The sequence below is a fragment of the Mytilus trossulus genome, chromosome 1 (assembly GCF_036588685.1).
Source record: "Mytilus trossulus isolate FHL-02 chromosome 1, PNRI_Mtr1.1.1.hap1, whole genome shotgun sequence".
NCBI lineage: Eukaryota > Metazoa > Mollusca > Bivalvia > Mytilida > Mytilidae > Mytilus > Mytilus trossulus.
Genome location: NC_086373.1, coordinates 33,694,040 through 33,798,901, shown reverse-complemented (window position 1 = coordinate 33,798,901; position 104,862 = coordinate 33,694,040). Strand labels below are relative to the sequence as shown.

General features: G+C 31.8%; 5 protein-coding genes across 6 annotated transcripts; 2 read left to right on the top strand and 3 right to left on the bottom strand.

Moving 5' to 3' along the window:
* Positions 1–1,274: 1,274 nt before the first annotated feature.
* On the top strand, positions 1,275–2,792 carry LOC134722279 (uncharacterized). The gene has a single exon (XM_063585892.1). The coding sequence runs from the start codon at positions 1,539–1,541 to the stop codon at positions 2,700–2,702; it is 1,164 nt and encodes a 387-aa protein (XP_063441962.1). The 5' UTR covers positions 1,275–1,538; the 3' UTR covers positions 2,703–2,792.
* A 7,339-nt stretch (positions 2,793–10,131) lies between these two features.
* On the bottom strand, positions 10,132–39,302 carry LOC134722264 (adhesion G protein-coupled receptor L3-like). Of its 2 annotated transcripts, none has more exons than XM_063585876.1 (20): positions 39,163–39,302; positions 28,852–29,003; positions 28,121–28,269; positions 27,294–27,421; positions 25,812–26,258; positions 25,470–25,567; positions 24,904–25,095; positions 24,281–24,458; positions 23,673–23,789; positions 23,025–23,200; positions 22,545–22,597; positions 21,987–22,107; positions 20,981–21,084; positions 20,103–20,205; positions 18,971–19,124; positions 17,985–18,051; positions 17,294–17,360; positions 15,036–15,130; positions 11,372–11,540; positions 10,132–10,611 (listed from the first exon to the last, which is right to left on the bottom strand). In XM_063585876.1, exons 1-20 carry the CDS (start codon positions 39,212–39,214, stop codon positions 10,489–10,491), a joined length of 2,745 nt encoding a protein of 914 aa, XP_063441946.1. In that variant the 5' UTR covers positions 39,215–39,302; the 3' UTR covers positions 10,132–10,488. The 2 variants fall into 2 exon arrangements, with proteins under 2 accessions (XP_063441946.1, XP_063441952.1); XM_063585882.1 differs by having other exon boundaries at positions 28,136–28,269.
* Positions 39,303–51,764: 12,462 nt separating this feature from the next.
* Positions 51,765–59,305, bottom strand: LOC134722254 (solute carrier family 66 member 3-like). The gene is made up of 6 exons (XM_063585866.1): positions 59,018–59,305; positions 57,710–57,792; positions 57,243–57,315; positions 55,810–55,876; positions 52,370–52,490; positions 51,765–52,011 (listed from the first exon to the last, which is right to left on the bottom strand). The coding sequence occupies exons 1-6, from the start codon at positions 59,173–59,175 to the stop codon at positions 51,875–51,877; spliced, it is 639 nt and encodes a 212-aa protein (XP_063441936.1). The 5' UTR covers positions 59,176–59,305; the 3' UTR covers positions 51,765–51,874.
* A 34-nt stretch (positions 59,306–59,339) lies between these two features.
* Positions 59,340–76,653, top strand: LOC134722244 (radial spoke head 10 homolog B-like). Its single transcript, XM_063585857.1, has 19 exons — positions 59,340–59,610; positions 60,485–60,560; positions 61,683–61,751; positions 62,408–62,466; positions 63,055–63,169; positions 63,625–63,831; positions 64,145–64,321; positions 64,830–64,971; positions 65,695–65,813; positions 66,924–67,110; positions 67,686–67,797; positions 69,155–69,234; positions 69,895–69,989; positions 71,035–71,088; positions 71,657–71,767; positions 72,726–73,025; positions 74,577–74,652; positions 75,427–75,579; positions 76,316–76,653. The coding sequence occupies exons 1-19, from the start codon at positions 59,387–59,389 to the stop codon at positions 76,534–76,536; spliced, it is 2,577 nt and encodes an 858-aa protein (XP_063441927.1). The 5' UTR covers positions 59,340–59,386; the 3' UTR covers positions 76,537–76,653.
* A 1,501-nt stretch (positions 76,654–78,154) lies between these two features.
* LOC134722170 (angiopoietin-1 receptor-like) lies at positions 78,155–104,152 on the bottom strand. The gene is made up of 17 exons (XM_063585747.1): positions 103,951–104,152; positions 92,166–92,285; positions 91,498–91,635; positions 90,105–90,242; positions 89,348–89,485; positions 88,781–88,915; positions 88,241–88,378; positions 87,523–87,660; positions 87,148–87,311; positions 84,784–84,970; positions 84,269–84,379; positions 83,346–83,530; positions 82,861–82,974; positions 82,216–82,286; positions 81,779–81,916; positions 81,156–81,255; positions 78,155–80,285 (listed from the first exon to the last, which is right to left on the bottom strand). The coding sequence occupies exons 1-17, from the start codon at positions 104,009–104,011 to the stop codon at positions 80,232–80,234; spliced, it is 2,130 nt and encodes a 709-aa protein (XP_063441817.1). The 5' UTR covers positions 104,012–104,152; the 3' UTR covers positions 78,155–80,231.
* Between the last annotated feature and the right edge of the window lie 710 nt (positions 104,153–104,862).

The following is a 104,862-nucleotide window of genomic DNA, read 5'->3' as shown; positions in this document are numbered from 1 at the left end:
GTTAATAAACACAAAAAGAAATAGAATCAAACGTTATATCTCAAAAATAATCTTACTAACGTTGTTGGTTGCAATAAACGATCGCCACCTCATCATAGCCTACAAGATACAAAACAGATTGGTAGACATTGACCCATCTAATTACTACAAATCTGGACATTCACAGACCAGAGGAGGTCATCGCATACACCAATAGCGAATCATAAAATCAATACAGATACTCCTTCTTTCCTAGATCATCTATAGAGAATAGAACAATTTACCAGATAAAGCCACATCACCAGCTTCAATATAAGGGTTCAAGGTCAGCCTTATCATTCTGAGGCCTTGACAGGAGCTTATCTGATCTGGAGCTCCTTATATCACAGATCTACATGGTTTTAATTTGTAAATAAACAATAACTTTAAATAGTTTCTGCTGGTTATGATCATGGTGGAGGAAAGGCCTCATGATTATACGAGCAAGAGTGAGTATACACTCAAGGCGTCCGACTCTGTAATGAAAGAAGAAGAGAATAAGAAGTGTAGCGGTTCTGAAAAAGATTTATACACAGATTCCAATTAAATGCAATTTCTTTTTTTAATGTCATATTGCTTGGTAATCAACCATCGAACAAACAAAACTATGGTAGTATCATTAAAACCCTTTATCATCATATTTTAATGTTAGGTTTCAATTGACCGAACTGTTTTCAAGAACACACCAGAAATTCCGACTCGAAATCAGCACAGGGATATGAATCAAGAATTGATCAATACACAAGACCGCAAACGGTAGGAAAGTATAAATCTGGATCCGATCCCCATCCTTCAGTTGAATCGGATCCAAATGTTACATACCCAGTGGTCTTGAAAGAGGAAGACGTATAACATTGATGTACATTGTCTGTGTCTTCATAATGATATTAAAGGAACAACTTGGATAGCCGAAAACTGAACAAACAGCTTTTCAACTGATTCTGATCATAAACAAAGAAACAAAGAAAACAAGAAACAAAACACAGTGGTTTTTTTTTTATTATTTGCTAAGTTTGGTGTCATTCTCCTCACTCATTACGTTCGAAAGAGTTTATTTTGTTTACAACACGAACCAAGCACACGCAGACATATAAATAATTAATCACAGCTTCAATAAGACGGACCGCAAGTTTTAAAAACTGACCGTGATATAGTACTTTAAATAGGTAGACCGTTTAATGACGCAGGAAAGATCATTCTGGATTAGATTTCATATGTGATCAAATAAATCTACATTTTAACCTTTACTTCATTCATTAGCAGGTGTATGTAGTATACAAACCAATTTAGGGATAATAAGTACATATTTGATTGAGTATCGGATTATCGTTATATATAAAGATTTGTTTAAGATATCATTGTTTATCTACAGACACAATAGTTTCTATTAAAGCCCATATCACGCGTCTCGTGTTTGGTTGTTGACAGGAAGTTAATCTTAGATTTCGTATAAAAGCCAACCTAGAACAAATCTTGCTGCAGTCTGACCGCGTGGTTCAAACGTGTAAAGAACGATCACAATGAATCCACAAGAAAAAGCTAAATTTGCGTCGTTTTTTAAGAAATCTACAGATAAAACTAATTCCTCTTGGAACTCAAAGAAGATTCTCCAGAAAATTACAAATGCTCGGAAACTGCAGAGAAATAGAGTGTCAAATTCCGAAACTCAAAAACCAGCCAGTGAAGGCCAGCGGAGGTTTCGAGCAGTAGTACATGTAACTAAAGCAGCAGTTTATAGAGCTCCAAAGTTGTTAGATATCAATTTGGACACTCCAAGAGTTAAACCAGAGATCAAAACTACAGCAACGACAACAAAATTAAAAACTAACATTTTGCAAGGTGTAATTGACAAAAAACTTGAGTATGACGCTGACATACCGTCTGTCAATGCAATATGCTGTGATGAGAAGAATTCAGTTTGGGTAGGATGCTGGAACAGGTCATCAGTTCGTAGTCTCACGTGCCATGATAAAATAGAACCTAAAGAACAATACGATACACCAGTCTCTGATATGACTGTGATGCCAACAGGAGATATTCTCTTCACTAAATTTGGCGATTGTGCAATAAAGAAGCTATCGAGAACGGATGGAACTATATCTACGTTTCGTGGCTGTATGCCCCTTTACCCAGAGGGTATTCATGTAACAAGATCGGGAGACATACTAGTGACTGTTGTTGATGCATCAAATTTTCTCGTTACCAAAACGACCACACGAAAAGTTGTCAAAATGAATGACGCGGGAAAAGTCATTAAGGAAATCGAATATGGCAACCGCGGACTCAAACTTTTCATTTTACCATACAGAGTAACTGAAAATGTAAATGGTGATATTTGCGTCGTTAATAGAACAGGGGTGTACCTCGGACAAATTGTTGTACTTGATAAAGAAGGAAATTTAAAGTTTACATATGATGGAAATCCAAGCCAGCATTGTAATGACTTTATACCAATGAGTATAGCTTGTGACAATAACGGTTGTATCATTGTTGCAGATCCTAGTGACTATGCTATCCATATCCTGGATAAAACAGGCATTTTGCTTCAATATTTGAACACTAATAAGATAGGTATTAGTCCCCCTTTGAGTGTGTGTGTGGACCAAAAAGGGTTTTTGTGGGTTGGGTGTATGACAGAAGAAGGAAAACAATCATATACTTCTAAAGTATATGCACTATGTTGATTTATATGTACAAAATTTAAGGGAAGGTGCAATATTTATACAAAAATTGTAATGTGTAATATGATGCTATTAAATTTTATTCAAATGATACTCATTTGTCTTTCTCATTAAATATGATTATTTACATGATCCCGATATAAACAAATATGTGTACTGGTATGTTTGTAGGTACAAAAATGATTATGAATTATGTGAAAATACTCTGAATTTGCGTTGATGTTGATACATGAAAAAATACAATACTTGAAATGAAGTCATAAACAAACAATACGTGAAAAGAAGTAATACTATCGTTTAATGAACTTGTTTCTACAAAATTCCAGGCACTTTATGGTTGATATTTGTCTGTGACTATAAAGACTGCTGCTCAGTCTTTGGATTTCTTTGTTGTGGTTCATGTACTACTATGTGTCAGTTGGTCTTTTTCTTTTGACGTTGTCAGTTCATTTTCGACTTGAGAGTTTGAATGTGCCTTTGGTATCTTTCGTCTCTCTTTTATAGTAATTAAAATTTACAAGGAGAATTATAAAGAACATTTAATAAATTTGTACGTCCGGATAGCTTTTTATTGGATTAAGTTTTAACCGCAGCACTCTGACCTAAACTTTTGATAGTTAGGGGTGTATAAACAACATACAAAGATGAGGTGCATAATATTATGATAAAATGGGACTCAAAAGAAGAGCCAAACTGATATAAAAGTCAACTTTAAAGGAGGACGTCTGAATATTAGTTTTTAAATAATTTCCTAATTTATCAACTGGGAATTCATGTTTGTTCGAGTTTTTTTCTTCTTATTTCGTTTTTCAAACTGATTTTCTGTTCTTGACATTTGTACTCACGTTAAATATCAGCACTCAAACTTGATACAGTAAACACATTTTGCATGCAGCGTACAATTTGATAGTTTCGTAAAATTTGAAAACAAAATAACAAAATATTTTTTTTGTGCGCACACACACACAGCTTTATGTATTATTTATTTTACTAGATTTCAATTCATTTTCCCCTATTACATTATTAGACATATCTAATGATAAGCGACCGTTTGTAAACTTGCTGATCGTTAATTTCATTTTCTATAGTAGACGGGGCAGCATTTATAAGCGTTCATAGTAGAGAACACGTTTGAATTACAGTAAATGTAAGAAAGTATCGATAAGAATATCAACATCTAAAAGATCGAGGGAAAACAAATTGAAATATTAAAGAAAATTCAATATTAAAAATCCTAATTATAACACAGCAGGAGAAGTATTCGTAGACCAGGCACCAATTTTATGCACAACACTTGTTTCACGAATTACTTTGCAAAATGAAGCGAAAGATACCATATGGACATTCAATATCATCATTCAAAAAATAAATTGACGATACCCTAGTAAAAACTAAAATCGTCCAAAAGACATACCACAGTATAAATAACACAACATAGAATACCAATGACTGAGTAACCCGAATCCTACTAAAATCGGGGTGATCTCAAGTGCTCTTGTATTTTTTTATCATGGCGTGTCATAGATCCATCAAAATATTGAACACTGGGTAGTCCGTCTTGTGGTTGATACCATGCGGAGCAGAAACGGTTTACCACTCCTGATACCCTTCCTCATTTTATTCTTGTTTTAATATTCCTTTCGACTCGCCTGTTTATATTTTATGTGGATAACGGAATCAAAGATCTATAATATATCTTATATTGCTGTCACTTATAAGTACTTAAATCCTTAGATGTATTCGTTTTGGTTTATTTATATATAAACGTATTTCAAGAACGCTACTGAGTAAGTTCATAACCTTCCGCAATCAAGAAACGTTACCACGACACCCTCCCTCTTTTTCCACTTGCGCATACAATAGACATTATGATATCTCCTTCGTCACCTAAGCTTTAATATTTAGTATTGATTCGTTATTATTTGATTTCTTAAGTATAATCTTCATTGTCTTGTAAAATGGTATTTGATAACTGTCAATTTTCTTTACCAATCTACTCTTGTTACTGATAAAAATGAGGATAACTTTAGATTACTTCAGAGATGGTTTATATGTGCCTGGCCAAAGTCAGAAACCTCGTGTCAGAAGTTTATGTATGTCTTATCTTATAAAAAAGAAGATATGGTACGATTGCCATTCAGGCAACTCTAATTGGCACAAATTAACAACTAAAAATGTATATGTAACCGTACGTCCTTCAGCAATAAACAAAGCCCATGCCGCATAGTCACTTAAAATATATGTAGGGCCCAAAATGAAACATGTAAAACAGGATCCTGTAATTCAGTGGTTGTCGTTTGTTTAAATGTTACATATTTGTTTTTCGTTGATTTTTTTACATAAATATAAAGGCCGTTAGTTTTCTCGTTTGAATTGTTTATATTGTGTTATCGGGGCCTTTTATAGCTATCTATGCGGTATGTGCTTTGCTCATTGTTGAAGGTCGTACGGTGACCTATAGTTGTTAATGTCTGTGTCATTTTGGTCTTTTGTTGATAGTTGTCTCATTGAGAATCATGCCATATCTTTTTTTATTTTATTTTATCGGCTGATTTTTGTAAAAAATGGTGAACGGAAAACTGATATGTAATACAGCAACTTACAACAACAACTGAATTACAGGCTCCTGACTTTGAACAGGCACATACAGAATGTGTCGGTGTGAAATGTTAGAGGGCGCCCAATCCTCCCATAACCTGTGACAGTTGTGTAACAGTACTACATAAGAATACACTATAAACATCAGTTGAAAAGGCTTAACTCATCAGATGGAAACGAATTACGGAATAGAAATAAATCTAACAACACCGTAGAGTGGACGTGGCAGGGTATTTGTACATCCCAACATCAAAAAGACACTAAGAACAGAACTGAGAGTACTCGCAGTTACTGACAACTAGTTCAAAGTCAATAACAACTAATGACAAACAAATATATTTAGTGTAAAGACGTCATAAACACAGAGAAAAAACGTTTTTCGTTATTTAGAAGAAATTGGGTTTTAATATCAGATCTTTGATATGTTTTTGTTGAATTTATCATCAATCACATACTTAGAAAGATTTGGAGCTTATACTCTGACCGATTATAAGCTTGAAATACTTAGTGTATAGTCACATGTCTATTGTTTTTTAAGACTATATTGCCCTCTAGATTCATTATTGTTTTATTTTTTCGTTTATTTGGCCTCTCGTTTACGTATTCGCTACATCTCCTTTTATTAATATTTTCTTTCAATGTAGTTATTTTCAGTGGCGTATCACTAAGAATTCTTATGTACGCGTTGTTCCATATTTTTAATCAAAGAGATGTAAGGTGATAATCAAAAATATTTAATGTATGTATGTAAATACTCAAATTTCGATTTGGCATATTCATTATAAGACACACAAATAAGGAATTACATATACTCTTAAACAATTTTGATTAATATGGAGATAGAATGAAAATTAGGACATTAAATAAGCATTTTAGCAGCTGGTGATATGTATGTTTAATTAACCATATGATATTAACAAATAACTAAAGCATGGTCATGCAGCTAATATTACAGACCCAAGAGAAGGATACTTTGTTTTTAGTATTTAATTAAAGGCTTATATCATTTATTTTGATTCAGATTGTAACTTCTATCTAAAATGACGCAATTATAATCTCCTATATCGATGCAATGATTGCTGCAAAGATACATGTTGTCGATTCAAAGATAATGTATTAAAACGGTGCTTTTTATTAGGTATATTACATTAAAAAAGAAATGTCTATAAATATATGGCCTCGATGACCGACAGATCTAATTAGTAGTTCATCAGCTGTATCACTAGCCAGGTCAACAACAAGGTTGTCAATTCCAACCCCGTACGTTCTACCCGAATCTTAACTGACTAAGATTGACAATTTTCCTGAAAAGATCAGTGGTTCTTTCCGGGCTATCCGGCTTCGCCACTGATTAAAACTTGCCGAATCGACATACCATATAGTGGTAAAATTACTCGTAAAATCATCAAGCATACTATCTGTAGTCCAAATAAATATTGAACTTTATGCAACAAATTGCTTCGTGCCAATCTGGGAAGTCAAATGCTTTCTAACTGATTTTGATTTTAACGGGTTTTTTTAATTTTTGTTTTGCTACCCCACAGAACTGCATCAGAGGAAGAACTGCGGTTTGAAGGATGGTTGAACTTTGACAAACATGTTTTCACCGCCTTCCCCTTTCTTGATTGTTGCCTTTTCTCAGTCCGGAATATAAACTTGAGAGACTGTCCTTTGTTTCCTGTTAGTTTGCTTTTTTTTAAACAGAAATGAGGTCAGTTATATTATTTTTCTTTTGAAATGTTTTATATTTGCCTACAGTGTCTTTTATTGCTTACTTAATCGGGATTGTTGAAGGTTGCATGGCTAGCCAGAGATAATAACTTTGGTTTCTAGTTGACATCTCCGTGCTGATTTTTCACGATTTGATTATCAGTTTAGGCAGCTACCATTTGATTTTCTGGGGGGGCTATGTTTTTTTTTTCTGTGCAAATTTTTTTTTCGCCCTCGGCGAAGAACAATCTATTTTTTTAGCAACAAACCAAAAACAATTTTTTTCTTTCAATTTTAGCATTACATATAGTGGCAGCTGAGGGTGAAACAAACAAATTTTTTTTCTCAGGGTCCAAAACAAATTATTTTTTTCACCAACCTGGAAACTCCAAAAAAAACCATACCCCCCCCCCCCCCCCCGAAAATCAAATGGTTGCTGCCTTAAATGCGCAAAAATATTGACCGATTCAGCTAGTGTACGATAACTTCAAACAGTGTCAAAACAAAAGAGCATTGCGACAATTTATAAATCTTATAAATCCTTTTATAATTTTGACATGTGGTAACCATAATAGCTGAGAAAATTCTTTTGAAGTCAGTTGATTTCAATTGTTTAGTGTCAGTATCATAGCATCAATCCCGCATTTTGAAAATGCCTTTGTTTAATACTAAACTCTCGTACATTGTTTGAGACCTTTACAATTAACAAAATAAGGATTAACATTTTAATTCGTTTATTCCGTGTTAAAAACTGGTACTTTAAATCGAAGGTCAAATGGCTTTAGAAAATAAATGCTTATGTGAAATTATACATGTTTCTATTTTCAACAAATGATGTAAGAAATAAACATTTGATCGTGTGTCATGGTTTCAGGTGGTTGCCTATGCAAATATCTATTGTACCATTCATAATTTCAAAAGTTACAGTATGAGAATTAAATAGTTTCCACGCCCCTCTAACAACTATTAACTTGAAGTGTAAACAAAACTTATTTAATAAAGTTAAATATAAGCGAATTGTAACCTTTTTCACAAATCCTTTATTCCCTAATCATAATTTATAGGTAATATGCCATATGTATACACTGTACATGTACTCGATTATACTGATGAGCCGTAAGGCACAACGTTAATAAAGAATTTAGGCACTTTTTGAAGTTGGAATTTTTTTCATGTATGTATTTTTTTATGTTTACATTTTGCATTTTGTATTGCGCCTGCGTCTGTTGGTTCTTTTTATCTCATAATGTACCTTATTATGAACAGATAAAAAAAAGTCCGATTCTATGCAAGATAAAATTAGCTTCATCCGTTTACAAAGGAAATGATTACACCAGAAAAGAACGAAGAAAGCAGCTTTAAAACAAGTCGTGTCACTTTCATCTGACTCGTGTCACATTAAGTATGTCTTTGTCATAAATTTTGGTACGAGGAAATTTTTGATAAAAAAACGGTTAATATTTTTCTTTTGAGACCAATTAGTTTAAACTTAATTAAATATTATCAGACAAACTAAACAAGTGCCTAAACAAGTGCCTAAAGCAGTTGAAGAACTACACAAAAAAGTAAAATCACAAAAATACTGAACTGACAACAACTGCTATATTCTTGACTTGGCACAGACACCCTCTCATGTAGAAAATTGTGTCAAAAAACGAATGATTGGTTATATGACATTTTTATAACGCAAATATACATTTATATTTGTCAGGTTTCTAGTTCAAAGTATTAAAAAAAACATAACAACAAAACTAAAATAGTCAGAGCCAGTAGTCATATTTAGAATAGTTGCTAATGAGATCTAATGGTGTTGATTGACTATTATTTGCAAACAGAGAGTAATAACACTATAGTACTGTTTGTAACTTCGTCAATAGTTACAAAATATCAAACGATTTCTGAGCAGCAAACTGGTTGGTGTAAAGTAAGCAAAAACATAAAGACAAAACTAAGATATTCAGAACCAGTATTCATGTTTAGTTGCTAATGAGACCTGTTGATTTTGATTGACTATTATTAACAAACAGAGAGAGTAATCTCAATGTAGCACGTGTGTCAAACAAATACATCCCTGTTGGCAACTTCGTCAATACTTACAAAATCAAAACGATTTCTTAGCAGCACTTGATATGTGCTTTATTAGAGATGGTCTCCTTAGAACCTTTTAAAAAATTAGTATTGAAATTTTTAACCAGATATTGTTTTTTTTAGAAAGAATCAGACTTCATCGATTTGCATTAGAATAAAGAAAATCAATAATTATTATACATGTAATAGTAATCAAATATATTTTAAGTTTATTTTATAATTTTTGGACAAATTAATATAAAACCCTTAACTTTTTTAGAAACTTATTACTATATAATAAAAAAATCATACGTTTAGTTGCAGTGACACAGGGAGCATGTTTTGATCTGTTAACAAATTAATTGTAGATGACTTGAAATTTAGCAAATAAGTTTTATAGATAAACTTGACAACATTCGTAAAATCAGCTAACTACAAATTTGCATTAGAATAAAGAAAATCAATAATTATTCGTAAAATATTGAATCGTACATAATTGCCTTAAATATTATTTTTCTTTATTCTAATGCAAATTTGTAGTTAGCTGTCGCAAAATATTTAAGCATGATGGGTGTGTCACATGTTGAGAACTGAGTGTAATACTGGTATTATTTTGGAGTTTTTTTTATTAATAAATCTTTTTTGTTTTGTGATTTTTTTGGTGAACTGTTACATTTCTTGTCGTCTTTCTTTTCGGGATGGTAATTTTCTTTGACTTATAGTTTTGATTACACAGTGGTATATTCCTCTCCTTTCTCAAATGTCAACAAACAGACAATTTAAAGAATCAAAACTTCAACAAAAAGAAAGTAAGATATTTGATCGATTGTATTGGCGAACTAAAGGTAAAATAGAAATTAGAATTGTGAATGGAAACGGGGAATGTGTCAAAGAGACAACAACTCAACCACAATAGGAAACAGCCGAAGGCCACCAATGGGTCTTCGACGTAGTAAGAAAATCCTGTCAATATTTATACCATCCAAATTAATCTGTTATGTGTCGTTATCGAAATCGGCGAACTTAAAATATTTCTTTAAATAAGAATGAATATAAGTATCAATATGTAAACATTTATTTAAGGCAATATTTAAATCAACTGTCAACAATTATGTACGATTCAATAAAATCATGATCTGATCTGAAAATAAATGTGAATTTCACAAAATGACATCTATATGTATAATTATATACAGTAAACATAAATGTACATATTATGCTCGTCCATTCTTCACATTGCATACGTTTCATTTATTTGTTTAATTTTTAAGAAACTTCTTGCAAGTGAACACCATCATTGCGCAAGCAAAAACAACTTTTGATTATGCACAGAATGAAAACGTTATTATGCATGTATTACTGGCCAAATTGACAATTTTCTGAACACATTTGGGGCGTCCTTTGTTCACCTGACTCAGGTGGTTGACACATATACTTCATATGAACCGTCTTTCTTTTTGAATGACGCTGATTTTGTCGAACTTTGCGAGTTGTGTCTTACATGTACATGTGCCAGTTTTTTGTATTCAAAACGTATCTAAAAGGAAAACAATAACATTGATAATTAAAAAAAAATATACAGCTTTTTAAAACGCATTTCACCTGTTTTATTTGAAAACATTTTTGTGTTCTAGTTTGCTATTGGAATTGTAATCAGTCCTTTTAATAGTGTCTTCTTCGTTAAACTAAACATGGAATTACGATCTCCGTATGATACATACTAAGTTTGAAATACTAAAGTACCTCATCCACATCTTCCTCAAATTAAGTACAAGATGCTAGTCACGTAAAAGACAAATGAACCAGTAATACCTTATGATACACGTGCGTTATTGATGATAATGTCCCAGTACAATCTTTAAATATGCACTCTTTAGTCGTTTTAATCTGTACTCTTTGACATGAATGCATAACTATATAACCATGACGCAGTCTCATTTGAAATAGGTGGACCTAGGAATGATTGATATCGAAATGATCAACTAGATAGAATCTAATTAGTGCGTATTGATTACAGATAGTTCCCAGATAACAATTGTATGTCTTATTTTATCAATAATATATGACTTCTAAAATTACTCGATCCTATCTATAGATACTATTTATATCTCAAGTATTCTGATACCACATTTATCCAAAATACTGCGCACCTTTTTGTTTGCATTGTTTTGTCTCTTGCTTTCATTGTAACAGTTACATTTTGAACATAAAATAAATGTTTTAAACTGAAAATTTGTACCTTTGATTTTTTGAAAGCAATTGCAAGGCATTCAATATCTAAATGTATTGTATCTTACCTTTTTATTCAATAAACAATGAAATATGAAAATGAAAAGTCCCTGAATGCTGTTGAGAACTGTAAATATATATGCAAACACTACTGTTGATTCGTTGATGAAGAAATATCCAAATACCCATGTTGATCCAAGAAGAACTTCAACAGCAAAAGCACCTTGTATCCATGCCCTGTAAAACCAAAAAAAATAGTACAATCTATGAACTATGTATTCTCTTTAGCAGATTCGATTTGCGAGTGTTTTAAAGGTGTATGAAGCCAAGTTTATTAATAAAATTAAATGCTTATTAAATGAGCACATCAACACTCAGAATGCGACTATATATATTAAAACTCTTTTAATGTTATATTTAACGCTGCCATAAAAGCGGGGGTTTAGCATGCCACAAAACCAGATTCAACACACCATGTGTTTCTTAAAATGTCCTGTACCGAGTCAGGAAAATGGACATTGTTATATTTTAGTTCGTTTCTGTGTGTGTTACATTTTAGTGTTGTTTTCCGGTTGTGCCATGGTTCTCCTGTTACATTTCTTGTGTTTCCCTCAGTTTTAGTTTGTAATCCGGATTTGTCTTTTTTCATCAATCGATTTATGAATTTTGAACAGCGGTATACTACTGTTGTCTTTATTTATATCATTTTTTCGGAACAACAAACAAATGAACTATGTCACTTGGACCTGCCTTGATACTTTAACTGCCCTTGATTTTTTACTAGATAACATTTTGTTCTCTCTAAAGATTCCAATTGCACCACCTATTGCGGACCTTTCTTTGTACTGTTATTACTGTATGGGTTACAAATTATGACTAAAATCAGCAAAGCCCAATCGAAACAAAATCTGATACAAAAACATAATAATACTATTAAATAATTGGATGATATATTGGTTTTCAGTAATGACGAGTTCAGTATGTACGCTACAGATATTTATCCTTCTGAACTGACTAAAGATAAAGTGATGGACACTGCTCTTTTTCTGGATCGTGATATCTATATCTTAAACAGGAGTTTATATCAAAAATTATATTAAAAAAAACTAGAGGCTCTGAAGAGCCTGTGTCGCTCACCTTGGTCTATGTGCATATTAAACAAAGGACACAAATGGATTCATGACAAAATTGTATTTTGGTGATGGTGATGTGTTTGAAGTTCTTACTTTACTGAACGTTCTTGCTTCTTACAATTATATCTATAATGAACCTTGTCCATTAGTAACAGAGAAAAATATTTGGTAAAAATTTACATAAATTTACCGAATTAATGAAAATTGTTAAAAATTGACTATAAAGGGCAATAACTCCTTAAGGGGTCAATTGACCATTTAGGTCATGTTGACTTATTTGTAGATCTTACTTTGCTGAACATTATTGCTGTTTACAGTTTATCTCTATCTATAATAGTATTCAAGATAATAACCAAAAACGGCAAAATTTCTTTAAAAATTACCAATTGGAGGGCAGCAAGCCAACAACCGATTGTCCAATTCATCTGAAAATTTCAGGGCAGATAGATATTGACCTGATAAACATTTTTATCCCTGTCAAATTTCCTCAAAATGCTTTGGTTTTTGAGTTATAAGCCAAAAACTGCATTTTACCCCTATGTTCTATTTTTAGCCGTGGCGGCCATCTTGGTTGGTTGACCGGGTCACGCCACACATTTTTCAAACTAGATACCCCAAAGATGATTGTGGCCAAGTTTGGATTAATTTCGCTCAGTAGTTTTAGAGGAGAAGATTTTTGTAAAAGATTACTTAGATTTATGAAAAATGGTTAAAAATTGACTATAAAGGGCAATAACTCCTAAAGGGGTCAACTGACCATTTCGGTCATGTTGACTTATTTGTAAATCTAACTTTGCTGAACATTATTACTGTTTACAGTTTATCTCTATCTATAATAATATTCAAGATAATAACCAAAAACAGCAAAATTTCCTCAAAATTACCAATTCAGGGGCAGCAACCCAACAACAGGTTAACCGATTCATCTGAAAATTTCAGGGCAGATAGATCTTGACCTGATAAACATTTTTACCCCATGTCAGATTTTCTCTAAATGCTTTGGTTTTTGAGTTATAAGCCAAAAACTGCATTTTACCCCTATGTTCTATTTTTAGCCGTGGCGGCCATCTTGGTTGGATGACCGGGTCACGCCACACATTTTTTAAACTAGATACCCCAATGATGATTGTGGCCAAGTTTGGTTTGATTTGGCCCAGTAGTTTCAGAGGAGAAGATTTTTGTAAAAGCTAACGCCGGACGACGACGGACGACGGACGACGGACGCCGGACGCCAAGTGATGAGAAAAGCTCACTTGGCCCTTTGGGCCAGGTGAGCTAAAAATCATTTCCTTTTGTTGATTATCCCTTTTGAGATGTAACGTTCCTTTGTCACCATCTTAAGGTGCTTGTATATCTCATGTTTTTCGATTCGGTCGTGAACTATACAAAATGTTATAAATTGTTATAAATTAAAGAAGTTATCTTCCTCATGCAAAGCCCTGATTCGTTTACCGGATTTGGCTATACTTTTATGGACCTTATGGATTATAGCTCTTCATCTTTTATATAAGCTTTGAATTTCAAATATTTTGGCCACGAGCATCACTGAAGAGACATGTATTGTCGAAATGCGCATCTGGTGAAGGAAAATTGGAACCGTTTATGTTATTACAACGTATTGATTTTAACGAAAAAAAATCTATATATTACTGAAAAGTTGTTATATATCATCGGTACAAGGACATCTTTTGTAAATATAAATCAACGTGCAGACATCTGACACCCTCAGGTATTTCATATCCAATCTTTTATGATAATATCAGTTTATAAAACGAACATATGTCAACATTTACTTCAGTGGCTTATAAAACCTTTGCACAAACTAAATCGGGAGGGAAAAAGTCACGATAATGTTGTCAGATTAAAGATGGCATATGTTGTTATTAATATTGATTCACTCATACCTTTGTCATAGGGTCTTTACATCGGAAATAAACACATTTATTCTTATACCATGCAGTTGTACGCATGATACGAGTTATTGTCCTCTCATATATTTTATGATGGTATCATACTTAACCCCAGGCCTAACGAGAGTGATTGTGCTCTTGATTTTCATATGACTGATGACATAATCTTTCAATTCGTTTAATTGAATTCTGGAGTCAGCCGTTTCCGATTTTAATCCTCATTGGAATTCGGTGTGTTCGTTCTTTTATTTTTTAAAAGTACTGTTTGGGTTTCTTTTCAATATCGTCGTTGTCAAAAAAGAGGGAGGAGAGATACCAGAGACACAGTCAAACTCATAAACCGACAATAAACTGACAACGCCATGGCTAAAAATGAAAAGGACACACAGACAAACAATAGTACACATAACACAACATAGAAAACTAAAGAATAAACAACACTAACCCCACCAAAAACTTCGGGTGATCTCAGGTGCTCCGGAAGGGTATAAATGTACCGAAAGAGAGGAAAAATATATAAAAGGTATATTCAAACTCAAAGGTCTAAATTCTAACAGGCAAAAATATGACTAAAAACTAATAAACGACAAACAACAGAACACCAGGACAACTAAAGACTGAGCAATAGGAACCACAACAAAAACCAGGGATGACCTGTTATTAATTCTAAGATGCATTCGTTTTCTCACCTGAAATTACTTTGCTGACTTTTTTCTCTTGCAAATACGTAAGCCGAATGTCTGCATACCAATGATAAGGCGTACATAAGAACTATTGTATTAATCTGAAAAAAAAATATATGAAATTGATCTTGTCATTATCTATAAACAGTGTTATCATCAATAATATCTTACTTTATGTTACCTTTAAACAATCCACATATTCGTGTATGTTTCAATAAGTATATTTTGTGTCATACTAATCTGCGGTACTAATTAAAATTAAAGAAATAATTTTAACCGTCAGCAATGTGTAAATTATTTTTAGAAAATAGCCGAACTTTAATTTACAATTTAGGTAATCCGGTTAAACAGTTTTTGTGGTACAACGCATGTACTGATATACAATCACTATTTCGGTTTGAATAAACTGTTTAATAACATGAAATAATATTATTTCTAAAATTAAATACAATGTAAGGTTTTATGAATTGAAGAAACTATACTTATCCTTACATTCACCTGATATCACCTTTATTTTTCGTATTTTCAAAGTTAAAACTATTATATACTAAAAGTGCATGTCTCAGGTATTAGTAGTTTATCAATATTTAAATCTCATCAATCGTTTATAAGATAAATCAAATGCAGTTAACAAACACAACATTAGGGAACCACATAAACTCCAGAGGTATGTAGATATGTGGCATCTACAGGGCAAGGGTCTCCTGTTATATGCATGCATTACTCCCACATCACCCCATAAAAATCCACACTCAGTAAAATTGTCACAACTGTTGAAACCCATATCAATTGACTGTTCTTTTTTTTTTATAAATCTAAACCATTAATAAACTCATCATAGATACCAGAAATAAAATTTTCTACGACAGACGCACGTCTCGTCTACAAAAGACTCGTCAGAGACGCTCGAATAAAAAAAAGTAAAAAAGTATCAAAACAGAAAGAATTTGAAAAGCATCGAGAATAAACCAAATTCTAAATGTTTTGCCATATAAAGATGAGATAGGAAGTTGAAGAGCATCGAGAATAGTATAGGTTTGACTAAATAAATCAAAAACAATCTACATTTATTCCTGGTTTAGAAAATCCTTTTGTATTATGAACAAGTGAAACTGCGAGCTACTGCTCACTGATGATACCCCCGCCGCAAGTGGATAATATAAATAGTGTAAAAATATGCAAGTGTTCGGTAAACAGGAAGAAGTCGAGTGATGAATCTGAAAACGCATCACACGGTATAGATAAACTCATCATAGATATCAGGACTAAATTTAGTATATACGCCAGACGCGCGTTTCGTCTACAAAAGACTCATCAGTGACGCTCGAATCCAAAACATTTAAAAAACCAAATAAAGTACGAAGTTGAAGAGCATTGAGGACCAAAATTCCTAAAGGTTTTGCCAAATACAGCTAAGGTAATCTATGCCTGAGGAAGAAAATTCTTAGTATTTCAAAAATTCTAAAATTTGTAAACAGTAAATTTATAAATATAACCATAACTATGACAATTCATGTCAGCACAAACAGTGCTGACTACTGGGCTTGTGATACCCTCGGGGAAATAAATCTCCACCAGCAGTGGCATCGACCCAATGGTTGTAAATAAACTAATCATAGATATCAGGACTAAATTTAGTATATACGCCAGACGCGCGTTTCGTCTACAAAAGACTCATCAGTGACGCTCGAATCAAAAACATTTAAAAAACCAAATGAAGTACGAAGTTGAAGAGCATTGAGGACCAAAATTCGTAAAGGTTTTGTCAAATACAGCGAAGGTAATCTATGCCTGAGGTAGAAAATCCTTAGTATTTCAAAAAATTCAAAAATTTGTAAACAGTAAATTCATAAATATAACCATAACTATGACAATTCATGTCAGCACAAAAAGTGCTGACTTATATAAATCCTGAAACCAAATTTCAGAAATCCTTGTATTGTAGTTCCTGAGGAAAATGTGACGAAAATTTTCAACTTGGCTATCATGTGTAAAATCATACAAGTGTTCGGTAAACAGGAAGTTGTCAAGTGATCAATCTGAAAACGCATCACACGGTATAGCTGACTGAGATAAACCCTGAAACCAAATTTCAGAAATCCTTGTATTGTAGTTCCTGAGAAAAATGCGACGAAAAATATTCATGGGACAGACGGATTGACAGACAGATGTAAAACAGTATACCCCCCTTTTTTTAAAGCGAGTATAATAAAAATAAAGGTATGTATACACTTATAATAATGACAATATCAATCAAAACCTACTATCAATATCACAGCAACCGGTCCCGTGAAACTCCAAATGAACCATTGGTCTGTAGTTATCCAGCAGCTGAAGTAGATGGACTTTAATTAATATTTTTGTTTACATACTCAATATAGAAAGTTTGACACTAATAATTTCAAATCTCAGTCAAAAATGTATATTAAGTCAAAAAGATGTGGTATTATTGATAAGTTTATCAACGTTCAAATATTTTGTACAGAACAGGTAAGAAACTTTTAAGATTTTTATTTTGACTTCTTTACCTCGCATTATCAGTTTTAGTCAAAACATGTAACTATGACTATGAAGTGGGTTTTTTTTCTCAATTCTTGGATTTATTCCGCTAATCTATTGAAAAGTGATCCCGAAGAGTATTTGAATGTATGTTTTCATTTAAACCAAAAATATACCATACTAGTATACAAATCAGATACTGTGGATTCATTTATTTTCGTGGGTATCAATTTTCGTGGTTTGAGGTGAACTTACATATTCGTGGATATTTAATTTCGTGGTTTTGGCAAAGTCAACACTAATTACTTTAGAAAATTTGTTATTCGTTGAACATTTGAATTCGTTGGTCTCCTGTACCCACGAAATCAACGAAAATTGGTATCCGACGAATATTAATGAATCCACAGTACATTGTTTATTCTACTTGATTATTTAGCTTCTTGTTATTGTACTTACAAATCTTCAGTTCCATATGCCTTGAAATTTATACCAGCTGTTGTACCAACAATTGTAATCGATACTCCTAAAATGAGAATACAGTATATGAATTATAAAAGTATTGATCTGAAATGAGTAAGAATGTCGTCGGATGTAAATAATGTCTACAGCAAAAGGAAATTGTCATGAGTGCTTGTACAGCGACCGTATTAGGAATAAAGTTCCAGCAACTATAGTCATCTTGACAGATTCAAAAAGACGGCATGGTAACAAAATTATCTTCACTGATATTTTTCTCGTTTAATTGGCTATAAACGCGGTCACATTTTAGAGCGTGAGAATTCCTGGTGAAGGTGTATCTAGAAAGGTGTCTCATGTTCGTAAGCACCAAATATAGAATCAATTACTGTTATTTTCACTTCACAGTTACGTATAATTCTCCTATAATTGTAAATAATCTTCTGTATAAACAAAGTGTGTTAGCTTTTGATGTCATAGTGTGTTTTCAATTGTGATAATATAAACATATTTTGACACCTATTCTGCGTTTGCTTAGCCAGATAGATCAAATGTTATTTTTCTCTTTTAAAATACAAGAACTATCACTTATATATCAACCATTGCTGAGCGTCGAAGTCATAAGTAACAAAAAGTAAAATAACTTTAAGAACAAACTCTAATGAAAATTCGAATCGGAAAGTCATTGATAAAAGCCTAAACACATCAAACGAACGGAAAATATGTCTCGACTTGGAATATAAAGGAAACGAAGGTATACCGCTGTTCGAAATCATAAATCGATCGAGGGAAACAAATCTGGGTTACAAACTAAACCCGAGGGAAAGAGATCAACTATAACAGAAACACTAAAGTGCAACATACTTATGTAGTATACATGCGTTTCCTTATGTAGAAAATCGTTGATTAACTTGGTTTTAAAGCTAAACCTCTCACTTGTATGACAGTCGCAGAAAATTCCATTTCATTGTTGGTATTATACTCACCATATCCTGCGAGGTAGTAATATCTCATATTATTCTTGGCAGCATCAAAGACTTGTTGGAGAAGAACTACAATGTGGACACCTTCCATCAACATCCACATAAAAGATGACAGAAAAAAGAAATGAAGGAGCAATGCAATAGCTGCACATGAAACCTGAAATAACACAAAAAGATTTGGGATCATTTTAATAATAAAAGGCATTTAGGATATTTGTGCAATGTGTCAAAACAAGTTTATCATATGTCTACACTGTTAGAATCTAGGGGCTTCAATATTTGTATAAAAATTTAAGATTTGTTTGTGCGTTTAGTTATGAAATCATGATTCAAAATCAAATCAAAGGGATCAAATGACGTAAAATATAAACTAGAAGTGTCAAAGCGACACGAATGGCCCCGTCTCAAAAAATTGAAAAATCTTCAATTTCAATAACACATGTGGACACAAAAATGATGGTAGTCTCAGCTCAAATGTGGAGGCATATAGAAAACAGTCTGTACAACTATGATTGTCAACAATTTTCAAAGTTGTAAACCATTAATTTTGGCAAAAAAATAGCGGAGCGGAACGAAACTTAAACTTGATCTGTAACTCATCATGAAATACTCACATACCAAAAATCAGCCCGATATCTGAAAGCGTTTTGAACAAAAGTCTGTACAACTGTGATTTTCGACAATTTAACAAAAGTCCAAAGCAAGTAATTTCGGCCAAAATTAGCAGAGCGGATCGAAACTTAAACTTGATCTGTAACTCATCATGGTTAACTCACATTCCAAAACTCAGCTCAATATCTGAAGGCGTTTAGAAAATAACTCAGTATAATGGTTTGTTGTGGAATGACAGAATGACCGAATTTTGGAATTACGGGATTTCGGACAAGGGTTAAACTATATGGCAACGACAACTTCGTTGCTGTGGCCATGAAAAATAAAATGCAAATTAAAATGTATTCGTTCAACTTTTGACAGATCAATATTTCTTAGAAAATAGTACAAAAAAGATACATCCAGTTTTACTTTTAGATCGGTATCAACGGTTTATCTATACTTTCTGTTCTGTTTGAATATATGTTTATGCATTATCAAATATGATATATATATATATAATATGATATATATATTTACTTACCCTATCATCTGTTCTGTCAATGCCGACTATAAATATTAATTCGGCAGCAAATAGACAAAATACAAGATTTTTGTGAATGGAATTTCGTTCCCCATCCAGAGATCTAAAATGAAACAAAATTATATGATACATTGAGATGTGATCTGGCCGGCTATTGTTGATTGACATTTTCGTAACACAGTAGGAACGGAACGACTACTGATAAATTAAAAATGAAAAAAGAAAAACACTACATACTCGAAAAAGAAATTGATACCGGTCTGGTTTGAACATTACTTTATAGCACAAAAAGCTTGACAATAAATTTTCTGTTTACCAAACTTTGAATTTTTCGAAAAACTAAGGATTTTCTTATCCCAGGCATAGTTTACCTTGGCCGTATGTGGCACAACTTTGTTCTTTTTTGGCTTTATAAATATTTTGATATGAGCGTCCCTGATGAGTCTTATGTAGACGAAACGCGCGTATGTCGTACAAAATTATAATCCTGGTACCTTTGATAACTATTTCCACCACTGGGTCGATGCCACTGCTGGTGGACGTGTCGCCCGAGGGTATCACCAGCCCAGTAGTCAACACTTCGGTGTTGACATAAATATCAATAATGTGGTCATTTTTATAAATTTCCTGTTTACCAAACTTTAATTTTTCGAAAAACTAAGGATTTTCCCAGGCATAGTTTACCTTAGCCGTATTTGACACAACGTTTTGGAATTTTGGATCCTCAATGCTCTTCAACTTTGTACTTGTTTGGCTTTGAAAATATTTTGATATGAGCGTCACTGATGAGTCTTGTGTAGACGAAACGCGCGTCAAGCGTACAAAATTATAATCCTGGTACCTTTGATAACTATTGATAGATATATGATTGATTTTACCTGACACATTGAAATGTGATCCAGCTCAATGCTAAACAAGCAATAGAGATGATACAACCAACAAAAGTAATGTATCTCAGGAATTGTGTGTGTTCGTTTGTCAGCTGAAATAAATAAATATAATGTACTTTTCTTTAGCCTTTCAGTACTTTTATGAGATAGTCATGATAATGCTTTACTGTTTTTATGCCCCACCTACGATAGTAGAGAGGCATTATGTTTTCAGGACCGTGGGTCAGTTCGTTTGTCCGTCCGTTTGTTTGTTTGTCTGTCCCGCTTCAGGTTAAAGTTTTTTACCAAGGTAGTTTTTGATTAAGTTGAACTTCGTCCAATCAATTTGAAACTTATTACACATGTTCCCTATGATATGATCTTTCAAATTTCAATGCCGAATTATATTTTTTACCACATTTTCGTGGTCCACTGGACATAGAAAATAATAGTGCGATTTTCAGGTTAAAGTTTTTTGTCGAGGTAGTTTTTGATGAAGTTGAAGTGCAAACAACTTGAAACATAATACACATGATCTTTTAGTTTCAATGGCAAATTATACTTTAGAGCCCAATTTTACGGTCCACTGAACATGGAAAATGATAGTGCAAGTGGGGCATCCGTGTACTAAGAACACATTCTTGTGTTTAACAATGGTTTCTATGTTTTCGAAAAAAAGTTGGGAGTTATTTCTTGATTTCTGTGTAGTTGTTTAAGATCTGGATTTTGTCTTTTCTGTTATTCGGGAACTTGAAGTTGTCTGTCCCTCTTATACTTCTTCTTATTTAGAAGCGCATTGAAATTTGACATTTTTATTTTACAAAACAAAATATTTAAACAAATATCACTTGTATTATGATTTAAGGATCTATTGTTTATCGCATTCAACACCAGTTTAAGTTATGATATCTTATAAAACAAAAATTAAAGATATGGCAAGTTGATGTTCATTTTGTGTCTCTGTAACTTCATTCTTAAATCCGGTAAATAATTATCAAGTTAATAAGTATAGTACCTTTACTCCAGAAACATCCATCAATATAGCAAAGTTTGTAAGATGGGTACACTGACATGTCACGTGCGTTGCATTTCCTTTGACACGGTTACAGCCTTCTTGTGACCATTGTCCATAAACACTGAATAATAATTATAAATACGACATTGAAACAATTCATTATTTAAATTTTCGATACACAATTTTAATTTAGGAAACTATTTAGAAACCAAAGAACTATAACTCTATGATGCAAAGTTAGTGCCAGACGGTTGGATTCTTCTCCTCACGTTTTCATACATCATTGGTATTCAAAAGTTTGCTATTTCTGATGAAACACAAGGTAAATTCCGAGAAGCACTTCCGACAAACAAAATTTTTCAATTTTTATTTACAATTAGTCGCAAATACAGACATTATGTCCCTTGAAGAGTATGTACATTTCACTGAAAGTTGTATAGATTGTTTACTCTTTGGCAATTCTTAAATACAAATGTCGTTTATTTTATAATTTATAGGAACTACATCTGTTTCTTTAAACCCTTTTAATATACTTCATTCAAATGATTCACCACTTACCCTTCTGAGAAATTCCAAAAAGAGCATAACGGTTGAGCAGCTTTCCCATAGGTCTGCAATTAAAGTAAATTGTTGTAAAAGAGGAACGAAAGATACCGACGAAACAGTCACACTAATAAATCTAAAACAAACTGACAAAGCCATGGCTAAAAAAGAAAAAGACAAACAGACAAACAAAAGTACACATGACACAACATAGAAAACCAAAGAATAAACAACACGAACCCCACCAAAAACTAGGGGTGATCTCAGAATTGTAAAAAAGCTTATGGAAATATCACTGTTTACAACAGAGAGAGAATGTTATTCCTTGCATCATAAAACAACATATTTATTCTCATCTTATAGTAAATAAATTGATATGAATAACATTATATTTCTGAAAAGCTAAACGAAAGAACAATTTGAAAATGTAAATAGTTTTGACATTCCTTGGAAAAGAAAACTTTATATAAAAACACTAAAGAATAGTTTCTTTACCCGTGATAACTGAATGGTAAATATGACAGGACTCAAAGGAAATTCAATGGATTTGTCTCCTGCTATTGAAGCTGATACGACATTGCTGGCAACTTCTACATCAACCGTATCATCGTTAATCTTCAGAATATTACCCAGATTGTAATGAGTCATAAATACAGCTTTGACTATTCCATCTGTAAATAACATAATTGTATTTATGTTAAGTATTTTAAGTTGAGTAAGATAGATGGTTGCAAAATAGTCCCACAACTTATTCATTTGGAAGACAATTGTTTCAAACAAGAGTAATGGAGTTACAGTGTATAAACTTTGACAGATATATAAATGAAGCCTTACAAGTATTGAATATATTCATTTTTTTCATTCACTTCATTAACTCTATTTTCGATAAGGTTCTTTGTCTGCCAAGTGTGTTTTCTGTTATCTTAAAATTATAATTTACATTATCCCACTAATTTCGTTCTTTAAAGATGACTATTCTAAAATTTAAATGGTCACTGTCTTTTGTTTGATTTGGTTTTCCAACTGTTTGATTCGTGTGTCGCTGATAAGTCTTCTGTAGATGACTGAATTATAGGCTTGTTCTTGTTTTTGGTCAGTGGGTACACTTTTATTTATTAAATTAGTTTTGACTTCAATATTTACCTGTCTTATATTTTTGTAAAACTGAGTATGGAATTGTGAAACTTGTGCCTTCTTCTCCATTGTTGTACTCCAAGTCTTGTTCAGACGAACTTATATTCAGCACATTGAGTGAAACATCTACAATGATATATAAAATAAGGAGATGTGGTATGATATCAAATGAGATGATTATCAATAAATACTAATTAATAGAAACTGGAAGTTCAAATGAAGTGGATGTAAGCCATTATAGACTACTGTACGACAGGCGTAAGGCGGTAGATACCAAATCACAACTATAAGACAAAAAGAAACTGATAAATCTAATATTCACTTATTATTTTACAAAAACATTAGTTTACAAAAACAAAAACATTTGTTTACAAAAACAAAAACATTTGTTTACAAAAACAAAAACATTTGTTTACAAAAACAAAAACATTAGTTTACATAAACAAAATTGCCTGTTTTGAGATAAATAGCTATCAAAATTTCAACAAATCTGCTTGGGATTGTCCTTGTACAGAATCAAACGAAAATTTAATTTATATTTTCAAAATTTAATCATTATAGTAGTGGGTACTCATTTTTTGTTATAGTTCAAAATAGTGTAAATAATAAAATCTTACATATTTTTTCAGTTTTCGTACTAATTGATGCAGTGGTCTGAAGAGCATCTGTCATTCCTAAAGCTGTATCCTCCATAACAAACAAGAGGTCTGATGCAGCACGTTCTTTGTCGTCTGCTTCTATATTTTTACTGGCTTCTGTTTTACTGAAGAGGTAATTCCCGGCCTTAACAACTTCCTGTTAAATAATTTATAACAAAATAATAATAACTCTCAATTATAATATCGATTTTGATAAAAAAAAAAATCAGATTTTAAAAAGAGGTGGACCATACAAAAAAGCGCAATCACAATAAAAGTTCAGAGATAAACTGACATAAACCATTGCAATGACCAAAACACATACCATAAAGTAGACTGTGTAAGGCCTCAACATGACAAATGTAAAACAATTCAAATCAATTCAAATCAAACCACCAAATTTGAGTCCATGATTTTTAACCCTCACTTTTCATTGTACTTTTTTGTAACACGCTGTCATTGTAATAGTTTTGTGTAGATTTTGACCATTGAATTGTCAATTCCTTCGGTGAGACTACCGTATAATTTTTGTTCTTATTTAACGTCATTTAAGCGTTGATAATTGAATAAATAACCAATTTGCAAAATCACTCTAAACATACCTTAAGCATCGTTTCGGTTTCTTTCACATTTTTGGGCTTTGCTTTTGCCATTTGGTGTAGTATGGCGGTTGATGTTGAGATATCTGCTGCTGTCATGTGATATGAAGTAACAACACTCTCTGTTAAGTTGGCTGCAATCGATACCATATCTTCTGTTGTTGGAACGCTCTTGCGATTGATAACTGAATCTACCTGTATAAAATTAACACTTGTGAACATTATAAATACTATGCTGTATAACACATTATCTTAAACATCAAATGGGAATATGAAAATGTTAAGAAAAAAAAGGAAGCGTTACTATTTTCCTTTTAAAGGTTGCTAAAATGAATCACTCGAGAAAATTAGTTGTTTTACAGTTAAAATAGTGATGTCTGACACTATTATTGACATATCAAGCGTGTCATTATACTGTCAGTTGGAAATTATTTAAATTGAATTGAAAGCAAGGACGAAAATTTTGAAAAATCATGACCCAGTAATGCAAGAGATTGTAAACGTTTTGACAATGCTTTGACTGATTTAATATAATGTCATATCATATGCACACGATAGATATTAATTACCATTTTGTTTATTCTTTGGATATCAGATGAGGAGCATTCTGTCAGGTTTGGTTGTTCCTTCCAGCCTGAGTCCGGAACACAAGTCCATGTGGCATATCCTGTAAACAAGGTATATCGTTCATCATTAAACAAATGTAAATTATTTATAAATCAGTATCTTTTATACTTTATATTTTTAATATGTTAAATAGTGCAAAACTGTATTATTATAAACACTTATTTGATAAAAAAAATAAAAGATTTAAACAAAAGATGCGCAAAAATTTAAAAAAAATCATAAATTATATGTTAAGCGTTGATCCTTGTTAAAAAAGATTTAAAATTAAAATATGTAGTTCTTACCTGCAGTATCAGGACAGGGCTGTTTAACTTTGGCATACATTCTTGTTGCTGGCCATTGTATTCCATAGGCAAATACCCCTGGACATTCAGGTATTCGATTTACAAGTGGTGCGGAAACTGTTGGTTTAGTTAGTTTTACTAGTGTTGTTTTATAAGGTGTGGATGCTGAAACTGTTGATGCGGTCAATTTTGGTGGTGGTGTGGTCGTCTTAGTTAATGGCTCAAGTTTGGTTTGAGACTTCGACGTCTTTGTTGCAACGGATGTTTTAGTAATGTATGAAGTATTTGTTGTCTTCTGTTGTGTTGATACTTTTTCATGCTGTGTTGTAATTTCAGATGTTTGCAAAGGAACTGATGTTTCTGGAGTTAAAGTTGATACAATGGTTGGGCTGTTAGACGAAACAATTGATGACGTCGTCGTTTTAGTCTGTCGTGGTGCTGGTGTAACTGAAAATATATATGTTTGATATGTTTTATTTCAAATTCCTTTCCATTTTTTCACTGTGACATTACATATCGACTGCGAAAATCATTTCCGGACAGAAATAAATTTAAAAATTGATATTAATTAATATCATGTTGTCTCTTTTGACAACGCAACGCCTTTTTTATAATGTAAATACATAGATATAATGCATATGTTGATTTATAAAATTTAGAATGGAAATTAGGAATGTGTCAAAGAGGCAATATCCCGAATAAAGAGCATAAAACACGTCTTGACAATTCAGGAAACGATATATATATATATATATATATATATGCTTTAAATAGGTCTTGACAATTGACGAAATCGACATACATTGCAGATGCTTTAAAACGTCTTGACAATTGACGAAAACGACACAAATGCTTTATATACGTCTTGACAATTGACGATTTGCCTTTTTTTGTCTTTTTACTAGGTTTTTCGATAGTGGTTGCTGTCTAAGTGACCATATAGGCCTACTCTCTTTTAATTTGTATAAAGAAATAGATATACACAAGCGCGGTCTCTTGTATAAGATAAGCATATTAACATATGTCATTGTCTGAACGAGAGGATTCTGACGTAGGACCTGTATATTAGCACATGTTAGAGTATGAGCACTACTGCTCTTCTGAAAAGGACCTGCATATTAGTGTCTGCACGAGGGTTCTGAAGTAAACCTGCATATATATAATAAAAAGTAAAAGAACAAAAATACTGAACTCCGAGGAAAATTCAAAACGGAAAGTCCTTAATCAAATGGCAAAATCAAATGATAAAACACATCAAACGATATTATCATTAATATTCTAGTGTCATAAGGATTCTGACGTAATACCACCCTTTCAGAAAATGTCTGTGTCTAAAATATTATTAGCATATGTTAGTGTCTACTAAATGCTTCTCCTCTTTCCCGACAAACTCAGGAAATGTTAGATAATGAAAAAAAATGAGGAAATCATTGTAGCTAATCAAGAACTGTGACATCTTTATCATGGACATAATTTACTCACTCTTAATTCTCTGACAAATAAATGGTTTGCGTTCACTGCAGTCTTTGTCGAACATTTTCCCTGAGAAATGAAAGTCTGCGCATAATTCGTTTCCACCTCTGTTGTCTGGTTCACCTGCGGCCCATGGGCTATAACATATAATAGAGAGTGAATTCAGTTCTTTATATAAAATAACGTCTTTTCATTTTAATATGTATTTGCTTAACTTAGAAACTCAAAAATAGTTTTATCTTATAATGTCAAAAATTAATGAAGCTGAGAGCAATGGTAAAACAACTGTATATGTGAACCAATGAGATATCAAACTTGGAATTGTCATATTTGAAACAGTGAAATAACAAGACCAATGGATAACTAGAAAATGATTGCCACATGTTCTTTCTGGATATCAACCACAGGGATAATTAAATTAGCATTATTTTACTTCACGTTAAAATGCCATGTTTTGATTGGCTAATACAAGGGAGATAATTTACATTAAATTTTATAAAAGACATAATCATTTCAAATGCAAGTAAGTACCTTAATTCGTTTCTTTAACATTTGATTGCAGCTAGTTTCATAATTTTCTGATTTAGACCTTGTGATTGAAACCTTTTCATGGGATGATGATTGAAAGCCATTACAATGCATCAATAAAAATCAAGCTGACCAGAAAGATTTGTCTCGCCAAGCTGTTATAGGGTTTAAAACACATAAAAAAAATATCACATGGGTAAGGCCATTTCCCCCTTAAAAACGACAAAAACACTGTTATATTTAGAAAAGATTCGATGATTTTTTTACAGTGTGAAATAAATACAGGGGAACTTGCCCTACCTACCTACCTCCTTGATATATACCTTGAACGTAGTGAAAGAAAGCTGCCATCTTGCCATACCCATCTTGCCTGAGCTCGGTTGTGAGATAAACCTACCCACCAATATAATTCGTTCGGTTTCTTTATTCTTGGCATGAGTCCTTTTTGAAGGGCTTTCTATTTAAAAAAAAAAAGATACATCTCATTTAAATGCAAACTTCAAATATTATATTTATGTAAAAGAAAAAAAGGAAAAGACAGCATAAATCTTAACAACTGAGACTTATTTTGTAGCATGATCTGTCTCATTGCCATATTACAGAAAACATCTATTTTCATTTTAATCACCTGAGTTTACTGCATGGTCTAATAAATTTGGCTTGAATAAGCTTCATTTTAACCTTCATATTAGTTTACCCAAAGCACTTGATCAAGTTGTCGCGAAGAGCACACAAAATTGACGAGCTTACCACCAGTACATTTGGTAAGAAGTTTTCTCTTTTTTTAAGCGTGAACTCATCAGAGTGCTTGAAGTCCGTGGATACAAAAAGGGAGTTTCAACAACACATGAGAGTTTTAATAAAATAAATCAAAACGTTAAATAGCAGTCAAATTGTCACGACAATTGTCCTGAAATCTCCAAGAAATCTTTAAAAAGGAGAATTCAACTGTATACTGATTTTAGTTTAAAACAGTTATACTGATATCTGAAATGTTAGAGAACATATTTGTTTATCGTCCATAAATTATTATGTTTACCTTTTCACTCCATGAGTTAACTGATATAAGATTCCCGCCATATTCTTCACACGTCTGTTGGGCCTCTTTCCATGGTAACATGTTCGTTTTCTCAAACAGTACACAGTTCCTGCGAAGTAATACCCATGGATCCTCGCATTTGAGCGACTCACCTGAAAGAAATTAAAATAAAGTAAAAATGCGTTTTTTGGGGGAAAATGTAAACTTAAAGCTTTCTATATTTTAAAATTTCACAGTAGGTATATTTATTTATTCTGCGTTATATGACTCATAGGATCTACGTACATGTAGTAATTGGAACTCTTCAAACGTTCATGACATGTAGTAAAAAACAACTAGAGCAACAAAAAATAGGAATATAATTGTATATAAAACTTTTTTCGATAAATATTTTTAACTTAATATGAGACCCCGATGCCGCAAAGTACTCATTCTAAATGATTATGGCACATGGTTTCATGGTTTGACTAGATTATTATTTTTTTATCATGTTTTATCAAGTTTTGTCAATTATTTACTTATATTGAACCCTGATTCTAATTAGTAACTACTTCAAAAGCGGCAGGAAAACCGAGACTTCCTTATAGATAAGACTGATTAATGTAACTGCGTTTTATAATTTATTCAGAAGGTGTTCAAATGGCACCAATGAATCAACCAATCACATTCACTAACATGCATCATACTCTTTTCTCCAAAATTGCTAACTGGAATAGATAACTTAATTTTCCCAATCAAAACTTGATAAGTTATACTTCTCAAAGATCACGATGAAGGCACATAAAAACCCGGAAAATTTACCTTATTATTGGACTGATTGATGCCGAATCCCCCCTTTTCATAAATTCAATTATAATAATAAACTATTCCTCTAAAACATCCTTTTTGTGGTGTAAATAAATTATCTTGTAGATTTAATTTCTATCTAACATTGTGAATGATATAAAATGATAAAAACAGATCAAATGATACTAACATCATAATCGGTATCACAACAACTTTTACAGACACTTCTTTATATTATTTCATAACAGATGTCACGTATCGTATGCTCAAAAAACGAAGGAAGTCGATAAGCAGAAAAGTCCAATATACATGTAGCTCAATTTAGAGGAGATAACAGATTTTCGTTTTAGCTGAATATTTTTTATCTACTTAATTAAAAAATAACCAGAAAAATATCCACGCTTTTTAAACAATAAAGTGTTGTGCTATTTTATGTAAATATTTAAAATGTGAAAGGAAATAAAACTGTTATCAAAGTTTAGCACCAAGTGCTCTCTGGTTTATAATCGGTTAGTGGATTTCAAGACAAACAGCATGTGCAGTCTCTATCATTTAATATTATTTGTATAATGACATCATACAGATTCCATTCAAAACATAACATCATAACATGAATGTTATATAACCCATCAATCAAGCCAACAGTACAGGGATTTTCATGCATGTCTGCAATTGTAATGCCCTGGTGTCTTTTTCGTAATCTTAATCATGTGCCAAAATATTTTAGAGCCTTCTGGTTTAAATTCAATATTGTTCAACTTTGACATCAGAATTTTTATTTTACATTTTGCAAATTTTATTGTTTGTTTTCAAACTCGAAGATGGAAGTTTTTAACAACCTTGACTGGCTTTTCAAACTTGTATTACATTTCGAACTTTTATACAACCCCTCGATTTGGCATCTGATGTTAAATTAACTATGAAATGCTGGAAATTTCTGATTTATAAAACTAAAACATATTACGGTTATCCATTTGAATTTCGTACAACTGCTCTTGATTGAGAATAATCTATATCCTGTTTCTTTACTCTGGAATTTGTCAAGCGAGTTAATAATTTTTTTTACACAAGAATATTTCTCTATAGGACAGCATAAACGGACGCACATGTACATATTCAATGAATTGCGGAAACTTGTTCAATATCGTTATTTGGCATAAGTTTAAAAAAGTTCATGTAATGATTAACATTGGTACCAAGTTTCAAGTTGATGCGACCACAACTTTATTGAAAATTCTTCAAGCCCAAAACTTCAACCTGTAACGGGACGGACGGACACATAGACCGGAAAGTATGTTTCATTCTGCTCTAGGTTTTTAAAATGGTAAAATCATGATGATCGTGTGACAACTATTTGATAAACTCGATATTTCATGTTTTATAACTTGTTGTATCCGTCATTCTTATAGGGAGTATTCTTTTCTGGCTTCAATATAAAGTTTCTATAAGACTATCAATTGACGGATCATGATAGGGAAAACGCCTACAAAAATTAAATACGACTTGAATGTTAAGAAAAGACCAGCTATTACAAGACAATAAGTAAGTAAGTAAGTAAGTAAATGTTTATTATAGTGACATGTGTTATCACATTTCAGTAAAGTACAAATATATTACATACACAATAAAATACACCCGACCCATTGGGTCTATAAGTCACTTTCAAATAATAAAACAATAACTATATTTTCCTTCATTTTCTTCCTTACCAGAGACATCTCATCATAATTTAAAGGAATCACTATAAATATTGAACAAAAATAGAGAGTGAAAACCTATTGCCGTTTGCTCAACTTCCACTGGCAAATATTTCATGCTTATTCTGGACAAAATAAAACTCGAGAAATCACTGGTTACTCGTTCTTTCCTATGTCATTAATAAAAAATGCATATATAGGAGAAAGTTTTCTTTTATTTAGTTAGTCAGGCGAATGCATACTCTTACAGTCGATTGCATTGAGTGTGTAGTTAAAGGTAATATATTTGGTTAGCTTGCTTGCTAGCTTACATACATTTTGTAATATTGACTTCACGTTTCAGATAGCAACCAAATATATTGCCTTTAACTACACACTCAATGCAATCGGCTGTAATGTGCTGAGATGGTATTTTAACTTTTTCCTGCGAAGTCGATTTAGAAATTGGTATAGGCTATGGTACCTGGTCATCGTAGACCTTAAACATCTGAAGATGATTTGCATCCTTTTGTCTCATTTTTACAGTAAAACGGATATCAAATACATGTATATATACTATTTGAAAAAATCAAACAATTATGCTACCAACAATTACCCGCAGTTACCAAATGCAGTTCCAAGTGTTTCCATAGAATTTGAAGGTCATAATAATTCTGTTCAATAAGTTTGCATAAATGTTTATTCCTAATTCACAAGTTACTTAATTGGTCGTTTTACCAATAACTTTCAAAGTAACAAGTTGTAATTTGCACTTGACTTCGGAAGTAAATAGAAACATATAAGGATTTTTTGTCGGTAAATGATTACCAAAACACAGACAAAGTGGCGCCATACGCCCATTATCTGAAAGATTGACAAGTTGGAAGTGATGTCAAATTAGAGCCCTGCTCGTGTTTCCTACGCATGAAAAAAGTGTAAAGTTTTATTATTGCTGAATTGCTATTAAACGATATAGTCAAAACAGAAAACTGAAAGCATGTTGTGTTTTTTCAAAAGCATTTGCCAAATTAAAACAGAAATGCATTACAAGCCTTTGAAAATATTACCTGGTATACATTTTTTTTAAATAATTAACTAAACTTTGAATGCTGCTAGGAATTATTTCATATCTCTAAAATATCAAAATACTTGAAAGTAATTTGTGTCATATCCACTAATTTCGTAGCAGCCATGATACAATCCGTTTATTAAACATTTTCCATGAATTTAAAAAAAACGAGGTTAAACTAAATTTCATTCAAGCTTTAAAAGTATTAGATTCGTCTCCTGCATTTCTCATCTGTTGAATTTATAAAATTTTATGAGAAAAATAAATGTTTTTATCACATGTGTACATCTGTGAAACATACAAGTTATATTCCAAACATTCTGCCATGTGGAGACGTCAGTTTGTTTGATTACTTATAATTATGTCAGCAAAGAATGTTATAGAATCATATTCAAAACAGTGTGGTCCTGGCCATTGATTGACGACCTAAATTATTCCATTGACTGGGAAAGATTATGTGAACGTTTGTCGGTAACAATCACTGCTCACTGTACTTGTTAAACCACTGAATCTGTGGGGTCACCAAAGGTTCTCAACACCTAAAAAAAAAGCAATTCGAAAAACGAATCCGGAATAATACGATGTGTTGATTTATATCAATGATATAAATCAAACATTAAGGTTATTCCTGAATAGTTTTTTAATTATTTTATTATTAAAGGCGTTGAGAACCTTTGGTGACCCCACAGTTTAAATTCTATAATAAGTAATTAGAAGTGATCAATGGTCGTTACAGACAAAGGTTCACCTAATCTGTCCCAGTCAATGGAATAATTTAGGTCGTCAATCAATGGCCAGGACCACACTGTTTTGAATATGATTCTATATTCATTTCAAAGTTTATTTTGTATTGTTGTTTTATTCTCTCGCGATAAAGAATGAGCACAGTTAGTATGAAATTAAACTGTTTAAATGACCTTCCGTCTTAAAAAGTCTTAAAAATAAGGTTTTTGGATGGCAAGTTCGGTTTGTTTTGACCAATTTGTCTGATTCTGGGGGTCAATTGTGAGACGTTCTTATTCAAATTGACGGTAGTCATTCATTTAAATACAGTGGTTAAATCTTATACACAAGTGTTTTTTTGCAGTTTCTGATATCCTTGTAAGATATATATATATACTAAAAAGCCTTTGATATATACTAAATTCCGTGTGCAGATGTAGTATATTTCTTATGTGGCATTCTTGCATTTGTGTCTACATCCGCAATTATAAAATGCATTGTTTGAATTCATCGAAATGAATATTATTTATGGTTTCCGTCCTCTAGATAGGACAACATTATACAATAAGGTATCTCATTTCAAAAGAAATATAAAGAACAAGTATTGATATATGGATGAAAGAGAACAAGTTAACTTTGAAGTCGTCATTTCTCAATGAAGTTATAAGTAGTATAGTTTAATACTGAATACTTTAAAAACGTTTGGGGGTACTAACATGTGCACGTCAAAACATACGGGCTGACTATGCGGAATAGGATTTGCTCATTGTTGAAGACCATACGGTGACCTATAGTTGTTAATTTCTGTGTTGTTTGGTCTCTTGTGGGAAGTTGTCTCGTTGGCAATCATACCACATCTCCTTTTTTATGGATGATTATCATTATAGTTTTATACGGATATATGGATATGCATTGTTGTGGCAAATGTTGTTCTTGAAACGATAATGAATACGTTTAAATATCATTCAATACAATATATGTCATTTTCGAATAGGGTCTCTAGGAGAAGGGACATACACATGTTATAAATAAATTTTTAACAAAACATTCATTAAGCAATTAGGATTTTTGACTGAAAAATTGTCACAAACATCCCTTTGTCTGATGTAGACAAACAAATATAACAGTGTCAGTCGTATACATAATGTAATTACGGGCTTTTTTAATAGTGTAACTTCTCTACCGCAACAGACACAAAGGGACAATGATCGGAGAACTGTTCGATTTATTTATTGAATATCATAACTCAAACAGTCCTTTTCGTGTTTGAAGCAGACAAAAAAGCCACACTTTAGTCGATTTTTAGAATAAGTCTACCAATAGGCATGCGATTTGGTTTATCTACTGTGTTCGTAAATTCAGATAGATTTTGGAAACTAATATTCCAAGTCCCTAAAGAAAGGTTCCTCTGCGATGAATAGGGCTATCATTAAAATGAATCTTTAAAAGTAATATAGATCTAATCGTTTTACGTCGTAAGTTTTTGCTTGATTTTTTTTAGGTGTGAGCGTATTGGTGAAATTTAACCCAGAAGTAAAAAAAAAAAGCTTAAGACATGCAAAATTTATATAGTGTTATTTTCATTCATAAGATAACATCCGATGTAAGATAGCAAGAAAAGTAAAATCAAGAGTGGAATCAAAAGGCTCCAATGAGCATGTGAAGATCACGAAATATAATCGTCGGAACCAAAGAACAAGTGTTGAAACTGAACACTCTTGGGAAGATTTGGTCCTAGCATCACACTAGTGATTGACACATCAATAGTACTATTTGACCCGTTGTAGCTGTAAATATTAATTATACACACACCTCCTTCATAATCATCAATATACGGTAGCTTTTGATAAAACAGAAGTGTTTCAAGAGAACCTCTTGACCGTTTTAAAATGGCGGAAAACACTAGATCAAATTAAATCAACTTTTAATTCAGCTTTACTTACTGAACATTGATCCCGACACGTGGGATGAAGTTCGCCCATGCCGGGAATTAAATTTCATTTTTTTTACCCAATGAATTAAAATCAAATCAAGATGTTCAAAAGTAATGCATTCCCTAAGTCCCCCTTTCTTTAAACTTTTTTCTTATACATTTTTTTAATTTAGCATTTCTCCGCGACTAAATTTCTGAAGCTTTAAACTTAGTTATAGCATTTTAATAAATATCACGCATTTCAAAAATCCGTATGCGATTTTAAAACCGAGAGAATTTTCAAAAAGACAAATTTAGTGTAAAAGACAATATATTTGTATTACAGAATGTCCTAAGCCGGTTGTTATAGAATTTATACCGTCTTAACCTGGTTATTCATAATTTCAGTTATCCTAAAATAAATTGCGGAAACACAACCCTTATCATTATCCTATTTATCTCATTAATTATAAGGGAGGTCGGTGTCCCCAATATTTGTAGAGCCAATTTTGGTCGGTAACTTTGTGCTCCTTTGTTTTCATTGGTTAATGGAAGAAATACTCTTTTTGTTTAGTTATGAATTTCTACTTTGAAGTAGAACTTAAATATTCTTTTATTTTAAGGTGTTAAAATGTTACCTCCAAAGTATAACTACAGATAATAAATACAAATCCCTTTATTCAATTATGTCGTTAAACATAAAAACAAACCAAAAAGCACAAAGGTATTCCAAATAACACCAACCAAAATATAGGCTTCACAAATAAATATTGGGGACATCGACCTCCTTTAAAATTAATGAGATAAATAGGGGTTATAATAAGGGTGGTGTTTCCGCAAATGAAATATCTCTATTTGTTATATAGGAAAACGTTCTCATACCACACATTGGCCATTTTTTCAATTTTTTCATTATTACTTTCGATTCTGTGACGTTGATGATCATTTGGGGTTTAGGGTTTTTAACTCCCAGTTGGTTCTGTATTAAAGTTGCAAACTAATTTCATTGATTTGTACATACATTTGGCCGTTAGTGTTCTCGTTTTAATTGTTAAAACATTTGTTATTTCGAGACCTTTTATAGCTGACTATGCGTTATGGCTATTTGCTAATTGTTGGAGACCGTCCGGTGACCTGTAGTGGTAAATTTCTATGCCATGTGTTCTCTATGGTGGAGATTTGTCTCATAAGCAATCAAACCAAAAAAAGTTTTTATACATTGTATCATTCTTAACTAATACGATTTTCTTCTAATTTGAAAAATACAGAATATACAGTATGCCAGTTGAACATGTTGAAGACATTTTAATTAATGACATGTAGCAAACCAGTTTAATAGTTATCCTTATGTATTTTTTTTAAAGTTTGGCCAAACAACCATTACAATCCTATTGTTTTAATCTTTACACATCTTGTACTATGAGGAAACTTGCACTAATTAACACACTCTATTTTCAGTTGTCGTATTCACATCCCGTGCTTCATTTCTCGTCTGCTGCACTTCATTGAATATATACATCATATTGCTGTCATTTAAAAATGTAATGTTGACTGCTTAAACTGGGTTCATTGACCCGTTAATTAAAAACAAATCTATCCCTTTTTTACAGATGCTTTACGAAGCTTCTGTTCCAAGTTTCGTAACATTCCACGAAGGTTTAATCAAATGTTTGCTGCATATATACAAAACTTTAACCCAGACTGTTTGTAAAATAGAAAATTGAAAAAAGTATGTCTTTTTGTCAGTTATAATGAAAAATTTAAGAAGTAAAAGTAAATTTTCTAATTTTTGCTTCAGTTTTTGTAGCATTTTTTCATAAATATAAGCTTAATTTAAAGCTCTATAATATGAAGATTTGACAAAGCCATTGATGCTTAAAAACAAATTCTAACTCAGTACAGAACGTAAATATAAATATAAAAGAATGTGATATATATAGGACAACTTTCCACAATGTTAACTGAAAGAAATCATATTCATTCATCAGTGAAATAAATGCAGAAGCTTATTTTCAAGTTTCCTGACATTCCATGTAGGTTTGACATAGTAATATGTGTCGGAGAAAGCTAAATTTTAGACTGAATCTTCACACTGCAATAATATTATTGTAACTTTCAATGAAGGTTCGATAGACATATTGATGTCTCAAAAATACTTTGACACAGACAGAAGCGACACATTCTTTGCTCTATAAAATAATTCAATCATGCTGACGGGCGACGAAATGTAAAATCATAATGTCTGCTTTCTGATAGGCGTAATAGGAGGAACTGGAGAAAAAACATGGTTAAAGAAAATGTGATCTTTCTACTGAAGAAACAAACCATTGTTTTTTTGTTTGTTGTTTTATTATTTTGATTTTTTATTAACTAGATGCTAGAATGCGTACAACATATAAATAATTTTCAGTGTCATTTTGTAACTTATTTACAAGTATATTGTTTATTACAATCACAGATGTACTTAATTGAAAATCAACAATCACGTGCATATATATATATATATTCTAAATTTTTCTGCATGTGAAAACTAATATTCCAAGACGGCTTTATCTATAATGCATCAGATTTCTCACTGGTAGTCAAGGCCAGTGTGCGTTGTTGCATCAGAGATGAAGTTTTACTTCCAAGTCTGATAAACAGAGGTCAAAGATGATTGTAAATATTTATACTAAATCTAGCTTCTGAACAAGTGGTCGATATAACTGATATACAACAGAACTGGTTATCTCATAAGTCTACACTATAAAACAAACAACATGTACTGTTTATTGTAGTATACAGAAGCTTTATTGTATTACAAATAAAAAATTAAAGTGCAACTAATTGAATAATTTTTTTAAGTGTTTTTTTTTTGGGGGGGGGGGGGCATTTTCTTTTTTTTATTTAAAAAATATTCTGTCTACTGGTATATGTTTCTGTTTAATGTTTTATTGACACTGCATCCTCTTTTTAAATAGTTATTTTTTTAAAAGAACCAAATTGAAATTCAGGTCACTGCGACTATGATTATTTGTCAATTCGAACGATTACAATTGTGTCTGTAAGAGATCGGACGAACTCGGTGTGTACCCTACTGATGAAAATGTATCGCTATCAAATCGAATATATTTATACTTATTTTATTTGGAGACCAATTAATAAAACGAAACTAGTTTTAAATGTTTTAGTTAACACAAGATGCTAACTGTTCCAGGACACCAAACAGGCGGCATGGGCTTTGCTTATTGTTGAAGGCCTTACGGTGACCTATAGTTAGTTTAAACATATTTATTTATAGTGGATTGGGAAACAAGTTTTACAACTTATATTAATCCCTTTCCACTTTGCGGGTGCGAGTGCTGCCTTGTAGCGGCATTAGCCTACTCTTTTTCGAAATCTACAAGGGTGTCTTTAACGTGCAAGAGATAACCTATAGTTGTTAATTTCTGTGTCATTTTGGTCTCTTGGGGACAGTTGTCTCATTGGCAATCATACCACCTCTTCTATTTTATACTAACGTCAACATAATAGTTTGTAATAAAGATATGTTCTTTTGCCTTGGTATTTTTTTGGCTATATTGTTCATCTTTTGTCTATCCACTATCAAAATAACAATAGGCCAATATCTGCTTCAATATTATACATATGTACAATGAATAAACTTATCTGATTGTCATGATTATGATAACTGATTTCCTTTCACTAATAAGACACGGGCGTATCTTGTCAAGTGGCTCATTACTATTTGTTGGTCCACTTATCCTTATCTACATCAATGTACATTTAGTGCACAAGTGAAAGCGTGCGAAAAACGCGCATTGTGCTGCATGTGATATATATTTTAAGGGAATTCAAATCTTTTTGAAAAATGTATCTGCCGGTTTAAAACATATTTTTTATGGTAAAGATGAATGATTATATAGTTATAGTTCAAACACAAATGAAAAAGAGTAATTATATTTTTATTTTTTTTAATCGGCATTATGAAATTATTTTTCTTTTGATAAATGATTTTATAGCAAAAGTGCAAACACAAGTGTGCACTTTTTATAAATTTTAAAATGTAATTTGGTAACTTCAGTTATAAAAAATCGAAAAATTACAAAACACATGTGATACGAATCATTGTTATGCATTAAGAATTGATAAAAAGTTTTACTTACATATCCACGGTAAAAACGACACAAATATATATAAAACTAATCCAGTCTTCATTGATGAAGTTAACGTCTGTACTCAATTAAATTTTGTTATGAGGGAAATCAGTTATCAACTGACACTTAATGATGGAAACTAGTCACGTGGTTAAGATTCTGAAATTTAAACGAAGGAAATGGTCATTATCAGTATTAGAGTTAGTCAACAAATGTTCAAGTGTTTTTTTTATAAAGTTTAAGTTGAGAGCAAATTAGCTTCTGTACAAATCCGTACACAAACAAAGTAGACTGACAGACGACTTCAATAACAATTTTTCAAAATAAAAGTGGGACACTTAGTCTTACTGTATTCAAACTATTTGTAAACATTTTACCCTTGCTGGACTCTTCAACAAGACTGATGAGAAACATTAATATTTTTTTAAAACAATATGATTATTTCGTTATATATTTTTGAAAACTCAGTGTACATGAGAGCAGATCATATTCACCGATATTTTGTCAATAGTGTAAAATTGAGAATGGAAATAGGGAATGTGTCAAAGAGAAAACAAGCCGACCATAGAAAAAACAACAGCATGCAGAAGGTCACCAACTGGTCTTCAATGTAGCGAGAAATTCCCGCACCCGGAGGCGTCCTTCAGCTGGCCCCTAACAAATATATACTTGTTTAGTGATAATGAACGCCATACTCATTTTCAAATTGTACACAAGAAACTAAGATTAAAATAATACAATACTAACAAAGGCCAGAGGCTCCTGACTTGGGACAGGCGCAAAACTGCGGCGGGGTTAAACATGTTTGTGAGATCTCAACCCTCCTCCTAAACCTCTAGCCAATGTAGAAAAGTAAACGCATATCATTACGCATATATTTAAATGAGTAAAAATATGTTAACAGGACAGTTAAATACTGAGGGTCAAAGAAATACAGACAACGCCAAGACAAAAAGAAAACAGCGAAAAGACAAACACATCACATGGTTGAGCAAAACGAATTTCACTAAAACCTGTGTTTATTTCGGTCGCTCCGACAATGTCAACAACCCATACTCAGCACCAGTGTAATCCGTTGTGTTTCTAAAAACAATTAAAAAAAAGTCGCTTTTGTGTTGTTAACAAAAGAGAATAAGGACATTGTATAGTTGAGACAAGTGAAACATATTCTTTTAAAGAGATTCTATAAAAATCAATCAAATCAAGCCTGATTGCATATACGCTAGACGTTGGAGATGGTTTCACGATTAGTCGTAAAGAATCTTTAATGACAAAAATTTCTTGTAAACAGCAACCCTCTACCAAGGATATCATTATAGGAAACGAAAGTCTTGATATGTCGTATCAAATTTGTTGCTAGAATTACGTAAATAATGAAATGGAATGTTCATTTTGGGGTATTATTTTAGGCCACCTCTTTTATCAAAAAAGTTACAATGAGTTCTAAACACACTCTTAATGTCCATTCCTATGTGTATATAAACATGGATTTTACCAACTATATACAAATGCAAATAAATAGGAAAACGTAAGCCACTCGATTTATTAGTTGCTTAAAATTAACCTACAAAACCTTCTTATCCTTCTATGTTCTAAGAAAAGATTATGAATGTTTAAAATTATGATCCCTTTTAAACGACATGTTAAGCTATATACACCTTCTGAGCAGAACTAATGCATGAAAGTGATTTGCACAAAACAAAATTATCGGGGCCTTTTATAGCTGACTATGCGGCATGGGCTTTACTCATTGTTGAAGGCCGTACGGTGACCTATAGTTGTTAATGTTTGTGTCATTTTGGTCTTTTGTGGATAGTTGTCTCATTGGCAATCATACCACATCTTCTTTTTTATAGCATATGTTGTATGTAGCATCATAACATTGGAAGTAACAAGCTTTGACTGATTTGCTTTGCTTTCGACGTCTTTTATAATCTTTTTTTAAATACATGTATATACACCGGTGTTTAAGTTATTGTGTCACAGAGACTTATAAGAAACCACATCTTCGCTAACCAAGGGTCACGATCCACTCCCCCACGTAACTCTTGGCTAGCGAAGATGAAGCCAACCGTTCAGACTCAATTCCGACATTTTCCCAAATCCAACCAAGTATTAAATATATAATAAAACAACAGCTCTATTTTCAAATCTTTTATTTATATACTTGTATTTATCAAATTATTATTAATCATCATTTGTATTACTAATTTATAGACAAAGTACTGCCTACTTTATTTGATTGTACTAGTATTAAGAATGACATCTTTAAATAGAGATATCACCCAAATCTTAATCGTCAAAATATAACAAGATTAAAATTTGTCAAATATAACACTTAATTCTGATATAATATTTATTTAGACATTTAATCACGGATTATACTTGAACATCATCATATTCGCCTTACCAAGTGGTCATTAGAGAAATCTGGTTAAAAGTAGCAGGAAATGACCCCTATTGACTTATAGATGATGGTGTTTATTCAAAACTTGTTTACCTTATTTGATAATTTTAATTTCATGACGGTCAGTTGTTAACTACAGGAAACGTACGACACGTTGTATATATCGCGTTGCACTCTCTAGAACTATGTTACTCTCATTTGACATTGTCCTGTTTTCGTGCTTTTTATAAAAAACATGTCGCTTGCTTTTAAATTATATTTTCTGTTCGAAAAATCGAAAAAAAAAATGATAGAGATAAAAAAAAACTATCGTAACTTGTTCAATTATTACTACAATGGTCATCTGATGGTTTCGTTCATACTTTCGATTTGAACATTTTCCTGTTTATTTATTGTATTTTTAGAATAGACATTTACTTGCATTTTACACTTCGACGTAATTTCAGCTATGGTAGGTTCCGAGCTTATTTGGGTTTTTATTAACAAGATTTTGTCTATCACTTATGATTTCTTTGATATTTGACAATTATTTTCACATAGGTACTTGTTCAATTTCTATAGTTATCAAAGGTACCAGGATAATAATTTAGTACGCCAGACTCGCGTTTCGTCTACACAGGACCCATCAGTGACGCTCATATAAAAATATTTATAAAGCCTAACAGTACAAAGTTGAAGAGCATTGAGGATTCAAAATTCCAAAAAAGTTGTGCCAAATACGGCTAAGGTAATCTATGTCTGGGATAAGAAAATCCTTAGTTTTTCGAATAATTCAAAGTTTTGCACACAGGAAATTTATAAAAATGACCACATTATTGATATTCATGTCGACACCGAAGTGTTGACTACTGGACTGCTGATACCCTCGGGGACGAAACGTTCACAGGCAGAAAAAGAGGGACGAAAGATACCAAAGGGACAGTCAAACTCGTAAATCTAAAACAAACTGACAACGCCATGGCTAAAAATGAAAAAGGCAAACAGAAAAACAATAGTACACATGACACAACATAGAAAACTAAAGAATAAACAACACGAATCCCACCAAAAACTAGGGGTGATCTCAGGTGCTCCGGAAGGGTAAGCAGATCCTGCTCCACATGCGGCACCCGTCGTGTTGCTTATGTGATTACAAATCCGGTAAATAGTCTAATTCGGTAGGTCAAGTTCATGAAAGGGAAGGGGATTGTAGTTACGACGTAAGGAACATATCCGATATCATTTGTGAAACGGTTATTCCATAACGGTCAACCAACTCGTGCTGGCGTCCGCAAAATTTACGAAGGGATGATTTCAACTTCACCATTTGGAACTCTTGGTTTAATAGCTTCCTCTATCAAGAAAATCATGATAGGAAATGCAAGCACGGGAATATCGTATCAATTGAGAGATATATACCCCGTATGCAGTTGCTGCTGGAATGTTGCTACTTAGAAATGGAAAGTTCACAATTGGAAAGCTGAAATCATCTCTTTTGTCGTAAAGTTTTGTCTTCAACCGACCCTCATTGTCAATTTCTAGATGTAAGTCAAGATATGAAGCCGACTTAACTGTATCTGTAACTATCCTTTATCTCCAATTCGATGGGATAGATGCGATCCACATAGTCACCAAATTTTGAATTGTTCAGTGAAAGAACGTCATCTATACAGCGGAAAGTAGAGTTAAAGGATATTGCTAACTTCTTATCTTTCTTCCTAAGAAGTTCCTGCATGAAGTCAGCCTCATAATAATAAAGAAACAAGTCAGCAAGTAGAGGGGCACAGTTTGTTCCCATTGGGATGCCGACAGTCTGTTGAAAAACACGTCCTCCGAACGTAACACATATGTTGTCAATCAAGAAATCAAGCATCTTGATAATATCGGTTTCAGAGAATTTTTTGTTATAATCAGAATGATTCTTTACAAAGTATGACTTATCCCTCCCTAAGACAAGATACTTGTATCTACGTTGGCCATTCTGTTTTATGAAGCTAAGTAATACCAACTCTTTTAATTAGTGTTGTCAAATCGTACAATTTTGACTAACCGGTTACTCGGATAATCGTTCGACCGATTAACCGGTTAACCGGTAGTTTTAAGTTGTCGTTTGAAAGCCTTATCAATAGTACCATACTTGTACACATAGTAATAAGATGTTGTATGAGTGTCAATTTGACGACCTTTCATCCAAGTCATAATACTACGATTAAAGAATTGAAGTTTGTCCTTTGGCATAAAAGGCATGTCTGTGAGGATTGCTGGTGAAGTTTGGTTTTTAATAATTAACTATAGCATTTGTACCAACTTCAGATGGAAAAATATATAAAAAAAACCTTTTTGATCTAGTAGAATTGAATTTGTCTGAAACTATAGCTCAACATACGACCTGTTTCTTTACTTTGTTTGCTTGTTTCTTTTAGCATGTTACTCGTACTATCACGTAAACCTTGAGCACATTCACATTAGTTTGCATTTCACAATTTTTAAGGTAGCATTTCGTTTAAAGAAAGACTAAACCTTGCACTACGGAGGTAGTTTAAGATGTTGGTTTACACAATATATGATCAAAAACGAGATAATGAACTAATCAGTAAAATTTAATCGCATCTCTAATTTAAAGTTATTGTTAAAAAAACATGTTTACCAATCATGTTTTTTTAAGGTCCTGCCCCGAGCTCTAATTAATTTTATGTATTTAGGATCAACAATAGTAATCAATATACTGGACAATTGATCTGTGAAATTAATAATCACGACGACAATTTTTAAAACATAACTACTAGTATTTAATGATTTCCATGCAAATTTATATCAAAACTATCAAAATTGGAAAAAAAGTCCGGTTAACCGGTTAGCGTTTTTGGTATTCGGTATTCGGTCGTTCGAACGGTTAACCGGTTAACCGGTTAACCGTTGACAACACTACTTTTAATTTGTCTTTTAGTTTGGAATGTGGAATATTTGTGTAAAGAATAGAAAAGTCAAATGTTTTAATACTGTTACAAGATGAAAGAGAGTTAGATTGTATGTACTCTAAAAGATCTTTGGAATTTTTAAGTATCCACATCTGATTTACGCCACCTCTAGAATAGGCAGTTTCACAATAACTTTGAAGCCCGTCTTTGATTGCTGATAAAATGGATGTTAATAATTTAGAAAGGGGTTTCGTGGAGCACTTGGAAGACCCAGCAATATACCGTTGTTTGTAAGGACACTTATGTAGTTTAGGTATCCAATACAGTGATGGAAGATCCAGTTCTTCATCTTTGGTTGAAATACCAAAGGAACAAAGAACAGACCTATGATTATCCAGGATTTCCTCTTTGGTAAGTGTCGTGAGGGTATATGTTGGGTTTCCAAGTGAATTGTCTATACCTAATTCGTTTATCAAGCAATTAATGTAATGACTTTTACAGATAAAAACGATGTTATTTGGGGCTTTGTCTGCGGGGACAACAACATATTCATCATGGAGGTCAGATAGGTGTTTAGCAACATTTGGATCTTTGAAGATTGACGTAGCATGGGCATTGATGGACCCATTCAGTTTCTTAATTCTGATTTGTATCAGAAGTTTCGACCCAGTGGTGTAAATAGTTATCAAAGGTATCAGGATTATAATTTAGTACGCCAGACGCGCGTTTTGTCTACATAAGACTCATCAGTGACGCTCATATCAAAATATTTATTAAGCCAAACACGCACACATTTGATTTTTTTTTTCAGTCAGTCATGTCGGTTAGTTAACGTGCACCCCAGATATATTCATTATTTATATAAAACAAAAACCGGCAAAATAATACAAATACCGAAATCCAAGGAAATTTCAAATTGGGAAGTCCTTTATCAAATGGCAAAATCAGAAGCTCAAACTCGTCAAACGACTGGAAAACAACTGTCATATTCTTGACTTGCTACAGGCATTTCCTTTTGTAAAAAATAGTGGATTCAAACGGTTTTTGTAGCTTGTTAAACTTCTCACTTGTATGATGGTTGCATAAAATTGCAATTATCTTGACAACAATGTCTGATCTAAACAGGCAAACATCAAAGCCAAAGACGTAAGAAATAGGATAACAGTAGTGAACATTGTGTTCTTTTTTGTAAACTTATAAAAACAAACAAATGTGGCAACAACGAAAAACAAAAAGGCATAATTAACACATTAACTTAGCATAAACGAAGGACTAGCTCATTATAAAACAAAAATGACCACAGCCCAACAATTTGCAGGATACACAAGTACCGAGCCACGCCAAAAGGATATAAACAAAATAGACTAATATAAACAGTAAAGTTTGATAATTTACCAATACAAAAAAGACTGTGACACGTAATTAAGATGATAAACAACGCAGTACATAGAATCTATACTCCAAGACCACCTCATGTATTTGATAAGGAATATATATAGAAGGTCTTGGTATCCACCGATGAACATTTAAGAAAGAAGACGAGATGTTCTTTTATATACTCCTGGTTCATCAACTATCCTCTTAGACACTAGTGACGTTTCATGAAGTCTGGATAGCTGCTAAGAGCTCTTGAATACAGAATGAGTTATATAACATGCAGGTAAAGTTAGTATAATGCTACTTAGTTGGAGGAAATTCATAATTTCAAAATCGTCTCGTTTGTCATAGATATTGGTACTGAGATGACTGTTTTTATACCAAATTCTATGTATAACTTAAAGTCTTAACATCGGGTGGGGAATTAATTTGTGGTTCTAGAGGATGCATTAATGGAAACCAACCCGAAATATTTGTTAAAGTTATTGACTAAGCAAGTCGGTAAATATCATGTAAGCTGCACGGCTCGGTGACCCTATTTAACCCAAACTACGTAGGAGTTAATGTTAAACAGCCATCCCGAGTCGACCGTGCAGATTAGATGATATATACCGACTTTATTGGCCAATAACTGTATGATCACATGACGCCATCAATTTACGTGAACATTTTGGAAATATGCGGACGATATATCACAATCGGCTCATAGAAGAGTTTTCTTGTATATAGGATAAAGAAAAGGTGCGAAACACGCTATTGTGTAGTTTAAATTTGGAAAGTATTAAACTTAATTTTTTTTTTCATATTTCGGTTTTTTCTAAAAAAAAAAAAATCGATTTAATGGTTGATTTTTTTTACGTTTCTGTTAAATTCATTCACAATTTTTATATAAATAAGAGACGAATTAGAAATTGACGTTTTGTGTAGACAACTATCTTGTGTTAAAAACTATACTATATGATATAGCTACGCCTCATGGTGTACTGGGGTACTTCAGGGTGTTAAAATATCCACATCTACGGATATGAACGTAGATAACGAATTAATCCCCGGTCTTAGTCCGAATTGGGCGAGTTTTATGGTAATTCGGGTACAAAGTGTAACGCAAAAACAACGTTTTTTTCATTATATTATCTAAAAAAGTTTTATTGAAATTTGAAAGTTTCACATATTTTGTACGGGGTGTAGGGTACTACCTTTGGGAGAACCCTACAGGTAGTCAAATATAAGACGTTATTAATACGGAGACAGAGAAACTGGATTGAGTCAAATTTGGCGCTCAATTTTGTGATCGTTACGCCATAGATGGTGTGACGTCGACGTGAGTTATTTGCATAGCTAGGTCACAGGCATCTATTTCTATCCATTGGAAGGTTGACTATCCATATGTAATACGTATGAATAGTCGACCTTTCCATGTGGTGATGTACCTATATCAAAAATAATATCTTACGATCCACGCTGTTTTGATACAAACTTTACTATGATTCTAATTAAATTCGATCCAAACATAGTTACTCAAAAGGTATTCATTTTTAAATAGTCGTAACAAATTTCATTGAGCACGAAACTAATCCAAATCAGGTTTTATTTCTTTGGAATACATTTTTTTTTGGCAGAAATTACAATTTAATAAATGTTATTATCTCGTTTGAGCATCTGGCGTATTAAAATATAATCCTGGTACCTTTGATAACTATTTACAACACTTGGTCAATGCCACTGATGGTGGACGTTTCGTCCCCGAGGGTATCACCAGTCCAGTAGTCAACACTTCGGTGTTGAAATGAATATCAATAATATGGTCATTTTTATAAATTTCCTGTTACAAAACATTTTTTCGATTTTTCGAAAAAAAACTAAGGATTTTCTTATCCTAGGAAATTTGTTTACCTTAGCCGTATTTGGCACAATGTTTTTGGATATTTTGAGTCCTAAATGCTGGCTTTACAACTATTTTGACCTGAGCGTCACTGATGAGTCTTATGTAGACGAAACGCTCGTCTTGCGTATTACATTATAATCCTGGTACCTTTGATAACTATCAACTGTGAAACACTGATTTCAGATTTGCATTGTTCTCAAAATATATAAAATATTCATTGTCCCGTGTATCCCTTTGATTGGAAAACATCATGTTTTAGCATAAAATCGTCAAAAAATATTTTAGTCTCGCTACACTCGGTGATAATTTTTTCAAATTCTATAGAATTACACCCCTTTCAAAATCCATGTTTCGGCCTTTAAGGTAAGAGTGCTTTGAAACTGTGCAGTATATTTGAGGTAGTTAATTCACACCTTTGTTGTGTATTATCCAGATCACAACACAGTTAGAACAAAGATAGTTTACCCATGTCATGCATGTGTTAAGGATTGTTAATTACAAGATGCACTACGAAATGTGACCAAACTACTAGATACCTTAAAATTATTCATTAAGCCTCGGTGACCGCGTGTTTTAATCTAGCCGGTAAGCTCATGTGTTGTGAGGTCGAATCAGATTGCCCCAAAAAAATAACATTGCATACTTTTAACTTTTTTATCAAATCTTTTTATATTCCATATTGAGTTCACTTCATTGTAAAATGCTGTTTGTCACTAATGATTCATTTAAAAAGGAAGAAGCTTGTAACTCTTTGTACATTTCATCAAGTCCGAATATGTCACCGAATGAGTTACAAATGTTTAAAATACATGTCTCGTATACCAAAAGAACTTTTGATCAGTCCATAAACCTCACAAGAATGAACTTTAAAGGAACTCCTGCATAGGAGATTCTGTGTTTTAAATAGAAACATAACAGATTTGATGAATGCATAGATGGTAAGATGTCAACGAAAAGCTATAAAAATCATGTACTCAAATAAACTTCTAAATAAACAAGAAGTTTTATAAATTGAAGCTCGGTTTCAATTGCCCAAATTGTTGTAATAAATAGTTGAGACACAGAGGTTTTATTTAACTCGTAAGGAAATTCGAAGGAAGCAATTCCTTCACAGTTCGGCATCTTTCTGTTTAAAATGATTCTCAGAAGTAAATCTAAAAATTAAAATACAGTTACTCTAATTATAGGGATCCACAAAAACAATGGTTTGTCACTTTCATCAAATTACTTTTATTCAATTAACTATTACTTAATATGCAGCACTAAGTGTTAAATCGTTCCCTTGTTGTATAGTTACGCATAAACACATCTTATTTTTATTGTGATAACTACAGCTACATTATCTGGACCTGCAGTGTAAGATATCATCATTACACATGTTGGAAATACGTTTGACAAATATGAACGCCTTCTCTGTACAATTCAATTTAAAGGAGGCATCTGAAGATATAAATTGATTTATAACATTAATATGTAAAAATTTAGAGTAGCCTGTAAATGCCAGAAACACTGTTGCTTGAGGTTTTATGGTTTTACAACAACACCCTTCTTAAAAACATATGAACATGGCAATTTAATGGTACTGTAAAACAATGATATCTAATAATGCATTTGAAATAAGAAAATGTAACTACGTTTACCAATAAGACAACTTTCAACCAAAGATCAAAGGAAGTATATAATAGCTACTATAGGCAACAGTAAGGCATTAAACTATGGAAAATGCCCATACCATATTGTCGGCTATAAAAGACCCCGACATGCAAAATATGAAACAACTCAATGGATGATACTAATTGATTAAATTTTAAAAATTTACGAAAAACAAATATGACAACCACTGATCTTCATGGTTTCGGACTTGGCACATACACGTACGAAATATGCGGTGAAGTTAAACATATTTGAAGACGCCAACCCTCCCCTAACCTGAATAAGTGTTGTAACTGGATAGCATAAGAACAACATAAAACAAGAGTGCACACGCTGAAATGTCCCATTACAGCTATTCTAAACACCACATATATCTGACATATATGCTTATAGTTATTAAGAAACAGACCTATCACGTAACTGCAACCTTGATCACCAATCCATGAGATGATGTCAAGGTCAGATGAACCAGGTCTAATGAAAACGAAGACGTCACAAGGAACCACACACCAAATATGGTTATAACATCACTCGTAATAAGCGAGAAATTTGCATAACAACAAAAATATCGTAAAAGTATTCCAATTAAACTCATCATAGATACCAGGACTAAATTTTGTATATACGCCAGACGCGCGTTTCGTCTACAAAAGAGTCATCAGTGACGCTCGAATCCAAAAAAGCAAAAAAGGCCAAATAAAGTACGAAGTTGAAGAGCAGAGGGAACCAAAATTCCTAAACGTTTTGCCAAATCCAGCTTAGGTATTCTATGCCTGAGGTAGACACGCCTTAGTATTTCAAAACTTCTAAATTTTGTAAACAGTTAATTTATAAAGATCTATAAATATAACCATATTGATCAATGATAATAGACCACTTTCGAGTTCACCAGTCACCGGCAAAAACTCGTCAATTATACACGCCTTTATGACGTCATTTACCAGATAGAGGGACTCGCCTGTATCCCTGCACTATTTACGTTCATCAAGCGTCTTAGTGATCGTCTTTGTGCAGGATAAACTAGAAATAATGGTTGCTCTGTAGGTACTTACTGACAATTCCCTAATGACAGCAGTGTTGATTGTCAATATTTTGAGAATTCAATTTGCCGAATAATTCGTATAATATAGAATTATAGTTTTCCAACCACTCGCTCAACATTGGAAGGGAAGTGACGACGCCCCTAAACGCACAAATGACGATGATAAAGGCGCGTATAATTGACGAGTTTTTTTCCGGTGACGGATGAACTCGAAAGTGGTCTATTCATGTCAGCACAAAAGGTGCTGACTACTGGGCTGCTGGTGGTTCTTATATCTTTTAAAAAGTTAATTAACAGAAAATATATAGCCGTATATCAATGATATTTCAGTGAGGACTACAGGACTGGTAAAATAGCATCGTCACTAATATTGTTATCGACCCAATGATTGTAAAATCTCGCGAAAGAAAATGATAGGCGATATTCTCGATTCACTCCCTAAATAAAATAAAATCAGGTTTTACCGAGGTAATTTACGGAAAGAACATTCAAATTTCCATTGGAACAATATAGGGTATTTTTTCTTCTTCTTCAAACAAGATATCATTAATGAGTCATTTAAAAAAAACGAATAACAAAGTGTATAAAAATAGTTTTTATATATTAAATTTCGAAGAGAGTGATACTAATTCGAAGTAGAGACTATAAAAAAGCGTAAAATTTCTTTCAATTTAACTCTTATTTCAATTTTCGATTAAAACGGATGAAATTGTATGTCATGAAGATTCAAATACATCTTCCTTTTAGTAACATCTTTCTGTTTACTCGCATTGTAAAATTTATAGAAACTTTTACTAAGGTTCAAAATCTCTCAGGCAAAGTTGACATTGGCGGTTCTTGACTATTCTTTATAGTCCCGTTTTCAACAAGTATTTATACATCCCTGGATTGAAGCATTTTACGTAGATGAGGAACACATCAGACGCGCGGAGTTTATGGTGTTATTTCCATTTATAAGAAACTTTCGACTGAAATCATTCTAAAATTCCTATATTTTATTCTTACTTTATAGGTTTTAAGACGTTCTGTTGGCAGCTTGTTTTTTTTTAAAGATTTAATAAAAACTGATTTCTTTGTGACTTTATAGGAAAGTCGCCTTTTTCATCGCTTCACAGTAGCGACAAAACAATGTGCGTAATTCGCGTAATGTGCGTACACTGTCAGAAATTATTCACAAATGTATTCGTACGAGCTAACTTTAGACAGAATGTTGGTCCTCTGTAACTTGTAAGATCAGGTTTTACTATCAGATTTCAGTTGAATATACCTTTTCAAGATGAATTCGAGATATGAAAAACAACATAAAAAAAATAAAATAAATATTTTCATTCATTAAAATAATAAAACAATTTATAAAAATTACAAAGTAAGATGTATGTAGGGAAACATTCATTAAAAACATAAAAACAATTAAAAACATAAACACTATAAGTTGTGCTAGGAAAATCTTATTTTTCCCTCTAATACAGTTTGTGTTTCTTGTTTTGGCTGTAAACAATTATCAAAGCAACAATAACTAGATTGAGTGATCCACTGGTAATATAATTGATAAGAACTGCAACATCAGCTGTTTGAAATGCAGTTGTAACCACACGAGCTAAAAATATAAAATGTTAAAGAATACTAGTACAACATTTCTATTTATTTATAAAAAAAAATTGTGGTGTAAAAACTTGCGAACAAAATTACTTTGATTCACAAGCATTATGAAAATGTAACCTAATTATATGATGAAGATAGTTTTAACTTTATAAAAAATAATAAGGATAAAACTATTTCAAGCGTGTTTAACCTATTTTGACGACCTTCAGGCCGATTAGTGTCGGCTAAATGAATTCATCCTCTTGAAATAAAATTATTTATTTACTTAACATACAAAACGAAGGTCAAATCCCTCAATCAGTGTTTGATGTGTCTTTCGGTTTTATTTATTTTGAATTTGTCTAGTTTCTCACCTATACATCCGTATGCTGCTATAGAGTATGTAGTAAGACTAACATGTCCCGAGTCTTTCTTTTCCCATAAGGTTTTGATCTGGGCTGCCTTACTAAATACGGATAACGGTGTTACCAAATTCTGAAACAATTGAATATAAGATTTACTTGTGAATATGTCTGTTTTCTATAGATTCATTCCATCTTTAGAAGTAAGTCTTCTTCGTGCTAAATTGTATTTGAAAATACCGAAAATATATATACAACCATTGACATAAATGACTGTCTCGACAACGTACTACTATGCTGCATATATTTTTATAAATAGATGGAAAATTAAGAGAGACGAATTGCCCTCAAATGACAATACGTTGACAAACAAATAAAACCAACGAACATTACTTTGAATTATCTATTCACATGACATCATCTGAATAGCGGAACCTGAAGTTAAAGGCCAAGTAATGCTATTATCTTCCATTTTTAATAAGAAGAAGCGGGATGTAGTATGCTTCATATGAATAAAGGAACATAGTCCGGGAGCACTGTTGGTTCCCATAGGAATGCAGATTGTTTGTTTAAAAAATCCCTTAAATCCTTAAAACCTAACAAATATTTGACCATTAACAAAATCACGCATCTTGACTATGTTGGTTCCACAGAATGATTTGTTTGAATCCGTAAGTTCTTTTTTCAGAGTTCCTTTTTAAAGAATAATTGCTTCCGCATTAAAACAAGATATCTACGTTGGCAATTGTATTTTCTTTCAAACAAAATTGAACCAATTCTTTCAATCTGTATTTTAGCTTCTTCTTCAAAAACATTTGCAAGATAAAATATTGTATATAATCTGACGGATCTTTTATCTTTTTTTTAATTTTCACATCGGTTTCACCCCGCCCCTAGAGCAGATAGTTTCATACTGGCTTTAATGGCGGGGTAAAAAGTATGTTGATAGTTTGGAAAAGGTTTCGTGGGGCACTTTGCAGTCTCAACAATGTAACGTTGTTTATAATAACACTTTTGTAACCACAGTATCTAATACTGTCAAGGAAGATCAAGTTATAAATCTTTGATTGGAATTATAAGGGAAGATAGAACAGGCCTATGATTATTCATACCTCAGTGGTAAACGTCGTGGGGGAATATGTTGAGTTTCCATGTGAATTTGTCAAGGCCAAATTCTTTCGTCAAGATGTTTGTATGTAATGCATGTCATTGGCGCTCTTAATTTCGTGTGAGCGGTAGCAAAAAACGTTTATCTCTTTTCTTTATCTATATTGTTAACTAACGATATAGGTAAATTTTTATTTATGTAAGATGGCTCGTGTCATTGCTGAGACATTTTCGCAAACGGGAATAAATTATCGTTGAACGCGATGCCAAGATTTAATTTTGCAGAATAAAGGCAATTTCTATGAGAGTGAATTCCTATAGACTTACGCACTCTTGATTTTTGTGAATGTTTTTTTTTTCGTTAGTTTGTTTTTAATTGGGGTTAAGCCATCTCTTTTTCACATGCTATGTTCTTATTCCAAGAATGTAAGTTTTGTCCATTTGATATTTGCACATGCGTTGTCCATTTTAAATACTTTTGATATTCTGTTTTCTTAGTATTTCGAACTTCAATATGCATGCAGTACGTCATAAATCATCTATTCATATACAGGATGATGAGAGATGACCATTTGATTGATTTTCACCAGGATTTGTTTGATTTCCATTCACCTGTAGCACTCAGGCCAAACATCAGAAACAGAATATCAAACATTTTTCTACTAGATCTTCTTTTACACCATGCATTTGGTACATTCAAAAAGTATTTGTACATGGATAAATAAATATAAAGTGTATACTATGTTTTGTATGCAAATGATTTTAAAATCGTTTAGAAAAATGAAAACTATTTTTATGCAGTATCAATGTGTGTTACTAGATCTGGTCAGTGATAAGTTAATGAATATTCAATATGAAAAGCAAGGTTTATTCCAAACGTTAACAGATTGCTCATTAAAATATTTAAATATAATTATTGTGACATGCAAAATCTCATAAATAAATTTTTAATCTCTTATTTTCATTTGAATATTTATTTTGAAATCAATAACTCAAAAATATACATGATAACATTAAAAACAGACATCATTTACTACAAACTTATGTAATTTAATGCTACTAAGCAGATGTAACATACATATGCATGCACGTGTGGTTACAAAAACATATCATAGTTAATGATTAATTACTTCCATTATATTTTGTAATTTTTCTTTACCTTCTAGTAAATTTAAAATAAGTCCCTTATTTGTGTTTCCCTGTACTAGAAAATACCTTTCCCTGTATAATATTACGGCACTGAAACCCGTGATATATACTTTCATCTCTTGAATACGTAACTACATACATTTTTTAGTAAAAAAAATACATGAATGTAACTTTTTTTTTTTAATTTAGTAGAGAGAATGATAAAAAACAGAAGTAGTATTTTCTTTTCCAAAAGAGACTCGGCATTTGCGAGTATGATAAAAGACTGGACTCTTTTTCACGATTATCAAGACTTAGTATCTGCATATAAATGGTAGGTTGTTCCGTCCGTAAAATATTGAGTATGCCTTCTGAATATACAAATATTGTTAAGATTTTTAATAATGGTCGAGTCGAGTACCAGTCTAGCATAATAATTCGTAACATATCAACTAAACATTTTCATGGGTTTTTTTTCTCGAGCGACCGATATGCTATGATACTCAAGCTACCTGGTACCCTGTTATCGCGTTTGATAGATAACGTCGGTCTAGAACAAACAATTATAGACAAGATAAGGTTAGTTTTCAACCCTATGGTATGCTCTAGCCCTGTCATTTGTTTGACACACTGGGGTGGTGTTCTCGAAGCTATCTTAGGATTTGAAATGAAACGCACCATCGGTTATTAACTCGTATATAAAAAAAAATTGCATGATTTTAAACTTTGAATTTCGTGTTCCACGATACGATTACACTACAAATTTAATTCTCATTTCAAAACAAATTGTTTTACAGTTTAATTAACAATCCTTTTTGATATAATACATTTGTTATTATGCATTTAATTCTGTACATGTTACTATGAAATTCGTAAACAACTTTATTAAAAAATACTTTTACGATTTACAATTTCGACTTAGGATATGTTTAGGACGTCCTAACATAAGATTCGTCCGAGATAGCTTCGAGACACAACTAACGAGTGTCCTAAGTTGATCCTAAGTCCATCCTAAAATTGGTCTAAGATGTGTCTTAGGACGAATCTTAGGATACTTTTGAGAACACCACCCCTGATCTACACGTATGCAGGCGGATACCACTGATACATCGCGCACTTTGAAACTTTAATTTACTTTGACTTGGAGTTGTTATAGCGTTATTTATACACTAGACTATAATATGTAGAAAACGAATTAGTTTAAACACTTTACTTACTATAGATGCGTTCACAATAAAGTCTGGAAAAATCCTGAAAGCAATGCAGTTATATACAGCAAAATATCTGTAAAGTTTTAAGGATTAGTCTTTCTTTTGAATAGTTTTTCCTACTGTAACGTTGAAAACCTCTTAAAAAGGATGTGTGGTATGATTGCCAATTAGACAACTATACCCCATTCCAAATAACGTGGCAACTATTGGTCACCGTACAGTCTTTAAATCATGACTTCCATATCTTTAACTAGTGACTCTCCGTATGATGTATTTTTATAAGGTAGAATTATAAATGCTCTACAAATGAAACTACTAGTATTCACTATTATTCAATATTATTGTTCATGGCAAACTAAAAGAAAGTTGGTATTTCTTTTACAGGCTGGCTCAAAGAGTCTAACTAAACAATTATGCAAATTTCTTAATGCGGCATGGAAGTTAAGATCACAGATAACCATAGCAGTTGTAATTGTGTGCTTATTATGACCATATTGTGTTGTTCTCTGTTTGTTTACTGCATGTCATTTTTGTAATAGCATATTATGTTATTTTGCTATAGCATAATGTTTGCTTCTTCAATAAAATATATTCATATTCATATTGTTATTTTGTTTATTTTCTATGGTTACATCTTCTGACATCAGACTCGGACTTCTCTCGAATTGAATTTTAAATGTACGTATTGTTATGCGTTTACTTTTCTACATTGACTAGAGGTAAAGGGGGAGAGTTGAGATCTCATAAACATGTTTAACCCCGCCGCATTTTTGCGCCTGTCCCAAGTCAGGAGCCTCTGGTCTTTGTTAGTCTCGTATTAGTTTAATTTTAGTTTCTTGTGTACAATTTGGAAATTAGTATGGCGTTCATTATCACTGAACTAGTATATTTGTTTAGGGGCCAGCTGAAGGACACCTCCGGGTGCGGGAATTTCTCGTTACATTGAAGACCTGTTGGTGACCTTCCGCTGTTGTTTTTTCTTTGGTAGGGTTGTTGTCTCTTTGATATATTCCCCATTTCCATTCTCAATTTTATCATTCATTCATTCGCTATTGTTACACTTCTTTACGTCAGAGCTAGAAAACGTCAGACTCAGAAAATATCTCAACATGAAGGCAACAGAGAATATCTTACTATAAGGATAATAGAAAATAGCTTTGCAAAGAAACAACAGAATACACTAACATTGAGACAACAAAAAAAAATATTTCAACTTGCTCGCTTTATAGAATTTGTATAGCAGCAATGAAAAACTGAGGGGCTGGTTTCAAAAGAGATGCAGATATAGTTCCCTCCCTAAAACAGGAAAAATCAAATTTTGAAACGTATAAGAAATAGCCTTCCTCCTCTAACCATTACTAGGGAGGCGTTGTTCCTAGACTGAAATCCAGACCTGTTCCTGAATTATACAGAAAGATAAACTTTTGGTCAAAGGATACACTACAAACCAAATAATTGACATCAAACTAAATTGGTCGTTATAATGCAGGATAAGCATAATCAGTACAAGATCTGGAAAATCAAATGGTGAAAAACAATGATTATTCATGTACATAGTAAATATGAGATGTAACAATAAAACTTGCATGTTGAACAATTAGATATTTTTTTCTTCAAAATTATTCCGTCTGTTACAGTGCTTCTTCACAAGTCAAGGGTTACGATCCACTCCCGAGAGCGGGAGTGGATCGTAACCCTTGTCTAGCGAAGATGGTTACAGTGTGAAGTCAATTATCTCATTTGTTTTAGAATTTGTTATTCAATTAACACTTAAGTTTTCTTACATTTGTTTGTACCTACAACAAATTACATGTATAACTACATAAGAAAAACTCCAAAATAACGGTAAAATTGAACGGTAAAATTTAACATTATCTTAATTTTCACTATAAATGTTCACACAAACCTTGCAACACACACACAGTGTACTCTAAGTATGTCATGAGAGGGTATCCAGACGCAAAATGGTATGTCAGCATTATAGAATACCTGCAAATAATTACGTCAACATTGTAAAATACCTGTAAATAATTACGTAAGAATCATTGAACATATGCAAATAATTAAGTCAGCATCATAGAACACATGCAAATAATTAAATCTAAAATACATATATTATTATTACTTAATTGCAAACTATATAATATTTTGAAAACCATGCATCTTTCACTCGTGACAGTACTTTATTTGTCCAGACCATACCTGATTAAAATAGAAACGTGTGCATGGTGTGGGGATGCCAACGAGTGCTAACCGAATTTTATGCACATTTATTATGATAAAACATTTAAAACTTAATAGAGAAAATTGAGCAAAAAATACCGCAAAAAATATATTTTAATCTTGTTTCAAATTAAAAATAAACAGATTTGATATCCCAAAGTAGCAATCGCATATCGTGACGTATATAGTCAGCAACAGCTGAGCCTAGGTTACGCATATGACTTTGACAATAAAGCATATCTAAGGTCATCTGTGTCGCAATTGTTAAACATGTCCAACCCTCCCCTGACCTGTTGTCTCTGGCGCAAATACAAAATTGCACTGAATCCTGGTATCTATGTTGAATGTTTTTGATACATTCCCGATTTCCGTTCTCCATTCCGTTATTTAAGTATTATGCCACATGGCATATGTATGTGTCAAAACTTTCCTAGTTTCTTTGATAAGGCCTGAGTAAGGGAGTTAACTATAAGTACAAAACAGGATTCATATATGTATACAGCTTATTGTCCTTCTTATTATATCATGAAAAGCAATCGGTTCAAAGGACATGAATAAAAAACTTTAAAATATGACAGTATACAGTACTCAGTAAGAAATCATAATCATTAATGTGAACATATAAGAAAACTTGCCCTTTAATGCAATTTTTTTTCAATTATTCGTAATTAAAAAAATATTTATAAAAACTGAGTAATACCAAACTCCAAGGAAAATTCAAAACGTAAAGTCCTCAAACAAAAACATATGCTTAACTCATGAAAGGATGGAGAGAAAAAACTGCCATATTCCTGAATTAACCCTAAGAACATTTCAAGTTCACAGAACCAATCGATTTAATTTTAACTGGAGATGTTGGACAATTCAAATGTCTTCTTTTCTAAACTTTATTTTCGTGACTCGAATCCGGATTATTTTCAATTCGTTACCGATTCGTATCTATTTTTATAAATTCATAGGGACCGTATCAAAACATAAAATATCCACTTACGCGCATTCCTCCAGAATTACACCACTGAAACTAAGCCCTCTTGTACTACTGGCTTTCACCACTGAAATGATTTGAGGTATCTTCAACGACAGTCCACCAATGATTACAGTGGTACTCAAAATATTACAAAATATCTCCACCCCACTTGATAAACTCATGTTGATATCTTCCCTGTTGATCTCTTTATCTAATTAACATCGGAACTAATAATTATTCTAGAAAATTAAAAATCAACAAACGATGCTATATCCAATGAAGGAATTAATTTTGAAAACAATTCAAATTTGCTGAGTATTTTATCTTTCAAAAATTATTAGTTTCATCCTTCACTGCGTAACTTGTGTGTTTACCTTGCCACTTCCGATCAACATGTCAACGAAAGATTCTAAGACAAAAAAGGGGAAAGATGGGGAGAAAAGAAGCGCAAAGAAGAGCGAAGACTGTCTATCTGAGCCAGAAAACAAAGCTGAATCCACCATAAATGGAACTGAATCAACACCTTTTGAAGAACAGCTCCAGGAACCTCCTCCAAAAGAGCCTACCCCCGAACCTGTTTATGACGAACCAGTCTTGTCGGAACTGATTATTGAAAGGTTATTGATTGTAGTATATGGAAGCTTCGCTATATAAGTTCATTAACTATTTATGCAACAATTTTATTCGTTTGTAATGTGAAAGTCATCTAAAATATGATTTGCAATGTGATATTCCTGGTTACTATGCAAATTATCTCCCCTTTTCTACAATAAAAAGTTATCTTGTTTAACAAAAAACTGATAAAAATACACTAAAAAGGTGAAGGTATTTCAGTTTTACATCAGACTTTAAAAATTAAAGTGCAAGTGGTTCACACAGTTTAGTTTACATTTCAGTCATCCAGTAAAAAAAATTTCATATTGAATGAAACTTTGAATCCGAATTTAATTAACTTTCAATTTTGTTATTGAATTTTACTGGATCGGACATTTATATATATGAAAACAATAAAAACAGCACTTCGAAAATGTGACTGACAAGTAAATTCAAAGATCCTTGACATTCTTTTTGAAATTTTCCATGTCTTCCAATTTGTTGAAAATTAATCCATAAAAAGTTCAGCTGTTAAATTATTTGCCGTATTAAGTTTGTTCTTTAAAAGTACATGTATCTGCCATTACAATTTACCTTTTTAGATCATGTTTCTTTATATTCTTTCATCACGACTTACAGTTTTCCCTTGCATTTGCGCTGTGCAGTGGCTAAAGTTATAGTAAGAGATTTCATAGTTGAGGTCAATATCGGCAAATAAGAATTAAAGTGTCTGGGAAGTCAATAATTCAATATCAATAAATAAGTTTTTTGTATACAAGAAAGTTCAATCCATTCTTTAACATGTTTAAGAGTAAATCTTAGCCATTTAAAACATGGACAACTTATTTTTTCATTTAAAGTTTTTTTTATATTAATTTATGTATTTTTTGTTTTCAGTTTTGATGGAGAGAAGGTAAAGGGAATGTACCATGGAGAAGCAGTAGCTTATTACACTGGTGGACATGTTTATAAGGTATGTAATAAAAAAGAATTGTGATGATAAGGAACCTGATAAATGTACATATTTAAGAACTGAATGCTTTTTTTCATTAATTTATTGGGATGTAATTGCGGTAACTGAAGCCCATTTTGTGGCCGTGTGCACATTTTAAATTTGAATATGCAAATGGTCAACGCTGTTACAACCCTATAGAATAACTAAATGTCTGTGTCATTTGGGTCTCTTGTAGACAGTTGTAGCATTGGCAACCATACCACATCTTCACTTTTATAAAAGAAGCATTCAATACTTATAATTACATTCTTTTTTGCCAGGATCAGAAAATACAAGATTTCTATCAAATTTTAGTTTTGTTTACCACTTTACTGGTAGACCTTTTTGTTGAAGTTGATGTCATCGTGGTGGTTCATTTCAAAATGACTTGAGATTGCTGTTAGCCAGTCAAAATAATGTATTATAATGAAATATACATGTAATGTAATTATTAGTAGGTAACACTGTACATGTCTGGGTTCTAACTAAGGCAAGTCCAGGAGTCTTGGACTCATCAAAATCTGTCTGGACTCACCATTTTCAAAACTGGTGAGTCCACAGATGCATCAAGATTGAAATATTTTTGTATAAACTGAACATAGTTAAACACAAAATCATCATTTTATAGCAAAAGTTTTAAAAGTGATCTGAATTTAATGTCATGTAATTGCTCTGTTAGGAAATGGAGATTAAAATATTAAATTATAGTGCAATAAAATATTTTCTTCTTGCTGTTGGACTCCTCATGGCTAAAAATGATGAGTCCATGGACTCTTCTTCAAAATTCCTTAGGGAGAACCCTGACATGTACATGTTTATATGGTAGATTTTAACCCAGGTTTCATTAAAAAGTTCAATGCATTTCAATATAATGGCTAATGAAGAACTGGTATAAAAAAAAACACATGTAGGTAAACATAAAGTGGTGAAGAGTTGGAGAGAAAGGATATGTTCTAACATCTATAGTATTCAGGCATGTGGATACCAAAAGTTTATTCAATTGCTGATTTCAATTTCCCTACAAAGCAGGCTAAAGTTTGTTGTGTGTGTTAAATAGTTTACAAACAATGTATTTACAATGTATCTTTATTATTTTTTTAGGGTCAGTTTGTTGAAGGATGTATGCATGGAAAAGGTACTTATACTTGGAGTGATGGACTTGAATATGATGTGAGTAGAACTTCAGTTTAATTCTAATGTTGTGATTTCATGTCATGATTAAAAAAATATAAAAAGCATACAAAGTGGGATTATTTTTGTGTATACATATTTTTGTGAATTATGTATTTTCTAGTCTTGATGTGTACATGCAGATTAATATTATGGTAACCCATGCATGTGACTGTTTGCATTGACATTCAACGTATACAAAATTGTTCTTCTATTTATTTCTCCATAGATATAGGAAGATGTGGTGTGAGTGCCAAATCCAGCCTTGTTTGCAATGCATGTTCTTTCTATTGAAATTCTAGTTTCTTATTTTACTAATTAATACCTCCTTGAATAAAATTGAGAATGGAAATGGGGAATATGTCAAAGAGACAACATTCTGACAAAAGAGTAGAAAACAGGAATGCAGAGTGTGTCCTACACTGATATTATCATACAGCAATAGAAATATTTTAATTGTGAAATTTTGGAATGAACCAAAAAAAATTACTTCAGCCCAATTTTTAAAGTTTCAAAACATTGGAGTTTCTAAGAATATTTTCAGATATGTATTTAATATATGATTTTAAAATTTTAGAATATCACAGTTAACAAAACAATATTTTGTTTTTATATTTTCTTTACGTTTCTAGAATTAATAATAAGGTTTGTTTCAGGGAGAATTCACACACAACCAAGTTACTGGTAAAGGTCTATATAGATGGAAAGATGGAAGGTACAAAATCTTAATGATATATTCAATATGGTTTAAACTTGATGTTTGAAATAATTGAAAAAAGCATAATGAGCATAATTTTAATTGTTGGTGACAAAGAGTAGATTGATTGATTAATGTTTAGTGCCACTTTCAGGACTAGTGGGATATTTCATGGCAGTCAGGTTCTTTATGGAGGAAACTGTCAGTTCTAATCAATTTAGATTGGAGTCTAGGGCACCTTTAACATTCAGGATTTGAACCCATAACCTCAGTGTTGAAAGGCTTGTGATACAGTTGTTTGACTCCTTAGACCACTGAGGCTCACTGGAAGAGTAGAAAGTTTATTGTAAAAAATTTTCTTCAATCCATGCATATTGCCAATTATGAAATACTATTTTGTTTCTAATTTTTTTACCGAAAATTAGCATCTACTGTCTCTTTCTTTGAAAAATACACAACTAAAATCTAAACCATTGAAAAGACCAATACTAGATCTTAATGTTGAAAAATGGTAGTAACCTAGAAAAAGCAGATATTTTTGTTTTGAATTAAGATCTTGTGTTTATCCAGTTCTGTTATTTCATTGTTTTATGTTTATTATTTCAGTACATATGAAGGAGATGTGTTAAATGGTAAAAGACATGGAACTGGAACATTCAGGGCTAAAAATAACAAGATGTCCTATACTGGTGAATGGTGTCTTGGTCAAAGGCATGGAAAGGTACACAAAGTGTGACAGTATAACATTATTTGTTAGACACCAAAGCAGGAAATTGTGTCTCATAATGACTTTAATTTTTCAAACATAACACAAATACAGTCAATTTGTCTAAAATGCCCCCTGTATTAAGTGACCAACTGCTATATGCGACCTTTTTTCAATCCCTCAAATAGATTTCTTTAAATATCCACCTGCTTAACACGATCAAAGACCATATAAATCATCAATCAGCACTGTTTTACACAACATGCTAGTTTGAAGTGTAGGCGACTTTTGAACAAGTATAGCAAAAAATTACCCATCATGATAGCAGGAGAAAAATAACTTAAAAGAGTTTGAGCAAGATTAAACAGAAGCATCATCAAAGAAATTAAAATAATACAGCTTTTAACTCATACCAACTCATTTTCCAGTTATGTTAATAAAAGTAACATGTTTATAAATATTTTTTGCAGGGTAAAATGGATTATGATTCTGAAGGCAAATCTTTTTACGATGGTGATTGGGTGAACAATGTAAAACATGGCTGGGGAGCACGGCAGTATGCATCTGGGAATGCTTATCAAGGAATGTGGTTCAATAATTGCCGCCATGGAGAAGGTACCATGAAATGGATAGATAAGGATCAAATTTACACAGGAAACTGGGAGAATGGTATTCAGGTAAAGAAATAGAAATTGAATTATCTCCCTTTGGTCATGGATTTAGTTTTTAGATTTATTGTATATAATATTGATGATTAAAATAAAGTCATTCATTTTGTTGATAAAAACATAATGATGGAACAACCAGAGAAAGAACATTATAAAACAATAAGTACATAGATATCACAATTTCTAACCAATTAGAAAATATTAAAATAAATTATAATTTATGAAACGTTGGTATTGTTTTGAAAAACTATATATTGGAAGATGGAAACTCTAACTATTAGGATTCATTATTTATTTGTTAAATTTTCCAATTATTTTTTAGCATGGAATGGGACAGCATATCTGGATGTTAAGGAGAAAGCTAGGATCTCAGTATCCATTACGTAACATGTATGATGGAGAGTTTGTCAACGGTCTCAGACATGGGTTTGGTATCTTTTTCTATGCTAATGGAGCTAAGTTTGAAGGAGGCTGGAAAAACAACATGAAGCATGGAAAGGTAATATATGTAAATTATATATTCTACTGAAGATCTACACATTAGTGCAGTAAAACATTGAAATTAGAAGTCTGCAGCTTTTAACAATGAAAGCTTTAGTTTCAGGCTGTCAACCAGTTAAGATCTGTTAGTCACCATATTATTTAATTTACACATATTTTAATATTTAAAATGACATATGAATAAGACAACTAAGATGCCTTTTCCAAACGCATTAGTCGACACAAAAAAAATGCAAAATTTGTGACAAAGGATATATATACATATATATAGATTGAAGAGTTGCATTTATAACATATATATATACAACTCGTCTAAACATATACATATATATTCTGGCATGATTAAATATATTTCTTGCATTAAATATTCAAAATCTAAAGAGAGAGATATATTTCTAAGTCTTTTGTATCAATCTAGTTTTTTTTAATTTGATTAATATTTATTTTTTTACAACTGTGAATTAAATGAATTTTCAGGTTTTATGCAAGCATATTATTTCTTTCAGGGAAAATTCACGTTTAAGAATGGTAGAATATATGAAGGAATGTTTGAGAGAGATCATATCGTAGAATATCCTGACTTTACTATGGATGGTACCACAACACCTGATATATCAATGATTAGAACAAGAACACCACTTCCTAATGGTTAGTTTTATTGTAGCTTGGACATGTATGACTTTCTAGAAGAAATTTATTAGGGGGAGATAATTCGTTAAAAACATATTTAAATTTTACTAGAAATAACTTTTTTTGTAGAAAATTATGTTATATTTTAGATTTCAAGGCCATCAATATAAAATACCTACCAAATAGTTAGTTTTATTGTAGTTTGTCAGTGGAAATTGAGTTTTACATAATATTAAATCCATTTTAACATGTGCTCTGTAAGAAATCTATAAGGGGGAGATAATTCAGTAAATATATTTTAAATTTGACTAAAACTGAATATTTTGTAAAAAAAATATCTGGGTTTAAGGGTCAACAAAATGGAATACCTAAAAAAAATATTTCTGAAAAAACAATCAAAATGGTATCTTAAGCTCTGCTGTCTCTTGATATCAAGCCATTCTTTGAGATTTTTTTTTTAATGTTTTTCCTATACTTTCAAACCTAATAAAAAATATTGTAATTTATGTTAGGGTAATCTTTTATTATAGAAAAAAATAACTAGTGATATGATTATATTGCTTATCGGTTAAATAGTTTATAGTTTCATGAAGAAAAAAATTGTGATACAGTTTATAACCATGGACATATGAATTATAACTTTTATGCTTTTATACAGAGTTATTTCTCTTTGTATAGTTAACATGTGTCTTGATAGCTTTAAAAGTATAATAATGACCTGTGTTTAATTGTTTTTTTTAGATAACGTGTCAGTACATAGTAATGAGAGTAGAAATACAGCTACTCCTAGTTTCCAGTTAGATATAGAACATTTATTGAGTGAGTTTACTGAAACAGACAGAGAGGAAGAAGGGAACCAGGTGAGAGATTAAACAAACACAAAATCCATCTTTTACAGTATCAATGATACTATTATATTATAAAATTGAGAATGGGAATGGGGAATGTGTCAAAGAGACAACAACCCGACCAAAGAAAAAAACAACAGCAGAAGGTCACCAACAGGTCTTCAATGTAGTGAGAAATTCCCGCACCCAGAGGCGTCCTTCAGCTGGCCCCTTAACAAATATGTATATACTAGTTCTGTGATAATGAACGCCATACTAATTTCCTAATTGTACACAATAAACTAAAATTGAAATAATACAAGACTAACAAAGAACAGAGGCTCCTGATTTGTGACAGGCGCAAAAATGCGGCGGGTTAAACCTGTTTGTGAGATCTCAACCCTACCCCTATACCTCTAGCCAATGTAGAAAAGTAAACGCATAACAATATGCAAAATAACATTACCATCTTTCAGTGCTATTTGGCTGACTTAAATTTAACAAGTGAAATCAATGAACATGTTTTAATTCATACTCATCCCTAGTCTGTCAACATTAAGGTACTCTAGCTTCTATCATCAATTGAAATTTGCCGCAATGATTTCAGATTTAATGACATTTTCTTTACACAACAAAGGCAAATAACATAAGAATAAATATCAAAGTTAAGTATTTGCATTTGTGGCTGTATTACTCTTGTAGCTCTTCTACAATAATTTCTACATGTAGCATGTCAACACGGAGGTACTCCAGCTTCCATTGTTAATTAAAAATTGTCGCCATGATAATGGAACCCAAGTGTGTTGAAGTGTGTTAAACAATAATCAATTAATCAAATAGTTGCCTCTTTTAACTAATAGGTGAAAGTTCTGAAATGTGATTTTTTCAGGTGTTATTTTTGATAATGAGACACATAGTAAGATCTTGTTTATCTAAAATCAGATACATTGCTGAATTTACTTCTCGACTTATTTTTACACGAAGATTATAAGTAGAACAGATAAACACGGTTGTGAGCAATATGCAAATAAACAGTAAGAAAAGTAAAACAGACATTATTAAAAACATGAATAAATCATATTCAAATGAAGAACTTGCCGTCCTCATTACGCTGTTCTTACGACCTGACTACGATTTTTTCAGGTGTTATTTGTGATAATGAGACACATCACTCACCTGAGGAAGATTTACAATTATTATAGCTGTCTAGGCCATGATGACAACTCTGATAATACATACATCATGAATAAGATGCAGTTTTGGAGACTGTTGAAGGACTGTAAACTACATCACTTAGAGAAGACACTAATGGATATGGATAGATGGCTGGGTAATTAATTAGATTTATTTTATCATTTCAACTTTATAATAACAACAATCTTAGCAATAAGCAGAAGTCTAGACATTTAAGAATAATTTGTTATTAAAAAAGTAAGTGCATACAAAAAATAATAAGAAAGGTTGTTATTCTCCATCAATCAGTTCTGTAAAAAATAAAAACAACACATTGTATAAATTTCATATATCAGAAACAGTTGTCGGGACTTACTTTCATCAGGAACGCTCAAAGCAAAATATTTATAGTCCCCAGAATTTATACAAACTGAAACAATTGAAGACCTATATGACCACAATAACCTAATGAAATAGTCAATCCATCTAAGAACAACTTTGACTGAGGGAGTTGAAACCTTAGTTTTTTTTATACATTGTCTGTACAAAGCAGCATCACCTCACCTCACCTATCCTCTTCATGCCAGTCAGCATTTAAGGCCCTTTGATGATTACGGAAACAAATCAGCATACTAGTAAAGAAACCAACAATCACCCAAATACATACACTAAAAAGATCAAATTTTAAATTTTTTACATATTTTTTATTGAATTGATGATTTTTTTTAACAGCAAACGACAAAGCTATTTACACAATACATAATCCTTATGAGAGAATACTTCAGAGACAGTTCTTCAATGATCTGATTGTGATAGCATTTCATTTGTACCAAGAAGAACATGAGTAAGTATACACTATTTTTGTCCAACATGTATACTGATATACACACTCAACATGATTAATATGTATCAGGCACGGATCCAGGGGAAGGGTTCTGGGGGTTGGAACCCCCCTTTTTTTTGGACGATCAATGCATTTGAATGGGGACATGTAATTGGAACCACCCCTTTGTTCGGGTTAGGACCCCCCCCCCCTCCTTTTTAAAATGGCTGGATCTGCCCCTGTGTATAGTGTTTTTTTTCATTCGATCCTTTTCAAGTGTCTAGAATTTAAAATTAACATGAACAATGTACCCTAAAATACAAATTTTGGTTGGTTTTGTTCATGGCCTATGCTTGTGATGAAAAAGATATGGATGTGTAGGAGGTAGAGATTACTTGTGTTATTATCTATCTTACACTATTGAAGGTATATCAAATTCCTTCAACAATCAATTTAGTATGAATCACATGTGTTTGTTTAATCTGATTATTATACCCCTGCTTTAAAAAGGGGGGTATACTGTTTTACCTCTGTCTGTCCTTCCGTCAGTCAGTCCGTCCCATGAATATTTTTCGTCACATTTTTCTCAGGAACTACAATACAAGGATTTCTGAAATTTGGTTTCAGGGTTTATCTAAGTCAGCTATACTGTGTGATGCGTTTTCAGATTGATCACTTGACAACTTCCTGTTTACCGAACACTTGTATGATTTTACACATGATAGCCAAGTTGAAAATTTTCGTCACATTTTTCTCAGGAACTACAATACAAGGATTTCTGAAATTTGGTTTCAGGATTTATATAAGTCAGCTCTACCGTGTGATGTGTTTTCAGATTCATCACTCGACAACTTCCTGTTTACTGAACACTTGCATATTTTTACACTATTAATATTATCCACTTGCGGGGGGGTATCATCAGTAAGCAGTAACTCGCAGTTTCACTTGTTGATTCTGATCTGTTATGCCCCATTTACGGCATTATGATTTCTGGTCTGTGCGTCCATTCGTTTGTTCCTCCATTCGTTTGTTCCTCCATTCGTTTGTTCCTTCCGTCTGTCCCACTTCAGGTTAAAGTTTTTGGTCACGGTAGTTTTTGATGAAGTTGAAGTCCAATCAACTTGAAAATTAGTACACATGTTCCCTATGATATGATCTTTCTAATTTTAATACCAAACAAGAGTTTTTAACCCAATTTCAGGGGCAGGTGAACATAGAAAATGATAGTGCTAGTAGTGCATTCTATAACCATGAACACATTCTTATTGTGTTTATTTATCAAGAATAACAAATTTTTTTTATTGAATTTTAATAAAGGTGCACTAATATTCCTTTTATAAACTTGTTCTACAATGTATTTATTATTTTTTAATTTCAGAGGAACAACTCCAATTTTAGCTTGGTGCATGTCCAAATTGATATCAGATATGATGCTTAGAAATGCTTGTAATGTTCAAGGTATGTACATACAGGATTTAAAACATGGTTCATTCATTTCTAAATAATTTCAGTCATGAAAATATATTAACCTATGTGTGACGTTCTTTGAGTGTTTTATGGCACAATTATGTGAATTTCTGTGTGTTGTAGGGCATTTAAAAAATAGTACCCAATAAAATAAACTGAAAATAGATATTACATTCAAAGACCTCCAAAGACCTTTTTTTCTTTAACTGCCCTTGTAAGAAAGCTATACAGAAGATTATATACTATATTATAGTAAAAAAGTTTTTATTATCTGTCTTGTAATACTGGATCAACTATAATTTGCACTTTTGTTTATGATTTATTATGTTTTGTTTGATCATGTCAATGCCCAGTTGCAAATCTTCAACTAAATAGACAAGATCACCATGAGAATCAGATGATAGGTTAGATATCAAGAGTTGAAATAGGGTCAATGGTCCTGTATGTAGTTAACCAGTTGAAAACAATATTGTTTTTTTAACAAACATTTGCAAAGTTTGTATACAATTGATTAACACTTAACCTTCTTTGATTTCCAATGTCAAGGTCATCTGAAAATTGGAAATTAGTGATCCTAGTTTAAACTTTTTTACAAGAGTGCAGACTTATTCTGTTTATATTAATTTATTTATTTTTTTTGTTCCATTTTAGGTCAGTTTTATTATGAGACCAGAAGAGCTACAAATGCCTTGGTACATATGGACCAAGCTTATGAAGTTTATCAGTCTATATCTGAACCAAGAAAGGTAAAAACAAGGATAAATCTCAGTACAAGAGCACTTAAGCGTAATTTTATTTATGTTCTAAACACTTATGTCTTTATATTTCTCAGCAGGATCTCACTATACATTTGATATTTTAATTAAAATGGAATGAAAACTCCATTTTTAGTAGTCAGATTTGACCTAGTGAATTATTGGATTATAAATTTTATTCTTTTAGAAATTATCTAGTAAGTTTGTATATTTATTAACATTTGATTTTTCAGAAAATTGCTCTTTTTTTGCATTGCATTCTTTGGCTTTCGTGTATCATACCAATGTAAATCAGTCAATTTGAACAAAAAAAGAGATATTGCATTAAATAAATTTACTACTACAGGTATGTTTAATGACCTTGACTGGCTATGAAGCCCTTGCACGGTTGGTAATAAAATTTAAGTTTATCTCGCCACCATGTGTGGAATCTAAAACTTAATAAAAATTAAAATTTATTATATTAATGTAAAAATGTTATTGCAGTCTTAAACATACTAGTAAATCAAATTAACAGAATATTATTTTTTTTATATAAAATTGATAAAACATGATGGCCTGGTGAATTTTAAAGACTCTGACTCATATTTAAAAAAAATCAATTTAAAAAGCCTTTAATAATGTGAATTTATCAATATTTGGGGATACCAATTTTTGTGGTTATCATGGGTTCATGTACACCTGAGTTGAGATGTTTAATTAAGTTTAAATTATCTAAAGACTTCTGAAAAGCAACAAAAATATTTTTCGCTACATTGAAGACCTGTTGGTGACCTTCTGCTGTTGTTTTTTTATTTGGTCGGGTTGTTGTCTCTTTGACACATTCCCCATTTCCATTCTCTATTTTAATATTCACAGAAATACAAATTTTCTTCAATCCATGAAACATAGGTATCCACAAATAAAAAGAATGCACAGTATTTCAAACACTAGTGGTTCTAGACTATGGTTCATATAGAAATTGTTATATTTTGATATTTCAATGAGTTTAAATGCCATTATATTTAATTACTGTATTACGGTAATATCATTGTAGTATGCTCCCAAGGAACCAGTTTTAAAGATGAGACAGTTCTTGTACATGTTAAAGGTGAGTTTGTCAGGTATATTGAACGAGAAATGAAAATACCTGACCAATTTTTACATACAATGTGTTATTTCATTCAAAAGCTTTTTTTCTATTAGAGTTTGTATCTTGATATGATGTCATAGTCTAATTATAGAACAGTTCATCAGTCTATTAAAGTTTTGGAATAAAATATTTTAAGTATCTTATTTTGACAGGTTCTGTTTCAAATCTACTTAATTAAATTTAATCTTTTTTTCTGTATCCATTGATGTATAATCATATTGAATTATTATGCAGTTAAATGTGCGGGACAAATAAATTGCTTATTACATAACTGAAATTGTGCCGTTACCAAATATTTTCTATATTTAATTGGTAATTAAGATGATATTTAACAGCCAACAGTAAATTGTATCAATTTTTACTTGTTTACACTTTTCATGTGATAAGCAATGATTTGACACCTATTGTAATGCTATTTTACCAATATTTACTTGTTTACAATTTTCAGGAATTTAAGTTGATAAGCAATGATTTGACACCTATTCTAATGCTATTTAACCAATATTTACTTGTTTACAATTTTCAGGAATTTAAGTTGATAAACAATGATTTGACACCTAAAGCCATTATACAAGTATTAACATCAGATGATCCCAATGTTAGTGATGAAGAAGGCTGTTGTAATCTAGAACTTGAGGTTTGTTTTCACATTAGTAATTTAGGGCTCAAGGTTTGTTTCCAAATTTATTTCAACACAGCAAGAATATTGCTGAGATAATAAGCACAAAACAACTATGTATGAAGTATTCACATGATTTGCTAAAAGAGAAAATGAACAAAAAAAATCACCAAGTAAAAATGCTTCATCAAATAATAATATTTCCCTACACTTTTGGAAGAACATATCCAATAGAATTACTGTGAATTCATTTAATTTCGTGGGTATCAATTTTCGTGGTTTGAGGAAATCTTGCATATTCGTAGATATTTAATTTCGTGGTTTTGGCAAAGTCTGCATATATTTCTTAAGGCAAATTGCAATTCGTTGAATATTTGAATTCGTGGTTTCTCTGTACCCATGAAATCCATGAAAATTGGTATCCAACAAATATTTATGAAGCCACAGTATGAAGTGTGTTGATACATTGTAAAGAAACATATATGAAAACAAATAGGGATGGGCAATAGATGTGAATGAAATGAGAAATTATACTAAACTTTGGAATATAAAAAAAGAAGACATGGTATGATTGCCAATGAGACAACTCTCCACAAAAGACCAAAATGACACAGAAATTAACAACTATAGGTCACTGTACAGCCTTCAACAATGAGCAAAGCCCATACCACATAGTCAGCTATAAAAGGCCCCGAAATGATAATGTAAAACAATTCAAACGTGAAAACTAACAGCCTTAATTAAAGAATTCTTTAGATCTGCAGCTTTTTAAATAAAATCCAGAATAAAATTAAATGGCTTTATGCTCTACTGGATTGTTCATCGCTTACCAATAGACTACTCTTAAATATAAATATAAATCTATATAAATTGAACATATTAAATTTGTAAATCAGTGCTATAGTTACAATTCTTGATCTTGAATTGTTCACAGAATTTTTACTCTTTCTGAATCTACATACCTTTATTTTTTCAGATGACCTTTTTAGAGTTTTTTGAAGCTTTGATTGGTTGTGCTGTAGTATTTAGTACTGAAGCTGTTGTAAAGGATCCTACAACACCAAGACCTAGTACAGCGATAACACCAGACCAGAGTATGTACTCTATACCCCAGTCTCCATCAAGAATGACCAGTCAGGTTGGTTTAGATGGGGGTGAGTCACAAGCCCCAGGGACACCCCACCAGGGGACAGGATCTCCAGAATCAGTGTCACCAACCAGAGCTGTATCTTCTGTCGATGGAACAACAAAAACACTTGATCCTAAACCAGATGGGGTAAGCCATATTTAACTTTATATTTGTGGTTGGTTTCTAATTAATTTTTTGCTCACCTGACAGCTTTTCCCAACAATTTGTGTCTTTTTTAAAGTTTAAAACTATTGAACATTTTGCTCCGCTGAAAATACTGGTCCAATTTAACTAATCTTAATAATCCTTAGGAAATTTTGGATGGAGATAGTGTTTTTTTCCAATAGGTAAAAACAAAAGCCACATTGCTTAAAAAACAGTGGTAAAGCAGTATTTGTCTTATATCTAGATAACCATACAGTATGCAGAACATTTGAAAGGTTGAACATGGCCATATTGTCGAGATCTACCTACTTCCTTAGATTTTTATCATTAATTATTAGACTTTTGGAGTTGTTGCCCTTTTCACAACTATTGAAGGCAAAAATGAAAAGCAATAATTATGTGTTACTAGATCTATAAAAACAGCAATATCTTTTATAAATTACTTATTTTTTGTTATAAGTTTGACTTCATTGTGGTTTTGCTTTATGTTTGTATTGATTTTGTTTTTGAATTATGGAATTTTCCGTTTAATTTTTAATTATAAACTTGAAGAGGTCAAAGAATAAAGTTATACTTGTAGTTCCCTCCACCTTCTCTGGTTATATAAGTTAAGTGCCAGTCTTTGTAAGAATCAGGCAATTTAGGTAAAAATCAAAAACATGATCAGAAAAAAACCACCGAGCTAATCATGCTATTTAATACTTACCATCCTCCTGAGTTAAAAATAATTGGTCTTTCGTTTGTGTGTGTCTGGTAATATCAAATAACTTTGTTATAAAATTGGTTAGAATGATAGCAAATTATAGCAAATTACAGAGTTATCTCCCCTTATTCGTTAATTTCTAGTGCATTTCAACCAAATTGTATCTTCTATTACCAGAACAGAAAACAGAAATGAATGTAATTTTTGTGCATAACTACATTTTATGAACTGAAATCAATGTCAAATTGGGTGGGGTTTTTTGGTCATGTTTTCACCACTGCCTGATTCTTAGGCAGACTGGCACTTTAAAAATTGTAATTTCTTAGGTATGCCATATATTTGATTCTTGTGAAAATTACATACTTTATGATGTCAGATGTTATATTAAATGATTCGATCTTTAGTGATGTTCCATTAAGATAAAGTAATAAAAAGATAATGAAAGGGTATAGAAAATAAGAACATTCAGTTATTAGGATTGAAAAGTATATTTTAGTATATCGTTATAGATAAGAGCAGCAGCATTAGGGTACCCTTAGACATATATATGTATATGTTTGCAATGTACTTTAATATTATATACAATTATCTGTCTTTGCAGATTATTATTGGGAAAATTAACTTATAAAAAGACCTTTTTAAAAGATATTTAAGATTAATATTTTCAGAAATAAATTATTTGCGACTTAGAAAAACATATACATCTGCCAACAAAACAAGTTGTTTACAAATAGTAATTTGATTCAAATAATGATAACAATTTCATAAAATCATCAATCAACCGAAAAAACTATATTTTCTATGTAATTGAATTGTAATTTATTTTTTAGGTACAACAGTCGTTGTCTAATGTCACAGGTGTGTCAGAAAATGGAGGAGGGGCTACCAGTAGACAGTCAGTCAAAGGTTAGATTATTTAAACATTAATAAGTTCTAATTCCTGAAACTATGTGAGAGGAGTTTTAAAGCATTTATTTGTTCCTGCATACATTAACCAATTTTCTTTTTCTATGCTACTCACACTTATTGGAGAATTAGATATGAGTTTTGACAGAGTTACATTTACATACATTTAAAGCAACATTTTGATTTATCTGGCATCTGGCAAAACTGCTTCTATGTTTAAAAAACATTGTGTGTCTTGCTATTTCATTCTTATTTTTTTTTGCTAATTTTGCAAAATTAAATTCATTTTCCTTGAAGTCAAGAAAATTTTCATAAACTTTGCACAAATAAAAGACTAGTAAGATGAGTTAATTTTCAAGCAAAAGAATTGAACAGCTATTTTGCAAGGTAGAAAAGACAGGAGTAAGTCTGAGAGCAAACAAACTGGGTTTCCTTTAGTCCACGAGGAAAAGTATAATGTAAGTAAAGTAGTTCTGTCTGCAGGCAAATAAATAGACCAGTTAGTCTGTATGACAAAAAATGGACTTCATTTGTTTTCCAACTTCTAGAAAGACAGAGTGATCTCAAATAGATATAGGAAGATGTGGTGTGAGTGCCAATGAGACAACTCTCCATCCAAATAACAATTTAAAAGTAAACCATTATAGGTTAAAGTATGGCCTTCAACACGGAACCTTGGCTCACACCGAACAACAAGCTATAAAGGGCCCCAAAATTACTAGTGTAAAACCATTCAAACGGGAAAACCAACTCAAATGTCTTTTCTTCATACAGGTGAACCTTCAATGGATCCACAGAAGAATGGTTCATTTATGAGTACCAACAACACAGAGGATGGACTAGTTCTGATGCAGAGCAGCGTCTCTATGGGTGCACATACTATTGGGGGTCAGACTGAGGCTGATGAAGAAGGCGATTTAAAAACAGGTATACATCTTCAGCATTTTTTTTCCCAAGAAGTATATATTTTATACAGTGTTTACTATTAAATGTTGACAGTTTCTTGAGAAAATCAAAAATTAGTAGGATATAAAGTAGTCTCTAATTTTATATTTTTTTGTCGAGCCTTCGACTTTAGTCGAAAAAGCAGGACAAAGCAATCCTACATTCTGTTGGCAGCGGCGGCCACAAATATTTACTCTGTGGTTAAAAGTTTTGAAATTTTAATAACTTTCTAAAACTATACTGGATTTGTACCAAACTTGGACAGAAGCTTTTTACAATCAAAAGATAGTATTGAAAGGAATATTTTTATTGATTTTTTTCCTCATTTTTGTTGAGTGTGTGATTAACAGCAAAAGTAGTAGATTAACTGGGTTCTGCAGAACAGTAACAATTTTATTGTATACTGTGGATTCATTAATTTTTGTGGATTGTGGAAACCTTGCATTTTTGTGGATATGTTATTTTGTGGATCTGCCAAAGTACGGTTTCAACTTTAGAGAAATTTGAATTTTGTTAAACATACACGATTTACATGTAACCATGAAAACCCACAAAAATTGGTATCCAATGAATCCACAGTATATGGTATATTTTACTTAATTTTGCTTAAAGAAAATTAACAGTATCTTCAGTTAAAACAAATTTTACAAATATAGTTCACTGAACTTTTTTCAAGATTTATTTCTAAATTTAATATTTTTTGAATTGCTTTTTACAGGAATAGTTGACATTATAGAACCACCAGAAGAGGAGGAGGATGAATTAGATGAGGCTACAAGACAATTCAATTTCTGGACACATCAGATACACATCTTTTTTGTCAGAAAATTCTTCCCTGCTGCTGAAAAGTTTAATCTTCTGAAACAGATGTCAGAAACTAGGAGAATAAATGAAGCTAGGGAAAGGATTAAAGCTGAACAGTTAGAAGCTGAAGCTTAACTTTCTCATCAAATCTGCTTTGTCTGTGATATTTTTTTTTATTGCGAAAATTTATTAAGATGAGAGTGAACTGACAATTTTCCAAGAAAATTGATATATTGATAAATATGGTGTAAACAAATAGAAAATAATTTTTTGTTTTGTTTTTTTATTGCTTTCTTCACCAAAATGCTCCCCTCCAAGTTGGTGGCATTTCTGAAAAGCATTATAACTGATTGTTACTAATTTATAACTATAAGGAGAACTACTGTTTGCCTTCAGACTGATGGCATTTTCAATATAATGTATTGAATAGGTTAAGACTACTAACATTACCACTGATAGTAATTTGCTGTAAAATGGTGACCAATGGGCATGATATCAATGTACTGGACAGGAAAGATTTATGTAGGTCTGTAGGGTAAGTAGGACAGTTTATTTCTTCATCTGTTGAACATATTAAATCAATGTTGTCAGCTGTCTGGGTTGTCCTATGTGGCATATTGGCATTAAGTGCTGGAGGTAATAGATTTGAATGTCCCCTAGGCATCTTTTGTCACTCCTTTTAACTTTCCTCGTGTTCATCTACCTATTCCAGTCAGACACATTGTCTATATTTGTCTTCCTATTCCAGTCAGACACATTGTCTATATTTGTCTACCTATTCCAGTCAGACACATTGTCTATATTTTTTGCATATTTATGTTTTTAGTTCCCCTCCTAATAATTGTTTAATGTTTTGAATGAATGACATAAGCCAATTGTTTCTTTACAAAAATGAATTAAAGTACATGTTGATTCAATGTTGAGTATAAACTAATGGAGATAGCAACCAAGTGACACAATTAACAAAATACAGCTAGATGGAAACACTTAGTCTTAAAAAAAGACACATGTGAAGCTCTTAAAGTGGTACCTAACACTTTAGGGAGATAACTTTGTAAAATCAGCAGACATTTTAATGACGTGTTATTAAGGGAATATTAAGCTTCTCAATGATCAAAATAAGTTTTTGTCAAACTGCTATATAACCAGTGTAATTTTCTGATAAAACGGTTGGTTAAAATTTTTTGAAACTTTTGTATTTTTGTCAAAGGGTCAAATTAATTACTCTGTCAAAATTTTAAGAAAATTAAACAAGCCAATTTAATTTAAGTAAAAGTGTTGGGTACCACCTTAATCATCTCAAGTATAGATGGCATCTAGGAACCATATGCAATACTTACAGACTTATCTAAGAACCACAAACACTACTTACAAATTTATATAAACAAAATGAGAAAAAATCAAACAAAAACAAAAATTTGCCATTAAAACCAAATTTTCAAAATAGCATTAGTATATGACATGATTTAACTACTGACATTCAAGATTCCTCAACTATACATCCTGGATTCACTACACGTCATGAGCAATGCTTGAAATGCGAGATTTGTTATTCCAGTAACCAGCTCAGACTTACTTCTGGAAAACCGGACTCCGTATGCTGGTCTAGTAAACACCCAAATGGCATTAACATGGTTTGGTTTATGTAATATTTGAAGCAGGACATCCATTTATTATGAAGGCATTTATTTCAGTTTACTAAACATAAACTCTATCTTGTTTATTTTATTTAACATTTAACAAGTGACCAGCACTTTATTTATATTTACAAATATTTTACATAAAGTAACAAAACAAGATATGACAAAAGTAAAACTAGAATGTGTAAAATTTACAACAACATTTCAACAATTATTAGATACTAAATACACCATAAATATGATTATTAAATACTAAGCAATTAATACTTTTTGATGATGAAATTAAAGTCCAGAGCATAATGCCAGTTATATTTGCAAACATGGTAGTGTTCACAGCTACTTTCGCATAGGTACTATTTCTGTGCTAAAAAATTGTAGAGTAGGGTGCCCATTTTCGCCACATCTTTCCATGTTTTCTACAGTTTATGGTCAGGTCTAAATGTTTTTGAAGTATTCTGATATTTCTATATGAAGATAACTTCAAATGCAAAATATTCTTAAGCTTGAAAACGGGTTCGTTTGAAAAAAATCATCTGAAAAGTTAGATTAAAGGGTGTATGAAATTTCCGGATGTTTTGTCAATGGGGGACACATATTCGCTGTTTTTACACATCTATTTAAAACCAAATAACCGCAGCTTTTAACAATTTTTATCAAATCAATTACATTATAGATGAATAGCAGACATTTCAAAAGTGTAAAGAAATCAAAATTAGGACATTCAGTCAAATATTTACTTAGAAATACTTCTTTGAAATCGTGATTTTTATTCAGGAAATTGTCTTAAAATCGTTGTCCATTTTTCGGTCATTTTTGGTAGGAGCCGCAATTTTGTCTCAGTTTAAAAAAATATCATATTTGTTATACAAATATAATTTACCGGTACATTTCTTCCATTTCAGCCATCCTTTGAAGTTTTTACACCTCAAAATCCTAAAACGGCGAAATTGTGTCCCCGGCGAAAATGAGCACCCCACTCTAGCACTGGAAATCTACTTTTAATAATCAGTACTATTGTGTTACTACAAAATTATGGTAATATTTAGGTACCTGTATTTTACACTACTGTATTTGTACATGCAATTTAGGTACTACAGATTTTTGGTTACTACCGTTACATTTTCATCATTTTGTAAAAATTTTCTATTTCAAATCCCTCAAAGTTATGATTTTCAAACACTGAATATTGTATTATTTCTGTACAAATATATTTGGTGAAAATCAAGTACTGTAAAATACAAGTACCTAAATATTACCATAATTTTAAAGTAAAGAAATAGTACTAAATATTAAAAGTAAATTTCCAGTACTGCATATTTTTAGTACAAAAATAGTACCTATGCAAAAGTAGCTGTGTTTATCCAAATGATCTGAGGTATTTTCTGTAATAGAACACGAACATATGGCTTGGACTACCACTATTGATTCAAAGATGCATAGAAGCTATTCTAGATTAATGTACATTAAAATGATAAAATCAGATTTCTAGTCCAAAATTATTACAATTTTTAACAATAAAATTTTAAAAAAAAGTTTACAGAAAAGACATGTAAAGTCCATTTAACTATAAAAACCAAAGCTTCATGAATCATGGGCCTAAATAACCCCTTCAGAGATTACCTGGCTTTATATGGGCCTGAAAGCAATATTTAAATAAAAAAAAAAAAAAAAAATGCAAAGGAAAATAGAAATCATCTATAAGTAAAACTTTTGAAGAAAATTTCTAGAAAGGACAATTATGCAGTTGTTATACAATAACATGAACATTATGCTAGTCTTTCTTTGTGATGATAGACAATTAACAATGAATATATAACAGAATTGTTTGCAAAGCTCATAAATATTCTATACAAGCAGTAAATAAATGAAAGTTAAAGATTTCAACCATACAACTCCATTGTAACATACAATGGTAGGCAGGTTTTAGATTTCAACACTACATTTTGTATAAGATATTAGGTCTATTTTGATGGTTAGATTGAAATACTCGATTCCATACAGCCAATCCTTGAATAGTCTGACAACTTAGATGCATTCTTTGAACTGTTTGTGTGTTGGGTTAACATAGCTGTATTTTACTACAGTGGGGCCTGCACTGTGTGTCTTTGTTCATGTTGGGTGGTAATGTGACATTGTTATTGGTCCATCATTGAGGATGATTGATTTGATAAGCTAGTTGATGGACTGTTGTTATTTTATTTCGGCATAATGATTTCCTTCATTTATTTCAATATTCATGTAAACCTATAAGCAGAAATATACAATATTAGTCATATTAACACAAAAAAGACCATACAAAGTTGCATGCCCTATGTATGTTTAATTAGTGATAATTAATTGAGCATAATTTGTTTAGTTAGAAGTCACTTAAGTGTCAATAACGTCATTCTACACAGTAAAGACAATTTCAAATTAAGTTGGTATCCATATAAATATAGAATGTTTACTCCACAGATATGCATTTTCTGATTTTAGAATCAATTTGAAAGTGCTGTTTTTGGTGCCATGATTTTTTTTAAAGATTGGCACATAACACCAACCTAAGTAAATATGTGCTTCTTTCATGTGCTTTCAAAAACAAAAGCTGGTGACTCGCGCAACTTCCTTCTCACTGTCAAGCAATATAAAAGCTAACTTTTAACTGGATTACTTGATTTTCCTCTGAGTTCAGTATTTTTGTGATTTTACTTTTTACAAACAATATCATAAAATGAAACAGTAACAATAAGGAGCATACATAAAAATGTTTCCTATTATTTTACCCAATAGGTTTATAAAAAGTAAAGGAAAAAAAATACCAAAACTCGGAGAAAAATTGTAGAAGGAAAGTCCCTAAGCAAATGTCAAAATCAAAAGCTCAGACACATATTACAAATGAATATCAACAGGCATATATCTGACTTGGTACCAATATTTTCTTTTGTAGAAAATGATGGACTTAACCTGGTTTATAGCTAGCTAAACCTCTAACTTGTATGACATTATATTGACAACTTTGTGTGAACAAACAAACATTCATAAGTAGTCATAATGTCATGAAATAAGGGTGCAGCAGTCAACACGGTTATAATCCAGTCAAACTAAGTATGTACGAAATAAAAACACCAAACTCACTTGGCTGTCATCTAACATTCGTTGAAGTCTCATCATCAATTCCGAAAAGCATGGTCGACATTCTGGTTTTTCATTCCAACACTGTAGCATCATGGCATACCTGTTCAAATATGTCAAATTTTTAATTAAAGGAAATATATTTTTCCGAATTTTTGTATTACAAACTAATTAAGGTAATATAATATTAGCTTTATGTGATGTCAATCAACCTTTTCAAAGCTCTGTCAGTTCAAATCTTGCGCTTATTATAATTTGATTTATGTCCTTATTCTTCAACTCAACTGAACACAACACATTTAAAAATATAATATTTAAAATTCTCACATGGAAGTAGCCACTTGCAAAGTCAAGTGCAATTTCGAATTTTACAAACTATAAGGGCATATATTTTATAAAAAGTTCTACATAAACATGATTTAAATTTCAGGTAATGATAACCTGTTAAATTTGGCTTGAGGATTTAAATGAAACTATCCCGCAAACCTTACAAATATATCATGGTAGTTCCAGCATCTTGATAAATGTTTATTCAATAACAACAAATGACAGTACCAGTTCATAATGGTTGACATTCAAGATACTAGTAAGCTTTTGTTAATATGAAATAATGATGGACAACTTACAATGAAGGATCACAATTTTCTGGTCTTCTCATTCTAAATCCTTGCTTTAACAAGTTACACATTTGTTGTGTGTCGAGACCATGGTATGGTGTTCCTCCTAAAGTAGCTATCTCCCATAATAAAATACCAAAGGACCAACTGTAAGATAATATAATAATATGAAGCAGTTGTTACCTATAGATGGTATTCAGTTAAAATGTACTTACCAATACTTTTTGCAATTTCACTTTACAACATGACAGTCAGCGTCTGCATATGTAACTGTTGTACAACAAAAGCTAACGATTTTGATTTCACTAGTATATTGGTTTTTATATTGATTAAAAACGTTTTTGCTTTTCTTACTGTTCTAAAAGAAAACCAATGCATGCGAATAGAAATCAGCACACATATTTTAAATATAACTCAATTTTAAAAACAGTGGCAATTAAACTTACACATCACTCTGTGTTGTATACAACGCATTGAACAAAGATTCTGGTGCCATCCATCGTACTGGAACCCGTGTCTGAAATATTCAAATATATATCCAGTTTATTGATTATGATAAATAGCAAATTATCTCAAAACGAACCATTGTAAATTTAATTTGGTTTGGAAACTCTTTGTCTAATTTGTTCACGTTTAGGCCTTTGCTCAGACTTCATTCGACAGTTGTTTGAGCATTGTTTGAAATCAAGTCAATGGCTCATATGATCGTAAGAAGATCATGCAAACTATTAAATGGTCAGAAAATGCGTTTAAAGAAGTTTGAAAAAAGTAAGATCACAAAAATACCGAACTCCGACCAAAACACAAAACGGAAAGTCCTCATAATCAAATAGCAAAATCGAAAGCTACAACACATGAAACGAATGGATAACAACTCATGTTCTGTTAGTTTCCACAAATAAGTTTGAATTTTAACAACAATAAAAACACAATATCTTAACAAGAATTATGCAACCTTTCAGTTGCAAGCTGTTATGTAACACACACAAGAGGACAAAGTAGGCAAAGCGAAAGGTTGCAATTCATCTAGAAAATCTAAATTCGGTATAACTCATTACATAAGAATTAAACAAGATGTGCGGGATACATACATTTGAAGTCTTGACATATGTGTCTTCGTGTTTGGACAAACCAAAGTCAGCAACCTTTGCAGTCAAGTTTTCATCAAGTAAAACATTTCGAGCCGCTAGATCTCTATGAATAATCTGCAACAAAAATCAAGTCTTGAAAATACATGTTTCAGTTTTCAGAAAATAGTACTGAAAAGTTGAAACATCAAATCTAAGAGCTTGAAGATAAACATGCACGATTTTCAAAACATTGAAAAAATTAACTGGCTTGGTGTTGAAAAAAAAATGTATGATTTTACTTATTGACTTTTGAAATTTAAAGAACAGTACTTTGTTCATCAACCAAATAATACAGCACTTGCTCAGATATATAGTTTGATTGTGTATATTTTACTACGTTCATTAGGTTCAAAATACTTAAAGCTTTTAAGATATATATAGAATTGAAAATGAAAATGAGGAATGTGCCAAAGAGACAACAACCCGATTAAAGGGCAGACATATACCTGTTTGTCAGCCAAATGATTTAGACCTGAAGATACATCTAAAGCGAATTTAAGCAGCATAGTTTGTTGTACTGGTGAAATGATCTTCGTATTGGCATACAGATTATGTTTAGCTTTTCTTTGTTTCCTCAGGTAGGATCGTAGGTCTCCATTCTTTACAAATTCCATAGCTAAGTACATCGTGCCTGATAAATAAAATGGTTTATCATTACTAAACATGTGATGCTCTTAAAAATATTGATGCTCTTCAACTTTGTACTTGTTTGGCTTATTAAATATTTTGATATGATCGTCACTGTTGAGTCTTATGTAGACGAAACGCTTGTCTTGCGTACTAAATTATAATCCGTGTACCTTTGATAACTATTAAGTATAAATATCAATAAATGTCTTCAAGTATTACTTTTATTATCCTAAGCTGATTGTTTTAAATGTTGTGTCAGTGCATATGCATCAAATGTACTAAAAATCCTTTGATTGGAAGTAGATCGCAGTGACATTTGTTTCAGCTAATCGTAAATAACTAGTTTTAATTCAGACCATTACCTCATCTTTCTAGTTGCATATTTGCGGTTTAGGTACACATAAAAGCAACGATAAGTAGTTGGTGCAATACTATATTGTCAAAATAAATGCAATGTTCTTAACCACCATGTTTACCTTGAGTTTCATGAATTGAAGTACTAAATAACTGGTAGAAATAATAGTAATAAAAAAGATAATTTCTTAACTGATAAACTGATATAATATGAGTAATAATAATGTAGAATCGGGTAATATAAAATGAAACACGTACATACATACCGGTGCACTTTTTCTTTGAATAAAAAAAGAACAAAATTGTTTTCGTCGCCTACATGAAAGCAACAATTATTTAAGAATTTTTTCATACAAAACAAGTAAAATTTTCAAAAAATAAATACCTTGTATATGACAGGCGCCAACTAAACAAACTACATTAGGATGTTGACCAACTTTCTTTAAGATGTTTAATTCATTCATGAAGTCGTTTTTGTCCTTTTCTGATGCATTATCTGTAAAAATACAAACAAAATCTCTCACATTTGATTACACACCTCTTACTCGTTACATTTAAAAATAAAACTAAGATCCATTAAACATTATGACCTAAAATAAATTATTGAAACACATCGAATAATAAATGACCAACTAACAAAATTGAAAAAAATAATAAATACAGAAAATTTAATACCATCGTTGTTAAAAAAAAAAGGTAACACAACAAAAATACCGAACTCCCTAATCAACATGCAAAATCAAAAGCTCAAACACATCACACGAATGGATAACAACTGTCATATTCCTGACTTAATACTGTCAGTTTATTATGTTCTAAAATGAAGGATTACACCTGCTTTAAAAGCTAGACAAATCTCTCACTTATATGATAGTCGCCTAAAATTCCAAACCAGCTCACCTCTTAAAGATTTGACTGCTACGGGTAATCTGTGCTCTCGATCTTTCTTGAAATAGCCTTTCTTTACCATTCCAAACTGTCCTGTTCCGAGTTTCTCATTGGTCAGTACGAGATTATATTTATTAAGTTCCCATGGCCCACACACTACTTGCTCATAAATGTGGCTTTCTGGATCCTGATAGCTTCTCTGTTAAAATGTAAGAAAATATGGTTATAGAGGTATGAATGGATATGTGTTTCATATGTCAATTGATTGTACCACTTTAAAGTAAGTGCTGTGTTAATCTATAAGGCTATACTATTCTTCAATTTTCATATGTGTGTGGCCACAACAACTGTTTAGTTATAAATGGCGATTCAGAGGATCTAGTTGACCGCCAAGTCTGACGAGTATGATCTATTTATGATTTAAAAGCTTTTGGTTCCGTGCAATAGATGTATGATTTCACAAAAATGATATAATTATTGATCAAAGGTACCAGGATTATAATTTAGCACGCCAGACGCGCATTTCGTCTACATAAGACTCAACATTTACGCTCAAATCAAAAATATTTATAAAGCCAAACAAGCACAAAGTTGAAGAGCATTGAGGATAAAAAATTCCAAAACGTTGTGCCAAATACGGCTAAGGTAATCTATACATTTCGGAACTAACTGAAAGACATTTTGATGTAGGAACACTTTATAAAACACTGTTAGATGTCATCTCTTGCCTTTTGAAGGTTTTTTGTTATTCTTTTTAAATAGCTTTATTTTAATGAAAAAATGCAAAATTAAAACTTTCATAATTTGAAAATAAAGTCATGTAGGTATATTTTTCCTTATATATTTCGATAGGGAATGTCAAACTTAACGTTATGTCAACATTTCTGGGAAATAACAACGACTCAACATTTCAGTATTGCCTCAATATGTAGCATCTCTGCGAATGATTTACATAGTGTCCTTATTTTGTAATGTTTCGCTACCTTTTCGTGTATAGGGAATCACTAAGCGTTCACACAAAAGATAATGGCCCAGTTTGAAAAAAACAAAAAAATCCGATCTTCAAAAGAAATTTTTTTTTTTTCAAGAACGTCAGTCTATGCTTTTAAAACCTAATATATCTGACACTTTAGGAATGAGGGATGTGGGCCCAGCTCCCCTAAATCCGCATTTGATTGTGGTAAAACATATTCAAGTTATCGCATTTTTTTGGTTACCTCTTTTATAAAGTCATCTGGTTAATTTTTGCTTTTATAATTGAACAATTGTGACGGTTGGCAAATACATTAATCAATTATTATAAATAATGTGGAGAAAAAGCGTAATTTTAATGCTTCAATAACAGCACAACTTATCAAAACTTCAAAGACTTTTTAACACTCTTGAAATAGTAACTGCCGTTTACCTAAATGTTATTACAAAAATTAATTACGCAAACACTTAAACACTTGTAAAAAGCAAAATAAAGATTACAAGTGGAATTTATGTATATATTATCTACCTTTTTCGCACATCTATATAATGGTATGGTATTTTTCAATTATTAAAACTTTTAGAACAAAGACACGTTTAGAGTATCTATTTGAAGTAAATGAAAATTTAATTAATTTATGTTTGATATTTTTGTCAAAAACATTATGGAATCACGAAAAGGATAACAATAAAATCGTGTCTAATCCTACTTAATAATACAAAACGCTTGGTAGTAGATTTTAATTTATTTATTACTAACCAGACTATAAGGTCTAAGATTTTAATAATCAAACTACTTATAATTTGATAACATAAAAGTAACAGCAGAATATCATGCATAGTCTATTATAACCCGTTGCAGTCGTCTTGAATCTATTATACATTTTGAGAAAGTATTCTCGCTCTTATACAGGAACAACACAATTTTTTCTAGTGGAAGGTTTCTCATAGGCAATCATAAAAAAATTCTATTTTTATCAGTATAGTAACACACAGAAATCACAGTTCCAGATTGTCATTTTGAAATGATAATTGTATGCCAACTTCATCTTTTGATCTCTTCTTAAGATCCACATACATTCCTAAGCAACAGACACGATTCAACACGATGTGTCAAGCTCTTAAGGTCCCTAACCTAACGACACTCTGTGAATAAGTTAAACAAAATATATCAAAGGTTTGTCATCAACACAAGATTGGAAAAAGAGGAAAAACACACCAAACCTTGAGATAATAAAAAAAGACCATTATACTGACGAAGTTCCCGACATCTTAAACTTTCCTCATATACAATACGATCATTGGAAAAACAAAATCTGCATAAAGAAAATATAGACTTCCAGCCATGAAAAATATCGGTTCATTTTCCAGCACAAAACAAGTTTGATAATACCGAACACTTACTGTAGTTAACCTGTAAAATCTACTGAACAGTCTTCCATGGCGAGGACGTATGAAAATGAAATACACCAATGTTACTGTGAACAAAACTACAAGAACACCAATACAGGAAACTAAAACTGGTATTATCAAATTCTTCATGTCCAGTTTTGCCTTTTCTCCAGTTTCTAAAATTATAAAAAAACACAGTGTAATAGCAAAATAAATGCTAATAAAAAAACGAATACATGTTTAAAATTTTTAAATCATTTCTAAAATATTATTTTTTGTATATCAAATTTGCATTAAGTGCAGATGAATTTACATCTACAAACTCAGAAATGTTGAAGTGATGCAAAATGTGACATTGATATATAAACAAATGTTCTAGAGACTTACCATCAAGACAGCGCAAACCAGTGTAGCCAACATCACAGCCCTGGTCACATGATCCATCAGATATATTACATGTTGTACCTGGAGCACAGAATCCACATCTATATATACAAGCGTTACCATAGTATCCAGCAGGACAACCTGTCAAATGAGATTTGAAATACTGTACTATTTTGACAGCAACACTACACATACATATAATGTCTACCAATGGTAAATCATAGAAATACTGTGGATTCATTGTAATTCGTTTGATACTAATTTTCGTGGGTTTCGTGGGAACAGTTGAACCACGAATTCTAATGTTAAACGAGTAACATATTTTCAATAGGCTTTGTATACAGAGATTGACAAAACCACGGAAACAAATCTCCACGAATATGCAAGTTTTCATCAATCAACGAAATTTGATACCCACGAAAATAAATGAATCCCCAGAAGTTGCACGTTTTTGGTATTAGTTTTATTCCCTGTTAGTTTTAATCTGCTACTTGACGTTTGTATTTGTTTTTTTTATTTCAGCGTATGTTTTATTCTCAAATATCACCGAAGAGACATTATTTGTCATCTGGTGCAATAACATTGATACCGTTAGTGTTATTCAAAAGTGGAATATGCATGCAAAATGCTGTTCACATTAATTATAACTTTACTAAATTACAAGAGCAATTCTTTTGCGAGTAAAACCAACTCTGACATGTTTATATCAAGATTAACTTACTCTGTTGGCATCTTAATCCCTGCCACCCTGGATCACATCCAAACGTACACATGCCACTGATTGGGTCACAGTCTGCATCATCACGACATTGTCCACATGTACTGCCACAGTTTGCACCATACGTTCCGTTGGTGCACTCTGATTATTTATAAATAGAAGAATTCGACAAATTTATTATGTTTTACAGTCATTTAAATTGAAGTTGTGTCGGTTTAGGACAGGCAAAATATATTTTTTTCAAATTAAATTTTGTTAGTTGACCATCTTTTAACAGTTAAGAGTTCCATCAATGTTAACAGCTCTTATTAGGTTTTTGAAAGTGTTATTCAAATCGATAATTATAGATTTGTAAGAAACGGAATATCAGTAAGAAGTATGCACAAAAAGTGTTCCATCTGCTTTAATAAAAGTGAAGTCCTTCATTTCAAAAAAAAAAAAAAAACAATTGCTAACAATAATAAGACACATTAATGTACATGCATCATACAAAGTAATTACATTGCTATTGTTCAATTTTCGAAAATTTAAACGTGGACTTACTATTGCTGCACATGTGTCCATTATAGCCTGCAGAACATACAGAACCACATTTACCAGTCACGTGATTACAAGTTCCATTGACACATTTTCCACAATGATGCTGACAACTTTTACCAAAATAACCAGGAGAGCACTCTGTTAAACAAAATTTATTCTTACTATGATTAATGGAAATTTATTCTTACTATGATTAATGGAAATTTATTCTTACTATGATTAATGGATAGATTCATTAATTATTAAGGTACTTATGTATGCATTTATTTAGTACAGGTTTTCCATTCTGTCATGATGAAAGTATTTGTTTTGTTTAATATTACTTATATGGTCGTGCAATGTCATTTTTACTTTTTTTCAAACGTATTCGGTTGAAGTGTGTTAATATTTCATGGCGCAAGTATATAGTATGGTATAATACACTATTTCACCTTATTTGCGTGTCGTTGTTTTACTTATTTGAATGAAAGTTTCCTTTTCATCAATGCAACAACTTTGAATGCGCCGGTTAAAACACTCTTCAGCTATGAGCCTCACTTTGAATTAAGACAAACCCATTACAATACTTACTTCTATTACATTTAGTTCCTAACCAGCCATCTCTACAGCCATTGGTACAATATCCTGTTTCGTGGTCACATGATCCGTTACCAGAGCAACGCCCACACGTCAAAGCACAATCTATTCCAAAAGTACCAGGTTCACATTCTAGAAAAAACAAATGTTAAAATATGCTAATAGGTTTTAGTCCTTTTACCTATGTGCTTGGTAAACTTTCTCTAAAATATCGCCTTATCGTATCCAATAATCATAATAGCCATTTATATATATTTAGAGTAATATTGAATTTAATATGTGTTTTCAGTCGTGTATCACATTTAGTGGCGATCCAATGGTATGTCATAGTCACTTGTTTAGACGTATTTCAATCCAATCTTCATGCCATACAAATAATGCACTATGTTACAACTCTAGATTCTACTGACGAGGGAAGGTATAACACTGGGCCACGGAAAACTGAATTTTTAGCTCAGTCTAGATGGCCGAGTGATCATGAGTGCTTGACAAAGTGCAGGCGGTGTTGTCTCGATATCCAAATAGCACTAGAGTTCGGATCCCAGCAAAGGAAGAACAAAATAATTGGTTCTAACTTTGTCGAGCTGATATTAAGAGTAATTTTAGTGAAGTAGTGTGGATACCATTTCTGATTTAGTTAACAACAGACTCATCGGTGGCGCTCGAATACAAAAATAATTAAAATCCAAATAAAGTAAGGAATTCAAGAGAATTTACAGCCTCAAATTCCGAAAGAATAAACAAGACTTACCACGGTCACACCTTTCGCCTGTCCACCCAGGTTTACACCCTGAACTACAATGACCTGTCATCAGATTACATTTCTTATCCTGTCTACAGTGACCGCATCTTCCCATACAATCAAAACCAAACGTGAACGCTGCACATGCTGATAAAAATGACAAATGTAAAGAACTTTTGACTCTTCATAAGAAATTGAATATATTGTAGATAAAAAAAACAAAGATACTACCAATTTTATGTATGCATAGTTCTAAAGTCTTTTAAATGTGTCACCGTACAAGTACGTTTAATATGAGACACAGGGTCTTGGATAACAATCGGCATACTTGTATAAACCGAGTATTTTTTAAATAGGGGAAAAAGTGTTTACTCTTTTAAATAATTATTTACATGAAAAGCAAACCTTATGTTCTATACTTGGCAAATTATAGTTTTTAAAGATAGTTTTAAAGCGTCAAAAAACAGTGAATTAATGTTCATGGTAAGTTTTGTTTTTCCCATAAGCATTATCTTGACGGTGGCAATTTTTGAGTTCACGACGAGCCTTTTCTGTACTTAACATACTTAATATTTGATAAGTTCGTTAGATAAAATGTTAACTTTAATAACCCAGTTTTTCATTTTTTAACATATCAACAGTGCATTATTAAGAAGAAGTGTCCAGTTTGTCAAAAATGTTCATGTTATCAAGATATGGAAGATGCATTTAATGTATATTAATCTATTTTCAGTATTCCAGTAGACAATTTTAGGCAGCAACATATGCTTTATGTGACAACTATGTACATTTAACGCGAACATTATCTAATAAACATATATTATAAAATCAGTTTTATTATATTTTGTAGTTAACACGTTATAAGTTGCATAATAATTTATCAAGATTGAAATATTAATTACAAGCAACTCATAACACAGTCATTAAGTTTATCTACGTACTAAAAATAAGAAAATGGGTTGGGATACTATCATACTAGAAACAGGATTTGACCTATAACACATTAAGCACAAGGAAGACAACGCCGCACATCTGATCAAAGAATTAATTTCCTGGTATCGGGAACTTTTGTACGTTTGTCTTGTTATATTCAAGACGCACTAAACAAAATAATACAAATGATCCTTCTCAAAGATAAAAACTGTCTTATTTTGGGAGTTATATCTTCTATTATGTGAGTTTTTATTTCGTAACAAGGATCATGTTTGCCATTATTATGACATCTGCATAATTTCCCACGATTGTGTAACTTTGTTAATAACCAATGATAACACAAACGTACATTCATTGCCCACCATTGTGTAAATTTGAAATTAACATAAACGTACATTCATTGCCCATGATTGTGTTACGTTGATATTTACACGGCCCTAAATAACTTTTGATATTAACCAGAACGTACATTCATTGCAGAGTTGTCCTCTCCAGCCAGCGACACAACCATTCCGACATACACCAGTCCGAACATCACAAGCCTCGTCGTTACGACAGTGACCACAGCTTCGGCCACAGTTTGGTCCATATGTGTAATCATCACATGCTAAAATAATAAAAAATAAATATTCAATAGGTCAGACAGACACTTTTACACTGTATCAAATGAATCGAATTTTCATATAAATGTAGCAAAAGTACAAATATTATCTTTGAACTAAATGTGCAACAACGTCTTTATTATAGAGTTTTATCTGATCTTTTGAAAGATCAACTTTTATCACATTTCGTCAAAAGTATATCTGTATTTTTATTACCAGGAAAAAAGTTATACTAAACGACTTGTAGCTTTAAATATCGTTAAGACACTTAGCTATTGTTGAATATGAATATAGGAAGATCTGAAGTATATATAATACGTCAATAGACGGCAACGAAACAACAGACAAAACAAACAAAATATAGAAGACCGTAATTTGACCTTAAGATGCCTTTCATTGCGTTGTTGTTGTTTACTGTTCATCATATCTTCTTTAAGACCTGCTTTCCTTACGATTTAATATAAAAGAAGGCGTACAAAACAAGAAAAGCTTTAATTGGTGTAATGACTTTAGTTTGTGTATACATTTGGCGTACCTTGATCACAACTCAGTCCTTTCCAGCCATGTCGACAGCCACCATAACATTCTCCAGAGTCACTACAGCTCATCATACAGTTCTGTGAGCATATCTGTCGGCAATTTTCAGTTGTACAAGCTTAAATGAAGAAATATGTTGAACTAAATATTGTGTGCAAATCTGCAGTTTCAACCCTTAATTTGAATCCATGAATCATCCTCAGTTGCTCGTAACATTTTCGTGCTCTTTGAAAGACAACAAATCCATTTTTCAAAACTCTATCTTTGCATATTTTAAAAAAGAAATAAAGCTTATTTTAATACCTAAACTAAGACTGTCATTACCGTCTTTACACTAAATCCTTTCGATGCTTGTGTACTGATTAATATTTTTTTTTTAATCTTTAAAACAAGATTTGTTTATTTTGTGCTTAATTGTCATGACAGTAAGTACATGAGGGGGGTGACATTACAAGGGTAAGGAAGTTTTTTTTTATATAAAACAGACAGAAATATTTTTTATAGCGTGAAATGGACGAAAATTGACACACTTGTGTCATTCTTGACACAAAATTACCGATAATTACATTTCTAAGTAAATTCTATTAATTAAGAATATGCAATAAAAATGTTATCGTTACACCCTGCAGAATATTGATTTAAGTATTTAAGTATTTTACAATTAACAGTAATCAATTGTCTGCACCGTGTTACGTATAGTATCATCATGTTTGCCGGAGTGGGTGTGGTGTAAAAGTTCAGAGGTGTTGTGATAGGGATAAATCATCATTATGATTGTGACCCAATGCTCTTTATAAAACCTGATGCTCCGCAGGGCGTAGCTTTATACGACCGCAGAGGTTGAACCCTGAACGGTTGGGGCAAGTATGGACACAACATTCAAGCTGGATTCCGCTCTAAATTTGGATTGTGATTAAATAGTTGACACAGCATAGGTTTCTGACACAGAATGAATGTATTCAAATGAACTTAAAATTTTTGTTTTCTCTTAGAGCAATTCACTATGCTGTTGAATATTAATCCTCTCAAAAAAATGTTTGAAGAAATTTTCTTTTTATTTATGAAATTTCAAATGAGAAAAATTGAACCCAATTTTTTAATCACATCCCCCTTTCCCTTATTCCAAAACTAATTTCAATTAAAATATTCTAATGGAGTTTGCAACAATTACTACTCATTTAAATACATCATAAAATATTAAGATGTAAAAAAACTGCTTGTTATCACTGAATGATAAAGATTATTTAAATTTATCAGTTGGTAGTAAAAAGTGAATATACATTGTATATTGTATATAACAAAGATTTAAGTTGATTCTGGACAAAGAAAGATAACTCCAATTAAAAAAAATTCTTGCAGATATTTCTTGCTTACTATACTGGACAAAGAAAGATAACTCTTAATTAAAAAAAAATTTGCTATTTCACAATATTGTGAAATTAGATATTTCTTGCCATTGCACAATACTGTGCAATTGAAAAGACTTGCTATTGCACAATACTTAATATACTAATTTTAGATCCTGATTTGGACCAACTTGAAAACTGGGCCCATAATCAAAAATTTAAGTACATGTTTAGATTCAGCATATCAAAGAGGCCCAAGAATTTAATTTTTGTTAAAATCAAACTTAGTTTAATTTTGGACCCTTTGCACTTTAATTTAGACCAATTTTAAAACTGGACCAAAAATTAAGAATCTACATACACAGTTAGATTTGGCATATCAAAGAACCCCAATTATTCAATTTTTGATGAAATCAAACAATGTTTAATTTTGGACCTCGATTTGGGCCAACTTGAAAACTGGGCCAATAATAAAAAATCTAAGTACATTTTTAGATTCAGCATATCAAAGAACTCCAAGGTTTCAATTTTTGTTAAAATCAAACTAAGTTTAATTTTGGACCCTTTGGACCTTAATGTAGACCAATTTGAAAACGGGACCAAAAATTAAGAATCTACATACACAGTTAGATTCGGCATATTAAAGAACCCCAATTATTCAATTTTGATGAAATCAAACAAAGTTTAATTTTGGACCCTTTGGGCCCCTTTTTCCTTTACTGTTGGGACCAAAACTCCCAAAATCAATACCAACCTTCCTTTTATAGTCATAAACCTTGTGTTTAAATTTCATAGATTTCTATTTACTTATACTAAAGCTATGGTGCGAAAACCAAGAAAAATGCTTATTTGGGTCCCTTTTTGGCCCCTAATTCCTAAACTGTTGGGACCGAAACTCCCAAAATCAATCCCAACCTTCCTTTTGTGGTCATAAACATTGTGTTTAAATTTCATTGATTTCTATTTACTTTAACTAAAGTTATTGTGCGAAAACCTAGAATAATGCTTATTTGGGCCCTTTTTTGGCCCCTAATTCTTAAACTGTTGAAACCAAAACTCCCAAAATCAATCCCAACCTTTCTTTTGTGGTCATAAACCTTGTGTCAAAATTTCATAGATTTCTATTAACTTAAACTAAAGTTATAGTGCGAAAACCAAGAAAATGCTTATTTGGGCCCTTTTTGGCCCCTAATTCCTAAAATGTTGGGACCAAAACTCCCAAAATCAATACCAGTCTTCCTTTTATGGTCATAAACCTTGTGTTAAAATTTCAAAGATTTCTATTCACTTTTACTAAAGTTAGAGTGCGAAAACTAAAAGTATTCGGACGACGACGACGACGACGACGCCAACGTGATAGCAATATACGACGAAATTTTTTTCAAAATTTGCGGTCGTATAAAAAGATATAAAAATATCAATTTGTTGAAACTCATTTCAAACATGCTTTAAGTCACTGACTGCGCTTTTCTTTTGATTATCTCAGAATATCATGAGAAACCTTTGTGGTCATTAGAAAATACGTCTTTTTGGAAATTCAAAAGGTCAGAATCGATTCCTTTGTGGAAGGTGCTGTCGTTACTCACTTTTTAAACATTTGAGTATAATTAAAATAATTATGTTTCATTGTTAAGCATTCGTGTTGATATAATAAATAATAAAATTCTTTATTTAACGAATGTCTTTTGTTATATAATTCATGCAATTTAGGTTGAGATATAAAACCATATTCAGACAGCGGCTGCGAGCAGACATAATTGGTTATTATGACGCGAGTTTCCGCTGTCATATTTTCGTTGAAGGTATTATCTTAGGTCAATAAACTTCATTTGTGATCCCGCAAACTCTCACTCGATATCAAAACCATAAGAAAATCATAATTATTACACCATATGTTGAAATTGTAATTGTGTTTCTTGAGCTTTTACACCACTGTCCTGCATACATGTTATGAGAGGGTTTAACACATGTGCATGCAATGTTAATGGATATAATACATAAGGCGGGTGTTATTCCGCATTATATAAAACATTATATCCTTGCTTGGTCATATCAACGAGATGATTTTCTCGCTTGAGCCTGTAACGACGTAGTTAATTAGCTGAAGATAATGCTGGCAAAGTAAAATAAAAGACTTTCAACAATGGTTTATTCAATTACAGAAAGATATTCAACAACACAACATAGGAGACTTCCAGATATCGTTAACGGTCGAAAATAGTTGTAGCAAAGCAGATTTTCTTAAAACCTTATATTTAAAAAAATAAATAAACATGATTTCCCTATCCGATCGATAAAACTGATAAAAAAATCATTGATATTGAATACTACCAATTTTACGACATTTGCCTTTGATCTTCCTGCCTGATAACTTTCTTAGTTAGCATAGTCAAGTGATACGAAAAGTTATCGATAGAAACTAAGGGTACACGTGCCCGTTATCAATGAAATTAACAACGTCGTCATAGGTAAAATGGCGATCAACAGATTATCATTCAGCATCTCAACTCAATTGTTTTTCTCCCTTAGATTATCCTTGCTTGGTCGTATCAACGAGATGATTTTCTCGCTTGATCCGGTGACGACGTTGTTAATTTCATTGACAACGGGCACGTGCACCCTTAGTTTCTAGCGATACTTTTTCAAACTTTACCGTGATGAGAAGGGAAATTATCAGTCATTTAGAGTAAAGGAAAGTTTGGTAAAATAGCTATAATTATCGCTATTTGCGAAGTTTTCCTTTGGTCTTGCTGACTGATAATTTCCTTTTTCAGCGGAGTCGAGTGACATGAAAATTATCGCTAGAAACTAAGGACGCACGTAGCTGTTGTCAATTGAATTTTCAGACGAGAAATTGACATGAAATTAACAACGTAGTCATAGGTAAAATAGTGAAAAACTGATTATCATTGGTCATCACAACTCGATTGCTTTTCTCATTTTCGCCGTACCGGCTCAAACGAGAAAAGCAATCTCGTTGAGATGATCAACGATACTCTATAATTATTTGATGAAATACTTTTAGTGAACAAAGTTTAACATATTTTATGATTCTTCTCCGAGTTGATTTTAGGAGTTAAAGTTGTCTTACAATTGACAAAGTTTAATAGTGACATTTCATACAAGACTTAGTCTTCCTCCACATTTGTTACCCTATTTATGATTTTTCAGATCATCTAACTCATCAGATTATCTAACTCACTCATTCGATATTGTAATTAGTAGAATTTCAATTCGAATTTAAAAAGAATATGATAAAATAAAAAGAACTTTCTATTCGGAAAAAAGTACCATTATAAGATATTTATTTTACAAATCCCCCCCCTCCCCCCCCCCCCCCCCCAACAAAAAAGCTGATATTGTGTGAACTCGTCCAATGACTTTTATTAGCAGATACAAACACATAAATTTACAGAAGAAAATTAAGGCGCTATCCCAGCGACAACAAAGTGATGACGCATGGATGAGACTCATGAAAAGGGAAATAAGAAACGAAGAGGGCAATCGAAATAAAAAAAGAGACGAAAAAAAAGACAATTCAATTTGCATTTGCCTTGACATTTTGAAAAATAAGATGTACATGTCAGACAAACCTTTTCATTTATTTATAGATAAAAGGGCAAATAAAGATTAAAGAGATTAAAATCTTTCATATTGTCTTAGGTTTTGAAAACAGAGGAAACGCCAACTTGAAATTCAATAACTCAATGATACAATTAGTTACTTATGAACTTCCCTTTTCCTGTCCACTGTAACATTGTACATTAAAAGTCAGAATTAAGTTACAGTGTAAATGGCTTATTATTTAACAGTATGTTTTTGACATATGTGAGAAATGCTTGGGTTTCACACTTAAACTGGATGTACTATTGAAGTTATTAATACTATTTAAACCAAGTACTGGACTATGAAGGTCAAAGCAATAAGTCAGTGTACTTACAAGAACAAATCAGCAATTTCTAAACAAATTTCAACTACAAATGAAAGGTTTAGTAATACTGGCATAAGTTGAAAGAAATTAACTTCTGTCTTACGTCAACTTTTACAAATATTTACAAAAAGTTTGATGCATATACTAACAAAAGTCATCGCACTCATTCAGACATAATTTAGTGCTCATTTTAGAAATTTACGAAACTATAGTGTAATAAATTGCACGATTATAAAATAAACAAGTAGAACAAACACTCATCTTATTGGGTTTATTGCAGAAATTTGAACAACGGTTGTATTGTTTGGATGAATACTGATTGTGCGGAAAAAACAATAATTGCAGTACAGCTTTCATCTGGTGCTGATAAGCAAAGAAATTAATTAGTTCATTAACCTATACGAAAATCCTTATTATTGTGTTCATATACATTCATTCATATCTACTAACAAATCACCTTCCATGGTGTTAGAAATAGACAAAGGTTGCAAATAAACAAAAACATTTATCAACCTATAAAATAATTCGGATAACTGTCAGAAGTAGTTTTTTTTTTAAATGACGTACATTGGAGTGTGTAGGATTGCTTGATTTCTATATTCGTATATACAGAACAGTGAGCTTTCTTTAAGTGACAACAATGATTCTTTGATACGGTTGTTTTACTTGCGATCTTGTAATTGTGATTATATCAATCAGCAATATCTATACATTGTACCTTCTACGTATATTTTGCTTTTTTATAATCAAGATAACAGAAGTGGGATCATATTGTTCCTTTCGTGTGTAGGTGTTTTTTATATCGCTCTATTCTTCTTTTTCTTTTTCTTTTATTATGTCTGAAGAATTTAGTGTTGAGACTTGGCCTTGCGGTCATAAAACTATCGAGCACGATTTTTGTACTCAGACTCAAGAATCAACCAATCAAAATGCTGGATTTCATGTTTCGAGCATGATTTTTGTGCTCCGAGTACTGAGCAAAGTTTTATGACTTCAACCCCAGATCTTTTATAGAGAAATTCAACAGCCAGATTCATATGCAAAACAATAATAATAAAACAAAATATGCATACATCAACGAACGACAGCTACTCAATTACAGGTTCCGAACTTTGGACAGTTACGTTCTGAAAGCAGCGGGAGTCCGATCCACCGCTATTTAGACAGTGGCATAACAGCAAACTATCAAAATCAGCTTAAAACATTTTTTGACTCATCAGATCCCGACACAAAGTCAAATATAAATGAAATGAATTTCTAACAAAAAGACTAAAGATACAAAGTACCGGTCTGAAATAACTCACAGTTGTTGTAAGCTAGTTCAAAGCCAATAACAGCTAAAACAAAATAAAATCTTGAAGACTAGAATATCAGTCAGTACACATCCAGGGATTTACTTTAAAGACGTCATCACAACCAAGAAGAAAGTCATGATCTTGTGAAAAGCCAAACACAAAATAGTTGAGACCCAAATGTAGGATCGTATAAATGTTCTTGCATCGATGTATTATTGTATCGTATGCCATCTTTTGGATCAGGAAATTTATCAATTATCAATGACATTTTCAATTTCAAACTTTTCACATATCTGGAGTAACACATGACATTAATTTAGAGAAAAAAATACTCTCAAGTTTTGATTTAACTCACATTTAATATCGAGTTTAAACATTAATGAGTTAAATTGCACGACATATTTGTGAATCAAACCTTATCATAGATACCAAGATTAAATTGGGTATTTACACCGGACGCACATGTCGTCTAATAAAGACTCACCAATGACGCTCGAATTAAAAAATGTTAAAAAGGCCAATTGAAGTACGAAGTTGAAGAGCATGAAGTACCAAAATTCCTAAAAGTTTTGCCAAATACAGCTAAGGTAATCTATTCCTGAGGTAGAAAAGACTTAGTATTTCAAACAATCATAGTTTTGTAAACAGCTAACAGACCATATCAACTTTAATTCATTTCAGCATAGATGTGAATTCCGTTGTATGACGACTTTATTATACCCAAGTGAAAATAGTTAACCATGTCATTTTGTATATTTTCATAGACGCTTTTTTTGTAAATATCATCTGTAAAAAAATATAACTGGGTTGTTGCAGTCACGTGATTGTAATTGATAATATCTTTGATTTGTAGTATAAATTAAGTACAACGTAAGACAGTTTTATACGTTTGTAGAAACCTGGTTGTTAAAAATAATTTATTTTCGGATTATACATAATGACTGTCTTATTATATAAGAAAAATATGAAGTCAATATCTATAATCTATGGAAGTAAGTCCTTCCAATGAGAGTTGATCAAACTTTAAGATCTAAAAACTTTTTATATTTAGAAACGGAAACATTAAATTTGTACTTAAATAATGTAAACCTATTAGTAAAATCATGTATAAATGCATGAGATATTTATATACATGTGGGTGGGATGCGTGTCACAAGGATGCAATTCACTTATCACAATATTTTTAAAAAGTTTAAAGTGCAGTTACATTTACTACAAATTAGGAACAGCCGTTGTCTGGTTTCTCCAAGACAGAAATTATAATAGAGTTGTCGCATGTAATGAGGTATGCAATGAAAAGAAATTTAGTGACTATATTAAAAAGTATATGCCATTCTTTAAAATTTATTCAAACCAGTTTAATGCTCATTTATACAACTCACGGCTAACTAAATATATGTCTTCATTTAAACATGGCATTTACCGTCTCCCCCTTAAAATATTGGAAATGATTAACTTTTATATCAAATTCCTGCAAATAGAATATTCTTCTACAAACACACATACATTTGTGACAATTTGTGGTTAATGAATAAAGTCAACAGTAATATACCGGTATTTAAAAGTCATAATAAATCGATTAACAAAAAACTAATCCGGGTTACAAACTAAAACCGAGTGAAACACATCACTTGTATGAGGAAAACAAAATAACAACAGAAACACTGAAGTACAACGGAAACTAACGCCAACATACATAGAAAGGAACTATTTGATAACAACTGCCATATTCCTGACTTGGTACAGATCATTTTTTGTTAAAAAAAATGTAGGGTTGAAACTGATTTAATGGCAAGCGAAACCTCCCACTTTATAACAATGTTACAAAAATGAATCGATAAAATAACAACACTACGTGACAAAACCAAAGCACGCACACACGCTAAAGTGTTGACAAATTATGAAAACTATGTTCTGTTTATAATCGTTTAGTACTGAAAATATTTTTTCTATTGTCATTTTTGGTCTTGAATGTAAATCAAACCAGTATGAAGTATGTAGAATTCTTAAGAAGTAAAAAACGAGACCATTGTCGTCAAGTGAGAGAACTTGACGAGTCGCTATTTCTCAGACATTTATTATCTAGATTACAAAATAAAAATCTTATATTAGATTTGAAAAAAGGACAAAGATGACTTTTGACGCTGAAGGTTGAAAAGTTTAATTGCTACATCTGTATTATTAAAAACATACGTTCCTGGTGAATCTCAGGATCAAGAACGTAAATATAAACCATCATTTTAAATCAAATCTATTAAGCAATTATTAGACGGAAAACTACGGCAAATCTATCAAAACGTGTCTCTGCAATCTTTATTGTTTTATACTCTTAAGTAGAACATGGCACAGTAGTTGATTTCGATAAAACAATTATTTGTCATCTTTGTTTTTTTTTCTTCCCATTATCATAGCCTAACCGTTTGAGGTTGTAAAATTGTTGAATACTATACCTACATTAGTGTCATTTTCATTTTTTGCGCAACATGAAGTGTTGTATGATAAGTTTATCATTTTCTGGTCATAAATCTTTCTCATACATGATTATTTTATCGTTAATATCTTTAATGGAAGACTTACTTCGTTGTTTCAATGTTCTCGATTTAACCACCGGGATCAAAACGTTATTGCAAAACCGGTTATCATAACAATTTAAAAACAGAAGTTAAGACAATTTGTCATGGGTAATGATATTATGTAACCCAACTTACAATACACCTTTTTGTGTTGATTTTAAAATACGCTACAACCATTCAGTAAACTATAGGTTCATTGCAAATTACTTCATACGAAAGACAATGCATATATAGTGAAAAGTGCCATAGCATGAATATACGATAGCCATACTACTATTGGCTGATATTTAGTTCTCAAGGATATTATCAGCTTAATGCTTTGATAATCCTATAATCCTATGATTTGCTTTCTATTAAATTTGTTAAATGCTAATCTTTTTTATCCTGGTACCTTTGAAAACTATTGAAGTTTAAATTCAAATAGGCAAACACATCTTGACTGTTTGGTCTTACCTTTAAAAGAACTCCCAAGGCTTCCATGAGTTTTTACACCATTTTCTGAATATTCGGTGTTGATATCTCTTTATATAATAATTTTACAAAAGGAGAGAAATACGATAACGACTACAATCCATTTGAAAGAAGTCACCGTAAGGAACGCCCTCTACAGTTTATCCGTCATTATTGTGAATTAGAACTGAATGTTTGGATATTTTTTTTAGATATTAAAATAAGACAATAAATTGATTATTCTACACTTCCCTTAAAAACAAATTAGTAAAAATAACTCAGCATATATGTTAACCCCTAATGTATCACAAAACACTGTCATTAATATCCCACAAAGTCCTGTTTACGCATATTTATCTCTATTTATTATTATTCATTTTTTTATTGGGTTTCAATATTCGGCTATAAACGACCGAAGGAAAGTCCAGAAAAGATTTCGGAGGCTTTGAATTTAAAACGTGTTTTTTTCATATTTTATACCTCTTTCGGCGGGACTAATCATATCACGACATAACTGACTTGCTTAAATAGATTATGTCGAAATATAATAGATCACAATAACTTATTTGATCTTCAGTGGTTATCGGAAATTCTATTGTTCAAGAGAGAATGTGTTTCAGAGGATGAATTAGTTATATGTTTGGTCACATTTAGTCGTGAAAATCTTCGCGTATTTCGGTTTCAAATATCGGTCTTTGAGAGATCCTGATTTATGAAGATATAGAACAGTGCGTCGGACACAACACGTTTTGTGTCATTTTCATTTTTCTTTCGGGTGGTTCGGATCACCTCACGAATTGTTCGAAGGATATAGCATGTTTTAAGAAATAAAAGTTTGGTAAATCATACATCTTGTTGGTACAAAACAAGTTTCAGTTAAAAATTTGGAGCCAAAATGTACTACGAACTACGATCTATGAACATTATTATATTTTTGATATACAATTTATAGAATATCTGCAATACTCAACGAAAAATCAAACAACATCAGTTTATGGTAAATTTTTGTATTCTTGTCAATCGATTTTATTTGTGTGGTTTGTCTATATGCCCTTAAATGTTACACATTTTAATTTTCAGTGATTAAAATTATAACACAATGTTGACTGTTTTTATATTTTACCTACATGTTGTATTAGATCTGTTTGTTTTGTTCAAACATAGTTATCAATGAATATAATGGAATTCAATTCCACAGTTATACAAGTGAGCGGTTTAGCTTGCTACAAAGCTTCTACATAAGCAAATGTCTGTTCCAAATAAGGATTATGCCAGTTGTCATCCATTGATTTTGCCATTTGATAAGGGACTTTCCGATTGAATTTTCCTCGATTTTCAGTATTTTTGTGAATTTACTTTTTAGCTAGCTATATTAGCTTTTCTTTTACAAATTGAGACTTAGATGGAGAGTTATGTCATTAGCACTCATACGACATCTTCTTATAATTTATCAATCCTACATATTCAATAGAAAACAAGATGCCTGTAACAAGTCAGGAATATGATAATTGTTGTTCATTCGTTTGATGTATTTGAGCTTTCAATTGTGCCATTCTATTACGAACTTTCTATTTTTTAATTTATTTATTTTTTGGGGGGAGGGGGGTTGATTTTGTTATAAACATTTACTACTACACGCTCATAAGAACGACTTAACAAATTGTAATAAACTGAAATAGTAAAACAATCATACTAAACTCCAAGGCAAAATCATAAATATTTGTCCATATTATTTTCCACATAAATAACGCACATTTGTTCCTAAAAATTATAATTTCAATGATATGTATTTTATAATTTGACCGGATAATAACTGTATTTCATTACAAACAATTACAATTTTGTTAAACTCTTTAATTTTCATCACATTGATATGCTAATATCATTTAGAGATATTAAACTATTTTGCTTTGTTGGACTCGAATTTATAGATAGCGTTATGTGTCCAACTATTAACAATAGTTTCTATTAAACAAATAAACAAATATAGTGTTTGTAGTTTCGAAACGTAAGTCAAAAGGTGTCGATCTCCTTTCTTTTTATTTTCAATATGCTTTCAACTAGATCTATAAAAAAAAATATCTTAATTTGGTTGATGAATTCTTATAAACTTGGACACCAGAAAAATCCTTTAATGAAACCAAAAAACAATAGAGAAAGAAAAAAAGAAAAAAAACTTTTTACATACCTGTCTCCACAATTAAAACCAAGGACAAATTAATTATAATCCAATACACACAATTCTTCATAGTTGACTGTGGGGTACTAATATTTCAATACACTTCAGTTATTATTTTTTTAGTCTATATACTTGAAAATAAAATATGACATCAAGTTTAACAGAGAAATAATATGTAAAAGAAAAGTATCAACGTTTCCTTCCGCTCTAGGATTTTAATTGGACAAGAACTGAAACAGTTTGCGTCACGTTCTCAGTGATCTTCTGTATCAACTGATTAGGCAATGTGTTTAACATTATCCATTGTTGATAAACAGTTTCGATACATACCTTCTATTGTTTCAACATTCTCAGGAAGAGAAAAAACATTTTTGTAAGAAATAGCTAAAAAATACTGATAACTTTTGAAAGTTATTACATTTATTGTATTTTATAGAAAAAGAATTTATTGTGTCAGATTATACTAAAGGTTGTTCTTATAGGTGCGAAGCCGTTAAATATCTTTGAGATTACAATAATTTTGTATTTTCTTTACACGTTTTCATAAATAACAGCAATACAGTATAGAATCAAACAAAACCCAAACCAGTGCAATATATTTGTCCTTTTTAACTTTTTTGAATTCGAGCGTCACTGATGAGTCTTCTGTAGACGAAACGCGCGTCTGACGAAAATACAATATTTGATCCTGGTATCTATGGTGAGTTTATTTACAACCACTGGGTCGATGCCACTGCTGGTGGAGTTTTTAATTCCCAAGGGTATCACCACCCCAGTAGTCAGCACGTCTGTCCTGACATAAATTATCATTGATATGGTTATATTTATAAATTAACTAAAAAGGCAACAGTAGTATACCGCTGTTCGAAACTCATAAATCGATAGAAAATAAGTTTTAAATTTTAAATGACAAATATGGGT

Bases quoted from the DNA above. Each gene is read 5' to 3' on its own strand.
- LOC134722244 (XM_063585857.1), top strand. From the start codon at position 59,387: ATGTCAACGAAAGATTCTAAGACAAAAAAGGGGAAAGATGGGGAGAAA. The intron at 63,170-63,624 runs GTACACAAAGTG...TATTTTTTGCAG, and splicing joins TTGGTCAAAGGCATGGAAAG to GGTAAAATGGATTATGATTC. The intron at 64,322-64,829 runs GTAATATATGTA...TATTTCTTTCAG, and splicing joins ACAACATGAAGCATGGAAAG to GGAAAATTCACGTTTAAGAA.
- LOC134722264 (XM_063585876.1), bottom strand. From the start codon at position 39,214: ATGAAGACTGGATTAGTTTTATATATATTTGTGTCGTTTTTACCGTGG. The intron at 21,085-21,986 runs GTACTATACTTA...TATTTATTTCAG, and splicing joins TGGATGTTTCTGGAGTAAAG to CTGACAAACGAACACACACA. The intron at 17,361-17,984 runs GTAAGTACAATA...CATCTACTTCAG, and splicing joins GCATATGGAACTGAAGATTT to CTGCTGGATAACTACAGACC.
- LOC134722254 (XM_063585866.1), bottom strand. From the start codon at position 59,175: ATGAGTTTATCAAGTGGGGTGGAGATATTTTGTAATATTTTGAGTACC. The intron at 52,491-55,809 runs GTAAGTAAAGTG...CAATTGTTTCAG, and splicing joins TTATTGTGAACGCATCTATA to AATTTGGTAACACCGTTATC. The intron at 52,012-52,369 runs GTGAGAAACTAG...TTATATTTTTAG, and splicing joins AGCAGCATACGGATGTATAG to CTCGTGTGGTTACAACTGCA.
- LOC134722279 (XM_063585892.1), top strand. From the start codon at position 1,539: ATGAATCCACAAGAAAAAGCTAAATTTGCGTCGTTTTTTAAGAAATCT.
- LOC134722170 (XM_063585747.1), bottom strand. From the start codon at position 104,011: ATGAAGAATTGTGTGTATTGGATTATAATTAATTTGTCCTTGGTTTTA. The intron at 82,287-82,860 runs GTATGTATCCCG...TGAATATTTCAG, and splicing joins CATATGTCAAGACTTCAAAT to ACACGGGTTCCAGTACGATG. The intron at 80,286-81,155 runs GTGAGTTTGGTG...TTCTGCTTATAG, and splicing joins GAATGTTAGATGACAGCCAA to GTTTACATGAATATTGAAAT.